Source organism: Notolepis coatsorum (genome assembly GCF_963971535.1).
Source record: "Notolepis coatsorum genome assembly, chromosome: 12".
Lineage (NCBI taxonomy): Eukaryota > Metazoa > Chordata > Actinopteri > Aulopiformes > Paralepididae > Notolepis > Notolepis coatsorum.
In genome coordinates, this window is record NC_140176.1 from 16769806 (window position 1) to 16913984 (window position 144179).

At 43.3% G+C, this 144179-nt stretch overlaps 5 protein-coding genes across 10 annotated transcripts in view; 3 read left to right on the forward strand and 2 right to left on the reverse strand.

The window, feature by feature from the left end:
- The first annotated feature begins 6547 nt into the window (after window positions 1-6547).
- On the forward strand, window positions 6548-53637 carry LOC311238118 (E3 ubiquitin-protein ligase RNF31-like). Of its 2 annotated transcripts, XM_084326111.1 has the most exons (24): window positions 6548-6692; window positions 8390-8591; window positions 11657-11803; window positions 15263-15418; window positions 15541-15597; window positions 17946-18084; window positions 19197-19349; window positions 19669-19819; window positions 21904-22055; window positions 24355-24548; window positions 25620-25895; window positions 26249-26590; window positions 33118-33303; window positions 33656-33862; window positions 34977-35150; window positions 37763-37861; window positions 44584-44673; window positions 45891-46005; window positions 48193-48305; window positions 48861-48974; window positions 49078-49126; window positions 49385-49481; window positions 50681-50846; window positions 51550-53637. In XM_084326111.1, exons 2-24 carry the CDS (start codon window positions 8394-8396, stop codon window positions 51595-51597), a joined length of 3423 nt encoding a protein of 1140 aa, XP_084182237.1. In that variant the 5' UTR covers window positions 6548-6692; window positions 8390-8393; the 3' UTR covers window positions 51598-53637. The 2 variants fall into 2 exon arrangements, with proteins under 2 accessions (XP_084182237.1, XP_084182238.1); XM_084326112.1 differs by lacking the exon at window positions 19197-19349.
- Window positions 53638-54482: 845 nt separating this feature from the next.
- Window positions 54483-64516, forward strand: irf9 (interferon regulatory factor 9). 3 transcript variants are annotated; one of them, XM_084326020.1, is made up of 10 exons: window positions 54485-54545; window positions 54982-55040; window positions 56200-56322; window positions 57799-57979; window positions 59589-59722; window positions 59950-60010; window positions 60104-60160; window positions 60769-61170; window positions 61395-61516; window positions 64379-64516. In XM_084326020.1, exons 2-10 carry the CDS (start codon window positions 54984-54986, stop codon window positions 64505-64507), a joined length of 1266 nt encoding a protein of 421 aa, XP_084182146.1. In that variant the 5' UTR covers window positions 54485-54545; window positions 54982-54983; the 3' UTR covers window positions 64508-64516. The 3 variants fall into 3 exon arrangements, with proteins under 3 accessions (XP_084182148.1, XP_084182146.1, XP_084182147.1); XM_084326021.1 differs by having other exon boundaries at window positions 61395-61510; XM_084326022.1 differs by lacking the exon at window positions 60104-60160 and having other exon boundaries at window positions 54483-54545.
- A 46-nt stretch (window positions 64517-64562) lies between these two features.
- emc9 (ER membrane protein complex subunit 9) lies at window positions 64563-70355 on the reverse strand. 2 transcript variants are annotated; one of them, XM_084326025.1, is made up of 6 exons: window positions 70248-70355; window positions 69617-69813; window positions 69354-69430; window positions 67627-67696; window positions 66212-66306; window positions 64563-65213 (listed from the first exon to the last, which is right to left on the reverse strand). In XM_084326025.1, exons 2-6 carry the CDS (start codon window positions 69809-69811, stop codon window positions 65033-65035), a joined length of 618 nt encoding a protein of 205 aa, XP_084182151.1. In that variant the 5' UTR covers window positions 69812-69813; window positions 70248-70355; the 3' UTR covers window positions 64563-65032. The 2 variants fall into 2 exon arrangements, with proteins under 2 accessions (XP_084182151.1, XP_084182150.1); XM_084326024.1 differs by having other exon boundaries at window positions 64566-65213; window positions 70168-70348.
- A 3014-nt stretch (window positions 70356-73369) lies between these two features.
- ezh2 (enhancer of zeste 2 polycomb repressive complex 2 subunit) lies at window positions 73370-112032 on the forward strand. Of its 2 annotated transcripts, none has more exons than XM_084326099.1 (19): window positions 73370-73760; window positions 76974-77100; window positions 78803-78931; window positions 83093-83212; window positions 84867-84987; window positions 85149-85454; window positions 85744-85849; window positions 87631-87794; window positions 87900-87997; window positions 90966-91407; window positions 93770-93936; window positions 94905-95040; window positions 95485-95610; window positions 99406-99584; window positions 102171-102266; window positions 103969-104050; window positions 106147-106227; window positions 107958-108042; window positions 109085-112032. In XM_084326099.1, the coding sequence occupies exons 2-19, from the start codon at window positions 76984-76986 to the stop codon at window positions 109143-109145; spliced, it is 2616 nt and encodes an 871-aa protein (XP_084182225.1). In that variant the 5' UTR covers window positions 73370-73760; window positions 76974-76983; the 3' UTR covers window positions 109146-112032. The 2 variants fall into 2 exon arrangements, with proteins under 2 accessions (XP_084182225.1, XP_084182226.1); XM_084326100.1 differs by having other exon boundaries at window positions 76977-77100.
- A 2059-nt stretch (window positions 112033-114091) lies between these two features.
- Window positions 114092-144179, reverse strand: part of LOC311238188 (cullin-1-like) — a 34873-nt gene continuing 4785 nt past the window's right edge. The window contains exons 2-22 of the mRNA XM_084326204.1: window positions 138219-138645; window positions 134166-134340; window positions 132833-133000; window positions 131424-131474; window positions 131120-131210; window positions 130358-130521; window positions 128555-128717; window positions 127609-127739; window positions 127375-127482; window positions 125149-125255; window positions 124652-124700; window positions 124426-124557; window positions 123782-123899; window positions 123524-123600; window positions 122546-122664; window positions 121146-121251; window positions 120325-120372; window positions 119981-120063; window positions 119776-119881; window positions 116508-116621; window positions 114092-115173 (exon numbers count right to left, since the gene is read on the reverse strand). Coding sequence (XP_084182330.1) covers window positions 115093-115173; window positions 116508-116621; window positions 119776-119881; window positions 119981-120063; window positions 120325-120372; window positions 121146-121251; window positions 122546-122664; window positions 123524-123600; window positions 123782-123899; window positions 124426-124557; window positions 124652-124700; window positions 125149-125255; window positions 127375-127482; window positions 127609-127739; window positions 128555-128717; window positions 130358-130521; window positions 131120-131210; window positions 131424-131474; window positions 132833-133000; window positions 134166-134340; window positions 138219-138358 — 2331 coding nt within the window. The 5' untranslated portion in view covers window positions 138359-138645 and the 3' untranslated portion in view covers window positions 114092-115092. The remainder of the gene's footprint in view (window positions 115174-116507; window positions 116622-119775; window positions 119882-119980; window positions 120064-120324; window positions 120373-121145; window positions 121252-122545; window positions 122665-123523; window positions 123601-123781; window positions 123900-124425; window positions 124558-124651; window positions 124701-125148; window positions 125256-127374; window positions 127483-127608; window positions 127740-128554; window positions 128718-130357; window positions 130522-131119; window positions 131211-131423; window positions 131475-132832; window positions 133001-134165; window positions 134341-138218; window positions 138646-144179) is intronic.

Here is a 144179-nt window from a genome sequence, read left to right on the forward strand (position 1 = left end):
AAGTGCAGAAGCACTGGCCAGGTAACACCTGTCATCATCTTGCATTTGGTGTCGTTGCTGTCCACAGATGAAGCGGTCAAGGAGCTTGACTCGACCTTGGTTCTCTGTTGGTCACCATCCTCCTTGGCTGCATCCCTCTCCTCTCTGATAGACTGTATCTCGTTAAACAGACACTGCTCTGTGATGGGAGGTGTGGCTGCTTCCTCAACATGGGCTGCTTCCTCAACTTGGATGTCTTGGCTGCAACGTTTAGGCCTCTTGTGGGGAGTCACTTTAAATGACATAAAAACCATACTAATAAGAAACTGCAATTTAGGAACCCATTGATTTTGGCACATAACTGAAAACTAGATGATATCACTTACCATGGTATGAAGAGAAGTTCCTTTTTGCATGCCGCTCATGGCAACTGATGTTCGTTGACGTAGATGGTGTAGACTGTGATGTTGAAGGGAATACAGATGGAATGTAGTCTGGGTGTGTTTGGTCATTGACCTTTGCACCTGAATGAATGAATGAATGAAAACTTTATTTAACAGCTTGCAGAATGGGTACAATACAGTACAGCTCAATACACACAATTGTTAAGGGGATACAGACCAGAGAAAGACGTTTGTCTTGTTTACATCAGGGTCCCCCATTTTCAATTCATAGTGACATTTATGACATACACAACATACATGACATCATGACATTTATGGCATAGGGACATACATGACATACAGGTATATAGTACTGTTACATTTGTGACATAATATGATATGCAAATATACAGTACTGTTACCCATAGATCCTGACAGAGAGTATACATATGAAATGTATATTACAAGCAATACAACTATTCAATAACAAGTCCTTAGAGCAAGGACAACAACACTGAATGTGATTGATAAATAGTATACTAGTAGTAACATATAAAAATGAAAAAGGCATGTAGGCTACACTGAGAATGGACTATATGGCGAAGTAGCTAGCAGAGACGGCTAGCTAATCAATCAATCAGCTAGCAGCTAACATCTATCTGCTGTTTACAGCCTCACAGCCAATACAACTTAATTTACTATATAAATATTTGTACCTTATTCTCACCTGTTATGAATTGGGTAGAGCAGACATACGTAGAATTTGACTTGGGGGACCAGGGTCTGCTTTGGTCGACTCTCCCGTCTGCATCTACGTACGTGTGCTCTCTTGATAGCTGCCAGCCACTTTTTTCTCCGTGATTCCTCGACTGGTATTATATAAAACTGCTGATTTGGATTTTTGTTTTTGTTATTAGTACAACGCGTAACACAGCAGCTCTTTGGCATTGTGATGCACTGAAGAAAATTTCGCTTGATTGTCTTTAATTTGCCGCTTTTCCGATCCGTTTCTCCACTAAATGAAGCGTACACAATGTACCAGGCGGGACAGTTTCCCCCACGCTGCAGTTGCCTAGCAACAACAGACAGGAAGTTGACTTCGAGAATAAATGTGCACATATTGAATGGGGAAGTGCCTAATTTGCATATATAAACATAAAATTCAGAAAACTTGCAATACATTTTTTCTTAGTTTATATGTACATAACAAACTGGGGTAGTTTTTTTTTTTTTTTTTTTTTTTTAGCGTTTATCGCTTTTCTGGTCAAGCATGACCGACAGATACAGGGTGAAACGGGATATAGAGCAGGGGAAGACATTCTGGCAAATGACGGCGGGTCCGGGAATCGAACTCGGAGTCCACCAGATCCGTGACGTATCACGGTTTTCCCCAATGCAGAAATAGCGCTGAGATATGCGGTGAGCTACTGGAGCCCCCCTAAACTGGGATAGTTTCATAGTGATATCTATTCAAATATTTTTTTTGCCTATTAGGGGGTACAGTAATCGGTTGTGTTGTTTGTTACTACACTGTTACTACTACTACATCATTATTATTATGTTATTATGTTATTCAGTTATCAGGCATGTGTTTAGGTTGTCTATTACTAGTGGTTTGATTGGGTGTTGTGTTTGTAAATAGTGTTTAAAAAAAAAAAAAAGGCGTTTTCCCAAAGGGTAGACATGTACCATTTCCCTAGCATCTACACACACCAAACTTTCCACCTTTATTCATATCTATATCCTGCTTCTTTGTGCCAAAGGGTTTGTTGATATGTCATACATAGCCTGATATACAGACAATACAAAACTTTAAAGGCGTTTTTCTCAAAATGAGATTTTATGAGTTTGTATTACACATAAAACAAAAAATTTCAATTTCTAGTACCTCCACAAACCAAACTGGCCACGTTTCCTCCTATCCATATACCACAACTTTCTGTTAGATGATTTTTTGATAGATCACTCGTCCAGATTTTTAGAACATTTTATACAAAAAATGTATGCGAAAAATAGATTTCTTTATGACTAGGGGGTCATAAAAGGTCATAAATCCCTGTTCGAGTGGCATATCAAAAAATCCTCTAACAAAAAGTTAGTTTTTTAATGTAGTAACATGAAAAACCATGAGAAAATATCTATATATCATCCATTTGAGCTAAATTTTGCTCGGGGTAACATGCAAAAAGGGCTTATTTTGAATAGACCACGCCCTTTTTGGGTAATAAAATTATGCGACCAAAACTATTTTAATAAAAAAAAAATTTTTTGACTATTCTAAACAATGTTTGCAAATGATTTCATCCCTTATTATTTTTTTCCCTATCTAGGTGGATGGTCTCCCCTAAGTGAGCGTGTGTTATTGGATTGATTGATTGATTGATTGATTGATTGATTGATTGAAAATTGTATTAATGTCCGCCTTGTTTCAAACTGGTTATGCTTAGGCCCTCTTTCGAAGTCGGTTATGCTTAGAGTTTGGAATCAGGGCTGGTGGTCTATCGCCCTGCTCTAAAGATAAACTCTAAGCATAACCGACTTCGAAAATGGGCCTAAGCATAACCAGTTCGAAACAAGGCGGACAATAATAACATTTTCAATCAATCAATCATTCCAATAACACACGCTCACTTCATTCTTAGATGGCATGCACCGCCAATCAGCGCGCTCTCCTTGGCTGCCACAGGCTTGCCCCTTGAGTAACCTCGTTCCCAGTTTTATCTCCTCCGTGAGATAAAGACTGGTAAAGCACTACAGCCGAAAGTGTCTATGCCTGGGGTAGAATTTCCGGTGTATACTTCCCCTGGAAGCTGCCTCCGAACGGACCAAACTTTTCCCGAATCCTGTCGGCAAACAAGCTAGAACGTCCCGGTCACAGTGGCGGCCGGCCGATAGAGGGCGCTGGGGCGCCGCCCCCCCCCCCTGGTGAAGAGAGAAGGAGAAGAAGAAAATGCTTAATTTAAATTTTAATTTTAGACCCCTAAAAATAAACTAAACATGTTTACTACTAAACTAATAATATTTACTCATTTTAAGTATGTTTGTGTTTCAAATGCACAATAACGTTAATATATCAAATATAAATCATTGTTTTGTGCGTGATTCCCATGACGTCACTCTCTCTCCTGATAGAGAGTACCTCTAAAGCTGGGTGCATAGACGTAGCGTGCACACTGTATACACTGTATCGTCGCAGCCAATGTAAATAGGTCAAGCAAATACATTTCGCCTATCAGTGCGTTCAAATATGATGTCTTGGGGCGTGTTTTTCTAGCGTTCGAAGCAAGCTCTGCGCCACTGTACTCGTCACGTCAGACAGAAAAGCATGCGAGGAGGAGCCAGTCAGTCCAGTTAGTAGTATTTTAGTTTCGATTCAGTGCGTTAGCTTAGCTAGGCTTGTGGTTCGGTAATAAGATATAAGAAGTGTATTCTCAGGAGTTGGAGAGATCAGCACGAGATACTGTATATTACTGACAGTGTTGGATTTGGATTTATATGGAGTCTGGACACACACTTTATCAAGCCCGGACGCGTGTCGTCTTTTACCAACAAACTTGTAGTTCCGCGTTTGGGTTCTGCGATCTGATTGGCCACTGACGTACGCTCTCTCTACGCCAAAACAGCGCGTTACGCTAGTTCTGCCTCTAACCTCTAACAGACTGCAGCCTGCTAGCATTATCCAATTCATATCAATTCGAAATAACGTATTGTTTTCATCTCTCTATATTAACGTGATTCCATCAACACAACATAAATGTTCAAAACACGAGAATACTTCATTGGCGGGGAAGAAGAACACTGATAGCGGTGTGTGGACCGTCCTGCGAGCCCCACGGGACGAGACCAGGTAGAATTTTAGGCGCACAGGAAACAAGTCTCGCGGGACGGTGGCCTGTGGCTCGCGGGGCGGTGGTCTGGGGCTCGCGGGACGGTGGCCTGGGGCTCGCGGGGCGGTGGTCTGGGGCTCGCGGGACGGTGGCCTGGGGCTCGCGGGACGGTGGCCTGGAGCTCGCAGGACTGTCCACACACCGCTATCAGTGTTCTTCTTCCCCGCCAATGAAGTATTCACCGAAAGACCCAATACTGTGGCAACAACTACCGCACTACCGGTAGAATAAGTGCCGAGAACCGTGGGAAGTGATGCAAACTGTCTTGTCGTGTTTTGAACATTTATGTTGTGTTGATGGAATCACGTTAATATAGAGAGATGAAAACAATACGTTATTTCGATTGATATGAATTGGATAATGCTAGCAGGCTGCAGGCTGTTAGAGGCAGAACTAGCGTAACGCGCTGTTTGGGCGTAGAGAGAGCGTACGTCAGTGGCCAATCAGATCGCAGAACCCGAACGCGGAACTGCAAGTTTGTTGGTAAAAGACTACACGCAGCCCGGACGGACCGCAAAAGCTTCTCGAAGGGTTAACGCAACGGCTCGAGGCTTGTTCCAAACAACAAGTGAGTCTAACAATATGTACTGTTCTGTAGTTACTGAAACTGATTGAATATGGCATGTCAAGATTCAAGAGGTTTATTTGTCACATACATACACAAGGCGTGCAGTGAGGTCTGATATATGAGTGAGTGGCCGCGATATATATCTCTCTCTCTCTCTTTCTCTCTCTCTCTCTCTTTCTCTCTCTCTCTCTCGCTCTCTCTCTCTCACACACGCAGTACGTGTTGATTCATGATTCATGATCATTACATTATGATCGACTGGAATAAAAAAAAAATAGCTTTACAATTTACATACTGTAGCTGTCCCTTTGTTCATTAACCCTTTCCCCGACAAAAACGTCGTACAATGGGTTTCAAGTCCATGCGAATTCTGCCAATAACGGCGTACGACGTGATTCTGATCATAATTTCATATTTTCGCCATGGTATTCATATTTCATTCACGGAGCCTTGTCAGATGCTGTGGGACTCAGCACAACTCTGCAACGCTTCAATACTGCCACCTGGTGGCTGATCGGCGAGTTGCCAAACCGGAAATGCCCGTTGCAGCTCGGTCCGTCCCCTAATTCCGTCCGGCCACTCGTTTATCGTCGCGGGACTCAATACACACACCGTGGATATGGATCTTTGCCATAACTCAATAATCTACATGATTTGGGCGTGTATTAGTAATATACAAACCGGAAATGGATCGCCTAGATCCCCACCACATAACTGGGATCTGTTTGCTCCACTCTCATCGCCCAACGGTACGAGGAGACTGACGTGAGTTTCAGCGTTTTTGTTTATAATTTTCGATACAAACTGCTCTGATCAATATATCACCCATACTACATGAAGCATCTAACGACTATCACGGAATTATAAACGACCCCCCCCCTCCGTTCACCCGCGCATGATCAGTCATAACCCTTAGGACCATGTACAGTTGACATTTTTTATATAGCGTCGATCGGTATCAAACTGCATTTGATGATCTAATATATGCATTTGTGCCTATATCTCACGTTCTGGGAAATACTGCAGAAAACGATAAAAACATATTTATACTCTAGACGGTATTTTCGTATGAATGTGTGAATGAAAAAGTAAAACGTTCCTACATCCTGAACGATAGGTAATCGATGTTGAATGGACCATAGTAATGTCAATTTAGCAATACAATTTAAAAAGTTATAGCCCTGCAAAGAAGGTGAACATCTCCATAGACTTACAGTACTGGCAGAGATCAAACAGCGATGGATATAAGCGTGGCAGAGAATGGGTTAATGTTTAACCTAAATGTAGAACAACTCACCAAAAGTGACCATTGCAAAAACTATTTGACAAAAAAATCTAGGAGGAGGGGGGGTTTAGCCACTGCCCGGTCATGTAGTAAATTCTTCAGGCAAAGCTGTTGCAGTGGCTTAAACGAGGAAATATTGTGTACTTCACACGTTTCTATAATTGTTTTGTCGAAACCGGAAAGCCTGTAGCCGGTACTTCCTGTACTTTACACACTTTAGGAGGCATAGCTTTACCAGCCTACCCCTTGAGAGGATTCTCCGGCGCTGCAGCTGGACCCTATTGAATAAATGGTTTGTTTTACAAAGCGGAGCTGTGTGGCACGTGGTGCATGTAGGTCCGTGTACGTTTTGATAGTGGCCCGCCTCCTTCGCGTGACGTTTTCTAACCCCCTCCTCAAATGTCAAACAGCTAGAACTTTAGTTCCGTATCAATGCATAGTCGTAGTCGGTCAACTGCGAATGCATTTGACATAAATGGTATATTATGAGTCCATATTTTGCTGCTCACAGCGTCTCGGCTTTGGGGGGCATGGATCACTGAATCGCTAATATCAGAAGGATTGGAAGCTTGGAAACGAACACTGTATAGGCAAGTCTCTGTCTTGTTGTTTAGCCTACTGTACTAAACTTTCGATTTCAACCACGTCCAGCTCTCTGCCTCTGGATTCTTGTTAACGCTAACCCGTGCAACCCGTTTACTAAAGCGAAACCATCTCAAATATATATATTCATCCTCCTTGTTTAAAAAAAATGTAGCTTTTAGTTTTGTTATTTGTTTGATTTATTCGTTTATTTGTCAGGGACAATGCAAAAGAAAACATTGTAGCGTGATACATACAACAACAAGATACATAGATGCATGATTGATTGATTGATTGATTGCAAATTGTATTAACAGATTGCAGAATGGGTACAATACTTTGATTGATTGATTGATTGATTGAACATTTTATTAACAGTACAGTACAGCTCAATACATACAATTGTTAAGGGGATGCAGACCAGAGAAAGACTTTCGTCTTGTTTACATGATGTTTACATGATTACATTATGATGAATTGAAAATGGGGGACCCTGATGGAAGGTTGGGTAGGAGGAGTGGGGGGGGGGGGGGGGGGGGGGGCGGGAGGTTGGGTAGGAGGAGTGGGGGGGGGGGGGGGGGGGACTGAACAAGCAAAACTGTACATTGGAATATTGACAAGACCATACTTGGTCATTTACTGTACATTGGGGGGGGGTTGTGTTAGGACATTTGTAGGGGCCAGTTTAGAATTGCAGTCTCCCGTAAGTGTTTTTTTAGAGTGTTTTTGAAAGTGGGTAGTGATTCACATTCCTTTACTGCTGTGGGTAGGGCGTTCCACATTGATGTGGCATAATTGCGAAACGTGTTTAGTCCCTTGTTTGAGCCGAATCTGGGTTTAACATGATTTGTGGAGCTCCCTCTGGTGTTGTGATCGTGGTATTCACTGACCTTTGGGAAGTATTTTGACATGTACATGGGTACCTTGGTCGTGTAGTGTATCTTGTAGACCAGGCCCATTGCAAGTTGCTGTACTCTGTCGTCTACTCTAAGCCATCCTAGGTTGTCAAAGTGGGCAGGGGTGAGGTGGGTTCTAGGAGTAAGGTCAAGCAGTAGTCTGACTAGTTTGTTTTGAGATGTTTGTAATTTTGTTTTTAGCGCCTTTGAGGTGCTTTGGTACCATGATGAGGTGCAAGCATAGTCATAGTACCCTTGAATGAGTGCTCCTGCCAGAGTCTTCAGGGTATTCTTGTTTACCAGTGAGGAGATCCGGTACAAGAATCGTGTTCGTTGGTTGAATTTTTATTACATTGGATGCCATTTTGCCATACGGTACAGCTCAATACACACAATTGCAGACCAGAGAAAGACTTTCGTCTTGTTTACATCAGGGTCCCCCATTTTCAATTCATCATAACATATATGACATACATGACATACAGGGTAGGTACTGTTACATCTAGACATTTATGACCTACCAGATCTACAAATATACAGTACTGTTTATGAGTACAAAAATAGTCTAAAAAGAGAGTATATACATTTGAGGGGGAAGAAAATGTACATTGGAGGAGGTTGGGTAGGTGGGGTGGGGAAACTGTACATTGCATGTAAGATCTCTAGCCAAGTCTAATTTGCAACCCCTGTCCCTGCCTGGTTAGGCTTTTCTACTTAAAAGTGGTCAGTTAGGGTAACTGTTGTCTTTTGGACTTCACACCATCCCATAGTTCTTTCTTTCTGATTTGTTTATTTTCTACCCCGACTAGAACCATGAGCAGCCAGGCGGCCAGTCAGCTGAAGGAGGTCCAGAGGAGAGCCCAGTCCAACCTGTCCTCCTCGGGCTCTGCCCTGGACGTGAAGGCTGACGTCCAGCTCATGGCCAGCATTCCTCTGCCACTGTCTGAGAAGTATCAGCACATCACGGCAGAGACCATGTTTAAGGAGAATGCAGGAGGCAATAGCAGTCAGGTAAGTCTTTCTCTCTGCTCATTCCATAGAGGCTTTCTCTCTATCCTCATTCCAGGTGACGCTGATTTGTACTGTGCATAGAGACATTCATCACCTCAGTAAAAGGCAATCTCATGCATCACACAACACAAGCCCACTAGGCTCTGTGTTTTTCACTTACATATTATGTTGAAAATATTTACTAATCTACCTATCTATCTACACCTATCTATCTACACCACTAAGATACCCATGTACATGTCGAAATACTTCCCAAAGGTCAGTGAAGTCCACGACCACAACACCAGAGGGAGTTCCACAAATCATGTGCAACCCAGATTCAGCTCAAACAAGGGACTAACACGTTTCGCAATTATGCCACAATAATGTGGAATGCCCTACCCACAGCCGTAAAGGAATGTGAATCTCTACCCTCCTTCAAAACCACTCTCAAAGAGCACCTACGGGTGGCTGCAATTAGAAACTGGCCCCGGTAAATGTCAAAATGTATATTTGTATGCCATAAATGTCTTGATGAATTGAAAATGGAGGACCCTTATGTAAACAAGACAAAAGTCTTTTTCTGGTCTGCATCCTCTTAGCAGTTATTTGTATTGAGCCGTACTGTATTGTACCCATTCTGCAATCTGTTAATAAAGTTTTCAATCAATCAATCAATCAATCAATCAATCAATCAATCAATCAAACTTGATAACCCTGGTGATATGCTGGCTCTCGCTGCCCATCTATCTACATACACATACACAACAATAATAAGAATATTAACAATAATAAACATAACAATATCAAATAACAACAATAACAGTACAGGGCCCTATTCCCCGTACCTGGTTCAACTAAGTCGATCAAGAGTCCCATTATCCAGATTCAATTAACCCGATGTTTGAAGCCGGGATTTTCCTGTTCCTCGAAGGTGGATTCAGTCTCGTTAACTCGAACCAGACTTGAGACCCAGGATAAGTGCGCGCGGCCGCTTCAGTTGAAAAGCCAGCAAGTATCGATAGCAGAAATCCTGATTTTCTAACGGCATTGATTGATTAATTGATTTAAAACTTTATTAACAGATTGCAGTACGGCTCAATAGCCTCGCCGACAAGTTAAATGCATAATCTATAGGCTAATTTTAAGTCCCTCATTACCCCAATCAATCAGATTATATTTCTTTAAACTTGCCTGCTGGCAGTAGGTTTATGGAATGGATAATCAAATGAGATCTTGCTAGCGAAAATAATTAGTTCAACTGTTTCAGAATAAGGATACGGCTCTCTTACCCATTGATTGATGTATGGTGGATGTTTTACTTATCTGCACTGTGGTGTGACGGTTGGTTGTTTTGACTTTCACGCAGACGACCCGCGTTCGAATCCCACTTCTTCTAGTCTTTTTCTTCTTTTTGCAATGTAGGAATAATTCAATTTGGTGCACGTTGAGAGCTATATAAAGAATGACATCCTCAATGCATGTAGATTTATAATATTTTAACTTAAAACTAGGCTACTTTTGCGTATAATCATTAATATTATATTCCAAAAGAATTATATTGGAAACGCGGGGTCTCGAACTCGGGTCGCCCGCTTGCCAGGAGCGAACACTGGCCGTTGCACCACTGTGCCAGACGGGATATATCCATTGTGTATCCATCAATGCACAAGAGACCCGTGTTTCGAATATTTTTCTTTTGAATGAAGTTTTATCTCTTTATTCTCAAATGCATTAATGTGACGTCAACGGCTCATTCAATTTCTCAAATCCGTCAAACAGCGCATCTCATCAGACATTTTAATCCCAGTTACAATATCACAATAACGTGTGAGTGATGATACAATTCAACAATCCTCAGAGTCCTTGTAATTCATAATCCACAAAAACCACAATCCACGCATAGACACTTCAATTTTATGCTTGAATGAAACACAATCCGGGCGCTCCGTTAAGCAAATCTACAGCGGAGAATATATGAAACTAATCAGAGCCAAACGGCCGATAGGTTTCATTCATTAAAAATATCCCCGCGGGATTCACATTTGCAATGCGCAGTTATTAAAATAACCACATGCAGCGTGTATCGCACTCCGAGCGCCGTATATGACGTGCATTATTTTATTTAGGACAAAGTAAATCTATAGGCTGAATATGATTTATTATCAGCATTTAGTTCTATTATTATACATTTCAAAAGCCCCCTCTAGGAAAACGAAGCACAGAAACATAATTCAGAATGGTATAATGCAGATCTAGACTGTGAGAATCATTTAAGGAAGCGAGCTGGCATTTCTTTGCGGGGGCGTGGCCATGGTTCATCCAGCTAACTGAATTTAACCCTGCTCTCGACCAGGCTCAAACTTTTTGATCTGTTGTCATGGTGATTTAGACAATCGAGCGTCGGGGAACAGAAAGGTCCGGCTTAAGTCAGGCTATGCTGGAAATTATCCGGCTAACTCAGTTAGCCAGGTACGGGGAACGGGGCCCAGTAATGACAATAATAGAATGATAAATGGAGTAAAAAAAAGTAAAAAAAAATATATATATATATATATATATATATATATATATATATATATATATATATATATATATATATATATAGAAAACAACACAAACCCTACAAAAGACATTAGACATTTCCTCCAATAAAAGAAAGAACGATGAAAACCCGACTATACTCGGGTATGGCGCTCAACCGCTGGCGAGATAACCCGACTATCATCGGGTCTGGTGCTGAATGAGTTAAGACACTTTTCAAACTGGTTTTCAAACTGGTCTTCCCCTCATTTTTTTTTCTTTTCTTGAAGCACCTGCCCACTGGTTGCCAGGTATATTGGGGACGTTTTTGGCACCATGTCTCCTTCATACCCTTCACATCACCCTTGCCTGTCATTCTAAAGCTGATTTACTTGAGTTATCATGTTATAATAGAGTGGTTGTATCAGGATAACAATATTTGAACCATTTGTGTGTGTTTTATGTGTCCAAACGATAGTGTTGTTCACTCAGCCACTTCATGTACAACAGTTTCTTGTGTCTTTGGTATCCTCTCTCACAGCCACCTCCCTCCCTCTCATCAGGTCTCCGGGGCCTTAAACAGACTGTCTAAGGCTCTGAACATCCTGGAGAAATACGGCTGCAACCTGACCAACCCCAGCAGGCCGAAGTACTGGCGCAGCGTCAAGCACAACAACCCCGTCTTCAGGGCCACCGTTGACGCCATCAAGGTTAGGAAACACCCACCAAGGACTCGAAGCCTTGCAGTACACAATCCCCTAAGCTAGGGCTGTGCGATGTGGGTAATTTAATATCTCAATAACGTATATATATATCACAATATAGTACCTTTTCTGTAGATTTGATGAAAAGATTGTCTTTACAAATTAACCACACATGCCTCACGACTGCTTTTTGATAATCCTGTGAACTAATACGAATTAAAGACACGTTCTCTTTTCTCTTTATTTGGAGAAAAGTGTTTGTTATACAAGCCCACGTGTTGGGAAAGTAAAGCAGGGTCTGAATGACGTAAAATACTGCTATAAAGCGGTTATACAGCTTTTTTTCCGACAATTTCAATAGAAACGATGGAGGAAAATCTCTATCGATAGAAATGTTTCTATTGCCCCACGATATATATATATATTGTCATTCACTCTTTCATTCAGCTCAGAAAGGATTCTGCCTCTGCGTCCCACACAATGAGGTAGAGGTGCACAACCTCTATGATTACTGGAGTCTGCCCTGTGACTCTTGACTTCAACCATTGGAGTTGAGCAGAGTTGACACTGTGATTTCTGGAGTCTGGATAGCCCCTTTCGTGACTGTGATGCACGCCAAGTGAATCCACAGTCCCTTGCTCCCCCATAGGAAACCACCCTATTTTAACTATGAAGAACTGGTCCGATGCGAAATGTTCGTTATACAAGTATCGCAGAGAAATTTCAAAGGTACTCACAGTTGCACGAGGGTCTTGGACAGAGACATGCAATGGTTTGAAAGCTTGGCGTTGCTAATAAACATTTTAAATAATCTTTTAAAACGTGTAATCATCACCGAGACGGCAGTGCGGCTCTGCAGATATACCCTACTCCTCATTCGGGGGAGAGCAGCCATACGTTCTTCGCTGTTTACACGTTTATAAAAATTATTTAAAATGTTTATTAGCAACGCCAAGCTTTCAAACCATTGCGTTTCTCCTATAAGATTAAGATTTGTTTATTAAGGACAATGCAAATTAATGAACATCATTTACATGTGTATGCATAACATCACAGCATGATAAGGACGTAAATATGCCGGGAATAGCACAGGGCTAATTTCCACCCGTAGTCCTAACATAAAACAAACACAAAACGGACCATACAACGTTCATTCATAAAAACTGACATCACTGACATGACCACACTAACATGACATTCAGTCAGTACAACATCACTAACATCCCTAATGAGTGCATATTTGGCTGTCCAACAGCCATTTCCTGAGTTGGCCCCTAAAGGTGGACAGGGTGGTACATTCCCTTAAGGGGACCGGAAGGCTGTTCCATGTTCCACTTCCCTTTATCGATAGAAATTTTTTGCTGAAGGCGGTCTTTCTAAAATGGACCTCACAATCCCCTCTGGTGTTTGACCTAGTGGCTAATCCAGTGTTCCTTTTCTCGTGGATAAACTCCTTGAGAGGGGGAGGGGCTCATCTGTGCTATGGACTGTGGATTCACTCGGCCAAACTTTGTTGGCGTGCATCACAGTCACGAAAGGGGCTAGAGTCTGGAGAGATAATGAATGAATGAAAGATTTAAAATGTTTGAACAAGTAGCGTGGCGTAGTGGGCAAGGCGCTCGCCACGAATGACGGAGACGCTGGGCTTGCCTGTTCGAGCCCAGCGCTCCACATTGCTTTCAGTTTAGCTGGTCGTCCGCAGTAATACACATTGGCCGTATTAGGGGGTGGGAAACTGATGGGTGGGATCGGGCGTTGTGGACAGCGACTCCTACAGGTCGGTTGGTGCGCCTGTGCAGTAGAATCAGGAAGTGTCGGGGGCAGCGTGAGCCTCCCACGCGTTACTCCTCGCCACTGAGAGATCGAGCTGCGCAGGTGAAAAGATGCGACTGCTGTTACCTCAATTACCGGAGGGGACTTGTGCTATGTATGACTTAGTCCACATTGCAGCCGGCTTGTGGGAGGCAAGAAACAGCGTTCGTGACAGGGGAGGGTTGAATTGGATGATACGAAATTGGAATGGGAGAAAATATAGAAAATGGGAGAAAAAGTGGATTAAAAAAAAAAAATTTGAACAAGTACAAAAAGAGAAAATATATCTGTTAATTCGACATATACAAAAGATAATAAAAAAAATACAACAAAAAGAGAAACCGATAAACAAATCATAGTTTACCCTGTTTGAAAAAGGAGTAGGAAGAAGTATACACTTTTTTAAACGTTTTATTCCTACCCCTTTTTAACTATTCATCACAAATTATATAATTTTATTCTATTGTTAATTATATGTATAAATGCTGTATCTCTATACAATCCAATACATTTATATACATATTAATATATACTAAATAAATACCATATAATATACATAATTTCTTCTATATTTTTTATTTACTTTTAACGAAGTAAGAGTTGAACAACACCAAATAGTTACCCTTTTAAAGGACTTTCTGCCGTGACTGAGCAAGAGCCTTGTGCTCGAGACGTCACCACGGCAGAAAATAATAAAAGTCCTTTCAAACGGGAACTAATTGGTGTGCGGATCTCTCAGTTCAACTCTGCATGGTATTTTCTGATCCAGCTGCCATTCTATTGGGGAGAGACCTCTCACTGATGACGTATCCCTGGCCGCGCCCATCTCTCCACGTCGACTGCAGCTATAGGACCATTAACCCTTTCACTGCCACATGACATAAATTTAACCCTTTACTATCACACAACCGACGGTCCTTTTTGCTAGTGCGGCAGTGAAAGGGTTAATGGACTATTAATAGATGGCTCCTAGCTTCGTCTGTGGTTCACGCGGGCCGTGGTCCCGTGAACAAGACCTTCTGATATACATTTCTCTCTCTGATAAGGCGGGGCATTTTGACAAACAAATAAAATTATATTCACATCGCCCCATTTCCTCTAAGTCTTGCGCTTGTTACTATGTGTAACGATTCACTTGCTGAGGTCTGTCTTGTAGGTAAAAGGTCTGAAGTTCACTCAGATAAGGGATATTAGGGATGCACTCAGTGTTGCGTTGCTCATATCAACACTGGTTGCACGCACGCTAATGACGCCACGTGCTTCTGCTCACAAAACTTTGGTTGCACGGAGTGCAACCTCGTCCCATGAGCAACGCATCACTGGATGCACTGATCCAGCTTTTTCAGTCCCCATACAGATACTGAGTTCCGATCCATTATTTTTAATGAACAGTATAGACTTTGATCATCATTTTGGGGTCATTGGGCAAAACATTATTGAGGTATAATACATCTTTCTCCATTAGAGAATGCTTTGCTTTGATTTCTGGCATGTTAGACGTGTTTCTTGGTATCCGATATCAGTATCGGTGCATCCCTAAAGAATATCTTTATGAACAACTTTTTATGTGACAATATAGGAGGAATTATAGCCAAAAGTGTCCTTCCGGGCTGTGGTATCTAGCCACTTACCCTAGATGTCTGCCATCCACAGGGTGGACGGGGAGTTCTATATCTCTATGGCTACACCATTCAACAAATTGACGGTCTCAGTTTCCCTGAAGATGTCGCTGACCCAGATGTTGGCAGAGTCGCCGCGGTGACCCTGGAGGTCATGACCTTGCGCTCCGAGGTGGACATGCTTATCAAGGTGAGGGTTCAACAGGGGTGTCGCCTCAAGCTGTTTAATGAGTCGGGAGTGATGATCAGTTCCATCCTGAGCCTCGTTTGTTCTTCAGTGGATTTAGTTTTGTCTGTCTGTTTCATTCTCAGGGCACACATCCTCACCCAAAATTCTTCAAAGACGTCATCCCATATGTCATCCAACAGGTCTGTGCGCTTAACATTTGCAGTGCCTGAAGACTTTGTCTAGGGAATTCCTTGTCCTCGTCCTCGTCCTTGACTCAAGAAATTCTTAGTCAACTAATAGTATAACTAACTAGTTAAAGCGACTGTGCGTTTCTGGCATCTGCTGGCCGATACAATACGTAAATAATATATTACATATGGCTAACATACAACGTATATTATGCAAATCCTTTCCTGTGGTCTATTAGTACTTTATTTTTTACGTTTTCTGATGAGACCGTGTTGGGAGGCTGTAATGTTTTCAATACATTTCCCATGAGCCTCCATGTGTTTTCCTTTTAAAAAATGTTTAACAGAAGGTTAACACTTTCGCTGCCACACGACAAAGGGTTAACCCGTTCACAACCACACTACAGAAGGTTAATCCTTTCACTACCACACTACAGACGGTTCCGTCTGTAGTGTGGTAGTGAAAGGGTTAACCTTCTGTAGTGTGCTTGTGAAAAGGTTAAAGCACCTGCCGACTGGCTGCCAGGTATATTGGGGAGGTTTTGTATTTAGTCATTTTGGGCACCATGTCTCCTTCATACCCTTCACATCACCCTTGCCTGTCATGGTAAAGAGTCGGTCAGCTGATCTACTCGAGTTGTCATGTCATAATAGAGTGGTTGCATCAAGATACCAATATTTCAACCATTTGTGAGTGTGTTTTGAACGTTTAAAACTTAAACAATGGATTTGATAATCAATGGGCTACTATGGTCTTTTTGTCACGGAACACCTTTTAATGGTAGAATTTGATAATGAATAAGGATTAGGCAATATTCTTCAAAAATAATAGCAAATTATTTCATTAACATCCACTCGCATTCAGCCAGCAATCAGACGTAAGCAGCTCTAATCACTCTCATAGGAGACTGAAGAATCTAGAAATGCTGTAGGAGGTCTTCAAGCACCATGAAGCTCTTTATGGAGCGAAATCTCTTTGTATCGACAATGTAAAGAAAAATCGATTTGGGAAAATGTGACTGAGAGGGCGGCTAAGTGGCGCAGTGGGCAAAGCGCTCGCCACTAACGCAGGAGATGCTGGGTTCGAGCCCAGCTCTGCGTTGCTTCCGGCTTGGCTGGTCGTTCATACTAATACAATTGGCAGTATTAGGGGGTGGGAAAGCCGGTGGGTGGGGATCGGACGTTGTGGACAGCGACTCCTACAGGTCGGTTGGTGCGCCTGTACATCAGAATCAGGAAGCAACGGGGGCAGCGTGAGCCTCCCACGCGTTACTCCTCGCCGCTGAGAGATTGCGCTGTACAGGTGAAAAGATGCGACAGCTGCCTCCTCGTGTACCGGAGGGGACACGTGATGCAAGGCTTGGTCCACATTGCAGCCGACCAGTGGGAGGCATGGTCTAACAACGTTCGAGACAGGGGAGGGTAGAATTGGAGAATATGACATTGGGATGGGAGAAAAATAGAAAATGGGGAGAAAAAGTAGATAAAAAAAAAAAGGAAAATGTGACTGAGACGGTGGCCTTACTCCCCTCTCCAGCTAACCACCTGGATGAGTCGGTAGCAGCAACTTCAACTGCCATCGCAGTTGAAAGCAAGTGACAGCAGAGCCTACATGAAATTAATGCTGTGGTGTAAACAATATTAGAACATTCTCTCAATAAAACATTAAAATACTACTGTGATTTTATTCCATAAGGACATGTACAAAAAATTATGAGAGTAGGCACTGCACCTATTCTCAGGAGCCTGTAAGTGTATCGTGCAGCTCAAATGGACTTAAGTTGTCTGAATACGATGACCTCAAGAGACACCTCCGTTTGGAGGAAACCCCTAGTATTGAGCCACTTATTATTATCCAGGATAAGTCAGAGGTCTGAAATGGGAATCGTGCACTCAGTCATCTCAAGTCTGAATCAGATTTCTGTAATGGCATACCGGTATGTGCCTATAATTAATATTCAGCATAAAAGAAAACATGAAATACAACTAATTGATAAATAAACAAAATGTTGACTAACATCCTAATAACCGATTTGTCAACTTAATCGTTTACGTCTTGCATTTCCTCTCATATACTGTTGCATGATTATGAGTGTTAAAGGGGCTATAGATAACTTTCACCAGCATGCCATTTATCCAATCAGGTGCATTCTGTGTGGGGGGATTTGAAGGGGATACATTGCCTGCAACATGTAAACAACAACATTCATTTTGGACTTCTTAGATGTCAAGTTAATTAATCAATAGTTTTTTGGTGGCAAAAAGCAATACTTTTATTTCACACCTTTCTAAAATCACAGTGGATGTAAACATTTTATCTATAGCACCTTTGAAGGTCGGTTGTGTTCTGGTGTCTTCAGGCTGATCTGGTGACAGATGCTGTGGTTATCCCACCTGGGGAGGAGCCGGAAAAAGCGACGACACCATCCCTGGCCCCGCCCGTTCCAGTTAGACCCGCCCACACTGCTAGACACGGACAACCCCCCACAACAGCCACGGGTTAGCCACCAACACACCTTATAAGCCAACTTGAACACAATGCCAACTTTGGTTGAGGCAAAATATGGCAAGATGTATGTCCCGTTAACTTAGCACAGCAGTGTGTAGTGCATTTCTGACAGTAGCTAACGCGACATTCACCTAACCAACCCCCTAGCGTGACAAACTGCCGTGCCTCTGATATTGCGCTGTGATTTTTTTTCTTCTTTTTTAAATGGAAGAAAAAAAAACGATTCAGGCCTAAGCTTTTTTTTTAAATTATTATTATCAATATGCACATTAAAAAACAACTTTTCACCAAGCCATATGTAAGGGATAATGTATAGCTACGAGGTCATTGTCGCAAAATAATTGACCGACACGGAGTTTAAAATACAGAGGCGCCTCGCCGAGGTGTTTTAAACGTCAGTGAAGGTCAATTATTTTGCTACAATGACCGAGTAATGTATAGGCTATACATTATCCTGCTTATTATTACATGGCTAACTTACTAACAATATACCTAATTCATTTTACGAGATCAAATGCAGACGCAGTTCTGTTCTGTCGCTCCCGCTGTCATCGCCGGCAGCTTGCACTGATGACTGAATGCAGCTGTGCATATGCTGAGCAGCTGAAACAGTGTGTGTCAGTGGGCTTGATTACTCCAGCTGCGAAAAACAATAATCACCGGTGGTTATCGAAAAATAATTCACCGCTGTCGGGGGCTATTGACCAATTACAATCAAGCATTTCGGCGAATGTTAAAACGCCATGTAATAAGCCTAGATATCTTCTACCTGTACCTCCCCTCCCCCCTCCCCCATGCTGCTATGATGCCTGAATTTCCCCCAAGGGGATCAATAAAGGAATATCTTATCTTATCTTAAGATGGTGGAATCAGCTGCTTTAGAATGAGTCGTATATTTGGTATTTTTTTTTTTTTGGATTCTCCATGGCTTGATTTAAGAGGGTGCCACCATTATAAATGATTGCGTCGTCCGCATACACATGTATCTTAGCTGGATTTATTCCATGACCAAAGTCATTTATAAAAATAGAAAATAAGATAGCAGCTAAAATTGATCCTTGAGGGACACCTCTCTCTCTCTCTCTCCCTCTCTCTCCTCCAGCTATTAAATGTAACTGTTGTGGAGCTGCTCCTTCTCTCGTCTGCCAGTCCTGTGGTCATATACCGTTATGTGAACAGTGCGACCACCTCTTCCACCATATAAACGCCTCCAGAGCCGCCCATAAGAGAGTTGCAATACCACGAGCCCCACAGGGTACGTCACTTCTTGAACAGACTTGGTTATATAAAGGTTCACTCCTCACTCTCAAAAGCATAAGAAAACAGTACGGTAGCCCCACCACTCAAAACCACAAACATTTTCTATTCTCAAATCACAACTGTTGCTTCAAGGGAAGAATCAAGAACAAGAGGGCGGGGTTTGAGATAGGTCAATTGATTGACTGGGCTCTTCATACTACGCTTGATGGTATATATATGACAGCTAAACCATGAATCTTACTGCAGTTTATAGCTGATAAAGCTTTACTTACAAGTGAAATATATCAGTACATTTGTTTCCCCCTCCCCTCCAGAATCCTGTTCCAACTGTGGCATAGCCTCTGTGTTTGCCCACTGCTCCACCTGCGTCCAGAGGCTGTGTCTCAACTGTGACCAACTCTACCACTCTCACCCGGTCACAACAGGACACAACAGAACTACGGTCACAGCGGCCAAGCCGTCCGGGTAAAGAAAAGGGCAACTCCATATATGGGAGTACTGTTTAATGGGCTGATATACAGTATATATGGGATCACTCGTGGATGCATTTAATGTGGCCATGTGTTCATGTTTACAGAATGTCATTTAAAATGATGTAAGGGGATCCCAAGGTTACCAAAGATATCAAATATGGCATGCTAAATAGGTGGAAATAAGGAGAAGAAGGCATGTGAGACGGTCAAATATTTAATTTGATTTATTACATGGCGTTTTCACAATCGCCGAAATGCTTGCTTGTGATTGGTCAATAGCGCGCGTCAGAGGTCCGTTATCACACAATAACGGACCTCTGCCAAGCAATAATGACCGCTGTGCGCAGCTGTTCGCAATCAAGCCCACTACAACACTGTATCAGTGCTGCTCAGCATATGCACAGCTGCACTCTGTCATCAGTGCAATCAGACCACAGACCTGCCGACTGCCGATAATAATAATCACTTTATTTGGGCTGACAGAGCCACAGAACAACTGCGTTTTTGCATTTGATCTCGTCTTGTCGATGGTGTACAATGAATTAGGTATATTTGTTAGTAAGTTAGCCATGTAATAAGCGGGATAATGTATAGCTATACTCGATCATTGTCGCAAAATAATTGACCTTCACTGACGTTTAAAACACCTTGGCGCTGCGCCTCGGTATTTTAAACTCCGTGTCGGTCAATTATTTTGCGACAATGACCTCGTAGCTATACATTATCCCTTACGTAACCCGCTCTGCCGTACAAATTGGTGTTGTATGTTTAACGGGCTATATCTCTCCATCGTCATGCCATAGATCCAATGTAGCACTAGAATCAGAGGATCAATAATATACTGTATGTGTAAATCTGTCCCACAGCATAGAGAGCAATCTTTTTTTCTAACTTGGAAGCAAATTAAGGGGAATATTAAGGAAATCAATTTTAAAATCAAGGGGTTCAGGAAACGCTTGACTAAAAACATAAAGCTGTCATTCTGATGTATATTATTTCAAGTTTTAAATACAGTTCGGTGACATAAAAATGGGGGGGGGGTGTATATATTTATTTATGAAATAGCTATATATATATATATAATATATATATCAAGGCCTTTGCATATGCCTGAATCATTTCAATGAAATATAATATTAATGATTACTTCCTGGAATAATATACATCAGAATGACATCACACATATTTAACTCAATACCTCTTGAACCATACTCATTTGTACAAGGCTGTTTTGGGGATAATGTGTGAGATTATGAGCACAATTAATCAGCTTTATTTCTTTCTTTAGTGGAGTGTTCCTTTAACAGACTCGTGAAAGCAGCGGTCACTATTCGGGCTCTCGTCCTTAGAGGGTGACAGTGGTTCAGGAGGTAGAGCAGTCGTCAGGCAGCTTGTCGAAGTGTCCTTGAGCAAGACACTTGGCAGGTTGGCACCTTGCACGGTGGCCTCCGCCATCGGTGTGTGAATGTGTGAGTGAACGGGTAAAATGTGAGGAACAAATTGTAAAGCCCTTTTTGATATAAGCTGTGTTATATAGACCGGTCAATGCAGCCATTTACTAGGGCTGTCCCGACTAAGGATTTGGATAGTCGACTTTGATTGGCCGAAATTTGCCGATAGTCGACTGGTAGTCGACTACCCCCCTGAATAAAAATAATAATAATAAAGTATAAATTATTATTATTATAAATTTTTTTAATCATTCCATTTGGGCTGTGGGGGGTGCTTAATGACTGAATGCTCCTTGTCCTCTGCGAAAGCATGCAATTGGTCCACTGATGGATACATCTCGACATTGTCTAGTAGTCTAGTGTGTTCATTAGATGGGTGAAATCCTCTTTCAGTGCCTTCAGTGTTTTCTTAGGCAGTTAGCCTCGCTGGTATGCGCGCCATTAGCGTTAGCCACGCTTCTAGGCCTCTTTGCTTTTGGAAAGAATGATAAAAAGATATATATACCATATATATATATATTATCATTTTAATAAAAAAAATTGTCGACTAATCGGGGTCAGCCCTACCATTTACCATTCGTCCTCATCTCGCCGCTGTCACGGTGCTTGTGTTTTGTCCCGGCAGCTCCGCTCTCTCGCCATGGGAGTGCTCTCACTGCACCATGGTGAACGAGGTGCGCGCGGCGCTCTGTGTGACCTGCGAACGGCCTCGCCTCGCCACATCCAGCGTACCGGGGGACCTCGGGCCCAACCCAGGTTTGACTTCTGTTCAAAAAGGTAAGAAAGGGATTAAGAGGTGTATTTCTATTGTTGGGGTTAACTTGTGGAACAATGCTGATATACATTTAAGAATGAGTAATTCACTTTTGGTTTTTAAGAAAATGGTTTGTATAGCTATTTGACTGAATAAACTACTACTACTACTACTACTACTACTACTACTACTACTACTACTACTACTACTACTACTTACTACTACTACTACTACTACTACTACTACTACTACTACTACTATTACTACTTCCAAGGGATGGGGCACAATTTTGGAACCCTAGCCCTATTTCCCACTTACCAATGATGTCGTTGGATGAGTGTCGAGTGTCTCGGCACAATCCTAACTAACAGAAACATACATCCCTAGTAAAGGCTGTCCCCGAAGCCTGTTTTTTGGATTCAAACTTCGTCAGGGTTTTTCGAACAAACGTTCGAACCTTCGTTTAAAAGAATATTCAAAAAAATGTTTTTTTTTTATAAATATCCTCAAACTAAATCCTCAATTTGAATAAAGTGATTAATCTGATTAAATTAGTATTTTATTTTTATTTTTTATTAAATCAACTTTCTTTAATGAATATAACTCATCAGTTTTTAATACTATAATATTAGTGTAGCCTAATCTGTATCTGCAACTGTGAAGAAAAAACCCATTGGTTTAAACAGAATGAATAGACGCATAAAATAATATATATAATAATAAAATAAAATAAAAAATTCTAATGTTGATTTAGAATTCGAATGCCAACGTAACGAACGAAGGTCCGAACGTTTGGGCTCAGCCCTATAGTGCACACAAAATAGATTTCAGTTTGTTTCACTTGTAAAGACGGGAGCTTGTCCCCATTGCCTTTGCATTTGTTTTGTGGCTAACTAAGCGGAACTTCCCGACCCGTATGTAGAACAGCATGGATTGTGCTGAGGAAGTTCTCTACCGATCGACAACACCGTTGGTAAATGGGAAACAGGGCTATGGTTCTGAAATTGTGAACTACCCCTTTAAATGCAGGTCTACAGAGTCTATAAAGGGGCCCACACTGCATTATAAGCATTAGGAGACTAATGAGCTAGAGAGAGAACAATAAGATAACATCTGTATTGTCCCTGAAGGGAAATTGTGTCATTGTCCACAGCACCACATGACAATGAATAGGGCAAGATATTTCCTCTCCAGAAGGCCAATAAGAACACACACACACACAAATACAAAACAATTATATATACTGTATATAAATGAGACATAAATATGTACAGAAACATTTATTTACAGAAATGCATGCATAGGACTAACACAGTATCCTTGTGTCCAGTGGCGGCCGGTATGAAAGTCACTTGGGTGTTCGCAATCATCTGACCAAGCTGACCAAGCGAATACTGACTCATAACGTTACCAACATTAAGTCGAGTTAATTGATTCATACTACATTAGTACACGTATGATCATCAAATCAATAATGAACACGTATATAGGCCTATCTTGTCATTTTAAACAAGTTACCATTCATTCATTCAGCCATTATGCAATACCCGGCCACAGCGAAACACGCTAGAGAGAGAGAGAGAGAGAGAGAGAGAGAGAGAGAGAGAGAGAGAGAGAGAGAGAGAGAGAGAGAGAGAGAGACCGCCCGCATTAACTCACTGTAGTTAGTTGAAACGTGGTCCGGAGGGCTTGATAAAGTGTATAATGTCCACAGTCCCAGTCTCCCAGACTGTTGTTGTCGATGTATATCCCCACTGTCCAGAGTGACTGCATGTCTGCATCACAACAGCCTCGAGTAACTATCTTACTAACTTCCTAACCAGAAACCGGCGTTGGCCAATCAGAGAGAGCGTCTCCGCGAAATGCGGCTACGGGAAAAAAATTACGTCGGCCAATCGGAGAGCGTCTCCGCGAAATGCGGCTACGGAAATTCTAGACGCTGCTAAGGCTGCTTGCCTAGACCGCTTCAAATCGCGCCCGGCTTCATAATACATCATATTTCAACGCACAGCGCGTTACGCACTGATTGGCTGCGACGGATACAGCGATGAAACAGTGACGCGCACTCAGAACGCTATTGCGTCTAGCCCGGGCCGAGAGAAATACGGCTAGGAGAAATGCGGCTATGCGACAGTGAGTCACTTCCTGTTCAGGAAAACGTTTATTTTTATTTTATATATTAACGTTATATTGTGCATTGGAAACACAAACATACTTAAAATGAGTAAATATTATTCATTTTAAACATGTTTATATTATTTATAGGGCTATAAAACAAAAAACTAAAAAAAAATATTTCTTGTTCTTCTCTCTTTTAACCAGGGGGGTCGGCGCCCGAGCGCCCCCAGTGGCCAGCCGCCACTGCTTGTGTCTTTTCAGAGTGGCAGTGTAAGAATTGTACAGTCCTGAACCAAGGCAGCAGCATTCTGTGTGAGGCGTGTGAGCGCCCCCGCCTGGCCACTCGTCCACCCATCACCCCGGTGCTGTCTGGCCCAGGATCTCTGGCTGATGCCGAGGTTTGTCTTCCGTTTGTAGCTTCTCATGCCGGGGATACAAAAGGGGAGTTCATAGATGTTTATTTTGGGTGTATTCATATCTTTTCTGGGTTTGATCTGTAGAAAATAATATTTTTTGGAATGTTCTAATGACATCATAATTAATAATAATACAGGTCTGTTTTTATGCCAATGTTTACTCTAATGCGTTTACAGCTATGGGGTTAATAGATAACAGCTTGCACACTGCAGGGCGCCAATGTCCACTTATTTATTGCGCTCTTCACCAGACTAACCAGACTAACGTGTTGCAACGACGCAACGCACAATGTCATCTTAACCCTTTCACTGCCACACGACGGAAGGTTAACCCGGTCGCCGTCGGTTGTGTGATAGTAAAGGGTTAACCTTCTGTCGTGTGGCAGTGAAAGGGTTAACCGGCTGTCGTGTGGCAGTGAAAGGGTTAACCTTCTGTGAATTGTCGCAGTGAAAGGGTTAAAGGAACACACCAACATTATGGGGAGATGTGCTTAGCATCTTCTCCAGAGTCAGACAAGAAGGTAGATACCAATGGAAGTGGATATGGACCACTCTCCTACCTCAAAACTCCGGGAAAGGTGTTTTTGGCCAACAGCTAGGCTAGCTGGTCCGTATCCGCTTTCATTAATTTATGCTAAGCTAGGCTAGGTTGTAGCCGGATAGCTTTCTACTGAACGCACAGAGGAAATTGGTATCTTATCTTCTTGTCTGACTCGGGAGAACACCGTAAGCGCATTTCCCATAATGTTGGTGTGTTCCTTTTCAAAAACACACATGATACAGTAACATTATAATACTGATAGAGCGCAGCGCGGTAGAAATACTTATTACCATTTCACATCAGTCATTCCTATTATTTTCAGTATTTGGTTCAGGAAGGCAGCCTTGGATCCTTGATACATTTTAAAACGCCAGTGCGTTTCCGAGGTACGACTCCTTCTGGGCAACATGAACACGGAAGACAAACAAAACGCAAGAAATACTCTCTTTCTTATTCATTTATTCATCCTTTTCTGTCTTTTGTCCGCTCTCTCCTCCCCTCCTCTCTCACAGTGGATGTGTCAGCACTGTACCTATAAGAACTCCAGGCCTGCCGTGGTGTGTGAGATGTGTAACCTGCCAGAGTCTCCCGCAGGCCCCGGTCTCCAGCTGCCCCCTGGTAAAGAGCCACCCCAGCCGGCCGCAAAGCCCCAGCCAGCCGCAAAGCCCCAGCCGGCCGCAAAGCCCCAGCCGGCCGCAAAGCCCCAGCCGGCCCCCCGGGTCAGCGCGGAACACAAGCGACAGAAGCTGATGAGGGATGACGGCCTCAAGCTGATCCGCCAAATAAGAGTGGGTTGAGTTCCAAATGGAGACATTTGTATAGTTGTCGGGCTGTTGTCGTGGGGCGAAAATCGTCATTTTGGTGATTTTGAGTTTTTTTATTTAAAATGTTTTTTGCTTAAAGTCTACATTCTCTCTTGTGTTGTGCCCTGTGTACTTCAAAAGGTTTGTGGGTGTCAAATACACAGGTGTCGATCAAAAAAATTTGGTTGTTTGTCTTCATTCCTGAAAAGGTGACCCATTTGAAAGTTTTCACCCGACAGCAGTAGAATGGTTCTTTTATACGGTATGTTTGGGTTGCATTCTGAAAATAAAACAAATCTCCGTTTCTTTCATCTGCCTGTGTCTTTCCTCGTTGTTAGGAAGCGGAGAAGGGAGGGGTCAGCCCGGAGGAGCTGTACGCCGCCCTCTGTGTTCGTGGCGGCAGTAACGTCGACCCCTGTGATTGGCTGAAAGTGGAGCTGCCTCACGTACTGGATGAAATCTGCGCCATGGCGGCTTCGGTCGAGGAGAGCGACACTGCGAAGGATTCGGGGTCGCAGGATGACGTGGAGAGGCGTGGCGGGACGCTAGAGGGGCGTGGTTCTAGGGGCCTGGGCGGAGGCGTCCGGCTGTCCAGGGCCGAAGCCAAGCAGGCGTGGCTGGCAGCAGGGGGCGACACTGAGAGAGCAGTGAGACAACTGCTGAGAGATAGAAAGGCCAAGGTGAGAGAAGCCATTGGACCACAATGTTCCATCAGTCGCGCTAACAACTGTTGCCGCTGGTGACATAAAACGCATCACTTCCGGTGCACTGGAGGACTTCTCTTCCCCCTGGATCAGTGGTGTTCAGAACAGCAAATTTAGCAAATGTGCAGATGACTTGGGTATAGGTAGAATCACTATTGTGTTCATATCAATCAGCGATGGGGAGTAGCAAAAATGGCATTCATTATTATGAAAATGTTCCAAGATTATTACTTTAATGAGTACTGTAGATGTCAAATCTTAATCACCTGAAGTAAATCCTGTAATTACCATGAGCAACTTTAAGCAACAGAATAGAATAGAATAGATAGAAATACTTTTATTATCCAGAGGGAAATTTTACACTGCAAATCGCTCAACATTTAAACATTTAGACAGAACAGGTCACGAATAAGAATAACAAAACAAATCAAATTGCCTAAGATAAGAGTAGAATAAAAATGGAATAAAATATACAGTAAATAAATACAGTAAAAATATACTGAGGTCTACAGTAGGTGTAATATTGCACAGTGCTGTTTCAAAAGTAAGAGTCCAGGAAGATGGTAACTGTCACTCTGTGCTCAGTGATGTAGTGAGGCACAGTGATGCATTGTATAGTCTGATGGCTGTTGGAATGAAGGACTTCCTGTGCCGTTCAGTGCTGCATTTAGGTAGTGTCAGAGCCGTATAATAAGAGTTGCGACACACTTTGATCTCACCGACAGGATATCACGTGGCTCACGTAGCTACCTTTAGTTCCAATTTGGCCTTCCTGTCAACTTGATTTCAGCGGGACAGAACGGCAGAACTAATTATACGGCTCTGCTACTACTGTTACAGCAATTTTTGGTACTTATTAATACAATGTGCATTGATCACTGTTGCGATATATCATTTACATATCTGCTACTTTAATATTTACATTATATCACTAGGCGATGGCGGCAATTTCGAACGTTAAATGCTAGCTGTGCTAGCTGACTTATTTTACATTAGCCATATCACCAGTTGTTACACAATCAAGCATCATTGTATTAATCAGCCCACATTGTATGTGGGCTATTTATATTCAATATATATAATAGCATTTCAGGGGAGTGGCAGAGAGACTTGTGCTTCTACACATCCTAATGCTATCTATAAGACATTCATACATGCACATGTGAAAATGCAGTGAATATCATATCTCAAGCTGTTTACTCTGCGTTTACATTTCATACTGTAACCATTGATACTACTCAATTAAGCCAAGAAAGAAGTTTGGTCAACAGTAGAAAAAATACAAGGCAAGCAATTGCATTCCACACATTTTTTTATTATTATAGGCCTATAATATGTCCAGGTAGAGGGTCCAGTCTCAAGTTCAAGTTCAAGTTCTTTAATAGTTGTCATACAGAAGTACAGAATACTTTCATACAAAATGCTTCTTACTGTTACGCTCCAGAGACTGTGCTAGACAAGATAGTATCAAATAACATAATAACATAATATAGCATGAATTTAGAAGAAGAAAATGAGGTCACAGTGTTCGGTATAGACATATGTACAATGTTCTGAGTTACCATATAATATACAATACACAATACTATGCAGTGTACTAATGTACAGTACTATCTAGTGCAAAGCAGAAATGGGATGAGGTACAATTTTAGGTACAATTTACAGTAAGGTGTACGAGTTGTAGTGCAATCCTTCATCCATAAATATAAAGTGTGGGGAGTGGGTGCTACAGTGTGTTTGTTTAAAGTGGGTGTGTGCTATAAAGTGTGTGGAGTGGGTGCTACAGTGTGTTTGTTTAAAGTGAGTGTGTGCGTGTGGATGTGTGTGCTATGTGCGTTTGGTGGTTGTTGTTGTGTAGTGTTCATTCATTGTTCGTTTAGCAGCCTGATGGCCTGGGGATAGAAGCTACTTCTGAGTCTTTCTGTGCTCGCCTTGAGACTCCTGTATCGCTTGCCTGACTGCAGCAGTTCGAAGAGGCAGTTGTTCGGGTGACTGGAGTCTTTAATGATTCTCTTAGCCTTGCCCTTGCAACGCTTGTAGTAAATGTTCTGGAGGGTGGGGAGCCCCCCTCCAATTGTGCGTTCGGCTGAACGTGTCACTCTTTGTAGTCTGCTTTGGTCTTTTGCAGTGCTATTCCCAAACCAGGAGGTGATGTTGCCGGTCAAGATGCTCTCTATTGTACATGAGTAGAAGTTCTTAAGGATCTTCTGGCTGACTTGGAACTTCCTTAGGCGCCTGAGGAAGTAGAGGCGTTGTCGTGCCTTCTTCACCACACTGTTAATGTGTGTGGTCCATGTCAAGTCCTCGGATATGTAGGCTCCGAGGTACTTGAAGCTGTTGACTCTCTCAACCGGTGCCCCGTCGATGCTGAGGGGGCTGTAGTCCTTGACCCCCGACCTCCTGAAGTCCACAATCATCTCCTTTGTTTTGCTGACGTTCAGGGAGAGGCTGTTTTCCTGGCACCATCCCGCCAGGACCTTGACCTCTTCCAGGTAGGCCCTCTCGTCGTTGGCAGAGATCAGGCCCACCACCACTGTGTCGTCAGCAAATTTGACGATTGTATTGCTACTCCGCTGAGCCACACAGTCGTGTGTGTACAGGGAGTAGAGGAGGGGACTCAGAACACAGCCCTGGGGGGCCCCTATGTTGAGGGTGATGGATGAGGAGGTGCAGTTGCCTGCTCTCACCACCTGGGGTCTGCCAGTCAGGAAGTCCAAGACCCACTGGCAGAGGTCATAGCCCAAGCCCAGGTCCCTGAGCTTGGCTATGAGTATGGAGGGGACTATGGTATTGAATGCCGAGCTGTAGTCGATGAATAGCATTCTCACATAGTTCCCCTGCCTCTTGTCCAGGTGTGATGCTGCTGTGTGCAGCACATGGGATATGGCGTCCTCCGTGGACCTGTTGGGGCGGTATGCAAATTGCAGGGGGTCCATGTTGATGGGGAGGGAGGAGCAGATGTAGCCCTTTACTAGCTTCTCAAAGCACTTCATGACTGCCACTTCATGGCAGTCTTCCACTCCTGTTGTTGGTAGTGCTATAGTCGGGCCTTGCTGCTTACCATGGTCGGCTGTGCAGCATTCGGGTGCACCAATCGGTCAGAGAAAGGGATCCATATGTATGGGTTCCCAAAGGACACAGACAGGAGAAGAAAATGGTTGGCCAAAGTCAGCAGAAGCAACCTGACCATCACACGAAATTACAATGGTAGAAAACTGTGTGCGGTAATCTATAATCTATATCTATATAATATAGTATAATAATAATAATATATAATATAGTAATCTATGCGCCTATAGATTGTGGGCCACACAATCGTTGGCCGGCCCTCTTAAGATTTGCATGCAACACTTTCGAGGGTTAAAATCGTATTGGTCGGATGTGTTGTTTTTTAATCAACACGGCTAGCACAATTAACCCCTTTAATCCAGAAAGCCTGCAGAGATTTGAGTTATCTTGGCAGGCTTGCACAATGAAAGAAGTCGGAGACATTTGTGCCTCGAATGCAAATGGTTATCTTCTAATCTATCAAAAAAAAAACATATATATAAAACATATATATTTTCAGTATATATATATATTTATTTATATATACTGTATTTCAGAATAAGGGAAAATATGTTTAATATGCCCTTGTGCCATGAGATAAAATGTCGCTCAACACAAAATTTTATTAGATTAGATTAAAATGCATTGTCATTATACAGCACAAGTACAGTACAACGGAAATGAGTTTGGCATCCAACCGGAGTGCAAATAAATAGCAGTAAAGTGCAATAGCAATATTCAATGTACAGGTGATTAGACTGGATACAAAATATATAAAGAGTACTACTGAGTAATAATTATAACCAGATGTACAGTATGTACGGTGTTATAGTATTATTATCTACAGTGATACAGGTTTAAAGACACTATGGTAGTAAGTCATACTGGCCAGCAGTGTAACTAGTAAGAGTACGTAAGGGATATGTACAGATACAGATATAGATATAGTAACTACAGGTATGAAAAAGGGATTATATGCAGGTATATACCGACAAATGTGTATAAATATATATACAGTAAATATAAATATATGTATACGGTATTTACAGCATTATTGATATCATACAGAGTTGTATGGGTTATATGCAGGTGTAGTAGTAATATGGTAGGCATATTCACCTTATCAGTCTTCTAGTTGAACCTGGAATGATGTGACAAATAAACCTCTTGATTCTTGGTTGTAATCAGATGTACTAATACGAATACGATCGAAACTAGTGTTGCTCACTTTACCAACGTCAGTATGGTTTTGAATTGATTGATTGAACACTTTATTAACAGATTGCAGAATGGGTACAGTACAGTACAGCTCAATACATACAATTGTTAAGGGGATGCAGACCAGAGAAAGACTTTCGTCTTGTTTACATCAGGGTCCCCCATTTTCAATTCATCAGGACATATATGACACACACGACATACAGATATACAGTAGGCCTACTGCTACATCTATACATTTATGACATACCAGATTTGCAAATACAGTACTGTTTGTGATACAAAAAGTGTCCAGAAAAAGAGTATATACATTTAACGTTACATATACATGGTAACGTTATCTAACTGCATTTAGAATCTAACAAGCTATTAACTTATGATAAACATAAACTAAAGATTGCTACATTATCTAAACATTGTTACTCAGCTGATAGAGTTGTGCCCTTCCTGATGACTTGTCGTACAGAACTTGTAAGTCGCTTTGGATAAAAGCGTCAGCTAAATGACTAAATGTAAATGTAAATGTAATCATCCTGAAATCAACGCTAGATTATCACTATTATGTCTCCTCGTCGTAGCGGGGCGCCCCACCCCCCCCTCCACCGCAGCCAACGGTAATAAGCACATACACCTACACACGGATAGCTTTGATCGCGGTAGAAATAAATGTCAGATCAACGATCAAATTCATATATGATGTTCTTACCTTGTATCTGATGTAATGCAAAAGAGATTATCCAAATATCTTATCGCAATTCCAAATAATGCTTGTGGAGGTCCGCACCACACTACCGACCGTTTCACAATGACGGGCGGGCGGCCGGAGTTACTGATGCCATCATTGTATAGAAGTGGCTCGCCTTAGGGCAGTCAGGTGGCGTAGCGGAGATTGCGTTCGTCACCAACGCCGGAGACGCTGGATTCGCCTGTTCGAATCCAGCTCCCGGTGCTGTCACCAGCTTGGCTGGCCGTTCACACTAATACAATTGGCAGTATTAGAGGGTGGGAAAGCTGGCAGGGTGGGTCCGGGTCGTTGTAAACAGCGACTCCTACAGTTCGGTCGGGGCGCCTGCTCAGCGCGGATAGGATCTAAGGGGGGTAGTGTGATCCTTCCACACGTTACACCCTCTCAGTGAGAGTCCACGCTGCCAGGTGAAAAGAAGCGGTTGATTGGCTGGACGTGTGTCGGAGGAAGCACGTGGTAGCCTCCACTCTCCCAGACCGACTGTGGGGGGTAATGCCGCGTTCACATTACGTGGGAAGAAGCGGAAGAACCAGCTTCCGACTGGGAAAAACCATTCACGTCAGCCTCCTAGTGGTAATTCCTACTAGGACATATGGGATTTTTTTATAGACGATATCTCCCACTTCGCGTCACGAATTGCGGAAGTATGGATGTGGGCGTTTCATCGAGTCAATGCGTGAATGCTTCCTAGTTGTAGCAACGAGATGTCCTCTGGTTCTTCCGCTTCTTCCCACGTAACGTGAACGCGGCATAAGTGCGCAGCGACCAGGAAGGGGATTGGGAATTGGCATAACGACTAACATTGGGATGGGAGAAAATCAGAGGAAAAAGGAGGGGGAAAAAGATCAACTTAAAAAAAAAAAAAAAAAAAAAAAAGGTGGCTCGTCTGAATATTTAAACCCCACCCGCCCGGCTCAGATCGCCTCCTAAAAGACACAAGCCCATTTTCAATGAGATGCAATAGCTCCGCCTGGCAGTAGAGGGCGGTGTTGACCGTCTGCCAGCTCAGACAGGGTCTGAAGACTATACCAGAGGCTGCGGCTATGAATTATGAATAGATATAGCGAATAAAGGAAATAACGATCATAAAAACGAGTAAACTCGTTATTGGCGTTATTCGATTGGCGGCCAATAACGAGTAAACTTGTTTATGGCGCACCTTGTGTTAAAACGTGATGTCCGCGATTTTTTTGCGATGAATGAAAGCCGGTTAGCTTAGGCATTGTCCAACTAACACCTCTCCCGAAGGCTAACCGGCACTGTCCGCTTCCATTCATTGTGCTAAGCTAGGCTAACGTCACGTGCAGCCAGATAGCTTTCTACTGAACGCACGGAGAGGAAACTGGTATCTATCTTCTTGTCTCCCTCTGGAGAAGACGATAAGATACTTTGCCAAAATGTTGCCGTGTTCCTTTAAGTACTGTTATTAGTTCTGAGTTACTCTCAAGTCCACTGATGGCCTGTGGTTTTCTCTCTGCCTCTCTGTGTGCAGATGAGAGAGCTGTGCTCCCTGGGGTTCCGGGAGGCGTCCCAGTGCGAGGAGGCCTTGCGGCAGAGCGGGGGGGAGGTGAAGGCGGCTTTGTGCCTGCTCCAGCGCCCCCTCCTGGAGCCCTTCCACCAGCGCATCTTGAGTGACCTGCCGGAGGCCCCCTTTGACGCGAAGCACCCGGACAAACAGGTCAGACGAGTTCCGTGCTGTACTTCCACAGGGCGTGGCGTGTTTACACTTGGCGGTGGAACCATTGGCACGGGTGTTGATATGTCCACGTTTTTCACCTCTATAATGTTTGATTGAAAACTTTATTAACAGATTGCAGAATGGGTACAATACAGTACGGCTCAATACTAACAACTGCTAAGAGGATGCAGACCAGAAAAATACTTTCGTCTCGTTTACATCGGGGTCCGCCATTTTCAATTCATCAAGACATTTATGACATACAAGACATACAAATATATACGGTGTGTGTCTATAATAAATATCTCTTTAATCGTTTTTGTTCCTCTCTGTCCTTGTTTGTCCTCGTCAGAGAATGTGCAGGCGCCTGCTGGCACTGTACGACCTGCCCAGCTGGGGGCGCTGTGAGCTGGTGCTGTCACTGCTGCAGGAGCCGGACGTCTCGTACTCCTTGGAGGACGTGGTCCAGGCCGTGAAAGATAACCAAGACAAGGACATGATCCGGCGCCTGCTCATCAACGAGTGCCCAATCTGTCGGGACAAATTCCCCCGCAGCAAGGTAGGTCCCCATCCCACCACCCACCCACTGCCCCAGCTCTACCGCCCTCCCCATCCAAGATCCCAATCCCAGGACACCCACTTACCCTACACACCCCCGAGACACAAAAAAAGAAAACGACACTGAGCACAAAAAAAAATCACTATTGACCACTGCACTTCCGCGTTACATTGAGCTCATGGGAGAGAGAACGGGGGGAGAATCCCAAGTTGATCTGCACTTTCTCGGCCGAGCTATAGTCACTTTTCCGCACCTATTCCCGAACTCTGCACGTGCACATTGCCCACAGAGTCTCTCTGGATTGTCCAGATATCTAGGTTTATCAATCTGTGCATGCAGAGTTCGGGAGTAGGTGCGGAAAAGTGACTATAGCTCGACGAGAAAATGCCGATCGACTTGGGATTGGTCTCTCCGTGTTCCGGAGACTCAGGCGTATAAAAGTATATTGGATCATGTCTCCAGCTCCCCCACAGCCGTAGCTACAACCACTGTCGAGGCTCTCATCCACATTCATAAATTCCCCCCCCCCCCCGCTCTCTCCCATGATTTCAGAATACCGGAAGTGTTGCGGTGGTCTATCCGAGAAATGGCACCACAGCACAAACAAAGCAAAAACAAACAAACAAAACAAAACAAAAAGGGGGGGGGGGGGGGCGGAGGCTGTAGCTCAGGCTCACATCACTCGAGTATCAGCGTCTGTGCGTTTTCTCAAATTTGCCTAGAGATCCTTTCAACGAGAAACTTGTTCTTTCTAGTTTTAGAGCCTGTAGGACCTCCTTAATCAAGAGCACTAGAGCACCAGCATGTCATTTATCCAATCGGGTGCATTCCATGTGGGGAAATGGGAAGTAGGGAGGGAATGCATGAATGCAACATGTAAACAACAACATACATTTTGGACCTGCCAACAAATATTAAATGATACATTTATTAATTCACTTTTTTTTAGGGGAAAAGTAATTTTTATTCTGCACCTTTTCTAAAAGCTCTGTGGATTTATAAATATAAATAAAAAATTTAAAAGTATTACTCTACATAAAAAGAGCACACTACATATAGCACTTTTTAAGAATGACCCATATTTCCCTTTTACTTCTCGTTCTCCCCCGTTCAGATGCAGTCTCTGACCTCCTGCGAGTGCCTGGTGTGCCGTGAGTGTTTCACGACGGCCTTTAAATACGCCGTGACAGACAAGCACATCAGACACATGGTGTGTCCCGTCTGTGGCGGACCGGACATCAACGACCCCGAGCAGCTAGACAGCCACTTCTCCACCCTGGACATACAGGTAGAGAACCTTTTAGCAGCTAGACAGCCACTTCTCCACCCTGGACATACAGGTAGAGAAGCTGTTAGCAGCTAGACAGCCACTTCTCCACCCTGGACATACAGTTATAGAGGACTTTCTAGTAGGTTTGAGGTTTATCATATTCTGAACATTCGCTGTAGGGCTGGGAGGTATACACATTTAAAGGAACACGCCAACATTTGGCGAAATTATTTTACCGTCTTCTCCAGAGAGAGAGACAAGAAGATAGATACCAGTTTCCTCTCTGTGCGTTCAGTAGAAAGCTATCTGGCTGCACGTTAGCCTAGCTTAGCACAATGAATGGAAGCGGACAGTGCCGGTTAGCCTTCAGGAGATATATATATGAGGTATACCATCATGGATCCATGTAACGGTATGGATTTTTACAATACCGTCATCAACTACCGTATTTTTTTAAGGTAATGTCATTTGTGAGTAATGTGAGTGAGTTTACGTGTCACATGGAGCGAGCTCTGCATCACTTTTCAAGCCTGGCGCCATTGTGCTATACACACACGCTACAAAGGTGTTCCACAGACACCCAGAGGCACCAGCAGCTTCAAGCTACATTTAAAGACACATTTTAAATATATATATATATTTCCGGGCCTCTAATATGTCAAATCACACTGTAATTTGCAGAAATATAGTCAAATATCGTCATACCATCAAAAATATGACAAAATGTTGTGAATTTATAATAAAACACAAGATACTCAATGAAGCACTCAATGAAGAAACCCAATCCCCTTGGTCAAATAAAAAAGTTGTGTGTGTGTGTGTGTGTGTGGGCAATGAAAGCAGCATATCACCAGGGTTATTAAGTGTAGATAGATGGGCAGTGAGAGCAGCATATCACCAGGGTTATCAAGTGTAGATAGATGGGCAGTGAGAGCAGCATATCACCAGGGTTATCAAGTGTAGATACAGTAGATAGGCAGTGAGAGCAGCATATCACCAGGGTTATCAAGTGTAGATAGATGGGCAGTGAAGGCAGCATATCACCAGGGTTATCAAGTGTAGATAGATAGGCAGTGAGAGCAGCATATCACCAGGGTCAGAATTTAGAATTGATTGAAAGGATATCACCAGGGTTATCAAGTGTAGATAGATGGGCAGTGAAGGCAGCATATCACCAGGGTTATGAAGTGTAGATAGATAGGCAGTGAGAGCAGCATATCACCAGGGTTATCAAGTGTAGATAGATGGGCAGTGAAGGCAGCATATCACCAGGGTTATCAAGTGTAGATAGATGGGCAGTGAAGGCAGCATATCACCAGGGTTATCAATTGTAGATAGATAGGCAGTGAGAGCAGCATATCACCAGGGTCGGAATTTAGAATTGATTGAAAGGATATCACCAGGGTTATCAAGTGTAGATAGATGGGCAGTGAGAGCAGCATATCACCAGGGTTATCAAGTGTAGATAGATGGGCAGTGAGAGCAGCATATCACCAGGGTTATGAAGTGCAAATAGATAGGCAGTGAGAGCAGCATATCACCAGGGTTATCAAGTGTAGATACAGTAGATGGGCAGTGAGAGCAGCATATCACCAGGGTTATCAAGTGTAGATAGATGGCCAGTGAGAGCAGCATATCACCAGGGTTATGAAGTGTAGATAGATAGGCAGTGAGAGCAGCATATCACCAGGGTTATCAAGTGTAGATAGATGGGCAGTGAAGGCAGCATATCACCAGGGTTATCAAGTGTAGATAGATGGGCAGTGAAGGCAGCATATCACCAGGGTTATCAAGTGTAGATAGATAGGCAGTGAGAGCAGCATATCACCAGGGTCGGAATTTAGAATTGATTGAAAGGATATCACCAGGGTTATCAAGTGTAGATAGATGGGCAGTGAAGGCAGCATATCACCAGGGTTATCAATTGTAGATAGATAGGCAGTGAGAGCAGCATATCACCAGGGTCGGAATTTAGAATTGATTGAAAGGATATCACCAGGGTTATCAAGTGTAGATAGATGGGCAGTGAAGGCAGCATATCACCAGGGTTATGAAGTGCAAATAGATAGGCAGTGAGAGCAGCATATCACCAGGGTTATCAAGTGTAGATACAGTAGATGGGCAGTGAGAGCAGCATATCACCAGGGTTATCAAGTGTAGATAGATAGGCAGTGAGAGCAGCATATCACCAGGGTTATCAAGTGTAGATCGATGGACAGTGAGAGCAGCATATCACCAGGGTTATCAAGTGTAGATCGGTGGACAGTGAGAGCAGCATATCACCAGGGTTATCAAGTGTAGATAGATGGCCAGTGAGAGCAGCATATCACCAGGGTTATCAAGTGTAGATAGATGGCCAGTGAGAGCAGCATATCACCAGGGTTATCAAGTGTAGATAGATGGGCAGTGAGAGCAGCATATCACCAGGGTTATCAAGTGTAGATAGATGGGCAGTGAGAGCAGCATATCACCAGGGTTATCAAGTGTAGATAGATGGGCAGTGAGAGCAGCATATCACCAGGGTTATCAAGTGTAGATAGATGGGCAGTGAGAGCAGCATATCACCAGGGTTATTGAGCATATTTTGACGATACCGTCTGGCCCTGTTTCACTGTTGTTACTTGCTTCAGCTGCGGGATTGCCTGGAGTCTGACATCTACGACCTGTTCGCCGAGAAGCTGAGGGACCACACTCTGAAGAAGGACCCCAAGTTCCTCTGGTGCTCTCACGTGAGTCCACTGTTTTAAACTCTGTGACGGGGTCCTTTTCCTCTCCGCCTCGAAACTTACAACAATGATGGCGTAGTCGGAATAAGTGGTGTTGCGGTTGCTTTTATTGCCCAGCCTTCCAAGGTGCAGCGGTGACATCTCATACTAGTGACATAAACAAAATAATAAAAGCTATACTATTACCTCTGCAGTCTGTCAGGTGGGTTCCACAATAACCTCACGTTGACAGACAAACACTTACTGTGTGGAGCTCCCCTGGTTACCCTTTTTGCAACCGTGGTTCTGGTGAAGCCCCACACAGAGACAAACAAACTAACAACACTTACGGCCAATGTTCCCCCTAAGGTGCGCCCGTGCGCGCACGCGCACTTAGCTAAACGCTCCCGCGCACATCTGAAATTTGTCGCGCACAGAAACATTTGTGTAAAATATGCATGTAGTTAAATTGACTGGCGCGTTGCACCGAATACTACGGTAACCTGTTGCGTGTGACGTTACCAAGAGAAGCCCCGCTTTCAGTGCTTTGTGGGCGGCGCTACCGCGCGCTCACACAGACACACACAACAGATGAGGAAGTGGACAGATCCGACCAGCATTGCTGGCTCCTCACAATGCAAACGCGAAAATGTACATTACAGATGAACTGCAGAGAAGATTCCCAATTTATCGTCCCGGTCGAGATTGGAAGCGGAGTGCAACGCGTGCAAAGCTTGACCATATGTTTCTGTGTGTGTCTAATAAAGGTGCTGGCGATCTCAAAGCTCACATGGACACAGAAAAACATTACAAACAAAGCAGTGCGAGGCGAGTTTCATGGCAAAGTTGACCGAATTGATTGAAGAATGCAGCTATACAGAGAGAAAGAAAATAATTGAAAACTATTTTGATGCCTCAAAATGATCTTTTGGTTTGATAAGATGCTTATGATACAATCATTCTAAGGATTATGTGCGTAATAAATTAGTTTAGTACACTAATTGCAACAAATCTGAAACTGCATAGTGCACTTTTAAATTAGTAGCTTTGTGAGGTTACTGTTTTATAATTTACATTACATTGTAAAGATACAAAGATATATTTTTTAAAGCTGTATTTTCTAATACAGAAGAGGTATTATTTAGAACATTACTTCATATTTTTCTTGTTGTTTATTTTGTCCAGTAAGACTTGAAAATATATATTATTTTGTCATAGGTTGATTGTTATTTTCTTGAGATTTGTCATAGATTACTTTAGGCATAATACAGCATGTTGAGTAACTTTGGTTATAGAGATATTATTTTGTTATATGAAATAATATAAACAATAATTTTATATCCATACAGAGGAGGCATACTTTAAATATATTATAATGATAAGGCATCTTTGACTAAACTTTGAGTATCATTAAGTATCTTGAGGCTGAAGGCAGTGTCCTCTTTAAAAAAAAATCACAATATGGTCACCCTTGAAGTCGCATTATAATTCACTTAATAAAATAATGACGAGTCAGCCTCCTAAAAAGACAAAAGTTAGTGACACGACTCACACAGCCGCCGCCAAAGTAAGGACTTTGCTCTGTATCGTAAATCAATGGTAAAATAAATATTTGATTAAGGAATATAATATGCCTTTTTGTATTATTTCTCTGTGTATCAGCTAAATTTATATATTTTTATGTTAGACATTGAGGGAAATTAAGATTCTCAGATTTTTTTAACAACTAACCGGTTAATTGGCAGGTGATGTATGTTGCTCAGTAGTTGCTGATGTCTGCTCAGGAGGTTTGAGTGTTTGCTCAGACCGAAAAAAAAATTGAGGGAACATTGCTTACGGCGCTTCCCTCTGTATACCTTCACTGTACACAAACGCAGGCAAGACCAAACACTCCTTGGGCCGCAGCCCTCATGAACACCCTGGACTCCTCCCCCTCCACAGGTGCCACACATAATTAATTAAACAAACTAAACAGGTGCTACACATCAAATTAATTAGCAATTTCACTTTCCTATACACATTAAAATCAGACAACCTTCAACACCAATACCCTCACAACCCAATAAATAAATACATATACACAACCCAATAAATAAATATATGTACACAACACAACACAACACAATAAATAAATATATGTATGAATGGATATGAATGTATAAATATATGTATGAATGCATGTATGATAAGAGTATGTATGCATGTTTGATTATGTATGAATGTATATAATGAGTGAATGTTGTGTGTATGTGTGCGTGCGTGCTGCCCCGGAGTCAGTGACAGACCCACATAAGGGTCAGGTAACTATAAGATTTATTCTTATTCCTGCTCCTTTTGTCCATGGAATGATATTTATGATTGTGTAATGAAGAAACATGATTGTATGATTCCATGTGGCAAATAGAAAATAAAAATAAATAAAAAAAACTCTGTCACATCCCTCTGATAACTGGTCCAAAATGCTGCTGCTAGGTTGCATACCAGGTCCAGGAGGTCCTCCCATATCACACCAGTCCTGGCCTCCCTGCACTGGCTTCCTGTCCAGTTCAGGATCCAATTCAAGGTCCTGGGCCCTCATTTATCAACAATTCTTAGAAAGTGTTGTTCTTAAGCACATAATTTAGAATGTGTGTACGCACAAAAAAAACGGGATTTATCACGTGCGTACTGCGTACACAGGTCGTACGCACACCTGTCTTGATAAATATCACTTTGATCCTACGCTGCAGCTCGTGCATGGTTTTACGTATTTGCATACCAGAACCGCCCCGATTATCCATATATGGTAATGAAACACCCCCATGGGATGTGAAATAATGGACTGACCCGAGCGAACTCTGAGAAACTCCACGAGAGATTGTTCACAGAGGCGCTGCCGAACCAAGAAGACACAACCCGTGTTATGGGATAATAAATAAAATGCTGGCGGACTTGTACATGGTGATGTCAGATATCAACGACTCCCTAAGACCATTGCTGCAATTCTGCCTGGACAGCTCAAAATACTAATAAAGACCGTTCGTTAACCACTGTTTGGCGCGTTGGTGTGTCATTATTATAACCATGCTGGAATATGGATTGGCTACCGGGTATAATATGATGTGTCATGTGTGTAGAGGCATATGATACAATCTATTTTGTTGTCGGTATTAGGTAGCCTATATGAATTACATATAATAGCAGCCAGCCCATAGCCTACATTATGCAACAGTAACTTGCGCATATATAATAGCACATGACACAGCCCTGCGAACCCTGCACAATAAACTAACTTGATCATTAATCTAGCTGTTGTATCTTTTGTGAGAACTGGAGTCTGGAGCACAGCCCAATTGCTGAATACACGAGAAGAGAAAGGAGCGGTTTCAAGGGTGTTTAATGGAAATTGAGCAACACAGGAATTGGGGGGAAATAGAACAGGGTTAATGTTCTGTCCTGTGGCTGCCACGGCGGCAGTGAGCGAGCAAGCGGTCCTGGTGCTTGTCGGGGGAGCTGCTGGGTGGCAGCGGGAGAATAGGGGTTCCTCTTCGGGAACAGGTGACGTCCAGACAGGGACGCTGGAGCTGCTGGGTGGCAGCGGGAGAACAGGTGTTCCTCTTCGGGAACAGGTGACGTCCAGACAGGGACGCTGGAGCTGCTGGGTGGCAGCGGGAGAACAGGTGTTCCTCTTCGGGAACAGGTGACGTCCAGACAGGGACGCTGGAGCTGCTGGGTGGCAGCGGGAGAACAGGTGTTCCTCTTCGGGAACAGGTGACGTCCAGACAGGGACGGCGGTCCTTTGGGGCACAGGAGAGAAACGGGTTAGAGTAAGCCAATACACGGAGGGTATCTAGCAGTAGAGCTTGTGGCAGAGACGTCGTACCTGGGCAGTGGTAATTAATACCACGACAGCTTCTGGTCAGCGTCGAGGTGTAGATATAGTCCCCTCATCAGGGGAGGATAGGGTGCAGCTGGGGAGAGTGGTGTGCTTGCCCGTGTGTGAATTAGGGGGATGGAATACAGCTGGGTGAATGAGGGTGAAGGAAGGGGTGACTGAAGAAAGAGAGGATGATGAGGAGTGCGCAGTGGATAGAGAGGGGGATGAAGAGGAGCATGTGGAGGACGTGAGGGGAAAAGGAGGGGGAGTGAAGTAGGCCCGTGCTGTGATTATGACATCTTTACGCTTATGAAAACATTAAATAATATGTATAGGCTATAGGCCGTCGCTTTGCATTAATTCTCAAATGGCATTTAATGGCTATCCGACTCCTCGCTATCCTTGCGGACGGACCAGTATACCTTATATCATATTCATATCATAGTTTACTCTTATCAGCCCACCCAGCATGTAATACGTTCTTTGTTAGAACTCAACTCGTTATTATTTTGCGCATAGATTGCAGAAATACGGGAACGTTTTGATTTAGGCTTTGACATTGTAAAACTAAATAAGTGAAATTCTGTAAGCAGAATACAAGTCATGATATCACCCACACGATATATGCTCTGTATCCAGAGCATGTATTTTCATTCATTTAAGACACATTTATTGCAAGGGTTTTGTAATACACATACACTCAACAAATAACCTCTGTTCTCGTTGCAATGCGTTTTTTATTCTTTCTTATACAGTAGGAAGGGGGAAGAACACTATATCGTGGCCCACGATTCGTGGGTGTTCATATGACTTGTATTCTGCTTACAGCTTCGGGGTTCCACTTATTACGTTTAACAATGGCAAAGCCTTTTAAATATAATAAAAACGTTCCTGTATTTCTGCAATCTATGCGCAAAATAATAACGAGTTGAGTTATACGCGGAGCGCAATCAGTGCTTATTTCCGCGTTGTAAACATATTCTACCACCGGGCGCCAGCTACGCATGCTCCGAGCTGTGCGAAGATATAAGCACAAAGTCAAGCACAAGTTCAAATTTATAAGTCCCACACTTTACTTAGAAATGATCGTACGCGGGGCGGCTACGTGGCGTAGTGGGCAAGGCGCTCGCCACGAATGCAGAGACGCTGGGCTCGCCTGTTCGAGCCCAGCGCTCCACATTGCTTTCAGTTTAGCTGGTCGTTCATACTAATACACATTGGCCGTATTAGGGGGTGGGAAACTGATGGGTGGGGATCGGGCGTTGTGGACAGCGACTCCTACAGGTCGGTTGGTGCACCTGCGCAGTAGAATCAGGAAGTGTCGGGGGCAGCGTGAGCCTCCCACGCGTTACTCCTCGCCACTGAGAGATCGAGCTGCGCAGGTGAAAAGATGCGACTGCTGTTACCTCAAGTACCGGAGGGGACTTGTGCTATGTATGACTTAGTCCACATTGCAGCCGGCTTGTGGGAGGCAAGAAACGGCGTTCGTGACAGGGGAGGGTTGAATTGGATGATACGAAATTGGGATGGGAGAAAAATATAGAAAATGGGAGAAAAAGTGGATACAAAAAAAATGATTGTACGCACGGGTTAAGCACATATCTGTGCGTACGCAACGTTGATAAATGAGGGCCCTGGTTTTTACATATAGAGCAGTTCACAGTCAAGCCCCCACGTACATCTCGGACCTCATACACCCCTATAACTCCAGCCGGTCCCTGAGGTCTTCTGATCAGGGCCTCCTGGTGGTGAACCAGGCTAAAGACTAACCCACCTGTACAGTGCTGATTTAGTTTCTCCTGTTTTTGTCCGTGCCTGTTTTTATATTGTATGTTTCTATGAATTTACCTGTTCTTTTGTTTTTTAAACTTGTGAAGCACTGTTTATTAGGGCTGACCTTCAAAGCTTTTTTTGGCCGTCGAAGCTTCGGGGCCGAGATTCGATTTTAATTCGAAGCTTAGAAATAAAAAATTAAAATTAAAAAAAGATTATAATTTTTTTAATGTGGTCTATAAATAAAGTGGATTGGATTAATTTATTAAATTAATAATGAGTCGGGAGCTGCGCTGCCTGGGCGGCTGCTCTCCGTTACACAGCCAACAACATTACATTACATAATTATGTTGCAACCTTCGTCTATAAAGCAAACAATTATATAAATATTTATATGTAGTTAATAGAGACAAAGGCAGAATTCGACTTAATTTTTTATCAAGACATGTTTTTATATGGGTCGGGACACTATAAAAAATACTATAGAGAATTGTCAGTGCTGTAAAGTTTAAACCTTTTTAAATCTTAGACAAACGAAACACTTTGCTTTTATGAAATATTGTAAGCCGTCATTTGAGGCTTTATAAAAGCAGCACAATGAACACAAATCTCAGTGCAGAGTCCGACCTCATCTTAAATAACAAACGGCATTGCTTGTTGTAGTTAACAGAGAGAGGGAGAGTTAATGAGGCGTATGACGTTCGTTGCATTGGAGGCGCAAGATTTTGCAGGTGGGAGGGGGGAAATTGCTTTTTTTCCTTCTTTTATTTTCCCGTTCAAATCCCGTGCCCATCAAACAAAGCTTCGAAGTATTTAACCCATTGAATCCGGGAAATACATTTGTGTGTATATGCAGGCTATATAATGCATTATTAGCAGGCGTTTTAGGTCTAAATGGGTTAAGACAGCCCCACTGTTTTTACACTGTTTTTACATTGTATGTTTTTTATGAATTGCCTTGTTCATTTTCTTTTTGTTTTTTAAACTTGTGAAGCACTCTGTGCATTCGTGCTGGGAAGGGTGCTATACAAATAAAGCCTTACTTACTTACTTACTGATCTGAGCTAATGACATCACACACATCCAAATTCTGCTGTTTTTCTCCGCTCTATTCCAGTGCACCTATGGGTTCATCCAAGTTGGAGACCAACTGAAAGTCACCTGTACAAACTGCTTGACGAGCTTTTGTGCCCAGTGCAAGAAGTCTGTGAGTACAAAAAGCAGTGATTTGTGATATCTTTGATTCAAATGAGTGGTGCAGGACTCCAGGATTTCTGGAGCTGGACCCAGACTCTCTGACCACTACCATTGGAGTGAGACAGGGTTGACATTTCAGTGATTGAAGCGTTCCAACTGGTGTGTCCAATATGTGTAATTTCGGTAATAAGGCCGCTACTTATTTGACTTGTCTTCATGTGTTAGGAAAGGGCTTCCACTTGTCACTTGTCCACACATCCATCCATGTATGCATGCATTCACACATGCACACACACACACACACACACACACACACACACACACACACACACACTTGACCTTCATGCCAGATTTCATTCACCTAGGAGCGGTCGCAGCTAAAAATTTATTATATATCTCAAATACTTTTTGTCCAATGACCCCAAACTGATGGTCTAACATTTTTATCTAGACTGTTCAGTCAAATGTATGGATGGGATCAGTACTTGGTATCGGACAATACTTACACATTTGCAGTACTTGTAATCCGTGTGAAAAAGAGTTATCCACTATCCAGGAGTCGACCCCGACTCTCATGGCCGTTGTAGTAGGAGTCGAGGTCGGAATCAACACTATCAGGGGTCAACTCTCCATCGGTACTTTGAATCATTCAAGATTCAAGATTCAAGAGGTTTATTTATCACATACATACCAGGGCATACAGTAAAATGCGGATGGCCATGCCCGCTTCGATTGTGCAAGAATACAATAGTAAATAAAATAAGTAGAAGATAATAAAAAGACATAAAATAGACATGTTAAAAGTCCTGAGATAAATGCAATACAATGTTGAGCTATGAATTAAAGGCACTGGGTCCTATGTACACTACTATACAATATACAGTTTTACTCTATGTCCCTATGCTTTACTTGCTATTACTAACTATACTATACAAGAACCACAACAAGTTATTTCCTTAAGTGAAATTATTTTTCTTCTCCTCCTTCCTTTAAAGTGTCCTTTTCTTATGTGTTTAAAGTGACCTGTGGTGCGTTTTGTGTGTGAGCGAGTGCAGAATGTGTGTTGTGTATGTGTGTGTTCATGTGTGCTTGTGTGTGTGGAGAGATCAGTGTTCAATGTTCTGATGGCCTGGGGGACGAAGCTGAGCCTTAGTCTCTCTGAATCATCTCACCAGTCGGGAGGTTTCGTTGTTCCTCTAATCTCTCTTGTGTTGTCCTCCGTGGCAGTGGGAGCCTCAGCACCAGGACCTGTCCTGTGAGCAGTTCCAGCTGTGGAAGAGAGAGAACGACCCAGAGTACCAGAAGCAGTGTCTGGCCGGCTTTCTCCAAGACAACGGCATCAGTGAGTCTCGACCAGCCGGCAGTGTTGTTCGAATTTGATGCGTCGGGTTTAAATTTTATTATCTTTTCATCTTCAGAATCAAGAAGAATCAAGAGGTTTCTTTGTCACATACATACCAGGGCATACAGTGAAATGCGGGTGGTCATGCCCGCATTGATTGTGCAAAATACAATAATAAAAATAGGAATAGAAAAAAATAAACAGAAAAAATAAAATGGGTAAGACACAAGATATGCATGGTAAAAAAACAAACGCATGCTAAGTTCCTGAGAAACTGGTTCCTATATACACTACTATACAATATACAATTTACAATTTTAACTCTTAATGTATCTAAACTATACTATTAGTACCTCCCTTTAAAGTGGCTTTCTATTTTTTAAAGTGACATTTTGTTTGTGATTGTTTTAGCGGTTGCCGCACGCGCGCGCGCGTGTGTGTGTGTGTGTGTGTGTGTGTGTGTGTGTCTGTGTCTGTCTGTGCTCATGTGTACTTGTGAGTGGAGAGTTCAGTGTTCTTCCAAAGTTTCGTTCACACTGATTTTTTGGGGAAATTTACCAACACACTTCTCCCTTTCTAACATGCACAATCGCATACACATAGCTTTCACTCACAGACATATCTATCTACACACACTACCCTCCCTCTCTCTACACATAGCCTTATCTGTCTGCACATACCATATTCACACACTTTCTCTCCCACTCTCTTCCTCTCTCTCACACACACACACACACACACACACACACACACACACACACACACACACACACACACACACACACACACATTACATCCACGTAGCCTTCGGTTCACATAGCCTTCTCATTGTCTGCATACCATATCTTTTTTTTATCCACTTTTTCTCCTATTTTTCTTGTATTTTCCTCCCATCCCAATTTAGTCGTTATGCCAATTCCCCCCTCGTTGCGCGCATTTGCCCCCTACTTGCCGGTCTAGGGAGCCCTGAAGTCTATCACATGCTTCCTCCGATACATAGGAGACAGCCAGCAGCCTCTTTTCACCTGGCAGCGAGGACTCTCATTGGGGAAGTGTAACGTGTGGGAGGGCACACTACCTCACCAAGATCCCTTCCTCGCTGTGCAGGCGCCCTGACCGACCTGTAGGAGTCGCTGCCAATTGTGTCAGTATGACGACCGGCCAAGCCGGAGGCACCGCTGACAGCTGGATTCGATACCAGTGTCTCTGCGGTGGTAGACAGACGCTTAGTCCGCTGCGCATACCATATCTATGTCCATATCTATGTCAATGCTCCACTTGTTTTTTCTACTCTCCTGCATAAATACTTTGTTAGCTCGCCATTCTACAGAGATCTAGGCTAGGGCCATTGCTGTAACCATGGTTGCAACATGTCATTCTGTCAGTAGACTCTATCCTTAATCAGTCTCTGTGAATAATATCTGGTCAAATTATTCCACATCACACACTAACAATCATTCCAATCTTCCGTCATGTTGAAGTGATGAACCGTTGATGTTGTTCTTATTGATGCTGCTTTGTGTCGTGTGTAATAATTATGTTTTTTACCGTGACACTGCAATATGGAGTCCCAGTTTCAAGTGTATTCTCACCTCTCACCTCATCCTGTCTCCGTTCAACCACGACAAGGTTGTTGTCATTGTTTGTAGGAGGGTATAGTGTGTAAAATACAAACAATTTCGTTTTTCTTACTTGCCACTTCCACTCCGGGAATATCCTAATCTACGCACACATAATAAAGAGTTTGATCCATCCGTTTGGATGTATACAATGAATCAATCATTTATTTCCAATCTGCATAACAAACAAAACTCTCACAATCATCTCATAATGCGGTGCGGTAGAAAAGCCGTTTGCTTTCCCGGTCCTCCTCCCCCCCCACCCAAGCCACCACCCCTTATCAAGGTAAACCATACAGGTTGAATAGCTCGGGTAGGTCTCTTAAAGGGGAAGTACACATATTGTTTCAAATCATAGGAATAGTTACAATAACCATAATCGGTGTAAATCATATCATGACTTGTCAATCAAATCATCAATAGTCATCAGTTTTCGTATTTCATCATTCATAAACTCCCAATTTTCACAATTCATAGTTCAAATAATTTCATGATACAAACTCAAAGATGTAATGACTCAGAAATGGCTCCTACGGAGGAGGGTGTGACTGTCGCTCTCTGTCCTCAGCCTGCCCCGACTGCAGGTTCCAGTACGCCCTGACCAAGGGAGGCTGCATGCACTTCACCTGCTCCCAGTGCCGGTACCAGTTCTGCAGCGGCTGCAACAACCCCTACCACGCTGTGAGTGGACCTGGGCTCACCCATACACCACATGCTACTGAGAAGAGGGGTTCTCTCTCTCTCTCTCTCTCTTTCTCTCTCTCTCTCTCTCTCTCTCACTCTCACTCTCACTCTCACTCTCACTCTCACTCTCACTCTCTCTCTCTCTCTCTCTCTCTCTCTCTCCCACACATACATACACACACACTCTCTCTCTCTCTCTCTCTCTCCCACACATACACACACACTCTCTCTCTCTATCTCTCTTTCACTCTCAATTTCAATTAAATTCAAATGTGTTTTATTGGCTGAATGTCAAATAAGTGTTGCCAAAGCAGTTAACAACATATTACAACAAATTATAATGTCATGTTAAATTAAACCAAAATAAATAAATAATAATAGATAAAGATGTTGACTCCAACCTTTTTACTCCACTCCCTCACACACACACTATCTCCGTCTTTCTCTCTCTGTCTCTCTCTCACACACACTCTCTCTCTGTCTTTCTCTCTCTGTGTGTGTCTCTCTCTCTCTCTCTCTCTCTCTCTCTCTCTCTCTCTCCCTCTCTCTCAGACGGCCTGTAAGACAGCTCAGTGTAAGCTCACAGGGCTCCACGCTCATCACCCTCGTGACTGCCTCTTCTACCTCAGGGACTGGGAGCCACACAGGCTGCAGACGTTGTTGCAGGCAAGGATCCTGCTCAGTACATTGAACCTCTCTTTGACCTCTTGCGTTATTGACGACCGTGTTTTTTACGTTGTTCCCTTGTTATATACTTATTTTCTTCCAGAGGAACACTGTAGAGTTCAACATCAACCCTCCCATTGGAACACAGGCTGGTAGGACGATTTGTTGTTCTTCTACCGATGGCATCTGTCAAATGCAAATCCACAAATCTCCTCCAAATATTTCCATATGTGTAAACGGTTAAAAGGATTGTGACACAATTGACCTAAAACACAAAACATGCAACTGTTTCCACTGTTTTTAAATAAAAAACGAGCTTGATGGTGTATATTTAAAAAGCTCTCCATTCAAATGTTTGTATTTTGCGTGATAAACGAGACCTATTGTGCGTACCTCCCCGCCCATCCCAGAGGCATGCGGTGTGATGGAGCAGAAGGACGTTGAAGACCAGCAGACTGACTTACCATGCGGTGTCCAAACCAAGACGGGCCAAGCTGGGCTCTGCGAGTGAGTGTTGACACAGAGCTTATTGTCCATGTACAAATCAAACCCTTCAACAACGTATGTGGATACTTAAAACTAGGGATGCTCGATATTGACTTTTTTACCGATACCGATATTGTCCAACTCTTAATTTCCGATACCGATATCAACCGATACCGATATATGCAGGGTTTCCCCCCCAAAAAAACTGAATAATTTCAGGTAATTAACATTGCATATCTCTTGTTGTGGAATTAACACAACATTATGCATACTTTTGACAATAAATAAAATCAGAATTTGTTCTTACTTGCTTGCCTGGGTAAATAAAGGTTATAGAAATGTAAAAAAAAAATAATAATAATAATAATTTTAAACAGATACCGATATTTTCCGATATCACATTTTAATGCCAATATCGGCCGATAATATCGCTAGGCCGATAATATCGGACATCCCTACTTAAAACCTAAAATAGTGTATTACGGGTGTAGTTTGGTAGAAAATGTTTCCTACATGAAACTGCTCCCAACAAGGTCTGTGAATTATCTGGAGTAACTGGGTCATCGTTTATGGAAAGAGACATCGCTTTTGACTTTTCCAAAAGTATCTTTTGGGCGGTATTGCGTCACGGTGACGCAGTGGTTGGCACTGTTGCCTCACAGCAAGACGGTCCTGGGTTCAAACCCCAGCAGGGGGCCTTTGGTGTGTGGAGTTTGCGTGTTCTCCCTGTGTTTGCGTGTGGTTTCCTCCAGGTGCACCATAAAGACATGCATGCTCTTGCTCCCTCAAGGGCATTATAACTAGAGTGGGCCCCCGGGGCGCCGCACTGTGTGGCTTCCCACTGCTCCTAAATAGTTAGGATTATTCAAACGCAGGTTTCCCAATGGGATTAATAAGAGTATACATTTTGAGCACCACAAACCAAGTGCCGTTCAGCTCCATTGTATTGGAGTGATGTCAGATATCTCCAAAACTAGGCAAATCACACCAAAAATGATCTGGACAGATAGATGGCACTCTGGGTAAGAGGGATAAATATGTTGTTTTGTGAATTTTGGGTGAACTGCCCCCTTTTAAAAATATGTTTTGCTGAAAAGAAAGAAAAGCTCTTCTGATTTTTCACGATTTTATAATACAGAAACCAAAACAAAGTGTACCGTATTCAGTCTAAACAGTGATCATTGACAACGGGACTCTTCTCTCCGTTTACTCCTCTGTAGGAAACACTACAGAGAATATCTTGTCAGCCTCACGAACGGGCACACGCTGGACCCTGCCCTGCTGTACGACAGCCAGGAGCTGACCGTAGCGTGCAACAGGTACCAAGTGGACACGCAGCGAGGGGAGAGTGAGGACGAGGACGCGTACCACGCTCTGCTGCTCAGGGTGAGATACTGGTGATACTGTTGGCAGAAGCTAATCTCGGGTTCCAATAATAGACCACTGCACTTCCGCGTTACATTGAGCATTAAGGATGGAACTGAAAAATGTATGAATGTGGATGAGAGCCTTGACATTAAATGGTTGTAGCTACGGCTGTGGGGGTGCTGGAGACATGATCCAATAGACTTTTCCCTAGTCAATCGGCACTTTCTCGGCTGAGCTATAGTCATTTTGCCGCACCTACTCCCGAACTACGCATGCGCAGATTGATGAACCTAGATCTCTGGACAATTCTGAGACACTCCGTGGGCAATCTGCGCATGCAGAGTTTGTGAGTAGGTGTTGGGAAGTGACTATAGCTCGGCCGAGAAAGTGCAGATCGACTTGGGATTGGTCGCTCCGTGTTCAGGAGACTCGGGTGTATAAAAGTCTATTGGATCATGTCTCCACAGCCGTAGCTACAACCACCGTCGAGGCTCTCATCCACATTCATTCATTTTCTCCCCCCGCTCTCTTTCTCCCATGATTTCAGAATACCGGAAGTGTTGCGGTGGTCTATTGGCCTATCTCAAGCCCCGCCCTCTTTTCTTGATCCTCCAATCTCAACTGTTGCAGCAGTTGTGATTGGAGAACAATTACTGCTGTCATTTTCTGACTTTGAGACTTGATCTGCATGTGGTGTTGACATTTTTTTTTTTTTTTATAGAAACTGATGGAAGTTCCACTCGGAGAGAAAGTTCCTCGAACCAAATGAAGATTACTTCAAGACTGAAGCGAACCAAATATGACACGGAAGGTTGCCTATTTGCACTGGCCTTGAATATCAAGCCTAGTCGGGTTTAAAAACATTGAGTATGTCTCACTGTTTGACATGTTAACTGGCTACTGATCTTGTGTTTTGCTCTGTGATCTTAACTGTTGTTGAACTCCCGTTTCCCATGCTTTGTAAAGACAAACTCAGAATTCGAAAGAAAGATGAGATTTTAATTGTGAATCGGTTCATCCCGTTATTCAAATCCGTCTTGTCTTGCATAGCTCTATGAATGTTGAACATAGCCATGTTTCTAATCTTCTGACCTTTTGTACAGAGAATTTGTAGTTTCCAAATGGCTAATTACTAGGGATGCACGATAATTATCGGGCCGATATCAGCAATTATGACGTCATCTCAATAAACCCGATAAAAGTATTGATAATACATTTTTATTTTTTTATTTTTTTTTACACTTTTATTTTCATGTCAACGTTCACACACACAATATATGCTTACTTAGGATTTGACTTGATTCAACAACAAAGCAGTCGGGGCAATGGCAAGCCGAAAACGGTCGAAAATGTGGTTATTTGAAGTTTGGATTTTTTTTTTTTCACAACTGAGGTAGGTAGGTTACATTTTTAGAGACTAAAGTACAGAAAAAAGGTACCGTTGGGTACCGGTATCGATTCACAGGTACCGGTACCGTATCGGTTCAAATGTGAACGGTACCCATCCCTACTGACAAAGCACAATACCTGTTGGTTTTTAGTTCACTCATTGTTCAGGGAAACACATTGTTTTTTTTTGTATCCACTTTTTCTCCCATTTTTCTATATTTTCTCCCATCCCAATTTCGTATCGTCCAATTCAACCCTCCCCTGTCACGAACGCTGTTTCTTGCCTCCCACAAGCCGGCTGCAATGTGGACTAAGTCATACATAGCACAAGTCCCCTCCGGTACTTGAGGTAACAGCAGTCGCATCTTTTCACCTGCGCAGCTCGATCTCTCAGTGTCGAGGAGTAACGCGTGGGAGGCTCACGCTGCCCCCGACACTTCCTGATTCTACTGCGCAGGCGCACCAACCGACTTGTAGGAGTCGCTTGTTCACAACGCCCGATCCCCACCCTTCAGTTTCCCTCCCCGTAATACGGCCAATGTGTATTACTGCGGACGACCAGCTAAACTGAAAACAATGTGGAGAGCTGGATTCGAACACGCGAATCCTAGCGTCTCCACACTGGTGGCGAGTGCCTTGCCCACTACACCACCTAGCCGCCAGGGAAACACATTGTTAATGCCATTGACGGATTGTGAATTTTGTGATTGACTCAAATTATATTTATTTGGAAAAATAAATATAGTCACTTTATTTGAAGAGTCAAAACTGTTCTCTTGGCTTTGTTTTGTTCATAGTAGTAACGCTCATGTCATGATAAATCTGGTTAGGTCAAAACTACAGGAATATACATAAATAATTTATAATACAATAAATATATATATATATATCGGTTATCGGTATCGACCTTGAGGAGCAGAAAGTTATCGGTATCGATATCGGGGTCAAAAAATCAATATCGTGCACCCCTACTAATTACACAATCATAAAGGAATGTATGCAACATGCATTTTGATATTAGAAATGGTAGCAGCCCTTCCAAAAAAAAACAAGTATTATGGTATTTCCATAATTCCTTGGTCACTACAGTGATGGTAGTGACCAGAAACATGACTATATTACGTTTATACGTTCTAATTTTACTATGTTTTTATTTCATACTTATCTTGTCTTGCACAGTCTCTGGAGCGCAACAGTAAGAAGCATTTTGTACAAAAGTATTCTGTACTTCTGTATGACAACTATTAAAGAAACTTGAAACTTGAAACTTATATTATATTATATTATTAAGTACAAGCATACCTTTTACCATAGCAGCAGTACCATGGTAGATCATTACAGTACCATGGTTAAACTGAAGTTACTACCAGGATACTTTTTGGTAAGGGGGGGTGTCTTTTTGCAAAACCTCTGTATTTTAGGGATGATTCAACACAAGTAATTAAAGTTTTATTGATTCTAAAGTTTAAATGTTGTGATTCATTTTGCATGGAGTCTAAGCACCACACAAGACCAGGACAGTGATGCCGGTTTTGTGCTGCAGGGAACTGATTTTAACGGATAATCATGATTGTCACTGTAGATGGATATTAACAAGGGAACTGGTTTTGGTAAATTATTTCACTTCATATTGCAGTACACAAATGACTGCTGTGTATTTGTTGTAATTGCTGTGTAATAACAGAAATAACCAGAAAATATTATGAGGAGGGCTTTCTCGGGTAATAATGATGTGCTGCCTGTTTTGGCTCTCCAAATGATGGCAGAAGAGACACGCATGAGTTAGTTTACATTCAGTCTATTTTGATACGGTCTATTGAGAATTTTGAAAGAGCCCGAATATCACAATGTAGCATCTCGATAATATAAAATCTAAGTATACATCATTTTACATGTTTCTTTTACATCATTTCTTTTCCCATTCCAAATGCATTTCCCCTCTCACGAGCTGATGTAATGCGGAAGTGCAGTGGTCTATGAGAATATTTTTTTTCTTTTGTTTTTACCAACAATGTATTTGTACTTGGTCTATATGTCATTTGTCAAGTAATTGGTCAAGTATATTATTATATACTTATTGTTATGTGTCTTGTAAGCCCATATGGGCTTGGGCATACACCTGTATGTAAGACACGAAAATAAAAAACATCAAATCAAATCAATGTACAATCGCGACCCCTGGCGTTTATAACGCATATGGTTTCTGCAAAGTCACGTGATTTCGGGGAAAGGGAGCGCCTCGGAGAAGGGAGCAGAGAGAGCGCTGCAGACTAGTCCAAGTCCTACTGGCGCTGTGGTCCCTAGCTGGTCTGAGGAAACGCAACTAAGGTAAACGAAACTTAACTGTACGACTAATAATAACGTACATTGCTTTCTGTTTTAACTTGCATGTACATTTATATTTGTATGTTCATTTGCACTTGTAAAATATTTACGTCCTGAAACTTTATTATTGTTTTGCTTTAGCTTACTATAACATTATGCCGCTGCGCCATTAATAAAAACAAATACCTAACGTAACTTGCAGCTAATGTTACGCGCATAATTAATTTCTCATAATTAATCATATGCATCAGAATTTGTCAATAAAATATATCGTTGTTCCCTAAGCTTTACTTTCGCCTGCTTTATTATTACAGTTGACGGTCATTCTCAAATCGGTGTTCAATTTCTCGCTGACTCTTTTGGGGAAGTCTCGCTTAATGAGGAATGAGGATGGTCATCATAATAATGTAATGTAATGACTTGTCTTTTGTTTTCACAGCCATGCCTTTGAGTAAAATTCGCTCCACTCGCAGACTGCGCTTCTGGATGATCGACCAGGTACTGTACCATGTGGACCGCTTAGTTACATCACGTGGTGTTTGTGTACATTAAGCGCGTGCGAGTGAGACAAGCTGAGACATGACTGTTGTTGCAGACAGTTGCGGTTTCCAAAGTAGGATCACCCAACAAAACAGTTTAGTACATATTTAATTGAACTTGTATTTAATCCACCATAAATTCTCACAATGAGAAAATGTATAAGGGTGACTATTTAAATTAAATCCTAACGTAGACCACCTGATTGATTGATTGATTGATTGATTGATTGAAAACTTTATTAACAGATTGCAGAATGGGTACAATACAGTACCGCTCAATACACAGAATTGTTAAGGGGATGCAGACCAGAGAAAGACTTTCGTCTTGTTTACATCAGGGTCCCCCTACACCAGTGTTCTAAATCATAAACCACAAAAATCTTCTCAGATGGGGGTCTTTGACATGAGACCGTTAGGGTTTATGAGACTGTCAAAGTCAACTTTATTGTCATTTTCCCATTTGTGCAAGACATACAGAAAAATTTAATTATGTTCCCCCCCCTTCCCACAGTGTATATAAAAAGATCTAGAGACAATATAAAACACAAAAGTAATTATAGGAGGACACAATATACAACACACAATATACAGGACTATGTACAATATAAACGGTAGTTAAAATGAAATTAATGAGTGAATTAAATAAAAGAACTTAGTGCAAATATTCCTAGCAGCAGTAGTACACATAGTCAAATAAAGTGGCAGTGAGTTAGTAAAGTGGGAGGGGGGGGGGGGGGGGTTGGGAGAGAGTTCAGCTTCCTGACAGCCTGATGGATGAAGCTGTCTTTCAGTCTGCTAGTCATGCAGTCTGCGGCATCTTTCTTCTCTTGGACGGCGGTGGCATGTTGCGTTGCAGGTAGATTAACAAGTTCAACATGAATGATACTGTTGTTGTCAAAATGATCAGTTTATAACGACTACTCGCGGACGTGGTTGGAGACACTGACTCTACCTGTGCTTTTGTTATGTAAAAACAGTGGCCGCGCCGAGCCGGCACTTAGTTACAACGAATGGGAACAGCGGATTTTTGTGTGAGGCTCCTCATATTCTCCTCCCGGAGGGCAGGACTGTCTCAGGCGTCTGCGACCTCTGACCTGATACTGAATGTTTGTGTGCAGGTCAGCAGCGGGGATTACCCTGGGCTTATTTGGGATGACGCTTCCAAGACCATGTTCCGCATCCCATGGAAACACGCAGGGAAACAGGACTTCCGCAGCGACGAGGACGCTGCCATCTTCAAGGTATTGCAAGATGATTTGTTTTTCTATACAGTCATGTCTCATGACTAGTACCCGGAGGCTTAATGGAAGGATACCGCAGCTCACAGGCCAACACAACCACAGTACAAGTCTAATTCTAAGTTGTTCAGTGGTCTTTTAACAACTTAGCTTTGAGTCTGAATTGACCAGGAAGCGTCTATGCCTTCTACTACACTGTTCGGTTTCCGGGTTCCTCTGATTGGCCACTAAGCCCACGTGACCGCACGCTAGCACGCCCCCCTTATCGCCCACTCTCGCGCTGTGAAGCGGAAGCGCCAGCGGGGGCGAGGCGGTGGTTTCTCCCCCGGCTCCGTGCGCCGCTGACTCGGTCCAGCTCCAGCAGCAGCGGCCGTCTTCCGCCTGTGGTATCCTCTCTCCGAGGCGGCTCGTTCTTATTATTATCCCCCATTGTTCAGGTCGACATGGTCGCACAAACACCCGTTGGAGGAGTAGTGGGGGAGAAGAGGAGGAATGAATGAAAACTTTATTTAACAGATTGCAGAATGGGTACAATACAGTACGGCTCAATACACACAATTGTTAAGAGGATGCAGACCAGAGAAAGACGTTTGTCTTGTTTACATCAGGGTCCCCCATTTTCAATTCATATCGACATTTATGACATACACAACATACATGACATTAACATGTCTGACGAGCACAGAGTTGCCAGTCGATAATTCTTGCTATTTCAAAATATTCCTCCTCTTCTCCCCCACTACTCCTCCAACGGGTGTTTGTGAGACCATGTCGACCTGAACAATGGGGGATAATAATAAGAACGAGCCGCCTCGGAGAGAGGATACCGCAGGCGGAAGACGGCCGCTGCTGCTGGAGCTGGACCGAGTCAGCGGCGCACAGAGCCGGGGGAGAAACCACCGCCTCGCCCCCGCTGGCGCTTCCGCTTCACAGCATGAGAGTGTAAAGGGGGGCGTAATAGCATAGGTCAGTGGCCAATCAGAGGAACCCGGAAACCGAACAGCATTGTAGAAGGCATAGACGCGACCAGGAATTGACCTGTTTCAAACCCCGCCCTCTTTTCTTGATCCTCCAATCACAACCGTTGCTTCGAGGAAAGGTCCCCAGAGTTTGAATTTTAGCTGGTGAGCTCCCTCTTCAAGCAGCCTCTACATGCTTTGACAGAGTTTTCAATGAGAATTCTGCCAGTTAGGCTATTATTTGTATTATTGTTATTTGTGAACATGGGCTACCTTCAGAGAATGGGAAAGGCACAGGCGACAGTGACAGTGACAGGGAGGTAGAGCAGTCGTCTGGCAATCCGGAGGTTCCCGATTCGATGTGTCCCGGTTTTATGTGTCCTTGAGCAAGACACTTAACCCCCTAATTGCTCCAGATGAGCAGGTTGGCACCTTGCATGGTTGCCTCCGCCGTCGGTGTGTGAATGTGTGAGTGAATGGGTAAAAGTGGTTCCACTTTTTAACTGCTTCCTCCCCTCAGGCGTGGGCGAAATTCAAGGGCAAGCTGTTGGAGGGGAGTCTCAATGACCCCGCGTCCTGGAAGACACGCCTCCGCTGCGCCCTCAACAAGTGCCCAGATTTCGAAGAGGTCCCCGAACGCTCCCAGCTGGACATCTCCGAACCCTACAAGGTGTACCAGCTTGTCTCATTCACCGTACAGGGTGAGATGCTGAGCCGATGTCCTTTTACACCGTCGCCTCCCTGTTTTTAAGTCATCATAGACCAGACTGTGTAGTGCCGTCGCTTATAGCACTAGATCCCACAGCACTCAACCTCCCATACTGATTTCACACGGGATCAAATCTGGACCACAGGAAATCCCAGCAAACATTTTGATGCTGAATAAGATGATGGATATGACATCCCCCACCGGTTTTGAAAACATGCGTAAACCAAAGTTGAAAAGACTTTGGCATTGTTACCTCAACCTGTTGTATTATGTTGTTGTTTTTACAATTACTTCATCATCGTTACCTCTTCCCCACAGGCTGTTTCATAATCTCAGTTTCAACATGGCCAGATTGGTTGCGCTAATACCTGCTTTTACTTCAGCTGCAAAACCTGTTTTATTGTAACAGCTTATTGTAACCAGTTGATTCATGCACATTCTTAATAGACTCTCCCTGTGGGTGTCAATATAGGCTGAATGGTTTGAACACCTAACACCAAGAGGGTCATCAAGGTTCATTAACAGAGTAAGAGGAAATACATCAGTCATTTGTTTGCATATGATTTTTCTTTCAATTCTTTGGCTAATTATTTCTACACAAATTGGTTCAAATGGGACTTTTCTTTGTTGCCTCGTTTGCAAATCCACAACCGCATTCTAGGAAATGCACTCTTGATGCACCAAGTGCACACATTTGAGTGCATTGGCATTTCACCAAGCAGTGCACTAATAATAATAATAATAATAATAATAATAATAATAATAATAATAATAATAATAATAAACTTTATTTGTATAGCACCTTTCATACAAAAATTGCAGCTCAAAGTGCTTTACAATAGAAAAAGACAGGCATAAAATGAGCACATAAAGTGCAGACATATAAAATCACAGTTTTTCACATTAGGATCTAACATCCCAACGGGCCACCTTGTTTATGGTTTGATTCAGTTTTAAAAATAGACAATAATAAAAAGAACAAGATAGAATACACACCCTAACTGTAAAGTGCAAGACAGCGAGACAAAAGGCTGATTAGACTGTTACACGATGTTACCCGGAGAGACGGCACAACAGAGCAACAGCTGCAGCCCCGTATCAGCACTGATGAACAGCTCGGTTGCCACGTCAAAACAGGCCAAAGTGCAGCATTTACTGGGTCCTTACAGGATCTGCTGAAGCTCATATACTTTTACACTGTGTTAACCCTTTCACTACCACACTACAGAAGGTTAACCCTTTCACTACCACACTACAGAAGGTTAACCCTTTCACTACCACTACAGAAGGTTAACCCTTTCACTACCACACTACAGAAGGTTAACCTTTCACTACCACACTACAGACGGTTAACCTTTCACTACCACACTACAGACGGTTAAGTGTGGTAGTGAAAGGGTTAACCTTCTGTAGTGTGGTTGTGAAAGGGTTGACCCTTTGTCGTGTGGTAGTGAAAGGGTTAACCTTATGTATTGGCGCAGTGAAAGGGTTAACCATTTGGTAGTGAAAGGGTTAACTGTGCTATCATCTACTACAGTACACACCAAAAAACACACTTTGAGAGAGTTGGAAGTAAAAACGCCTGTATTTTCTCTGCTCAGGAGTAGCGGCCCCCCAACTAAAATGCAAAGAGGAAACACGGAAAACGCGGAAAAGGAAGAGCAGCAGTGAGTCGGCAAGCGAGCAGGATTCTCAGCCCAAACAGATTAAGGAGGAAGTGATGACCTCTCAGTTGGTGGGTCATGGGTCAAGTGGGGATGGGGGGGGGTCAAAACAGGAATGCTTTGATTTTATCTAATGATAAAAAAAAAATAAGGTTTGTGTACACTTGAGAAACCTTAAATCTCGATTTATTATCAACGTGTGTGGCGCCTTGAGCCGTGTGGCTCTTCAGACCAACAGTCCTCTGTAGGAGGAAACCAGAGATCTCTACTCACCAACCTTGACCTCTTTTGATTCCAGTGCATCAAGGACATCACCTTGGGAAGCGAGCTCCGACAGGAGTCGACTCGGCAGACAGGAGGTGAGTTAAGCTCTTATCTCATTCTCAGCCCACTCTGCCTCAAAGTGGCACGTGCTGGACGACAAACATCACTCTGTCTCTCTCGCTCTCTAGCAATCAACGAGATACAGCTGGATGTCCGGATTGAGACCACACCCCCTCCTCCTGGAGGTAATACTGTGATGGGTTCAGTCACACCGTCACTTACTGGACAGTTACTTACATGTGTGAACAGACATGCTTTAGACCGGCTTTGGAATCAAATGCTACATTACTGTACTATACTACATTACTGCACTACATTACTATTCTCTATTACTGTACTACTACATTACTGTACTATACTACATTACTATACTCCATTACTGTACTGCACTACATTACTGTACTATACTCCATTACTGTACTACATTATTATATTATTCGCTATTACTGTACTATACTCCATTACTATTCTCTATTGTACTATACTACATTACTATACTCCATTACTGTACTATACTACATTACTGTACTTGTACTATACTACATTACTATACTCCATTACTGTACTATACTACATTACTGTACTATACTACATTACTGTACTTGTACTATACTACATTACTATACTCCATTACTGTACTACACTACATTACTGTACTTGTACTATACTACATTACTATACTCCATTACTGTACTTGTACTATACTACATTACTATACTCCATGACTGTACTATACTACATTACTGTACTATACTCCATGACTGTACTATACTCTCTCTCTCGATTTCTCCAGTCCAGGATTCTTTCCACGTAGAGGTGAGCTACTTGGGATTGGAGGTTCTCAAGCGAGAAGTCCCGGGCAACGACGTCCGCATTACCTACCTTCCCCCCTCGCCCCGTCCCCCCACCCCGGCCTCACTGATGGGGCGGTTCCCACGCATCAGCCTGCCCGAGCCCCCTTCTATCCTGGCCGCCAGTCCCAAGCTCAGACCTGAGCTCCAGGCTCTGTCCACCCTGCTGCCCTTTATGGAGAAAGGAGTGGCGCTGAGCTCCAACACCGCGGGGGTCTTCGCCAGACGCTTCTGCAGGGGCCGGGTCTTCTGGATCGGGCCCCACGTGGCCACACCGGGGCTACACAAGATAGACCGCTACGCCGACCCTGAGCTCCTCTTCAGCAAAGAGGCCTTCAGAGAGGGTAAGTCACTGCAGGGCACAGTTAAAGCCTTTTGATTTGAATTGAAAGGATTGTCAGAATCTTGTAATGTGACATAGAGCAGAATAGTATACCTAATGGCATATATAAATACGTTTTTCAGCATTGATGCAATGAAATATTAGTTGATATAGATTTATTGTATGACAGACTATTATCATGATCCCAATTTAGAACTCTTGTCGTCTGTTTTTGCAATTCTTCAGAATTGGACCATTTCCGCCTGAACGGGGGCGAGCCTCCTCAGTGTGGCGTCACTCTGTGCTTCGGAGAGGAACTCAGTAATACAGAGGATCCGTCCAGCAAACTCATCATTGCCAAGGTACAGGCAAGTCATCTGTTCCGTCTCTGGCTTCTAGCTGCTAGAGATGGGCATGAGCATGGTTGTAATGTGTAAGCGGTATGCTCTCATGCTCCACAGCTGACCAGTCTTTCTGCAACAACTCACCTTGTGACGTTTCAGAGCGAGATTTCTGTTTCAGTGGCACAAACAAGCACTTAAAAAAGAAAAATATATATTTTTTTATAATAATCAAGCACCCTCAAAAACCACTCTAGTCGAGTTGAAACGGCTGATCGATTACTCACGCCCATCCCTAGTGCCTGCTCTACGATTGGGAGTTAGGAGGGTTTCATTCCCAGAGCGTAGTGTTCATACCACTTTCTTTCTTTCTTTGTCTCAAACATCCACATTAAAACATAACAATAAAAGATAACACCAAACATAAAAGATAAATCAAACAATCTCCATCGAGAAGAAACCATGGATGTGTTCGAGAAGGAGCAAGAAGCAAAATGCTTATCATGTCCTGCCCCTTCATCAACAGTGTCATATTAAATGATAATGAAACAAATTATAATCTTATAGATCAAAAAAGATCATTATAATAATTATCAATTATATCAATTATTTACATCCCTTCTTGACTTGATTCTCAAGGCCCCAGGCATACGATGAGCATCTTGTTCAGGGTATGTACTGTACAGGAGGGGGTTCCTGCCCCCTTGGGATGTTCTTGTCTCAAAGATAGCAATTTCTATGCCAACATACTTTTTTTTTTTTTTATCTTTTCCCCCCTCCATTTTCCTCCGATTTTCTCCCATCCCAATGTTAGTCGTATGCCAATTCCCAATCCCCTTCCTGGTCGCCTAAATATTAAAGGCAACCAACTTGTGTCTAGCCACGCCCAACTTGCGTCTAGCCACGCCCCCGCGGCAGCAGCAGAGCAGAGCGGCGCTCCGTCGCGGCAGCATTATGTAGCAGTAATCCCCCCTTTTTTACCATCGACAACTAGCTCAACTGGCAGCGCTGCCTTGCTGTGGATCCTGCGGTCCGTTGGTGACAAGTTTGATTCCCTTAAATTTTTTTTTTTTTTTAACGTGCATTCTTTCGCCGGTTAAGTTTAGGCATGTTAACTTTAAGCATTGTTTCGGAGTTGGTTAAGGTTAGGCATTGTTTCGGAGTTGGTTAAGGTTAGAAGGGTTAAGTTTAGGCGCTGTTAAGGAGCTGGTTAAGGTTAGAGTTTGTCTTAGAGAATGGCAATATTCTTTCGGAGTTGGTTATGGTTAAGGTTAAGGTTAGGCATTGTTTCGGAGTTGGTTAAGGTTAGAAGGGTTAAGTTTAGGCGCTGTTAAGGAGCTGGTTTGTCTTAGAGAATGGCAATAGACAGCCTATTTCCGCGCTGCAGATCTCTCGCGCTGCCACGGTCACATGGGCGTAGTGGCCAATCAGAGAAACGCTAAACACAAGTTGGTTGCCGAAAATATTCACGCTTCCTAGTCGCTGCGCACTTACCCCCCACAGTCAGATCATCTGGGAGAGTGGAGGCTATCACGTGCTTCCTCCGACACACGTCCAGCCAATCAACCGCTTCTTTTCACCTGGCAGTGCGGATCCTCCCTGAGAGGGCGTAGCGTGTGGAAGGATCACACTATCCCACTCAGGTCCTATCCGCGCTTAGCAGGCGCCCCGACCGAACTGTAGGAGTCGCTGTTTACAACGACCCGGACCCACCCCGCCAGCTTCTCCCACCCTCTAATACAGCCAATTGTATTAGTGTGAACGGCCAGCCAAGCTGGTGACAACCCCGGAGCTGTGAGCTGGATTCGAACAGGCTCACAGCTCCGGGGTTGGTGACAAACGCAATCTCCGCTACGCCACCTAACCGCCCGCCAACATACATTTTTATTTAGAAGCAAAAATGCTAATATCTGAATATAAAAAAGTTAAGGATGATTGAGAGGTTGGGAGATGATATACAGTGGGGGGGCGACAGTGGCTCAGGAGGTAGAGCAGTCATCTGGTTATCCGGAGGTTCCCGGTTCGATTCCCGCTCCTCCCGGGCAGCGTGTCGAAGTGTCCTTGAGCAAGACACTTAAACCCCTAATTGCTCCTGATGAGCAGGTTGGCACCTTGCATGGTTGCCTCCGCAGTCGGCGTGTGAATGTGTGAGTGAATGGGTCAAATGTGAGGAACAAATTGTAAAGCGCTTTGGATAAAAGAGCTATATAAATGCAGCCATTTACATACACCAGGACTGGAGTAGTGCTGGCCACCACATAATAGAATTAACTTGGACTAATTCGCTCCATACTCATGGCCTCAGTGACATAATCTGTTTATTAAACTCTGGTTTCAACATAGAGCATCAGGGTGGAGCCATGTTGGTTTAAGTGCATGCAGGATATGACACTGGCAAATTATTTTATGCTTTATTTTAATAGTTGTGATTTTTGAAACCCTAGCCCTATTTCTTACTCGCCAATGATGATGTTGATTGGTAGAGTCCTTTCTCAGCACAATCCATGCAGTTCCTTGTACGATCTCTGTATAGTTAGTTAGCCGCACAAACCAATGCAAAGTCAATGGGGTTGAGCTCCCGTCTGTACAGGCTGATGGAAGCTCATTGAAATATACTTGGTGTGCTCTGTGGAGTACATTTCAGTGAGCCTCAGTCAGCTTGTGCAGACAAGCGCTCGACCCCATTGACTTTGCATTGGTTCGTGGCTAACAATAATAAAGCTAGTATGAGGAACAACATTGATTGTGCTGAGACTAGGATTCTACCAATCAACATCATCATTGGTAAGTAAGAAATAGGGCTTTGGTTCCAAACATGTGAACTGTCCCTTTTAAGTACAGGCTGAGAATACATGAACTAATCCACTTCCTTCTCTCTTGTTACTGTAGATCACATTGCCATGGGCAAAGCGGCAGGTCGAGGATGCAAAAGCCATTGCGGACTCTCTAAGCATCCTTCACACGCTGGCGAGCCAGTCACCACTTGGAGAGATAACACTCAACCTGACTAACTGTTGAAGTATTGGCATCTTAAAGAAGCCTGCCTCTAGTGGAAATAACTAAGCACCATCTTATTACTACATTGTACATACTAGACTGAAAAACACTACATAGTATAGTTACACACAAATGGACATGAATGCTCAAGACGTTTGTGGATGTGCTTTTAATAGTGTCATATGGCACATAGGTTTGTCTGTTCAGACTGTGGTTTCGAGTTAGTGGGGCAACAGACTTGTTGGGCTAGTGCAAAAGGCACACTCTGGATTGAGAGCAGTGCAGGGTGAATGGAAGACTGCGGAGAATCTACGTTAACTTTTAAATATTGTTATTTAATGTTATGCATGTACTATTACATGTCCCTGTTCTGTCAAGTGCATTAAAAATACGTTTTTTTTTTTTTATATACTTCTAAGCCCTATGTGAAATTGGCATTTATATCTGTTAGTGATTAAAAAAAACATGATTATTTATACATGACAATGACGTAAGTTGAAGATGACATAAATAAATGCAGATTTTTATTACAAACTAACTGTTATTCTACACGTTTCCGTTGGCCGGTGAGGCGAGTTCGGCTATCTTGTTATTGAGTTTCTGATTGGTCCAGTCCCTTGTGATGTCATCCAGATGGCTGTCAAAATCCACTAATAGCATGTGATCTCCGGACTCCAGCAGCTGACTGGCTATAGCCCGAGTCTCCTCCCACTGCCTCAGCATTATCCTGGGGACCGAAGAACACAAACATTACTCCACGCCTCGGGCATGGAATTAGAACGCATAATGTGGGGACATTTCCCTCCATTGCTGATGTTTTTGAACCGACAGTCCAGTCTTGAGTGATCTAAAATACCATGACATATCAGGCAATTAAGCTTTTTCTGGCAGATTGACACCGATTGGCCGAAAGGATGCCCTAAAACCTCAGCCAATAGAGGCTTAGTTAGACGTCGGCAAGGAGGACATAGATAATAATAATAATAATGCAGGACCTCTTTAGAGACATCTTTATTCGGCATGCAATCGGTGGCACACACACACAGGAATACACACACACATGCATTGTCTTTCTCAGGGTCGCCGATGCGATTGAGCTGATACGTATATATAACTACGGTAGATGGTGCAAGGCACTCCAGCTCCAGCGTAGTTCACCGATGGCCATCTTGTCACAGGCAGCACGCCCACACTCATAACATGAATGTCTATGGTGCATGTACTATTGAAAACCATAGCTTGCAAACATTTTTACAAATGGTTTGGTTTATTATGATTCAGGATGCTTGGACATGTTGAAATTATTTTCATATGAAAGTCCATAAGTATGCAGTATGATAACTACATCTGACGTTTATAACAAACCAAACTGAACATTTGGCAACCTATGTTATTTCAATAGTACATGCACCATAGACATTCATGTTATGAGTGGGCGTGCTGCCTGTGGCAAGATAGCCGCCATGTGGCAACGTCTGTCTCCATTGGCCAGCAGCGCGGGTGAGTCATCTAGCCTTTATATATGTATATGAAGGAGGACACAGGTGTAGAACCATTTTGCAGAAGCCCTTCATTTGGATCAATGTCTTAAAATCCCTCCTTGTTGCTTTTCCTCGCCCTCACAAGTGAAACCCTGTGTGGGACATCTCGGGAAACATCACCTATTTGAGACTAGGGTCTCTTCTCCAACATGTAAAGCTACAGGTCTCGAGCGTAACTCCTTACGTGTGTTTGTCTTTGAGGGTCCACCGTGAATCTTTGCGCTCGTACATCACTATGGGAGGAACCCGATAGTCCGAAGACATCTTCCCGCCGTCGATCTAAGAAGCAAAGACGAAAGCAAGCGGGAGGCTTTGACAAAACACTAGAGGAACGGTTGGAAAGCTGGAGTAGTGTACGGTAATGAGGTTTATGTTTTAGCATTCCTAAGTCAGCCAGAATGAATACCTCATTTGGGTCGTAAAGACCTCACACAAACATCATGTGGCCTCATAAAGTCAGAGTACATCACCGATTTGGAGAGTTCTCTGATTTCTAGCTCCAGGAGAGCGGTGCGTGTTCACAAATACTGACTGAACTGTCCTGGGGCACAGGAAGAACATATGGATTAATCCATGTAACCTCCTATTTGCAGAGTTGTAAGTATTTACATACTGGTTCTGCGGCATTCCACTGATTTAAATGGAGTGAAAACTGTTCACAAGCAGCAGCAAGCATGTAATCGTCAGCGAACAAACATTGGCCAACAAGGCAGAAGCCAAGGTATCTCTTCTTGACGACAATCAATTTGCCAGCATGGACAGTAATGGTTTGAAACGTGATTTTGTGTAAGTGTAGCCGGTACAACGCTGTACCTGCCAAACACTTCGACCATGCCTTGAGTGGGAGTTGAACCCCGGGCGTCCGCACCGGGACCAGCAACACAGACCGCTGTGCCAAGAAAGGATATCCTCTCTAAGCGCTCAGTCTGGATGCCTCAGGGGAGTGAGTTTTACTTCTATGTACCGTAGTCACACTATCGCGGTACATATCCGTTACATAAGCCTGGGTGACATTCATCAGTTCTCCGCCCCTTGTCAATCTCCTTTGACTTGTTTGTATGTATTTGTGTTGTACGTGGTATAGTGGCTGATGTACATACCCATTGATATAATTCTATATGTTTTTATATCCATCTACATACCTCTATCGCCACAGAGATTAAGCAGGGGATTTGGCATATTAGCATGTATCCACCGGCTATGATGACGTTCAAATGTATGCCGACTCCACCCATCCAGCCCACCACAGGTGTATGCCTGCATGCCAATGGTGCAGATCCACTATTTTGCAATGGCACTGCCTCCCCGCCCCACCCTGCGCCTCAAGACCCGCCCGGATGATTGCAATTGGTTGATTAAATACAAGCATCCCCTCCCAGTTCTCACTGCTAATGGGTTCTGCTAGACCTATTTTCCCCCCCACTGGTAGAGCGCCGAACAGAGTATGAAGTGTTTTGAACAATGTGAAACTAACTCCTGGCTGAACGGAATCATTCCCACCTTACCATTTCCTGTATAATCGCTTTCCAAAACAAATCACATCGACGTGCCCAGCATAGGACAGTGGAATTAAATAATGTAATTTCATGTTGTGCTTACCATTAACAAAACAGCATTGTTAAACTGCTCAGCGATCTTGTCGGCTATCTTCAGTGCAACCGGTGTAGGGCTAATCAATTGAGAAAAGGAAAAAAGAGAAGTTTGTTAAAACAACAATGTCTGCAGTTAAAGCTGCAGTGGGCAACTTCACACAAAACATCCGATTGGTTATTGATGATGTAGGGAGCCGTTGTTGAGACAATCAGGTGTTTTTGACCTGCCAAGTGGTGTTGCATTGGAAAACTAAGATCACCATTGCGCTCCTCGTCGAAAAGTACACACCTGTCGATCAGAAGCTGGGATTTTTTTTTTTTTTTTAATTACTGATGTCTCTGGGCATAGGCGGCGGGTCTATTAGGCCAGGGGGGGCTATGCCTACCCAAAATATTATGCTGGGAATTTTGAAATGTATATATAATATATGTGCGCAGGCTGCTGGCTATTGTGTGTGTCTTGTGCTGCAGCCCGCTGGCCGAGGTGTCAACGACGATGGTGTCAGTTGGCTAGGTGGCGGCGTTTAACATTCCAGGTACAGGCAGTAACCAATCACGCATAGGCTCAGGTTAAATAATGTAGCCAATCACATCATTCACATGATCATCCTGATCCTGCAGGCCGAGTAAAGCAAACATCTGCGTTCTGAATCTCCGCCCCGCCGATCGCTTTGTAGCGAACACCAGCGCACTATTTTGAGTCAAATTTCAAAAAGCAAAATGGATATACGGTATTTTCCCAAGGCATATAAACAAAGTAATTTAGAAGCTGCACCGGGCTGCCCCTGGGCATAACTACACGGATCACCTGAGGCTATATGTTGCGTTATCTTGGCAAACAAGGGCTTGCTCTAAGAGGACATGATGAGAGTCCGAGTTCATCAAATCGTGGAAACTTTTTAGAGCTACTGACTGTATTGTACATTGTTTTCAAAGCATGATGAGATCTAAATTACGAAAGACGTTCCCTTCATTGCTGTCAGCACTGCAACTTGTGATTTAAGTCGTGAACGGTCTTTCTCAGCAATGAGGCACATCACATCCAAAACTGACTGAACAACTATGCGCCAGTCTGCTTCACATTGAAAGTGATCTCACAGACAAAGTTAAAGCAGAAAAGATCATTGATGCCAAGAAAGACGAAACGTCGCATTTTGCTGCATTAAGGTAAGACAATGGTTCATCTATTATTGGATGCCTTCATTTGAACACTTAATTTGCACTGTGTATTGACAAAAGGAAAAAATGTGCACGCTCCGCGGTATATAGCCTACCCTAATGTCGGGTTCACCGCCGCCTATGCCTCTGGGACTCTGTGGAAAACCTTTATTGCACCTGTATGGGCTTGGAAAAGTGATGCAGAGTTTGCTCCATCTCTGCTGGGCAGGTAAACTCACTCTTGCTCATTTCTCCGAAGTTGCCTACTGCAGCTTTAAAAAGAGGAACCAGGGGCGCCCAGGTGGCGAACCACATAATGCGCTGCGTCGTGGCACAGCCGACCCAGGTTCGATTCCCGGACCCGGCGTTCTTTGCCGAATGTCTTCCCCTGCACTGTCTCCCATTTCCCCCTCTCCCTCTCCCTCTCCCGGACTGCCCGGTAGCAAAAAAAAATTAAATAAAACGCAATAAAAATCTAAAAAAAAGAGGAACCAAAGATACAAAAAAATGCAGTCAATAAAATTATTACTTCTATTTTTAATTTTTATATATTTAGAATCCTTTCCAGGAACTCACCTGTTGTCAGACACACATGCGTTGGCTTGGTAGTATCCTACTATCCTCTGCTGGGTCTGTGCACACCACACATCCACCTGGAACAGATGACATATATACCACTATTGGTTACATGAAAAAACATTTGACAAAGAATCAAGTACAAAGCAGCAGATCTCCCTCTGCAATCTGGTTAGAACTTCCCAGGATCAATCAAACGACACACAGCTAAACGTTCCACTGTGCCAAGTTGTGATTTCTTTGGTATCAAAAGCAAGGCTTACCTGTGTGAGAGCCAGCTGAGTGATGGGAGCCAGAGGCAGGTGAGAGTGGAGGAGTGGCACACAGTCTGTCACGCACACGGCGCCGCCTGGCGAGCTGGAGGACAACAGCAGCCCGTTGACACTGCACCGTGGAAACACACAGGCATGCAGGTACATCTTCACGTAAGCGCGACAGGACAGCTCTACCTCACCCATGGCTGTGGACACATTAAACACAGGCATTTGTTACACAGGAAAAAAAACTACAAATGCACACATAACTTGATACGTTAATTCTCCATTAATAATAGACGCTTAACAGACTACCGGATAGGAGCGTGGTTACAAGAGTACATACAGAATCCCAGTCCTTCTATAATACATGATACATCTATTTATTAGATGTATATTATACATATAATATATATTACAGTCCTTCTATACTACATATTACATGTTAAATTCCATTCTGGCCAGAGCAGAATTCGTAGCATCGGGTATACTTAGCTAACTAACATTGCCGTTAGCAAGGTGGCTACGTTAACAACAAGCAGAGATGGGTTCGTTCTTACCTACTGTGGAATATAACGTTAGCTATGTATTAGATGGGGGTGTGTAAAGGCCTGCCCTGTGTAAAAATGCAGGCTTTTACCTTTACGATCTGCAAATACGATCGTTCATAGAATAACAAGTAACTTAATCTACAAAATACTGGGTGGACAAGAAGGCAGGGCAGGCGTCCATCTATTTCACTTGTCAGCCAAACGCCATTTGACAATCACTTCCTTTCACGCCCACATCTGCGAAATAGCTATTTGATTGGTCAAATATTCAATGTTCTAAATTTCGATTGGAAAAATTACATGTCAATCATTAATTCGACTGTTGTGTTAAATAAGTATTTCTAAAATAGTGCTCCCCTTGTGGAGGACATTTTAACTGGATACGGTGAGCCTTTTAATTTTGGAAAACCTAATGACACAATGTTATGTATATATTTTATATCCAGTTGAATCACCTTTACTGTTACATTTGCACTCTGGTTGGATGCCACACGTCTTTTTCGTTGTACTGTACTTGTGCTGTATAATTATATTAGATTAGATTAGATTAAAATGTATTGTCAATGTCATTATACAGCAAGCAAGTTTGGCATCCAACCAGAGTGCACATGTAGCAATAAAGTGCAACAGCAGTATACAATGTACAGGTGATTAAAATGGGTAAAAAATATACAAATTAGTACATAGCGGTCTGTGTTGCTGCCTGCGGTGTGGGAGACCGGGGTTCGACTCCCACTCGGGGCATCGAAGTTTGAGGTGACGTTGTCACAACCGTTACAATGGTGCCGATTGACCCGGATGCCTTGGGTGGAGTGGAGTGAGTTTGAGAGGGTGAGTGTAACGGATGGTATTGTGAAGCGCAATCAAGAAGGGCTGGGGTGAGTAGCGGTGCTATGGGTTAACTCACTCTCACATCCTCAAAAGACGCATAGACCCAGCACTTAGAAGTGGATGTACAAATGGGGACGAGGGGACATTTATGCACATGTACTGGGACTGCCCACCAGTTAAGATATTCTGGAAAGAGGTGACCCAGCAATTATCAAATCTCTTAACTCTGAATATACCTGTACACCCCTCTGTATTACTGCTGAATGATGTTTTTGAGTGTGCAGTACATCCACAGCTAAAGAGATTGGTTTTATCGGGTATCACAGTGGCTAAAAAGCTGATAGCATCACGATGGTTCCAACCGGAAAAAAATTGCCGAAAGGTCTGGATTATTACATATCTCGAAGTGATTTATCAAGAAATATCGACAGCAAGAATTTTGGGTCTCAATGAATCCAAAATGACAATGTGGTTAGAAGTGGTGGAGAGAATAAAAGATAGCATATAATGGTAGTGTCTGGTTAGGAGCGAGGGATAATGGATGGATATCCAATGGGGGGTCCGGGAGGGGGGGGGTACGAGCTGGAGCATATGTGTGTAGGGTATTAGATAGCAGGTATTAGGGGTATATCCTGTATAAGTCATTTAACTAAATCGTGATTTCATTGGATGTGCACTGTTAATATGCTTGTATATCTTATCGTGTGTTGTCATGTTTGTTTATATGTCTGTTTAAAAAATAATAAAAAAATAAAATACAAAAAAAGAAGTGGATTCACCTCTTGGTATAGCGGTCTGTGTTGCTGCCTGCGGTGTGGGAGACCGGGGTTCGACTCCCGCTCGCGGCATCGAAGTTTGAGGTGACGTTGTCACAACCGTTACATATATATGCGGTAAATATGCTGTATATACAGCACTGTTGTACATGCTATCATACAGATGATGATGATAATGACAATACATTTTCATCTAATCTGAGTGTACTGGTCTTTGCATTGTTGTAGTAGCCCTGAGCTACCAGATGGTAGCGCTGTTAAACAAAAATGTAGTGCCAAGAGAGTGAATCAAAGGAGCCTAGTCAATGCCAGCCAATGAACGTACAGCAGGGGCGGGCTCTAATAAACTTCACAACCCTTGTCCTTGCCGGGTGCAACAACTTATCTGAACCCTTCTCGACTCGCAACCTCATCAGTTTTGTGCAGAAATAAAAACATGTTTACAATAAAGCAGACACGATTTTTTTTGCGTGAAATGACCAAATTCATTCAGTGTTACCACCAGTGTATATTTCCCTCCCACCCACCCACCCCCTCCTAATGTACAGTCCCCTCCACATCATATGTATATACTCTGTCAGGATCTAGGGGTAACAGTACTGTATATTTGAATACCGCTTATGTCACAAATGTATCAGTACTAAATACCTATATGTCCCTATGCCATAAATGTCATGTATGTTGTGTATGTCATAAATGTCTATATGAAATGAAAATGGGGGACCCTGATGGAAACAAGACAAACGTCTTTCTCAGGTCTGCATCCCCTTAACAATTGTATGTATTGAGCCGTACTGTATTGTACCCATTCTGCAATCTGTTAAATAAAGTTTTCATTCATTCATACTAATGTGAATGTATTGAAGGGCTGGATCTCAATCATTGCAAAATGTAAGACCAATGTAAAAAAAAAAAGTGCTAGTGGGAGTGGTTACGGTTAGGGAAAGGTTTATAAACAACTTGTAAACATCTCAAAATGATGACGACTTGCGGCTCTGCAACTTGGCTCAAAACTGACGACCCCCAATAAAACATAGAGGACTATTCCCTGTCCATAGCTGTCAAAGACTCAAAGACAAAGAAGAGTTTTAGACTCTTCTTGTATCAAACAGTACTGTATTTGTAGGTATGTCATAAATGTCTAGATGTAACAGTACTGTCTATACCTGTATGTCATGTATGTTATGATTAATTGAAAATGGGGGACCCTGATGTAAACAAGACGAAAGTCTTTCTCTGGTCTGCATCCCCTTAACAATTATGTGTATTGAGCCGTACTGTATTGTACCCATTCTGCAATCTGTTAATAAAATGTTCAATCAATCAATCTCCATCTAATGTTTGGACTTTTAACGTTGATAAATAAATAAGAGAACAAAGGGAACTTCTCCCACATGTCCCCCGTCCTGGGGGCGGGCCCCCAACACCGCGCCAGCTCTAATTGGCTAGCTCTTCGATACGATCCAACCTACCGCGTGGCACCACAGAGAGACAGAGTTTCAGTATCCGCTTCTGTGATTGGCCTAAACGGTTTGGCGCTTCTTGAATCCGCAGCAGCCGTAGAGTGGGCGGCGCGTGCGAGACGCGGAGAGAGGTTTGAATAGTTGCCGAGGCGGAAACGTTGTAGGACAATTTCTTAAAAAAAAAAAAAAAAAAAAATGAAATAATTGAAAGTTGGGTATTATTTGCCTTCACGGTATCTACCGGTATACACATTGGTTATTACCGCCCCAAAGCGAAGTCTAAAAAGAAAACGCAGTTTTGTGTGCCGAGACTCCAAGCAAAAGCCGGTGTTGTTCGCGTGGAGCTGGTGGTCGGTGGACGCGCGCGAGGTGCACCACCTCCTCACGAGCCTGCTGCTAGCTAGCGAGCTAACGAGCTAACGGTGCTGCAGCTAGCCGCCAGAGTCTAACCCACCACCACCACCACAAAGGACGGTTTTCTCTGGTCGATTTCGAATCACTTCGTTGAATGAGGACTGAGCTCCCGTTACAAGTAGGAAATGTTGTCATTGTTTATTTTTTTTAATATGTTTTCATTAACGTTAAGATGATTCGAAGAACATATCTGCTCTTGTGATTGTGTGGTTTCTCAGTGTTGTGTTAGCCCGGTTCATTAGTAGCTAACCGCTAACTTGGCTAGCGTTCGCTGAAGCTAGCTTAATACAAGCTAGTTGTAAAAACATAGGTAGGTTTGGTTAGTTAGCAGCAACTGCTTAAGCCAGTTTATCCTGCAGTCAAGTTTTGGATGGTCGTCCCCCCGACCAACACACGGACACTTGTGATTGGTTGGTGTCTCTGCCTAAGAGTAGTGAGAAAGACATCAATAGTATTGTGACAATCTACGTTTCTACGTCAAATGTATATACTCTCTTCTCTGGACTCTTTTTGTATCACACACAGTACTGTATTTGCAAATCTGGTATGTCATAAATGTATAGATGTAGCAGTACTGTCTATCATGTATGTCATAAATGTCATTATGAATTGAAAATGGGGGACCCTGATGTAAACAAGACTAAAGTATTTCTCTGGTCTGCATCCCCTTAACAATTGTATATGTATTGAGCTGTACTAGTATTGTACCCATTCTGCAATCTGTTAATAAAGTTTTCAATCAATCAATTCATACCAGTGAGGGCTAATGGCACTGGTGCACTGGCACTGATACATGACGTCAGTGTCATCAAGGCAGATTGATGTGACAGTTTTCTAGCGTTTATTGAGAAAGATAGCAAATGCTCAACTCAAAGCCCCACCGCCGTCCAATCTCTGTAGTTTTGTTTCTAAATGCGATATGGGGGCGATATTTGGCCACCACGTACACCTCAATCTAAATATTGACATTGCTTATTATAATCGGGAGACTGCGAGGAGTGCCCTCATTAGCCTAGATTTGTTGAAGGTCGACATGATTATTAAAAGAAAGAAGAGCATCTTGTACTTGACTTGGCCAAACTGAGTTAACTTAACTGATCAAGCCCATTCCCGTTGTATTTGCCTGTGGACGTTCATCTGTAATCGTTGCCTGTGGTCCCATCAGAAGATGTGTCATATCACTCCATTCAACAGCATGTTTCTATGGCAGCCGTCTGACATGTCTAATAGAAAGTGTGAGTTTGTATTAGTGCAGACAGGCTGGCAGGCAGAGGTGTGCAGACTGAGTGACGACTACTGTGGATAATGGAGCTTCTCATCCTGTTCTCCATGCAGTCAGAAGATACGATTGCCTCTTGTGAGGCCAGATATGAGTGAGGAGGAGTCTTGTATTTCCTGCTGGGATCCCCCTCTTTATATTCGAAAATTCGTGTTTCATAATATCGAATATTCAGCCGCCAGCCATCCCCACAACTTGTATTTCTCACGTTTGAAGACACAATAATAACTGGATTTTTCTGTTCAACTACCATTTCGGCACATGTTCATTAAGACGAGTTCAAAGAAAAGCAACATGGGGAACTTCTTGGCCAATTGCTAGAAAGTCCCATCACTAGTACTACCGACTCGACTCTACTCACTTTTGGGACCACCATGAGGCCTACTCATGTTCTCTCGACTAGACACCTGTCCCATTTTCATAGTTGGTGGATCTTGTCACTCCTTCTTGCTGTCACCTTGTTGGCTCACTAAAGACAGCAAGTGTGGATTGCGGAGCCTCCATGACCGTTTCTGATGGACAACAGGAAATAGTTTGCATTTGAGGCGAATTGACAAGGAAAAACAAATGATTCCAGCAGCAACCCATATACTGTATGCAAGCTATGCTGGTACAGAACAGTGCAGAGGAAGGGTTCTAAAAGTACCTAATGTTAAAGGACAGACGTGCCGATTTTCTAGAGGTTGGTGACTGCTCCCATTTCAACATCATCACACTGAAGCATTATCGCCTACAACATGGCCCAATAAACTATGTTAAGTGTGTTGCTCAATATCTATTTTGATGCTCTAAGGATAAGCTAACCCCCCTCAGCTATAATGCCTGAGAAATCATACAGCTGGGTTTGACTTTCAATGTATAGGAATTTAGGAAACATACATTTTGACTATGATCAGAATGAAATTAACTTGGCGAGAGATGAGTGTTTTGCTTGAACTGATACAATAACACCTTACTAATGTCTGTGTCTTGCATGTACACAGTCCTTTCCACTGCTCAGACTGTCTGTTGCTCGTCCCACCTGCAGATAATCTAAGAACCTGTGGGAAACGTATTTTATTATTCCATTACTTTTCCTAAGTGCAGTGGAGGTGCAGCGTGCATGCAAAAACATTTCCATTGTGCAGAGTTTTTTTTGTGCGTCTGCCGGCACCAGCAGGGCTCTCAAGGCCTAAGTACATACACTAGTGCACAGTAATGAGCAGGGGAGGTGTCTCAAGATTTAGGAAAATAATAAATACACTTTTTTCGAGAATTAACTTGCATCACCACACACTGTTGTATTATCAGTGTTGATTTACTTGAATGCAATGACGTTTTTTCAATGATAAAATACAGCACATTTATGACGTTTCTTTAAGTCATAATAATATATAACATTAATATCTGTGAGGGAATCTGTCAAAGTTGTCTTTGACTTTGCATAGAAGTAGAACACTAGATTTATAAATGTGCGTCACTGTGGCCCTCGAGACACAACCGATAGAATACTAGAATACTTAGCATGGTTTCAAAGCAAGACGCTTAATCCCTAAGTGCTCCCGGTTAGCAGGTTGGTACCTTGAATGGTAAACGGACTGCATTTATATAGCGCTTTTATCCAAAGTGCTTTACAACTTGTGCTTCACATTCACCCATTCACTCACACACAGGCGGAGGCAACCATGCAAGGTGCCAACCTGCTCATTGGAAGCAGTTAGGGGTTAACCTCTTAAGCCCTAGCCATATTTTCAGAAAATGTGCCTAAAAGTAATAAAGTACATGCCGTAGCGGTACGTAAATGGAAGATTGCTCCACTTGCATGTTCTTGGTATCTAGGGACATATCTAGGGACATCTATGGACCTCAGGGAATGTATTCCCTTCATCCCCCTCTTTGAAATATTAAATTAATACAAGCAGATTGGTCAACACTGGAAAATAGCGCAGATTTCAAGCATATGATTAGAGATTACAATGATATTGCGATAACTGCTAAAATAATGAGTGATATTTTGCCCATACTGTTGACCTCTACAGCTTAATGATTGTATTGCCTTCTGTGTGGATCCAGCAGGGTCATCATGGTGCTGACTGGGAAGCGCTCAGAGAAGGGGCCTGCCTGCTGGAAGAGGAGAGTGAAGTCTGAGTACATGAGACTGAGACAACTCAAACGCTTCAGACGAGCAGATGAGGTCAAGGTACATGAATATATTTGTTACATATGCATGACATGTAGTGTACAGTACACTTCACAAGTTGACGTGTTCTCCTAAATTAGCCTAAACGCACATACCCTTACCCAAATAAATGGAAGATTGCTCCACTTCTACAAGGTCCATTTGCATGTTCTTGGTATCTAGGGACATAATATGGATCTCAGGGAATGTATTCCCAGTGTCAGAAATAGTGTCTGTTACTATGCTTGAGTAAATTGTAATGAACCAAAGGAGAATATCAATAATTATTTTTCTTTTCAATATACGTTGTATTTTATGGCAATAACGTTCAGGTTTGTTCAACCCATGAGATATAATCACGAAAATCTCGTCAGAAAAATTACGTGAAAAGGTAGTTTTATGAAATTTCAACGTCCATCGAAAGCCCTGGGTCTCCTCTTTCTTAGGACAATGATTTCATGAGTGCTTCTTCTTGTGTCAAAAATTGTCAGTTTTCTGGTGCAATGTGCAGAGATTTTTATAAGCTCATGTTTAGCTAATGCCACTTAAAATCATTGGTAAACAAACGTAGTGTTGAAAATATACACTTTGACTGCTGTTTTGATAGGGTTAGGGTTACTCTTGGCTACATTTGAAAAAGAAACGCAACATTACTTAGTTAATACGGACTGTATCGATCTATTTATGACGTGAAATAAATTTTGTGCCGGGCCGATCGTGCTTAACTGGTTCTGCGCCAAAAACGAGTATACTTGTTATTGCCCGCCATGCGCTCAGCGCCAGAAACGAGTTAACTAGTTTTTGGGATCGTTAATTAGTTGATTAGCTATATCTATTCAGCGCCCCGCTACGATGGCCATTTCATGTATGCACGATGAGATATAATAATGATAATCTAGCGTTGATTTCAGGATAATCAGATAATCAGCCGAAAAATTACAACGTGATGACTGGATTACACTAAAATGTCCTTTTCTCGTCTTTTTCCTGGAATTACTCAAAAGCACCCAAACCATACTCTATTCAAAACAGTATAAAACGGAAATGTAGGGATGAAAAAACAATCTGTTTTGGGAATGTTGACTGGAAGCAACTCACTGACAGTCGACGCCGTTATTAGACCCATAGATATAATATAAGATATATTTTAAGCACTCGCAAATGTCGCAGTCTAAAACTATATCCATTGAATAAAGACCTGGCGATGAAGGGGGATCAGCGCCCCCTGCTGCTGGCGGTCAATGTGTTAAGAGGTTAACTTGACTGGCCCTGACTGAGTAAAGTATCTAATGTTTTCAAGGTTTAGACATTCAACACATTTAGAGACTAATTTCAGTTGAATCCGTGCTCTGTTGTCAAATTTAGATGAGGCACTTCTGCAACAAACATACCTCTGTAAGTTATTCACAGCACACTGCTTTATGCTCTGCTCATGCTGCAGCATAGACCCTGCTGACCTTTTTTTTTTGCCTTATACATTTTTCTCCCATCCCCCAATTTAGTTGTTATGCCATTTTCCTCCTGATCACTGCCCTGCTGTCGGTCTGGGTATGGTGTAGACTTACACGTGCCTCCTCCGATACATGTGGAGTCGCCATTCGCTTCTCATCACCTGGCACTGGGAGAGCGTAATACGTGCTAAGTATATCAAAGCTCTTAACTGTCTCTGTCTCACATTGTTGTCTCTGACTGTGTGTATATGTGTGTGTGTGTTCACTTCCAGAGCATGTTTAACTCCAACCGTCAGAAGATCGTGGCGAGAACGGACATTTTGAACCAGGAATGGAAGACCAGGCGAATTCAGCCCGTCCACATCATGACCTCAGTAAGCTCCTTGCGGGGCACCAGAGAGGTCAGCGTGCATCACACACACCTCGAATACTAAAATAAATCCACTATGTTAATGCGCTTTGAGGCTGACTGAAAAGAAATTGGATTTTTATATACCGATATTGGGGAGTAAAACTACCCTTTTACCAGTGAACTAGCATGACCTAGCTGGTGTCTATGGATTTCTCAAGGTTGCTAGTTTGATATGACACCACCAGCTTAAAGAACTAGCCCAATAGAGACTGTAAAAGATGGCTGCTCAACTGGCGGGATATTGGTAACATACACACCAATACCGATATATTGGTGGTAAGATGATATATTGGAGAGGCTTTAGCACTTACACTTGTGTACTCTATCAAATTATAATTTCATGTGAAATTAATCAACTGTCTTTTCATCGACACCTGGATGCTTTATAATTATGTGTATAATAATAACCATACTATAATCTTGTGCACAGTGTGCAACCATTTTGTGAATAGCTTTGTGTGTGTATGTATTAGAGCTGGGCCGTTAACGGCGTTAAAGCGATACTAGTATCGCGCGATAATATAATTGACGCAGTTAATCTATAAAAGAAAAAAGAAAAAAATTACATTTTTTTTTTACCTTTTTTTTACCCAGGGTAGGTTCGCTGAGCACAGATGCTCTTTTTCAGGAACGCCCTGCTTCACATTCACACAGTTCCATTCACACCTGGGAGCTGCCCAGTACAACCACAGTTGACACCATTGGCCACTGAGCAACTCCACTGGAGCAGTTGATTTGCATTGGCAGGGTTTGGCCCTGTCTGGCACCCAACGGGAAAAATATTATAGGCACTATAAGTAGACACCGCTACATAAAACAAGCTGGTCTGCCTGAGTGACTGGTGGAAGAAGGAGAAATAGAGATTGGACTGATTGAGTCAAGCCATGCCACATAGTTCAAGTTTGAAATGCTTCTTTCTGTTTTGCTCCTGAGAGTGTGCTAGATACTGTACTGTTCTGTACTGGTAATATTATTTATTTGTGTTAACTTCTGAATAAAACAACTTATTAAACACAAGTACATCTTATTGAACATTATTTTGATATTTTATTACCAATTATAGCAAAACAGCTTTTTCAAACAGTCTGTAATGCATTTTGGAAACGGGAGATGGGCTCATGGTGTAATGGGCCACCTGGCCTGAGAAACATAAGGAGGAAAGAAAAAGTAAGGACTTACTTCTGGTCATTATTTGGGTAGAACACACATATTTTGAATGCCTTCGGCAGATTTTTTCTTTTTTTTAGTCATTTTAATCTAGATTAACACTTTGGTCGCCAGGCTTATATTCTTAATATACCATCCTCCGCCAGCTTTATTTGTCTATGGGGATGTTTACCTTCTTTGCAGGGCTATAACTTTTTAAATTGTATTGCTAAATTGACATTACTATGGCCCATTCAACGTCAAGTATCTATTGTTCAGGGTGTAGCAACGTTATACTTTTTCATTCACATATTCATACTAAAATACGGTCTAAAGTATAAGTATGTTTTTATCGTTTTCTGCAGCTTTCTCCAGAACGTGATTTATAGCCCCAAATGCATTATATTGATGATCAAATACAGTTTGATAGGAATCTGCGCGAGATAAGAAATGTCAAATGGACGTGCTTCTAGAAGTTACTACTGATCATCTGATGTTGACTGGATGGGGGGTGGGTCGTTTATAATTCCGTGGCCAACGTTAGATGATTCATCTAGTGTGGGTGATATGATCATTAGAGCAGTTAGTATCGAACACGGTAAAAAATAACGCTGAATCTTACCATAGCTTCCTCGTAGCGTTGGGCGATGAGCGTGGAACAGAAATATTCCTATTATGGGATGTAGAAATATGCGATCCATTTCCAGGTTGTATAATAGTATATACGTCCAAATCATGTTGTTTATCGAGTTATTGGTAACGGATTGCTATCTGTTGTGTCTAGCTCGAGTCCTGGGACTATTACCGAGTGATCGGACCGAATTGAAATGAGCACCAGCTTCCATTTCCTGTTTCCGCTCTGGGCGATCCGCCGATCGGCCACCAGATGGCGCTCTTGAACCGTTGGAGAGTTGAGAGGGGATCAACAGGGGATCTTAAGTCTCCGTGGGAGAAATATGATTTCGATCACAGATTTTTGAAATATTGATATCAAAGACTTGGTACGGCGTCTTTGGCAGAATGAGCATGGCGGGGAAAGACGTGCTACGGCGTTTTTGGCGACCATAGTGTTAATCTAGATTAAATCCAGGATTGCAGACAGATTAATCTAGATTAAAAAAATTAATCTATGCCCACCTCTAGTATGTATACAAAACTCGAACTAACCGCCACAGATTCTGAGGCTCAAAACTCATCTAATAACTTATTATTGCAAGATCATTGTGTTTTCAAAGGGATCAACAGAAAGCTCAGAGAGACTAAGGCTGGTGGGGTATATTGAATTGGATTTGCTTGCTTTGTATGTAACACATATTATAACAATGCCCCTCTCCTGGTGTCTGTCTTTGTGTACTATGGAACCTATTGTAACACTGTCCCCCTGTTGTCTTTGTGTATGGAACCTATTGTAACACTCTCCTCCTGTTGTCTTTGTGTATAGAACCTATTGTAACACTCTCCTCCTGTTGTCTTTGTGTATAGAACCTATTGTAACACTGTCCTTCTGCTGTCTTTGTGTATACCTATTGTAACACTGTCCTCCTGCTGTCTTTGTGTGTAGAACCTATTGTAACACTGTCCCCCTGTTGTCTTTGTGTATGGAACCTATTGTAACACTGTCCCCCTGTTGTCTTTGTGTATAGAACCTATTGTAACACTGTCCCCCTGTTGTCTTTGTGTATAGAACCTATTGTAACACTGTCCTCCTGCTGTCTTTGTGTATAGAACCTATTGTAACACTCTTCCTGGTGTCTTTGTGTATAGAACCTATTGTAACACTGTCCCCCTGCTGTCTGTATGGAACCTATTGTAACATTGTCCTCCTGTTGTCTGTTGTCTTTGTGTATGGAACCTATTGTAACTAGGGATGTTCGATATTGGCTTTTTCTTACCGATATATTGTCCAACTCTTAATTTCCGATACCGATATCAACCGATACCGATATATGCAGTAATCATGTAATCATTTCAGGTAATTAACATTACATATCTCTTGTCGTGGAATTAACACAACATTATGCATATGTTTGACAATAAATAAAATAAGAATTTGTTCTTACTTGCTTGCCTGGGTAAATAAAAGTTAAATAAACCGATACCGCTAATTTCCGATATATATCGGACATCCCTAATTGTAACACTGTCCTCTTGTTGTCTTTGAGTATGGAACCTATTGTAACACTGTCCCCCTGTTGTCTGGTGTCTTTGTGTATGGAACACATTATAACACTGTCCCCCTGTTGTCTGGTGTCTTTGTGTATTGAACACATTATAACACTGTCCACCTAGTGTCTTTGTGTATGGAACACATTATAACACTGTCCCCCTGGTGTCTTTGTGTATGAAACACATTATAACACTGTCCCCCTGTTGTCTGGTGTCTTTGTGTATGGAACACATTATAACACTGTCCCCCTGTTGTCTGGTGTCTTTGTGTATGGAACACATTATAACACTGTCCCTCTGGTGTCTTTGTGTATGGAACACATTATAACACTGTCCCCCTGGTGTCTTTGTGTATGGAACACATTATAACACTGTCCCCCTGTTGTCTGGTGTCTTTGTGTATGGAACACATTATAACACTGTCCCTCTGGTGTCTTTGTGTATGGAACACATTATAACACTGTCCCCCTGTTGTCTGGTGTCTTTGTGTATGGAACACATTATAACACTGTCCCCCTGGTGTCTTTGTGTATGGAACACATTATAACACTGTCCCCCTGGTGTCTTTGTGTATGGAACACATTATAACACTGTCCCTCTGGTGTCTTTGTGTATGGAACACATTATAACACTGTCCCCCTGTTGTCTGGTGTCTTTGTGTATGGAACACATTATAACACTGTCCCCCTGGTGTCTTTGTGTATGGAACACATTATAACACTGTCCCCCTGGTGTCTTTGTGTATGGAACACATTATAACACTGTCCCCCTGTTGTCTGGTGTCTTTGTGTATGGAACACATTATAACACTGTCCCCCTGGTCTCTTGTCCTCTCCAGTGCACGGTGGACAGTGGCTTCTCAGAGTTCCCTAAGCAGGTCATCCCTCTGAAGACCCTCAACGCTGTGGCCTCTGTTCCGGTCATGTACTCCTGGTCGCCGCTGCAGCAGAACTTTATGGTACAGACAGAAAACATGCAGAGGGTTCAAGCACCTTCTGTCACGTGTCCTAAACACACATGCATGTCTGCTTCCAAATTACCTGACCCCCATGGCAGTCTCTCATATCTCACCAACACGACGACGACTTATCTCTCTCTCTCACTCACTCACTTGTTTCCCCTTCTCTCCTCTCCTGGCTTTCACAAGGTAGCCGCTCTTTATGTATACTGGTTTCCTCAAACACTATTTATGTATACTGGTTTTCTCAACCACACTTTATGTATACTGGTTTTCTCAACCACACTTTATGTATACTGGTTTCCTCAACCACACTCTTTATGTATACTGGTTTCCTCAACCACACTTTATGTATACTGGTTTCCTCAACTACACTCTTTATGTATACTGGTTTCCTCAACCACACTTTATGTATACTGGTTTCCTCAACCACACTCTTTATGTATACTGGTTTCCTCAAACACACTCTTTATGTATACTGGTTTCCTCAACTACACTCTTTATGTATACTGGTTTCCTCAACCACACTTTATGTATACTGGTTTCCTCAACCACACTCTTTATGTATACTGGTTTCCTCAACAACACTCTTTATGTATACTGGTTTCCTCAACCACACTCTTTATGTATACTGGTTTCCTCAACCACACTCTTTATGTATACTGGTTTCCTCAAACACTCTATGTATACTGGTTTCCTCAACCACACTTTTTATGTATACTGGTTTCCTCAACCACACTCTTTATGTATACTGGTTTCCTCAAACACTCTTTATGTATACTGGTTTCCTCAAACACACTCTTTATGTATACTGGTTTCCTCAACCACACTCTTTATGTATACTGGTTTCCTCAACCACACTCTTTATGTATACTGGTTTCCTCAACCACACTCTTTATGTATACTGGTTTCCTCAACCACACTCTTTATGTATACTGGTTTCTAGTGATGCACCGATGTGAAAATTGTGGCCGATACCGATAACCGATATTAATATTTCTGTTCTGGCCGATACCGATATTTACAGATGTCGATATCTCTGTATAGAAAACACTTTTTTATGATAATCAAATAAAGAGCTATTTTCCAAAACGCATTAAAAAATAAAAAACGTTTAACTTATTTTCAGAAATGACTGATATTTTGAAACAATTTAAGGCCAAAACATGTACCAGTAAAAAAAAATATATATATATTTATAAAAAATAAAATAAATAAATAAACTGTTTTATATCGGCCCTATTTTGATATCGGACCGATACCGATGTGTAAAAAAAAACGGCCATACCGGCCAATATTATATCGGCGGCCGATATATCGTGCATCACTACTGGTTTCCTCAACCACACACTATGTATACTGGTTTTCTCAACCACACTCTTATGTATACTGGTTTTCTCAACCACACACTATGTATACTGGTTTTCTCAACCACACACTATGTATACTGGTTTTCTCAACCACACTCTATGTATACTGGTTTTCTCAACCACACACTATGTATACTGGTTTTCTCAACCACACACTATGTATACTGGTTTTCTCAACCACACACTATGTATACTGGTTTCCTCAACCACACACTATGTATACTGGGTTTCTCGACCACACATCTGTTCTGTGTATCTCTACCCTGTGTGTGTGTGTGTGTTAGGTGGAGGATGAGACGGTGCTCCACAATATCCCCTACATGGGAGATGAGATCCTGGACCAGGACGGCACCTTCATTGAGGAACTCATCAAGAACTATGATGGCAAGGTGCACGGAGACAGAGGTGGGCGACACCCACACTACATTTCCCCCCAAAATTTGGTTTGAATGAATCCCAAGTCAAATAATTTGTTCAAACTAGAACATCCACATTATTGTATGTCTATTCCTTCAAAAAACCCATTGAACAATCTCTGAATTTCGTTCTTGGTGTGTTGTGCGCAGAGTGCGGCTTCATCAACGATGAGATCTTTGTGGAGCTGGTGAGCGCTCTGACCCAGTACAGCGACAACGAGGACGATGAGGACGACGAGGAGCAGGACTTCAAGATGGAGCTGTGTGACGGCAAGGACCACACTGAGGAGCCCCGCAAGGACCCCCCCGTCAGCACAGAGAGCAAGGACCCCCCCATCAACACAGAGAGCAAGGACCCCCCCGTCAGCACAGAGAGCAAGGACCCCCCCGTCAGCACAGAGCGCAAGGACCCCCCCGTCAGCACAGAGAGGAAGGACCCCCCCGTCAGTACAGAGAGTAAGGAGGAGATGATGACGTCTGTTAGGGACCTCCGTGAAGGAGGTCCAGCGCTTGTTTTTCACTGGTCGGAAATCTACCGGCGCTAAACCTTAATTGACCCATCTTAAACCCTGCCCTCTTTTCTTGATCTTCCCATCACAACTGTTTCCCTCGGGCGTGGTTTGAGGTGGAGATAGGGAAACGGGGAGAGGGCTATTATTACCGCATATTCTTTCTATATTTAGTTTGACGTCATGTCCGTGTTCTTTGTCTGGAATGCTAACCTGTGGTGCCCTCCTCCCTATAGGCAGAAGCGGCAGCGACGGCGGCAAGAAGTTCCCCTCAGACAAGATCTTTGAAGCCATTTCCTCCATGTTCCCCGACAAGGGCTCCACGGAGGAACTCAAAGAGAAGTAAGCGCAGCGTTTCCCTGCAGGTCCTCGGGTCACTTGAGGCAGGCAGGCTGGGGCTGCATAATGTGGATCCTAGAGATTGTTTTGAGACCTTTCTGCTTGTAAAGCCCCAATCCGTGATTTCCTTTCTGACCATATCGGCGTGGGGTATATTCACATTTTGATCTGTAGATGGAAAATACAAAATATTTGGAACGTTCTTAACCAGCTGTGAATGACTGCTGTCGGGATGAATTTCATTATTTGAATTTCATGAATTTTCAAAAAGAATTTCAATGCCAAACTCAAATAAATAAATAAAAACATTGATATGAGGTGAACTGAAAACACATCACTGGTTCTTTCCCTTTTTCCTATTGGTGCTACAGTACTACCCATAATAGCAAATACAACACACAAAGAACTTTGTGTTTTACGCCTGCTTTGATGTGGTAATAACATGTAAAACTCTACATATCTACATAATATCATTCTAAATTAATTCGAACTTGCCTCATTACAGCCTATTCAAATGGTATTCTTGGGGGCAGTCGACAGCCCTGTTGTGAATTGGAATACAGTGTTTAGACGTGTAACGTAAACAAAGTGTTGACATCCTAGCCGTGGGGCCCTCAGTTGTTTAGGTCACTGATGTTCAGTACTTGGTACGCAGTCGAGAATGACATGCGACGTGTCACGAGCCGGATTGGAACCCATGATGTCGCAAGTATGTGGCAAGTGCCTCAGTCCACTGAGCCGTCGGGGCACCCCAAGATGCATAACGTTAACAGTGGGGGAAGCCTGTAGAAGACACAGAGAGCTGTACAAGTAGTTTTTGTGGCGTATGAAAAGTGTATCAAAACAGACAGGAGTGCTTGTGACCGAGTGAGGGCGTCTGTAGCTGTGTAGAAGTAGAAAGCTTTATTGTCATTGCACAATACAGTACAACGAAATTAGTTTTTTGCAGCACCTAAAAGAACGATACCTACATACACACTCTACCACACAACACATCCATGATGTACCCATAGACTCACTACTACCATACATACATTAGTTGTACCCATACTAGGGGTGGGAATCGCCAGAGACCTCACGATACGATACTATCGCGATACTTGCGTCACGATACGATAGTATCGCGATACTAAATATATCGCGATACGCTGAGTATTGCGATTTTTATTTTTTTATAAAATTTAATTTACCGGTATTACCTTTTTTCAACTGCAAAGTAAAACTTTGTCAACATGTTTTATCTAATAAAATAAAGTCTGTTCATCTCACTTCAATAATTTTTATTGCAGAACATGGCATTTTCTCAAGCAGACGGATGTAAACACTGTAATCTGTGTTGTATGTACCTGACAAACTGAACTGTTTGTATTACAGTCATATTCCAACTTAACTGAATGCACGTGTGTGTGTGTGGACTACCGTACTGTACTATTACAGGTATTGAAATGAACAATACACAACAACAATACAATTTTTATTTTATTTTATTTTAAATTTTTTTTTATGAATTAAATATCGATACTTGGCGTCCCTGTATCGATACAGTATCACCACGCAAAGTATCGCGATACTACTACGTATCGATTTCTTCCCCCACCCCTAACCCATACTCACTATCACACCACAGCATTGCAAAACATCACAGTAGAAAATAATGTCTGTGCTCATACACGTTTACACATGTAGGCGTGTGTATTTCGGCAGGGTTTTAAAGCTGTGTTTTGGGGCCGTGGTCCTCTGCTAATGGTCATTGGACTTATGGTGTGTTTGTGTGTGTGTGTCAGGTACAAGGAGCTGACGGAGCAGCAGTTACCTGGTGCCCTGCCACCAGAGTGCACCCCCAACATTGATGGCCCCAACGCCCGCTCTGTGCAGCGAGAACAGAGCATGCACTCCTTCCACACGCTGTTCTGCCGCCGCTGCTTCAAATACGACTGCTTCCTCCACCGTGAGTACACACACACTCGCTTGCACTCACTCACACACACACTTGCACTCACACACACTTGGACATATTTATTTCCACAACAACTTATTTTTCTCCCTCTTGCAGCGTTCCATGCCACACCAAACACATATAAACGCAAAAACATGGAGAACCTGGTAGACAGCAAACCCTGCGGCATTGACTGCTACATGTACCTGGTGCAGGCAAGTAACCGTTCTAGCAAATGTCTTGGGTCCTTGTTCTCGGAGCTTCCTAATAGACCATGCATGCTAGGTATATCCCGCCATTGCCCTTGACCAAGGTACCGGCACTACAGCTGGAGTTGGTCCCCAGGCGTCTGTCTGTGGCTGCCCACCGCTCCCATGTGGTTATGATGCAGGTCAAATCTCCCCGCAGAGATTAATTAAGCAATAATACACGAGAACCCGTGGGGTGTCGTGAACATTGCCACGGCTGTGATGCGCCTGCAGCGAGTGGCGTAGGCATCACACAGCAAGTTGCACAGTCGGGAAAAATATAGGATGAATACAGACAATTCTAGGGTCTTTTATATCTACCGGTATTCAGAAAAACAGCATTATTAGACATGCCAATTGCCAATCCAACGAAAGACGAGCTGGACGCGCTGGAGAAAAGCCGCAATAGGGAGGTGTAGTCTGACGTCACTGGTTGTTCCACCCGTATAGGGATTTATCATTGGGAAAATGGATTATCGGCTATTGTAACAATTCCTGCCGCATGAACATTGGCAAGCTTTCCATTTTTGCACAAAATGAGTTCCCTTCTACCACTAACATGATTGTTTAAGCATTTTTTGTTGGAACAAAGGTAGTTATAAGGTTTTTAATTTGTTGTAAAAAAATAACTACACTTCAGTTGTTGGTCTGTTAGGCTGTCTCCTTTTCCCCGTCACGGGCAGCTGATAGTACCAAGCTAGCTAGCTAACGTTAACGTCACCCCGCTAACGTTAGCATTATGTCTACTGTCGTGAACCATTTTAAATCGGGGCATGTAGAGGAGTTTCGGGAACGAGTAAAATGTGCAGGCCCTATTCTCAGACCTGTGGGGCAAGCACTGCACACGCATCATGCCGGCTAGCAAGCTAGCTAGCTACACGTCACGGCCGGCTGATAGCACGATAGTAGCCCCTTGTGACTGTGATGCACTCGGTGCATCACAGTGACGAAAGGGGCTACCACGATAGCTAACTAACGTTAACGTTACAAGCTCAAACACCTTATAACTACTACTACTATTTAATTCGTTTATTTGGATGGGACAATGCAAAATTAATGAACACTGTAGTGTAAAAATTGCCGGATTTAGCACGAGGCTAATTTCCATCTGTTGTCCCCACACATAAAAACAGGACTCATAGAAACAGTAAGAAATGTACAAATACATAAAAACAGGACACATAAAAACAGTAAAAAAATGCATAACAGCATGTCACATGTGTTCACATGACTGGTTGGTTTTCAGCCATTTTTTTTAGTTGCCCTCTAAAAAAAGCAAGGGTGGGGCTTTCCCTTATGGAAATGGGGAGACTGTTCCATGTTTGACTGCTTTTTATGGACAGGACGTTTTGGCCAAACGTGGTCAGTCCAAGTTGGACCATGCAGTCACCTCTGGTGTCTGACCTGGTGCAGAGTCCAGTGTTTCTTTTTTTGTAGATGAATTCCTGTACAGGAGGGGGAGCTAGTCCATGTAGGCATTTGTAGATGAAACAAGAGCTTTTTAAGACTTGTCCATAAGTTCCCTGGCAGAATATTTTGTTTGTGAGGACAAACGTATACAAAGAGGAGAGAACCATTTTAAATCGGGGCATGTTAGAGTTTCGGGAATGCCGGCTAGCTAGCTACTAACGTCATGTAAAAAACTAAAGTTATAAACTATACACTATGTACAACGAAACAATGATTTACATTAGTATTTACAGTGATTTAATATGCAGCGAAATAACGTTATATGTTTTTAAAATATAAATACAAATATGGTAACGTGATTGTTGCTTTAAAAAATGGTGGTTGGGTTTAGAGATGAATGGTTATGACCACCAGAGAGATACTAGCCACAGATTCAGGGTCAGTTATTTTCCCATTGTACGAATTGTTAAGCTTATGGAATGTAAGGGAAATCTGATCCTAGGTCTGTGACTAGTACTACAGGCAGGCTACGCTGTGGTGACGTCAGTCAGCAGCGCCAAATAGCAGTGTAGTTTCCCAGCGAACGAAAACATAAACATTTTTATTTTGCTACCTTTACGATTAATTGCGAATATTTTCATGTTGAGCTATAGATTGTGGATGAATACGCACAGAAAGGTACACCATGCCAACGTTAATGCTTTATTTATCTAAAACGAGCCGATTTAGAAATGGTCAATGGGGAAATACATTACCGGTAAGTGGAACAGGAAAAAACGGCAATGACGTAACCACTACACCTCCCTATTAATCCTTCAACACCACCAAGTCGGCGGCCTGGGCATTGAACTGGCCCAACTCCCGGAACTGTCCGAGGTGCTGATGACTTTTTCCGACTTTCGATAGCTTGTTGATAGGCAGCCTACCTACTCCATTTGAAATTCCATAGCAACAAGACATCTATAGGAAAAATTGTCTATGCCAAGTTCACTGAAATCGATATAAAAGACCCTGGAATTATCTGTATTCATCCTATATTTTTCCTGACGGTGCAACTTGCTGTATAAAAGCAATAATACATGAGAACCAGTGGAATATCAGAGTGGCAATATTCATGATATTCCACTGGTTCTCATGTATTATTGCTTTTATACAGAAAGTTGCACCGTATCCCACTGGTTCTTGTGTATTATTGTGTAATTATTCTACAGATTCAGGAAGAGATTTATGTTTGGTACAGATGCCGGCATGAAATCATTTTAATCTTGTTTTTTAATGAAAATTAGAAGACACAAAAATTATCATTCCCTCTTTCCAATATTGTGAATCACATTGCAAAATAAATCAAAATAATCACAATTAGATATTTCTTCTAAATCATTGAGTCCTGTTTCATGATACCACTACCCTAGCTTAAAACATGAGCCTGCTTTAGAGCCTGTGAAAGATGGCGAATCAACTGCACAAAATATAGCATCGATACTGGTTTAGAACCGGGTACTAAAAAACTGAACTGACCACACAGGATGGAATGGTGAGGGAGTACCCCGCGGACGTGGTTGCTGAGCAAGTCAAGACCCCCACCAAACGCCCCTCAGGCCGTCGCCGGGGACCCTTACCCAACAGCAGCAGCCGGCCTGGCACTCCCACAGTTTCCTCGGAAACCAAAGACACGGACAGCGACCTCGAGGGGGGCAAGGACGACGAGCGGGACAACGAGCAGGACGACGAGCGAGACAAAGAGCGGGACAATGACAAGGATGACGAGCAGGACAACGACAAGGATGACAAACGGGACAACGGACGGGACACCGACAAGGATGACAAACGGGACAACGGACGGGACAACGACAAGGATGACAAACGGGACAACGGACGGGACAACAACAAGGATGACAAACGGGACAACGGACGGGACAACGACAAGGATGATGACGACAAGAAGGATGAGACCACCAGCAGCTCAGGTAAACGCACACAGTTTACCTCTTTAAACGGCAATGGCTTCACATGAGTACAGTAACATTATTAGATTAGATTCAAATGTATTGTCATTATACAGCACAAGTACAGTAAACTAAAGGAAGTTTGGAATCCAACCAGAGTACAAATGTAACAGTAAAGTGCAATAGTAATATACAATGTACAGGTGATTAAACTGGGTATAAAATATATAAATTAGTACTACTGGGTGTAGTGCTAATCAGATGCATGTACAGAGTTGTAATACCAATATGTACAGTGATACACGTATAAAGACAGTATGGTCGTAGTCATACTGGCCAGCAGCGTAACTAGTAAGAGTAGGTAAGGGATATGTTCAGATATAGATATAATATCTACAGATTTGTAAAAAGATTATGTGCCGGTATGTAGGGATGGGACCGAATATTCGATCCCATATCTACATTCGATTTTCATGTCAGAAAATCGAAAATCAAAAGGGAAAAAAGGCGAGTATTCGATATTAAGAACCAGCGATTTTCGAATATCACTTTTGCTAGAAAGTCCCATCCCTACCGGTATGGATAGGATATATATATATACGGTACGTACAGCATTATTGTACATTAGGGGTGTAACGATGCATCGATTAATTGAAATCAGGGTTCGAAATTAACGGGGGCTTGGGGCAAAATGCCCTCGAAAATTGACCAAATGCCCTCGAACATCAGTTAAGGGGGGCAAAAAAAGCCCCAGACAGTTTACTAATTATATATAATTATATATATGCTCTACAGTGCGAGCATTTCCCTCGTATTTGCCCCTAATAATATGTGTGTGCGCAAACCGGAAAAATCATTTACTTGCAGACTGTGCGAGACAGACGAGTGATTGTGAAGATTACAAAACAGCTCCGCTGTTAATAGTTCAGATTGAAACTGGACTGAAATTCAGTTTTTGGGTGGAATGTTTGTTCCAAGGAGGAGAGAGGCGGGGCCCGCTGCGCAGGGAGATGCTTCCAGGCACTTGAGACTGAGAGGATGCGAACACAGACAGAGCGCTCTGCTTTCATCAAGCATTACACTGCTATCTTAACGTTAGCAAGCTAAGCATCTGCATAGCGCGACCTGTGTAACTTGTGTTCGGCGGGGAAAGACCGTTCCATTTGTAACAACTCCAAAGAATAACATCCAAATCCGATCCCGATGCGCATTTCCTTCATTCCACAGCGCTGAGCGCGCAACGTATTTCATTGATCGATCTGGCCAGAGCCTATACTCACAAGTCACAAACGTTGCGTGTGTGGGGTTTTTCATCAATTTGAAACAAGCCTCTTGACTGTTGGAATTAGGGATGTTAAAAATAAAACATCTAATAATATTATTCAATATTAGACATTCATTGATCCAGAGGCAACCGGTTATTCGTCTGCTATTTGTAGATATATCAAGACAACAACACAACTTGCCCTCAGGGACAATAATATTTAATCTATTTAGATAGAGTATGTATGTATTATTTACAGATAATTGAAGGTACCTCAAAACATGAAACCAAGCCATGATGTCACACATAGTGTGCGTGTGTGTGTGTGTGTGTTACTTGAACAATTGTCACTGTGCTCCTAAATTTCCGTGTGCTCCTAAATTTGTATTTTATTTATTAACATTTTATTTAGGAGCACATGTGCTCCTTGGGAAAAAGGTTAGCGTAGAGCCCTATATGTGGAGACATTAACATTACGTTATCAAACATAGGGACGAAGACTGTAAAAAAAAGTGTCAACAATGTTTTATAATCTTTGTTAATTTTCATTATAAAAATGTTGTGCCCCCGAAATAAATAAAAAAAGCCCCCGAAAATCAATTAAGGGGGGCAAAAAAAGCCCTTGAAAAAAAATGTTAATTTCTAACCCTGATTGAAATGCATCGATTTGAATATGTTAGAATAGATTTTTTATTTTATTTTTTGTGTATTTTTATTGACCTATAGTCCATTCATGCTGAGTGAATCAGTTCCACCAGCCACATTTGTGTATTCAATTTATTTTTTTGGAATTAACTGATAGAAAATGTATCGAAAATGAATCGAATCGAATCGTGGTCAAATGAAGATATTTCATGATGCATTGAATCATTGCCTGAAGAATCGTAATCGAATCGTTGTGAGGTCGAATCGTTACACCCCTATTGTACATGCTATCATATCATACAGAGTTATATGGATTATATGCAGGTGTATAAGTAGGTATATTGGAGGAGTATATGCAGGTATATTCAGACAGTACTACAGTATGTCATTGTTGTTGAATTGCCTTTGCACCCCGTTGTTGGCGTACACACTGTATATGGGGAATGAAGAGTTTGTGGTTGTGACCGTGTACAGAGGGGAACTCGCGGTGCCAGACTCCAGTGAAGATGAAGCTGACCTGCGACCCCGAGGTGGTGGACTGGAGCGGCGCCGAGGCCTCTCTCTTCAGGGTTCTCATAGGAACATACTACGACAACTACTGTGCCATCGCACGACTCATCAGCACCAAGACCTGCAGACAGGTGGGTGCTGCCAAGTTCTCCCTCTTCAGAGTCCTCTCAATGTGTGTCGGGGATAGAGGAAAAAGACAAGTTTGTATTTAACACCATGTTAACTCTAAATAAACTTTAACCACTTAAGCATCGGACGGGCCCGACAGCGGGCCGCCATGTGTGCATGCGCTCGTCTGTCGGCTCCCGGCTGCGTTTTCGCCGATCAACGAATACATTGTTGGAAAGACGAATTTGACTCCTTTCGATCGTCACCCTACTCGACCTATTGCATGTTTCCAGTCTCGAGTTACAAAACGAAAAATCCAACGAGCGTCATTTGACAAGCTATTCTGACAAGTGACCATGTCCGGTTTGGTCGGGTCCTGAACGGACCAGTTACGGCTGATGGCGAAAATGATTGACCACCTTTTGTAGCCAATGATATTCTGGAGCCAACGCTATCCCATGCAGGGGCTGATCGCAACGAGAAAGAAGCCAGGGAAGTCCTTTGTTTTGACTCGTGCGTCTGAATGAATGGGAGCGGACGGCCATTTTGGATAACCATGTCGAATTAATGCCGGTACACACATTACAAAAACCTTGTAAAACACTACGTTTTCGTGGGATTGGTTTAAACTTTGGACCTGTATCAGATAAGACTTCAGGCTATGGAACCGTTATGGTTTCCAGCTCCTACCTCTCAGCTGGAACTTAAAAACATGCATCTGACAACAAGTAAACAGGAATGTGAGTATACAAAACGTTTAGTGTGTTCAAACCTCTTTATCTCTATTTCATTAGCACTAGTCAGGTGTGTTGTGCAAAACTAGCCCTATTTTTGCCCGATGCTTATGTGGTTAAAAGATTTGCAAATGTCTTCTTCTTTGAAATTATTTGAGAAGTATGTGAAGCCGACCTCATCGACGGTGTCGCCGTAATATAAAATAATAGATTCTGTGTCACGGTAACACACAATCTCCTCCCTCGTCTCCCGACAGGTGTACGAGTTCAGGGTGAAGGAGTCCAGCATCATCGCTCGCGCTCCGGCTGAAGACGAGGACACGCCCCCTCGCAAGAAGAAGAGGAAACACAGGCTGTGGGCCACTCACTGTAGGAAGATCCAGCTGAAGAAAGGTGAGGGACTGCTGCTGGCCTCCATTTACATTCCTGATGTGATTGTATTGAAGCTTACTTTTTCTTTCACTCTTGTGTCATAAAATGTGTCGTCTGAATCCTTTTGACATGACATGGTGATGTATATGATGCTTGCTAAACATGGGGTTTACAAAACTGCTGAGGCTGTAAATGGTTAGGAGTAAAACACACACCTGCATTTTTTTCAGTTGTTACATCTACAAGTGAAGAGACCCAACGTTTATATGATCTAATACATTCTGGATTGTTGCTTTAGTTTTCCCTCCTAACTGCAAGGACATTATATATATATGGGTATATGTTATCATAACATATCAGGCGGAACAGATAAAGAGGGTTGTTGTTTTGTTAACTGATGACCGGTTGTCCTTTTTTCCCTTATTTAAATTCTTATTATATATTTTTTTCCATTTGTCACATCAGACGGCTCGTCCAATCATGTGTACAACTACCAGCCATGTGACCATCCCCGCCAGCCCTGTGACTCCTCCTGTCCCTGTGTCACTGCCCAGAACTTCTGCGAGAAATTCTGCCAGTGCAGCTCAGAGTGTAAGGACACACATTTGACACATTTAAAACATTTTTCTTTGGCTTTTTATTTATTTGTAATGTGTTTTCCACGTGTTCTGCATTTGTGTCGTTTGTCCTAATCACATCCGCAGTTCATTTTACTTTTTTTTTTTCTTTTTTTTTCACATGTTAAATATGCATACATAAGCTGTCTCTCCATTCAAGGGCCGTATCCTTCGATGGATGTGGTCTACAAAAGCGAAGGTGGAACCGAGCGTTGTTAAATGAGACTGGTCTACAGGGGAGACTGGGGCTGATGCATGCCAATTCAAAAGGAGGATTCCTCTTGGCAGTGTTGTAGTACTCGAGTCCAGGACTGATTTTCAGGACTTGTGACTCGACTTGAGCACTGATGACTTGGACTCTGACTCGAGTATTGACTGCATTCGGACTCGGAAGATGCAGACAAGGACTCGGACTTCTTTTTAGGATTTATTTTTTTAGCGTTTATCGCTTTTTACTACTGGGCAGTCCAGTAGAGAGAGAGAGAGGAGGAACGGGAGACAGAGTGGGGGGAAGACATTCTGCAAATAACGACGGGTCCGGGAATTGCACCCGGGTCGGCCGTGCCACGACTCAGCGCGTTATGTGGTTCGCCACTGGGGCGCCCTGGACTCGGACTTCTTAACACTTTCTCTGCCAAGGACTCGTCATTCCCCGCCATGCTCATTCTGCCAATGACGCCGTAACACGTCATTGAGATCAATATTTAAAAAATCTGTGATCGCAATCATATTTCTCCCCCGGAGACTTGAGATCTATGTTGATCCCCTCTCAACTCTCCAACGGTTCAAGAGCGCCATCTGGTGGCGGATCGCCCAAACCGGAATTCGGTCCGATCACTCTCTATAGTCCCGGGACTCGAGCTAGACACAATGGATAGCAATCCGTTACCAATAACTCGATAAACAACATGATTTGGACGTATATACTATTATACAACCTGGAGATGGATCGCATATTTCAACATCCCATAATAGGAATATTTTTGCTCATCGCCCAACGCTACGAGGAAGCTACGGTGAGTTTCAGTGTTTTTTTTTACCGTGTTCAATACAAACTGCTCTAATGTGTAGACCGACTTTGAAATAAAACCCTGAACTATGCAGCTCTATTAGAGTCCTTCCCTTATTTGTGGAAAATCTATAAAATAAAAAGTCAAATTTCCGTTGTTCGCAAATTTCGCACCACATATCAGGCATACAGGTGAGACTTTTGTTGACTAAATATCTTAGTTGATGAAATGTTTTTTCATTTCAGTGTCACAGTATGACATCGATCTCCAAAATAAGAAAAGAAATTAATTTCTTTTCTAAAAAAATTTGGGGGCAGGGAGCCGCAGCTGATTGGCTAAAGATTATCTGACCATTATCTGAATTAAAAAGAAAAAAAAAATCTAACCCTAACTAACCTTACTGTCATGCACTTGTCCTAATAAACTAACCTACACTGTAGCACTCAACACTTTGATGAACATTGTTACTCAGCTGATAGAGTTGTGCTCTTCCTGATGGCTTGTCGTACAGAACTTGTAAGTCGCTTTGGATAAAAGCGTCAGCTAAATGACTAAATGTAAATGTAAATGTAATGATCATATCACCCACACTAGATGAATCATCTAACGTTGGCCACGGAATTATAAATGACCCCCCCCCCCCCCCCCCATCCGGTCAACATCAGATGATAAGTACCGTAGTAACTTCTAGAAGCACGTCCATTTGAATTTTTTTATCTCGCGCCGATCGCTATCAAACTGTATACAATCATCAATATAATGCATTTAGGGCTATAAATCACGTTCTGCAGAAAGCTGCAGAAAACGATTAAAACATATTTATACTTTAGACCGTATTTTAGTATGAATATGTGAATGAAAAAGTATAACGTTGCTACACCCTGAACAATAGATACTTGATGTTGAATGGGCCATAGTAATGTCAATTTAGCAATACAATTTAAAAAGTTATAGCCCTGCAAAGAAGGGGAACTTCTCCATAGACAATTAGAGCTGGCAGAGGATGGTATAATGATGTACCGTACTTTTCGGACTATAAGCCGCAGCTTTTTCCCCCATTTTTCGACCCTGCGGCTTATATAACGGTGCGGCTTATATGTGACTCGACGTGACCAAACCCGAAAATGTAAAAATCAAAATATTGCTTTTTTGACTGCATTGAAATGTTATTATCTGTTCCCTTATTTGCTAAACTTAATACAACTTGTAAATGAGTTAATTCTTGTTAGTTGTCCGACAGTATTGTGTCCCAATGCTAATTACATATGGTAATTAAACATTAAAACACCTGCGGCTTATAGTCCAGTGCGGCTTATATATGTACATCATTCAATTTAGCTGCTGCGGCTTATAGTCAGGTGCGGCTTATAGTGCGAAAAGTACGGTACATAAGCCTGGCGAAGAAAGTGTTAATTGATAAATAGTTATTTATTTGTAAAAAATTAAAATCGGCCCTAATCATTTGGCATATGATATTGATGGCTAGTGCATTTGTTTGGCTATTGTGTCACAAAGTAAATTAACTCCCTTTGAAATGGTGACCGCTGTGTCATTTATGTTTAATGTAGACCTTTTTTTATTTGTATGTCAGCTCTTTGACTGCCAGAGTGGAGTGGACTCAACCTTGGTGACTTGGACTCGGACTAGGGTAATGGGGACTCGACTCGAACACTGGGCACTCGAGACTCGACTCGGACTCGAGATTTAGTGACTCGACTACAACACTCCCTCTTGGTGCCAAAATTGGCAGCGATTGGGGAAGCCCTTGCGTCACGGCATGCTCATATGCCCATATATGGACCAAGAGAGTGTTAAAATGGCCAGACGGATAAAGCAATGATTTTATCCAGATTATTTCATTATTGTCACTTCCACTAAGTGTATTAATCTAGCTACTAACTGGGGAGACTGCTAAATTACAGATAAAGGAATATAGCAGGGTGATCAGTTATGATGGTTAAACCTCACATTGAACGGAGATTCCCAGTTGAACTGGGCATGCATCAGTCATGTCGCAGCCGCTCAAATTTCCAAACGGGTGTCATTTGGACAAACTGACCACATTGGGAATCTAAATGGTTACATTCTCACCTCATCTAATTTTTTTTAACTGTATAACAATGGTCCTAGGTCATACATTAAGACAGCGTTCGGCCTTGGTAAATAGTCAGCAAGCATATCTGCCAGTTGGTGCGAATTGCATTCTGGGTTACTTGGCTGTCCCGGAGGATCCATCCCAGGGATCCTCCAAACCCAGGAGAAGAAGGCTGCATTCCTCGGCTGCATTTGAAGCCTTCAGAATGGGACAGCCTTGAAGCAGCCTTCAGAATGGGATGTGACGCAGTGATGTGGTCTTCAACTGCAGCCCTTGAAGCCCCGAGACACAGCTATACACTCAATAAATATTTTAAAATATGTTTCAAAAAACGTTGCCGCTATCACGGTGTGTTTATGTAATACCCCTGAAACGGGAGAAAATACACAGACGATGCACTGGCTCCCATCAAAGTGTATTGATGATGCAGAACTTCGTCACATTGGTATTATACCCTTCTCCCCAGGCATAAGCAATAAAAATTCACATCTATTCCATAGCAACTGCTATGAATGGAAACCCAATATATTTAGTTTTCGGAATTATATTATAAGACGGTAATGCTTTACTAAGCGGTTTCTATCATGTGTTTCATGTAAAAGCTAAACCTATATGTATTATTTTAAATTAATTAATTTAATAATCTACCTCTTTGCACTTCCAGGCCAGAACCGCTTCCCGGGCTGCAGGTGTAAAGCCCAGTGCAACACCAAGCAGTGTCCCTGCTACCTGGCGGTGAGGGAGTGTGACCCCGACCTCTGTCTGACCTGTGGAGCTGCGGAGCACTGGGACAGCAAGAACGTCTCCTGCAAGAACTGCTCCATCCAGAGAGGAGCCAAGAAGGTAACGGTAACACACACACATGCAATACACACGTCTCCACCCAGAGAGGAGCTAAGAAGGTAACACAACACACACACACATGCAATTAGGGGTGGGAATCACCAGTTTCATCACGATACGATACAATATCGATTCTTTGGACAACGATACGATATTATCCGATATCACACAGTCTGCCACGATACGATACAATACGATTAGATTCAGGTGCCTGCGATCGATATGAGACGATATTATATGCCCATTTAACACAATCAGTAACATTTAAATCACCAAAAAAAAAGGCAATGGAAATATCATTTGACATTTTTATTTTTGAGCTCTTCCAGACATTTAAATGAAAAACAATATTGTTTTCCTCCTGTTCACTGTTTTTGGTTCGTTTTTCTTTTTTTTCTGATATTAATATCCTATTCACTGTCAGAGCTGTATTAAGGTGCAGTACCGGCCAGATCCTGTTAGTGGGGCTATCCCGAGAATGCACCCTCCTTCCCAGTGCCCACTTCTCTCTGCCTATGGCTCTGGGTTAGCTTGTTAGCTTAGGCTAACGTAACGTTATCTTCGATCTTTAACGCGACGTGGGCATAATGGAGTGGCGAGGATTGCAAAGCAGGTTAGATGCATTGGACCCGTTGCAGAATAAAACAGCAGGGACATGTTTTGGGTCACAGAATAGGTACACTAGTCTTGCTCTAGTGACGCTCTAGACGCTACTGCTGTTGATGTTAAACGGAGTTTCACAACACTGGGCACGGGGCGATGACGTCGCCGGATTTTCAAAATAAGAGTATCGCAATATGAATCGATCTTTTTACGTTGCATCGATCCTATTTGATTATTGATAATAGATCGATATATCGATCTGGATCGATGTATTGTCCCACCCCTACATGCAATACACACGTCTCCACCCAGAGAGGAGCTAAGAAGGTAACACAACACACACACACATACATAAAATACACACTTCTCCACCCAGAGAAGAGCCAAGAAGGTAACAGTAACACACACATACATACAATACACACTTATCTACCCAGAGAGGAGCTAAGAAGGTAACGCACAGCATGCATACAATCTTTATTTATTTATTTATTTAACCAGGCAGGACAAGTTGCAGGTGCATGTAAACGACTCTGCAATAGAGTCCGGCATTAGAGGATTGGCCAAAGGAACTGTTAACACATCTAGCGAGATGTGGTGCTATCTGTCTCCTATAGGGAGTAGATGACAATCTGAACAGGTGTATCAAGGAGTCAGACCCAGGAGCGTTTTGTAAACGCGTGTAAGCCAATTAATTTCTTGTTGAGAGTAATGAAAATACACACTGCTCCAACCAGAGAGGAGCCAAGAAGGGGAAATACTTACATAAAATACACAGCAAGTAGCTCTGTTGCTGGCCTTAGGCCACGTTCCATTCAAGGTCGGAAGCGCCCAGTTGGGAGGACAGAATTACGACCCAAGTGCATTCCAATGTGCAGCTGGGAAGTACCGAGGAAGAACCATGGATATCTAAAATATGTAATTGATCTGCGAGAGAAGCACGGAAGCTGATGTTTGTATTGTCTGGTTTCTGGTCACAGTATATTCTACCACAGTGGTATCGATGAAAATCACAAACGTGTTAAAACAATGTTGTTTATAGTGTAGTTTAGACTGCATTTATAAAGTGCTTTACAACTTATGCCGCACATTTACCCATTCACTCACACATTCACTCACACATTCACACACACATTCACTCACACATTCACACACACATTCACACACCGACGGCAGAGGTGAGCCAACCTGCTCAGGACACTTCCCGCCCAGGAGGAGCCAGAATGGAACAGCTGCTCTTATCTTCTGAGTCACGTTGACATGATGTCGGATAACTATATCTCAGAAAAGTCAGGAGTTGAGAGATCATGCCAGAGTTTTCTATTTGGAATTGCGACTTCTAGGGCCATTCCACTGCATTCTTTTCCTAGTGGGGGGTTGGATATTTCCTCATTCCAACTCCAGTGGAATCCAGCGTAATAAACTAGACCCCCTTCTCATACATTGGTGACCCATGAGTATACAATCCAAGTCAGCTCGTAGCGTTTGATTGGTCTCCAGATTTTGGTGAGTCATTTTGGTCTCACTGTTTGTTCACCAGTTGAACTAGTACCATTCTTCTTTAGTGGGATTCATTCCAGGCTGGGAGCGACATGCAACAACAATGCTACATTTGGAATGGGGAACCTCAACTTTTCAATGTGTAGTACAACTAAGTATCCAATAGGTGGCACTATAAGCACACCTGTAACAGGCAGTAACATAACACTGTCGATTTGTCAACACACAACAGAGTATAATATAATATTATGCAGATTGCTCTATTCAAAATTTGGTTACTCGTAATTTATATAGTATTTATGTTCTGGGTCTCTTATATCAAAATAACTCACCAGACTACTTCTATTTTGTTCTACAATAATATATTGGAAAAAAAATTAAAATTTGAATTTCCACCCAACCCTACCTCAAACTTAAGTCTGTTTAACAAAATGTTTCCCTCTTTCTCACCCATCCATCCATCCTTCCTTCCTTCCCACTCAGCATCTTCTGCTGGCGCCATCAGACGTGGCGGGGTGGGGCATCTTCATCAAAGAGTCGGTGCACAAGAACGAGTTCATTTCAGAGTATTGTGGAGAGGTAGAGTCCCACACGTTATACATCATTATAGAGTATTATATATCAGTATTGTGGAGAGGTAGAGTCCCACACGTTATACATCATTATAGAGTATTATATATCAGTATTGTGGAGAGGTAGAGTCCCACACGTTATACATCATTATAGAGTATTATATATCAGTATTGTGGAGAGGTAGAGTCCCACACGTTATACATCATTATAGAGTATTATATATCAGTATTGTGGAGAGGTAGAGTCCCACACATTATACATCATTATAGAGTATTATGTATCAGTATTGTGGAGAGGTAGAGTCCCACACGTTATACATCATTATAGAGTATTATATATCAGTATTGTGGAGAGGTAGAGTCCCACACGTTATACATCATTATAGAGTATTATATATCAGTATTGTGGAGAGGTAGAGTCCCACACGTTATACATCATTATAGAGTATTATATATCAGTATTGTGGAGAGGTAGAGTCCCACACGTTACACATCATTATAGAGTATTATATATCAGTATTGTGGAGAGGTAGAGTCCCACACGTTATACATCATTATAGAGTATTATATATCAGTATTGTGGAGAGGTAGAGTCCCACACGTTATACATCATTATAGAGTATTATGTATCAGTATTGTGGAGAGGTAGAGTCCCACACGTTATACATCATTATAGAGTATTGTGGAGAGGTAGAGTCCCACACGTTATACATCATTATAGAGTATTATATATCAGTATTGTGGAGAGGTAGAGTCCCACACGTTATACATCATTATAGAGTATTATGAGGGCGGTTAGGTGGCCGAGCGGAGATTGCGTTCGTCACCAACCCCGGAGCTGTGAGCTGGATTCGCCTGTTCGAATCCAGCTCACAGCTCCGGGGTTGTCACCAGCTTGGCTGGCCGTCTGCACTAATACAATTGGCTGTATTAGAGGGTGGGAGAAGCTGGCGGGGTGGGTCCGGGTCGTTGTAAACAGCGACTCCTACAGTTCGGTCGGGGCGCCTGCTAAGCGCGGATAGGACTTGAGGGGGATAGTGTGATCCTCCCACACGCTACGCCCTCTCGATGAGAATCCGCGCTGCCAGGTGAAAAGAAGCAGTGATTGGCTGGACGTGTGTCGGAGGAAGCACGTGGTAGCCTCCACTCTCCCAGATGATCTGACTGTGGGGGGTAAGTGCGCAGCGACCAGGAAGGGACTGGGAATTAGCATACGACTAACATTGGGATGGGAGAAAATCGGAGGAAAATGGAGGGGGGAAAAGATCAATAAAAAAAAAAAATTATAGAGTATTATGTATCAGTATTGTGGAGAGGTAGAGTCCCACACATTATACATCATTATAGAGTATTATATATCAGTATTGTGGAGAGGTAGAGTACCACACGTTATACATCTTATAGAGTATTATATATCAGTATTGTGGAGAGGTAGAGTCCCACACATTATACATCATTATAGAGTATTATATATCAGTATTGTGGAGAGGTAGAGTCCCACACGTTATACATCATTATAGAGTATTATATATCAGTATTGTGGAGAGGTAGAGTCCCACACGTTATACATCATTATAGAGTATTATATATCAGTATTGTGGAGAGGTAGCTGGGTCTATGTAAAAACAGCTACTGTCAACAATACAAACTCCTGTGCATTTCTTTGTACTTGGTGAATGAGCGGATTGTGATTTTTTTTTGTTTTGCAGATCATCTCTCAAGACGAGGCGGACCGCAGAGGGAAGGTCTACGACAAATACATGTGCAGCTTCCTTTTCAACCTCAACAATGGTAACACACACACACACACACACACGCTACTGATGTGACCTGACAATCACAAGTCGTAGGTTAAATGGTTATCATTATGTATTGAAGTTAGGGATGCACCGAATGGGAAATTCTTGGCCGAAACCGATACCGAAAATAGGAAACAGTTGGCCGAAAACCGAATGCCGAAAGGCCGAAAATGATTCATAGAATAGAATTTTTTTTTACCAATGTTGTTCAGCTACCTGATTATGGAAAAATATATGATTATGGCAAAACTTAACTTAAATAATAACTAATCACTATTATGGGTATTTTTGTATCACAAACAGTACTGTATTTGCAAATCTGGTATGTCATAAATGTATAGATGTAGCAGTACTGTCTATCTGTATGTCATGTATGTCATATATGTCCTGATTAATTGAAAATGGGGGACCCTGATGTAAACAAGACGAAAGTCTTTCTCTGGTCTGCATCCCCTTAACAATTGTGTGTATTGAGCTGTACTGTATTGTACCCATTCTGCAATCTGTTAATAAAGTTTTCAATCAATCAATCAATCAGAGAGAGAAAGAAAGAGAGAGAAAGAGAGAGAGAGAGGCGGACATCTGTGCTCTACTGAGCCCACCTTTCTAGTCCCCAGATGAATGCGCTCTCTTGACTTTGGCACAGTAGACGCGCGACAGACGGCGTCAATGTGAGAAACACAATCCCTCCCCCTCTCGCTTTGAATAATATGCATATTAGATCACTCAGTGATTAACCGCAACGGGCATATAGTAAATAAGGATAAAGCATGTTAAAGACGCATTTATTGGACTCGTTGCGCGCAGAGTTTACATAGAAACAGCGCGACACCCAAGTCCCAAGAGGAGTATCACGCAGGACTGAATAGCTCACAGCGCGCATGTAATGACTGAATTCGCGTTTTGATGACATCATCACAACAACACGCGTTAGGTTACAGGTTCTTTCTGTTTTGGTGATATATTTTCGGTGAAAAAACTCCGGTGCATCCCTAATTGAAGTGGTTCTTTATGGTGGGGAACTTGTTCATCCAGCAGACACAGTGGCTTGTGGGGTTCTTGGATGTCGCTTAACCCTTTCATTATTCCACCTGCCAAATGAGAGTTTTAGAACAGAGGAGTCTCTACACTACAGGGTTCACACGCTTCTTTTCCCACCAAATTCCATAACTTTTCCATGACTTGGTTACTGTATGTCTGTGGTGTAATATATGACTTTAGGTGAGCTGCTCTGTCACTGTGAAGGTGGCATGAGGTTGGAGTTGCACATAAAATACACAGTCTCTGACCTATGTTCAACTTCTGTCATTTATCTTAAAAAATTTACATCCATCATCAATTTCTACCGTGATTCTTTTTCATTTCCAATTTTCCAAAACATTTCCAGCCCCAAACAACATTTCTATGATTGTCATAACCGTGGGAACCCTGCTAGTAGAGTAGACTGTCTTACCAGCCACAGACCATATTTAGCAGTATTTGATTGATGGCAGGTATTAAAAGGATTCTGTTTCTTTTATTTTTACCCTAGCTGTATTTCCTACTTACCAATGATGATGTTGATCACAGTAGAATCCTTTCTCAGTACAATCCACTGTTCCTCATACTGGCTCTGGATATTTAGCTGCAAACCAATGCAAAGTCAATGGGGTCGAGTAGATGTCAGTGAGCTTCAGTCAGCAGTACAGACAGGAGTAGATGTCAGCAGTACAGACAGGAGTAGATGTCAGCAGTACAGACAGGAGTAGATGTCAGCAGTACAGACAGGAGTAGATGTCAGCAGTACAGACAGGAGTAGTCAGCAGTACAGACAGGAGTAGATGTCAGCAGTACAGACAGGAGTAGATGTCAGCAGTACAGACAGGAGTAGATGTCAGCAGTACAGACAGGAGTAGATGTCAGCAGTACAGACAGCAGTAGATGTCAGCAGTACAGACAGGAGTAGATGTCAGCAGTACAGACAGGAGTAGATGTCAGTGGGCCTCAGCCAGCAGCACAGACGGCAGTACAGACAGGAGCTTGACACCATCCATTAGTAGCACTTCCGTCTTCTTGGCACAGACCGTTTTTTTTCTATTCCTCTGCTAGACTTTGTGGTCGACGCCACGAGAAAAGGCAACAAGATCCGCTTTGCCAACCATTCCGTCAACCCCAACTGCTATGCAAAAGGTGAGCGGAGGACGCACAACGCTGCCGCCTGCCAGTAGCTCCCCTCAGCCGCTAGCGGTGAGGGAGGCTGAGGGAGGTTGAGGGGGGGTGCAGCGGTGAGGGGGGGTGAGGGAGGCTGAGGGGCGGTGAGGGAGGCTGAGGGGCGGTGCAGCGGTGAGGGAGGCTGAGGGGCGGTGCAGCGGTGAGGGAGGCTGAGGGGCGGTGCAGCGGTGAGGGAGGCTGAGGGGCGGTGCAGCGGTGAGGGAGGCTGAGGGGCGGTGCAGCGGTGAGGGAGGCTGAGGGGCGGTGCAGCGGTGAGGGAGGCTGAAGGGCGGTGAGGGAGGCTGAGGGGCGGTGCAGCGGTGAGGGAGGCTGAGGGGCGGTGAGGGGCGGTGCAGCGGTGAGGGAGGCTGAGGGGCGGTGCAGCGGTGAAGGAGGCTGAAGGGCGGTGAGGGAGGCTGAGGGGCGGTGCAGCGGTGAGGGAGGCTGACGGGTGGTGCAGCGGTGAGGGAGGCTGAGGGGTGGTGCAGCGGTGAGGGAGGCTGAGGGGCGGTGCAGCGGTGAGGGAGGCTGAGGGGCGGTGCAGCGGTGAGGGAGGCTGACGGGTGGTGCAGCGGTGAGGGAGGCTGAGGGGCGGTGCAGCGGTGAGGGAGGCTGACGGGTGGTGCAGCGGTGAAGGAGGCTGAAGGGCGGTGAGGGAGGCTGAGGGGCGGTGCAGCGGTGAGGGAGGCTGACGGGTGGTGCAGCGGTGAGGGAGGCTGAGGGGTGGTGCAGCGGTGAGGGAGGCTGAGGGGCGGTGCAGCGGTGAGGGAGGCTGAGGGGCGGTGCAGCGGTGAGGGAGGCTGACGGGTGGTGCAGCGGTGAGGGAGGCTGAGGGGCGGTGCAGCGGTGAGGGAGGCTGACGGGTGGTGCAGCGGTGAAGGAGGCTGAGGGGCGGTGAGGGGGGCGGTGCAGCGGTGAGGGAGGCTGAAGGGCGGTGAAGCGGTGAGGGAGGCTGAGGGGCGGTGCAGCGGTGAGGGAGGCTGAAGGGCGGTGAGGGAGGCTGAGGGGCGGTGAGGGAGGCTGAGGGGCGGTGAGGGAGGCTGAGGGGCGGTGAGGGAGGCTGAGGGGCGGTGAGGGAGGCTGAGGGGCGGTGAGGGAGGCTGAGGGGCGGTGCAGCGGTGAGGGAGGCTGAGGGGCGGTGAAGGAGGCTGAGGGGCGGTGCAGCGGTGAGGGAGGCTGAGGGGCGGTGCAGCGGTGAGGGAGGCTGAGGGGCGGTGAGGGAGGCTGAGGGGCGGTGCAGCGGTGAGGGAGGCTGAAGGGCGGTGAAGCGGTGAGGGAGGCTGAGGGGTGGTGCAGCGGTGAGGGAGGCTGAAGGGCGGTGCAGCGGTGAAGGAGGCTGAAGGGCGGTGAGGGAGGCTGAGGGGCGGTGAGGGAGGCTGAGGGGCGGTGAGGGAGGCTGAGGGGCGGTGAGGGAGGCTGAGGGGCGGTGCAGTGGTGAGGGAGGCTGAAGGGCGGTGAGGGAGGCTGAAGGGCGATGAAGGAGGCTGAGGGGCGATGCAGCGGTGAGGGAGGCTGAGGGGCGGTGCAGCGGTGAGGGAGGCTGAGCTAAGCTAAGCTAGTTTGTAGCCTGAAAGCTCTCTACTGAATGCACAGAGAGGAAATTGGTATCTATCTTGTTGTCTGACTGGAGAAGACGGTAAACCCATTTCCCATGATGTTGGTGTGTTCCTTTTAGATGTTACTAATCCCTGCATGTTTGTCCTCTGCAGTGATGATGGTGAACGGGGACCACAGGATAGGGATCTTTGCCAAGAGAGCCATCCAGACTGGAGAGGAGCTCTTCTTTGACTACAGGTCTGTACAGCAACAGCAACCTGTAGAAATATTTGTATTTATTTTAGGGCTGTCAAAATTAATGCTTTAACTTTGGAGATGCATTTAAATTATTTAAAGCATTAAAATAAATTAATCTAGATTAATCTATGGAGTGAAAAATCTTCAATCTTAGCGCCACGGATATAAGAAAGAGGTCTAGCTGATTCAATGTTGATGGTTTTGTTGAACATTTGTATTTCACAGGAGAGAAACTGTATTCAAAGAAAGCTATCAAAATAGTCTTTGAATCTAAATATACTTTCTTTGTGTTGATTTTACATTAATTCCATGATTTTACTCAAGTAAATATCTGTTACAAGCTTTGGTCTTAAGTAGAAAAATTCTATTTTTAATCTTTAATTACAGAAAATTGTGAGATTAATATTGACAGCACTACGGTAATTTATTTATTTTATATTTGTTCACATTTGTTGTCTTTGTATGTCAAAAAGAGTGCCAAACACCACAGGGCTTTTCCTAATGTATCACACACGGCTTCCACTGGACTTTTTCACATAAAGTGGTGTGAAACACTTATGGATGCGTAGTCATTAGCTGACTTACCGAGTCCCATGGTCATAGTTCTGGTGTCCCGAGCGAGCCGGGCAGCTTCAGACCAAGCAGCACACAGGGTCCGGTGACAACAAGGTGTTAATCCACACAATAACATAAACATGCAAAGAAAGGTTTTAACCATACCTACCACAAAATACAACTATAATTTTTATATTTCCCATGCTTGATTCTTATCTCACCCATGCAATATCTTGGAACCTCTGTTTCTTGAGGAAGGCCAGTGTATAGCTATGCACCGGGGCTCTCTAGCTAGCTAGTTCCAAGATATTGCGTCGGTCTGCGAGAAGAAGCGTTGGAAATACATAAGGACCCAAGTATTCTGTTGTGCATGGTTTGTTTGCATGTTGTAGTGTGGCTTAACACATTTGTGTTACCGTGGCTTGAGAGATGGGTACATTCAGCTTGTGCCACAAACACACTTTCCAATGTGATTTCCTCCCAACAGGTACAGTCAGGCCGACGCTCTGAAGTACGTGGGAATAGAGCGGGAGCTGGAGATGGCCTGATTCTGACTTCTACCTCCTGTGGATCCACTACTCAAAGGCCTTACACCCACACACAAACACACACACACACACAGTCACACACCCTTCACTTCAGGAAATCCAGATGACTCGTCAAAATGCTAGGAACCTTCAGGAATTCTGGGAATTTGTGAACAATTACTTGTACTTTTTTTTGTTGCAGACATTTTGCCACAACAGCTGTTTTGTTTTAGTTTTTTTATACAAAGCTTCTCTTCCGTACTATACTATCGTTTTTTTTCCTTCCTCCTCCTCTCTGGACCTGGGATTCAACGTTGCTATGGTCACAAAGCTTCCTCTGTTTACAGCTTAATGATGCAAAATCAACACAAAACTGGGTCCTTACGTTTTTATGCTACTTTTCTACTCCAAGGAGATTGGACCAATCCATGGCGGTTTGTCCACTCGAAACTTTGGCTTTTGTAAACACGTTTTCAGGGACCAATATTTCACCAGCCGGATTCATAGAACACACACATACACACACACACACACACACACACACACACACACCAACCCATGGGTAATTACTAGATTGTGTTAGCTTGTATTACAGTTCCTGCACAACGCATACTGTGTCATGGGCACGGTTTTAAGCAGGGTTGGAAAGTAACACAGATGCTGTTGAAGTCAGTCTGGCTGGTAAGTTTGTCTACTTTTACTAGACACTTTGGTAGAATAATGAAAGTGTCTGGACTTATGAATCCATTTCACCCATTTTTTTAATGGATGAAAATGTTTTAGGTTTCCTGTGCTGGTTGTATGCTGTGAACTAAACACTAGAAGACACACCTCCCTTCTGGAGAGCCAGATCACTGTAGAGTAGATGACAGTTCACCGTGCGGGATCCACCAGTTCCTTTCAACAGAATGAAGCAAACATTGAAGACTAGGACCTCAGTTGGAACCATCGACATCCTTACCATGGAGGCATCCTACGCACCTGTGGAAATCTTAGGGATTTTGTACCCGCTGGTCGCATGGCTTTCTCACTATGCCAAATTTGGAAAGAAAGGTTTTTAGTAGGCAACAACAACCCCCAACATCTGTATACTGAAAGAGATTTGTTTCCTGGTTTGACTGGGTGGTACATACACGAGGAAAAAAGGATTTAAAAGAAGATACTGTTAAGGCAATGTAAAATGACATGCGTCTTGTGTCACATTGCTCATGACTCAATTTTATCACAACATTGACCCGCGAACCATTAAACAGTGTGACAAGATGCGTGTCGACACTTGGGGCATTGTTCGTGTTTTTTCACATACTGCATGCTTTCCTACACTGGGGGAATCGAGGGGGAGGTTCATGGCACTTACTGAAGGTCATCTACGTACTGAACTTTCTTTCTTTTTTGAGCTTGAGGAAATCGCCTCTACGTACCTTCTTTTCAAATCTCCCACCGTCTCCTTAAAAGCGTAGGTTTTTTTTCTCTGTTGTAGACGAAGGAAATGGTCCTGCCTCGTGGTGCTACCCACTGATATCAGGCGCTCGTGTGAAAAAGGGGTCTCGACACAAACACCAGCACTGCAACTCTCCTCTTTGTGAACAAGACTGGTGTAAATCCTGTTTATACGCTCGGAGGTTTCTCTTGACGTACTCCTCTGGACACCCATGCAGTCCCTTTTCCTAAGCGATGTTATATAATCACAATGTGACAATTTACAAATATACCCTTGAGTGTCCCACTTCTGCTGTGCCTTGAATCCTTGATAGAACACTGAACAGTCCATTTGTAGAATCCCTGAAGTGTCTATTGAATTAAAGATGACTGTATTCTAAACCGTTTCTTTTTGCATGATGGAAGTATTGTACGTTTGTTACGCCCAGGGAAAACTATGAAAGACTTTTGGTGAGTTTTGGGTATTTCTAAATGGATCCTTTGTGCTTCTATGAGGCGCTTGTGCAGACGGTTAGAGAGTTTCGGTGCAGGCCTTTTCAGCAGCTTTTAGTTTGGATGCAGTGCTCAGAGCAGCGGACGGAGATATAGAAACATAGATTGCTGTACTGCCTATTCATTGTGATGTCCAATCAATATAATTGTCTCTTAATAGTTTCTGAGCATTCCTTACCTGTTAAAAATAGGCCTTTTAATGATGTACCAACAATCATATTGTCATGGAATTTGATGTGAATTCTGGTGCTTGCGAGATACTGCAGACTCGTGTACCAGTGACTGACTTGACTTGAAGCAATAATACCAGCCGTTATTTTTGTCCCAGTACAACGACCTGGAGTACCTGCTGTGGAAGTGTTCCTATTTATCTCTTTTCTTTTTTTTTACCTGTAATTTATTGCAAACCTCACAGATGACAGTGAGAGGTGTTCCTGCTACTCTTCTATAAAGATGTTTTGTAGTGAATGTGCCCATGTTTCTCCTGTGGGCTGGACACATGTCTCTGGTCCTTAGGAACTTCAGTCATCATGTTGCAGAACTCTGAAGACACTTCACAAATCCTTATTGCCTTCCTGTCCTTATTCTCCATCATCCATGAATTGAGAGTATTCTTGTTCCAATCTTGTACCTTATATTCTTTGGCTATATTATTGAGGCACAATTGGCAAATAATTTGTATACCTATTCTGAAGATCACACAGGGTTCGGCTAGTGGGAGAAAATCCCAGAGAAGGATCCAGATTCAGGATGCAGGTTGTAGTGATGGAGGATGAACGCGTTCCAAAGCGGCTCGTGTTTGCATTCACATGAGAGTTGGGATTTAGGCTGTTATGGATTTGAGATCTTTATTTAATTCCCCCCCCCCCCCAATCAAACTAGGACCACTACCCCTCTGATTAAAAAGGTGCTGATTTTGTAATGTTTACAGGGAAATTGTTGTTAAAGTGATGCATAATAAAATATGAGAAACTGATGTGTTGTCTTTTAAACTGCCATGAGCAAGTTAAAAGCCTGATCAGTGATCCAAACGTAAAGTTAAAAGCCTGATCATCAGTGATCCACACATATGGGTAGCCACACCACCAAAAATAGTTTTCATTATCTAGTTGATTAACTGAGCTCTTGTTACAGTTTGGGTAATGTGGTAAATAAGTGTTATGAATTGTAATTGAAAAAGTTCCACATTTTCCATAGAATCTAATGCCGTCAAATGGCGACCTCTAGGCAAGCAGTGTAGGTTTAAATGCGTTTGTATTAGGGATGTTAGATATTGGCTTTTTTACCTATACCGATATTGTCCAACTCTTAATTTCCTATACCGATATCAACCGATACCAATATATGCAGGGTTCCCCCCCCCAAAACGGAATAATTTAAGGTAATTAACATTACATATATCTTGTGTAATTAACACAACATTATGCATACTTTTGACAATAAATAAAATCTGAATCTGTTCTTACTTGCTTGCCTGGGTAAATAAATGTTATAAAAAAAATTTAATAGATCATTTCCGATATCACATTTTAATGCCAATATCGGACATCCCTAGTTTGTTTAGGTCTGATGTGGGTTGGAGTGGGTATAGGGGAGGCTATTGTTGGCTACACCTGAAGCTCTGCCATGGGAGGTTTGGATAAAAATGTGTTTTATACATCCTAGTAAAGTGACATTTCAGTTTACTGCCAGGCAATTGCAGCTGATCAAGTGGTAAATTGGCATGTAGCAAAACACTTTTTTTCAGTCAACATACTTAAGAGATTGCAAGGGCTGTATGGTACGGAGTATTGAATTGGATAAAAAGATAGAGGAATTAAAAAGACGTTTAAAATAAACATTTTAATAAATGAAATGCCTTGGTAGCTTTGAGTGCTGCAGAGACTTGGTGTAAGAATGGAAATATTTTTCGAAAACTGACTGGTTTGCTACGAGAAGATTTGCATTGATGGATGACATTTTGCTAGAAACTTTACATTAACATGACCGTTTACTGTTGATGGGCAATATTACAGGAGCTCCAATAAAGTCCTACACTGGGTTCAGTACTTCAGCTGCAGTCACCACTGTTCACCATAGGATGGCATATCTGAAATTATGAGGCAATACCACATATAGGCCTATAAGTAAATAAATTCATTGTATATGTTCATTTATTCAATGTTAGTGTATAAGTAACATCAAACTGACATGAAAATAACTTAATAAATAATCGTAAATTGATTAAACCAAATGTTTTTTTTTTTTATCCACTTTTTCTCCCATTTTCTATATTTTCTCCCATCCCAATTTCGTATCATCCAATTCAACCCTCCCCTGTCATGAACGCTGTTTCTTGCCTCCCACAAGCCGGCTGCAATGTGGACTAAGTCATACATAGCACAAGTCCCCTCCGGTACTTGAGGTAACAGCAGTCGCATCTTTTCACCTGCGCAGCTCGATCTCTGTGGCGAGGAGTAACGTGTGGGAGGCTCACGCTGCCCCCGACACTTCCTGATTCTACTGCGCAGGCGCACCAACCGACCTGTAGGAGTCGCTGTCCACAACGCCCGATCCCCACCCATCAGTTTCCCACTCCCTAATACGGCCAATGTGTATTAGTACGGCCGACCAGCTAAACTGAAAGCAAATGTGGAGCGCTGGGCTCGAACAGGCGAGCCCAGCGTCTCCAGATTTCGTGGCGAGCGCCTTGCCCACTACGCCACGTAGCCGCCTTGAATTAAACCAAATGTTTAAAGAACAGTACCTCGACCAACCAGGTGGGACAAAATCATTAAATTCCTTTTGTATAGATGTATTTTTTTTGTATTATATTTAGCCTAATTCTGCATAGTTATAAAGCTCCTTAATTTAATCTTGCGATGTGATGTTGTGCAAGATATAACGCATGATAATACCCACTCAAATCCAACCCACATCAGACCAAAAGAACAAACAAAACGCAGTACCAACAGGATTTCTTTTTGCCTAGAGGTTGCCATTTGATGGCATTACATATTCTACCTTTAAAGAAAATGTCTCAGGGGAGGCAAGCGTAGAGAAACCTTTACTTTTTATTTATCACACATTTAGAAAATGAACCACACTATACAAATGTCTTCCACCTTGCAGTCATGATACAGGTGACACAATGCCCAATCCCAGCTGACCTCCAACACCCTCAGGACATGTCCGAGATTGAGTCAGTATCCAACTTCATTGACAGGCGACGGTAAATAGTAGTATGGCTACTAGGCTACATCTCCAACTTGCCCCGGTGTCACAATTCAGTCGTATCTGTATCCATCTATTCAGTGTCACCCCCCCTCCCGAGGTTCAGGTGGTCAGTTTGGGACCAGGCAACGTCCCGTTGGGCGGCCCGTGACCTGCCCCCCACCCCAACACATTTTTACAAGTGCTGCTTCAGTTCAGTCACACATAAATTACAAGAAGAGCGTTTGTCTTTTTCATTCATATCATTCCAGTGGGTCGTCTTATGGTGGACTGCACCAGCCTTGTATCAGTCAGTAGCCCAGTGACATTCCTTCCCATGTTCCTGTCACTGATGCAGGTAGGCAGTAGCATGCAGTAACCCTTTTGATGCAGGTCTCCTCCGATTGGCTGTAGGCTAATTCTTAAACGTTTGCGCTATGCAAAGACGGGGGGGGGTTAGAGAGTCTGGTTCTTATTTACACTATGAAAACATAAGAGAGAGGTGTTTGTGTAAGAGTCCTACAGGTAAGGTGATAGCAGACAAAGGACGGGCGAGTGTTACAGCGGGGGTCAAGATCCTTCATCACTGACACATGGGCAAAGAGGTCAGAGGCCCCCCCCCTCTTCTGGTTGTCCATCAATGCGGTCACATCAAAACACCCCCCCCCCCCTCTCTGTCTAGGTAGTGTGTGTGTGGCTTTGATTCTTTGTGTGTGTCCCGCTTTGATCACACACACATAACATGTCCGCCAGTCAGAGGGATCCATTACTTTATTACTTAGACATAAAAAAAAAAAAAAAAAATCTAAATTAAATCTAAAAGAAACCGGAGAATGCGGGAGGTTTAGGCCAGGTAGCTGTACGTGTCCTTCTCCCCGTCCACGCGCTCTAGGTACTCTTTCTCTATCAGGATGTCGATGCATTTCTGTCGGGAAGAGACGCAAAGAAAATCACGTTAGACAAAAAGCCAACAACCCAGAGAGAAAAGTCATAACAAGAGAGAACGTTCCTTTCAGACTGGAATCTGCTTCCGATTATTGTTGTTAACCTGTTGAAGACGTCTGTAACAAATACAGATACGCCACTGGAGTACTCAAACTGATGGACTGTCTGATGTGATGTACTTTTGGATTACTAGTTATTATAGAAGTTTATTTCAGGGACAATGTACCAAAAAGAACATTGGTCTCCGAAGAGAAAAGATGCATTGCACTAGATTGTAGCTTTTGCTATTTTACATCTCCAGTCCCTTGTACATACAATATAAAACAATACAATGTCAAACGATACAATAAAAACATACATTAAAAGAAGACCCTACTTCTCATTATGCACCCCCCCCCCCCCCCCTTAAGGGTACCCTACTAAAAGTGGGAACAGGATTGACTAGCTAGCAACTGTCCTTTCAGGTGAGCTTTGAAGGCGACATTGAGCTGCACCTCCTCATCTCTTCTGACGGACTGTTCCACTGAGTTATTGCTCTTACAGAAAAAGAGGACTGTCCAAACACAGTGTAGCGGAGCGGTTTAACGGAATCAAGTGCTGACACTGTTCTTGTAGCTCTGATGGTTACTTTGACTCTTTCATTTATTCATCCCTGTGGGGAATTTCAGGCGTCATAGCAGCAACAGCAATGAGGCGAGGAGGAGGTACAGGTAGGAATAAGGATCCAAACAACCGGGATAAGAAGAATAAAATTAAATATAAATAAAGATAAAGTTCTTATTTGCACTGGATCACTGGGTGGGCGAACAGGTGAAATATATGTATTCTATCAATGTCACTGCCCTCCCTGGTATAATATACAGATGTCTACCCCAGGTACAAGTATATATACTATAGCTAAGCCAAGTCTACCCTGTACAAATATACAATACTCCATACCTAAGTCTTAGTCTAACCTGGTATAGATTAACAGATCTCAGTCTTATCAATAAATATACATATATCCCCTTTGAATTGCCCATCTGAGGTTCTCCCCTTTTTTTCCCTTCCTATTGCTAGATTTTAGGGAGTTTATCTTCATTGGGGAAGGTCTGGGGGTGTTGCAAAATTGTGAATTTTATGTTTTTTTTTTTATTGTGGATCTATTGTGATGTTACTTGTTGATCTGTGAAGCCCATTGAGGCAATTTGTTGTGATTTCGGCTATACACATACATTTGATTTGATATATGAATGAATGTATTATGTGAGTCCATGGTGTGATGCCAGATGATGGTAAAATATGGTGAGAGAACGAGAGAGAGTGAGTGTTTACTTTGATGACGGGGACTCTGGGTTTGAAGCGGGAGGACAGCTGGTTCAGGACTTCAGCCAGTAGCTGCTGGTGTTTCAGAACCTTCCTCATCTTCATGATCCTCACGATGGCAGCCTGCACAGTGCACACAGACATTAGTACATGTTCCAAACTACAAGATACTAGTTATTGCAAATGTGATTTTACTGTCTCCACCATTGCATTATGACCAAGGACCACAATGGCTTGACGCTTTTTTGAAAATGTTTTTTTACTAATACTTTTTTCAGTAGGGTTGGGTATCATTTGGATTGTATCGATTCTGGTTCTGGTTATCGAATTTGGTTCTCATCAAATCTCTGTTCCGATTCTAATATTTTGGGAGGAGAAAATCTATTCTAATCTAAGAATCAAGACTATTCTACCTTTTATTCAGATTCAGGCTATAGTAAGTAAATTGTGAACCATTACATGAAGGTATCTTTTTTTCTTAAACTGCTGTGATTTAGCCTTTAATCTTTGCCATCCGTTTCTGATGCATTATGACAGGAATATATCAAAGGAGGCTTATTAAATTAATTGATATTGCTGTGGATAACGCATTGGAGGAGACAACTGTTGCCAAGGAATGTAAGCGGTTCACCTTAAATCACTGCTCAGTGACATTCATCCACTCTGTGCTCATCTTCCCCTTCATAGCTAAAGTGAAAGTTCTCTCTAATAGGATGTGTCTGGGGATTAACTAGACATGGTTGGTACCTCTATAAAAAAAAAAAAAATGTCATCTGTCGGTATATTCTTACACTCGAGTGTCTCGCATAGCCAGCTCTCTCCGGGTCCACGCTACGTGTTTCTACGTGCACAGTAACGGAGACTGCGGCGGTGCACGGAGGGTTGAAACAAATGCGTTGTCATATTGGAGGAGCTTCCTTGCTTGCAAGAAATACTCTTGATGCAAGTACTGCATTTCACAGTTCGATCTTTTTTGTGAAGCTCAGCTCAAGTGTTTGTTCAAGTGTGTTGCTGCCGTGAGCCACCGCCCGTTGTTAGCCCCGGTCCAGCAAAGGTAAACAACAGCCTCTGCTCACGGTGCTTTCGCTGACGCAGCCACGTAACCAGTGCAATGTCGTTTGTCCAAGCAACAGGGCCCTATTCCTCGTACCTGGTTCAACTAAGTCGATCAAAAGTCGCATTATCCAGATTCAATTAACCCGATGTTTGAATCCGCGCTTTCCCTGTTCCTCGAACGCTGATTCACTCTCGTTCATTCGAACCAGACTTGATACTCGGGATAATTGCGCGGCGCGCGGCCGCCTCAGTTGAAAAGACAGCAGATGTCGATCGCAGAAATCCTGATTTTCTAACGGCATTGATTGATTTAAAACTTTATTAACAGCTTGCAGAATGGGTACACTACAGTACGGCTCAATAGCCTCGCCGACAAGTTAAATGCATAATCTATAGGCTAATTTTAAATCCCTCATTACCCCAATCAATCAGATTATATTTATTTAAATGTGCCTGCTGGCAGTAGGCTTAATGGAATGAATAATCGAATGAGATCTATTGCTAGCGAAAATAATTAGTTCAACTCTTTCAGCGACCCGAAATAACGTGTCAGAGAGGCTTGGAGGGAGGCTATACAGTTTCACTATTAATCAGGTTTTAATCTGTTTCGGACATCATCCAAAATGCATTTAATTGATTAACCTTTGGTTTATACCAGTGACACCTCATGTTCATCAGTGCTTGAACAGATAGATGCATTTTCTCAAATTCATTAATGTCAACGGCTCATTCAATTTCTCAAATCCGTCAAACAGCGCATCTCAGACATTTTAATCCCAGTTACAATATCACAATAACGTGTGAGTTACAGTGATACAATTAAACAACCCACAGATTCAGATTCCTCATAATTCATAATCTACATACCATGCATAAAGCCGCTTAAATTTATGCTTGAATGACACACAATCCGGGCGCTCCGTTAAGCAAATACATCCACAGCCGAGAATATGAAACTAATCAGAGCCAAACGCCCGATAGGTTTCATTCATTAAAAATATCCCACGGGATTCACATTTGCAATGCGCCGTTATTAAAATAACCAGATGTAGTGTGTATCGCGACTCAGAGCTATGATTTATTATCAGCATTTTAGGTATATTATTTTACATTTCAAAAGCCCCCTCTAGAAGAACGAAGCACAAAAACATAATTCAGAATGGTATAGACTGTGAGAATTATTTCAGGAAGCGAGCTGGGATTTCTTTGAGAGGGCGTGGCCAAACTGGCCATGCAGGTCATCGAGCTAACTGAACTAAACCCTGCTCTGGAGCAGGTTCAAACTTTTTGATCTGTTGCCATAGGGATTTAGACAATCGCACGTCGGGGAATGGAAAGGTCTGGCTTAAGTCAAGCTATAAATTATCCGGCTAACTCAGTTAGCCAGGTACGAGGAACAGGGCCCTGGTCTTGGTAGTGGAGTAGATTATACCATAGATATATATAACTAGATAGTGCAAGGCGGCGTCTCCAGCGTAGTTCACCGGCGGCCATCTTGTCACAGGCAGCACGCCCACTCATAACATGAATGTCTATGGTGCATGTACTATTGAAATAGCTTGCTCAATTTTCAACCGATTTAAAAACGGTTTGGTTTATTAAAAACGTTATTAACGTGGATGCTTGGACATGTTGAAATGATTTTCATATGAAAGTCCATTATAAGTATGCAGTATGATAACTACATCTCGTTTATAACAAACCAAACCGTTTGAAAATTGTGCACACTATGGTTATTTCAATAGTACATGCACCATAGACATTCATGTTATGAGTGAGCATGCTGCCATGTGGCAACGCCGGTCTCCATTGGCCAGCAGCGCGGGTGAGTCATCTAGCCTTTATATATGTCTATGGATTATACAGCGGGGATAATTCAACTTTCAGAGTGAAATACTCTCACTGTCAAGCCCTGAATGGTAACAAATTATTATATTTGAATTATTATTATATAGGCCTATTGATATAAAACAGAGTTTACGGCCTGCAATTTAGAATCAGTGGCGTTTTCTCCTTCCCAAATGAGGAGGCAGAAAATTTCAATTTAGGGGATTCAGGAGAAAATGTAATGACTACACAAGGGCATTAAAGAGATTGCATTTTGGTGGGCAAAATAATCCTTTGCTTTACCACTGCGATTCCCGTTTTCCAATGACTGATTATGACTGTGTACAACTGGGCATGCAGTGCGCGCACACTAGCCAGTAAATGATGTAATCACCTGTATGAGCAGCTTGCGGTCCTCCTCGATGTTCTTGTGCGTCGTCTCTTGTTCCTGTTTCTGCTCCGTCTTCATGGGAACGTTGATGTTGACCCGCAGCTTCTTGCTGCGTTTGGGAGAAGAAGACCCAACGTTAACGACTTCTATTCCCACAGAAAGATGTACAGTCGCAGGCAGACGATAATTTTTTTTTAGAGAAACTGACTTCTTATATCCCAGGAAGAGCTTGATCAGAGTGTCCGGTTTGAACTCCGCCTCGTCCACGTTGGCGTTCTCGTCCTCTAGGACCTGAGGCAGGGTGGCATACGCACACATATTAACCCTTGTTTGGTGTTCGCATTTCTGTTACTCACCCAATGTTCGCGGGTCTGGTGGACAAACAACATTATTGGGATTTTAAAATGTTATAATTTTTTTTACAGTGGAATGTCACTTTTTATTAGTCCCAAGAGATCATTTAATTAATAATCATAAAAAAAGGTGACATTCCACTGTATTCTATTGCCCTCTAGTGGACAATAAGAAAAAGCACAATTAATTTGTACTCACCAGTAGTTTGGATTTTAACAAGATCTGCAACACTTGAACCAGAATATCCTGGAAAACAAACAAAACGTTATCAGTTCCTGGAGCAAAGCTTTGTACCAAAAGTTGAAAACAGAGTATTGAAAACCACTGAGGGGGTCGAGCTCCTGGTAGATACTGAGACAATAATAGCGACGCACTTTACAGATGTTAGAACTGTTGTGAAAATGACGACTAAAGCCTGTTGATCTCTGGATATCAACAAAAATCAAGCCATTTCAGATATCCAATCTGCTTCCTCTCAAATAATACACACAGGTTACTCTGATTGGCCCATCAGTCAGATCTAGCTGAGAGGACACAGTGCTCCAAAAGGGTCTCACACAGGCACCGTTTGGGGCACCCATAGGTTCTTGAGGGAAGAATAACTTCCCAAGTTTCCTAGCGTCTAGTGAACAGAAGGCCACGCCCCCTCAGCCTACTCCGTCTTGGCCGTGCCCAGAGAGGGTGTACTTATAACTAGGGATGTTCGATATTGGCTTTTTTACCGATATCCGATATACCGATATTGTCCAACTCTTAATTTCCGATACCAACCGATTCCGATGTTTCCCACCCAAAAAAACTGAATCATTTCAGGTAATTAACATTACATATCTCTTGTCATGGAATTAACACAACATTATGAATACTTTTGACAATAAATAAAAGCTTGCCTGGGTAAATAAAGGTTAAAAAGAAAAAATATATAATTTTTTTAAACAGATACCGATAATTTCCGATATTACATTTTAATGCCAATATTGGCCGATAATATCAGACATCCCTAAATAACAGATCCTTACTGTTTTGATCTGCGTGCTGTCCGTGAGCTGCTGGACGGTGTACATGTCCTCCTCTGCGTACTGCAGCAGGATGGCCATCTGGAAGGTGGAGGCCTGCAGGGTGTACCTGCGGAGACACGCCCACCACACCGAGCCAAACTGTCACCGTTTAACCCCTTCACTGCCGCACTACCAAACGGTTAACCCTTTCACTGCGACAATGCACAGGTTAACCCTTTCACTGACACACAACAGCAGGTTAACCCTTTCACTGCCACACTACAGAAGGTTAACCCTTTACTATCACACTACCGACGGTAACCTTTTATATTTCCCATGCTTGAATTTTCTCAGACTGATTTAATAACTCTGGAACAATTATGTTTCTTGAAGAGGCCAGTGTATTACTACACACTGCGGCTTATCTAGCGAGCCAGTTCCAACATATCATGTTCGTCTGAGAAAATAACCAAGAATAGAATAGAATAGAAATACTTTTATTATCCCGAGGGAAATCTGACACTTTGCAACGGAGGACTGTGTGTTGTGGACGGTTGAAAAGGTTGTGGATGGTAGAAACTGTTGGGGATGGTAGAAACTGTTGTGGACAGTTGAAACTGTTGGAGATGGTAGAAACCGGTGGGGATGGTAGAAACGGTGGGGATGGTAGAAACTGTTGTGGACAGTTGAAACCGGTGGGGATGGTAGAAACTGTTGTGGACAGTTGAAACCGGTGGGGATGGTAGAAACGGTTGTGGACAGTTGAAACCGGTGGGGATGGTAGAAACTGTTGTGGACAGTTGAAACCGGTGGGGATGGTAGAAACTGTTGTGGACAGTTGAAACCGGTGGGGATGGTAGAAACTGTTGTGGACAGTTGAAACCGGTGGGGATGGTAGAAACTGTTGTGGACAGTTGAAACCGGTGGGGATGGTAGAAACTGTTGTGGACAGTTGAAACCGGTGGGGATGGTAGAAACGGTTGTGGACAGTTGAAACCGATGGGGATGGTAGAAACTGTTGTGACAGTTGAAACCGGTGGGGATGGTAGAAACTGTTGTTTGCATGTTGTAGTGTGGTGTGGATTAAATCCGCTTTGTTACTGGACCTGGTGTGCTGCCAGTCTTCAGTAAGTAAATCAGCTACTGACTATGCATAAAAAATAGTTCATATCAAGAATCCAAACTATCCTTTTAAACACCAAGGCAGACCTGGCGTGATTTTGCAGTCATACATTTATTCCATTTGAAAGCAGTAGTATTAAAAATTATTATAATAATAAGAAAAATTCTCCCAAGTGGGAGTGCTGATCTAGAGTCAGCTTCAGTCTGTTAGATTGAATAAGGTCATGAAGACGAGTATTCCCGATCACTGAACCCAGACCAGCTGGGAAACCTCTGTGAATGTGGTCGCAGGTGTGTACCTGTTCTTGAAGCAGTTGGTGACCAGCTCCCCTTTAGACAGGTGGTAGAGCCAGGTCAGCTTCCTGCCACTGTGTCTGCTGGCGTAGAAGGCTGTGAAGCGCTGGTAGCTGCGCTCCAACTGGACAGGAAGACACAGAGAGAAGGGGAACTTAGGGGACAGTGATTCACATGTTTTGGGAGGTTTAAATAATAATAGAATACTTTTTTATTTATTTTTTTAAACAGAAAGATCTGTCCAACATATTTAAATCTCTCCATTTACAATGCCCTGTGAAAATAATTCCGTCTTATTTCTATTTGTTTCTGAAACAGAAATCTCACTGAAAACAGAAGTCTCTCTGAAATCCTGTGTGTGAGCAGCAGAAAAACAAACAAAACAGTGGAAGCTGGAACATGAGTCGGGAGGATTCCGTGGATAGAACACTAACGTTACCACGGAATACAGCTACCATAGTGCTATCTAAAAGATGAGATCAATGGTTCGTGTTTGTGCATTTCCAAATTGTGCCAACATGTCGCCCACTTCGCGTAACGTCCATATAGACTATTGATACAAACGTTGTGGCCAACAGAGTTGTGCTACATGGACCCAAACACTCCTGGCTTCATCAAGAAATCTGCCGTTCCATGAGAGTGCAGCTAGAGTAGTAGGTCATTCAAAATTTTCAAATGAAGGTAACCGGTGCCAATTTCTTCTAGTGGAAACCCCGATATATATACATCCAATATAAAGAATATTATGTTGCAGCAGTATTATAAAGAATTTGTGAAGGAACATGGGTGAAAACAGACCATTTTGCATAAAAGACTCATCAAGACAACTTTGTTTACAAAGGAAACCCTCAATGAGATTTGTACAGGAAAAAAGTGAAATATCTTAATATCATCAAAAGAATTTATTTAATATGATATATCACCTCCCTCAAAATTCACATTTATATGTATAAGAAATGTGTGCGCGTGCGACCGCGTCTCACCTCGGAGGGCAGGGCGAAGGTGCAGGATTGCTGGAAGGGCCAAGAGCCCGAGCTCAACACCTGGATGCTGAAGTCCACTGTGAGAACACATCATACACCAAGTTTCACAAGTGCACATAAACTTCCCTTTATATGCTGCATACACAGGCCATTCAGCAGACACGCTTATCTGTGTGTGTGTGTGCGTGCGTGCATGTGTATCTGTGTGTGTGTGTGTATCTGTGTGTGTGTGTGTGTGCGTGCGTGTGTGGTATTTACAGTCGAGAGGTTCCGAGTTGGTCAGGTGCTTCTTGAACTGTTCGTTCAGGTCTTTGCTGACTCCGATGTCCTGGAACATGCGCTGCAGTTTGGACGTGTATTCAAAACCACACGCTTGCTGTGAACGGAGAGAGAGAAGCATTTAGAAAAGAGAGATATTTGTTGAGCTTCTCAAACGAGTTGGACCTTTTCAAGCCAAAGTGAGAAGAATCGACAGGCTGGCAAAGGACACACAACACTGCTCAAGACCCCATGGGAATAACGCTATGAAGCAGAAGCGAAAGATGGCTGTTTTATGGGCTGTTTGGGACACATTGAACAGAAAGGTATGCACAGTGTGCGCACTGCCATTCTGATCAGTGTTGATGATCAACAAGAAGGATGTATGATGACAAACATATCACTGTAAGCCCCACAGCTAGTGGACGCACACCTGCTGTGGTTTACAACGAAAACATACGAGTGTAAACACAGCCTAAGACCACCCTGATTATAAGATGACACGACAGCCCCCCTTTATCTGCTTCCATATTAGGTTTTTTTTATAAAGAAAATATATGAATATAAATAGTATACATTTTGTGTGAAGGCAGTACAGTTACAGCCCTGCATTGACCTCGGTGAAGGATTGTATTGTAAAAAACCTTGAGTTTGGAGATCATGCTGGCCTCCGCGTCGTCGCTGGCGCTGTTCTGGTGGACCAGCCGCTTGGCCAACATCTTGGCATAGAACTTCTGGAACACATCCTTGTCCTCGATGTACTTGAACACCACCATCTGTGAGACAACAGACGCGACAGAGTTTAAAAAAACTAGCGGACGGCATTCTGTGTAGAGCTAGTTACACACACGGTGTGTAAAGGGATCTCACCACTTGGTTGAGTGTGTCCTCCAGTTCCGCTTCCTCTGGGTTCTTGGAGCTGAAAGGGCGTGAGCACATCACACACATCAATCTCTCGCCCACAACTACGGGGCTGGGTATTGTGGGGAATTTTTATTTATTTTATACTAATTGTGAAAATAATTATTAAAAACTGGGAGTTCTCATTGTGAGCATCCAACATTTCAATACCCTTTGATGGCGTTAAAAGGTCGTGTTCGGAATTTTGGACGCACTAGCGCCATTTCTTTCTGACTGAGGATAGTGTTCCATCTGTAAAGCGCTCTCTCAGCTCATGCTGTACTTCTGTGGAGGGCGTTCACGTTTCTCTTTGTTTCACAGAGCACAGCATGCTGAGAGAGAGCTCTACCGTTCCACCGCATCATCAATGAGTTAAGAAACGCTCCAGAATTCTGAATGTACCCGTGACTTTATTTGAATGGGTTTAACGGTTCCAACAGATTATTGTTTTCCAATGACTCACACACCTCTTCTTCAGCAGGGAATCACAGTATCGGGCTAGTAGTTCGGGTGACTTGCTCGATGACTGAGCCATCTTGGTGACGGCGTTGTTGTTGATGAATCGCCCACATGCCTGTAAGGAGACGTTACACACCGCAGCATCAGCAACGAGGACACGCAGTACCCAGAATAACCACACGGTGGCTATGGACTAGCTTGGTTTTTCATTCAAATGGTAAATGGTGCATTTACATAGTGTTTTTATCCAAAGCGCTTTACAATTTGTTCCTCACATTTTACCCATTCACTCACACACCGACGGCGAAGGCCACCATGCAAGGTGCCCACCCTGCTCATCGGGTTAAGTGTCTTGCTCAAGGACACTTCGACATGCTGGAGCGGGAATCGAACCGGGAACCTCCGGATTACCAGACGACTGCATCAGTCATTCGATCTTTATTTAATCTTGATGGATCATTGACAGCAAGCTCTCATTCTCAGCAATGTTGACAAAATACTATATATTTAACCAATTAAAACAATACAATTTAAATACTTATAATATATATAAACATCGAACAAAAAGTTTGGAAATTTGTGTTTGGTCGATTATTTCTCCGTTGTAACAATGTTTCTTGGCAATACATTTTATACCGTTGGAAAGTCTGTTTATTTCCCTTTTAAATGGTGCCCCATTTGTAAGGAACATGCATTTGTGGGATGAGCAGCACAGCCGAGTATGTGGGTTGCGCCCATGAAAACTTGACAAATCTTATTCAAACTGCTTATTCTGCTGTTGCTATCGACTCTTTGATTGAAGTCTATCAGTAACAAGGAAGAAACGAGACATATTGGCAATTTTACAATGTATTAATTTAACAAACAGTCAGGAGCCTTCAGTAGCGTGTGGAAGAACCATACACGGCCACAACAGCCTGGCACCTCCTCATGCTGGACACCAGCGTGGTCACACACTGCTGTGGGATGGCATTCCACTCCTCAACCAGGATTTGTCGCAAGTCAGCCAACGTGGTGGTGTTGGTCACCCTAGCTGCACGAATATCACGCCCAAGCTGATCCCACAAGTGTTCAATTGGGTTGAGGAGGTCAGGACTGTCATTCCATTCTCTCTACTCCCACATTCTGGAGGTAGTCTCTGATAAACCCGGCTCTGGGGGGCGAGCGTTGTCATCTTGGAGGATGGAGTTTGGTCCCAGACTGGAGATATGGGAGTGCCACTGGTAGGGGGTAGGTGCGGAAAAGTGACCATAGCTCAGCGTATAGGAAGGTCCGATCGAGGTCCATATCTGAGGAGGTGCCAGGCTGCTGTGGCTGTGTGTGGTTCTTCCACACGCTACTGAGGCTCCTGACTTTTTGTTAAATTAATGCATTTTAAAATGGCTAGACTTCAATCATCCAATAATCCACCAAACAATAGACAAACAAAAGAGTCAATAGCAACTGCAGAATAAGCTGTTTGGCATTGGCAGAGAAGATTTGGCAAATTTTTCATGGGCGCAACCCACATACTCAGCTGTGCTGCTCATCCCCACAAACGCGGCACCAGGAAAATAAACAGGCTTTCCAACCGTATAAAATGTATTGCCAAGAAGCATCGGTACAACAGAGAAACAATCTACCAAACACAAATTTCTGAACTTTTTGTTCGATGTTTATTTTTATTTTTTTTTACACAGATGCAGACTGTGACAGATGTATTGGTGATCAAATATCTAAACTGAGCAATGGATACCAGTGTCTTGAAATGCAGAGTGGATTGTAAGATGTTCCATGTGTTGGAGGCAGAGAAGCTAAAAGTGGACTTCCCAAGTTCTGTGTTAACTTTAGATACTTTAAGTACACGTCAGTTTTATGGTCAAATCCACAGGACCAGTTCAACAGTGTGGAGATATATAAGATGGAAGTTTTCAACCCATAAGGTTCACTTCAGTCTAAAAGTATGATTCAACCAAGAGGTGAACATTACAATCTATGCTGCTCCATTCTCCTGGAACCTATCACAAAGATATTTTAATTTGAATATAAGATGTCACACTGTAAACAAGAACAATAATTTTGGACCGGCCAATTTTTTTTTGGGGGGAAGCAATACTTTTATTCTGCACCTTTCTAAAAGCTCTATGGATGTATTATTTAAAGGATTGATTACTCTACATAAATGATTATCTATAGCACCTTTAAATAAAGGATACATTTTTTAAAGTATTATTATTATTAGTAGTAGTACTGACTTTGTCGAGAGCCGCCACGAAGCCAGCATCGTTGTTGAAAGCCGACATCACCAGAGCGTTGTACTTCTTGTGGACGTCCAGGGTGGTCTGGACATACACCTTGGGATCCTGGGACAGAGACATACATCAGTTCCAAACGTTAACTCTAAAATAATGCGTAATAATAACCGACGAAGGGGCTAAGAAACGCGTTGGAACAGGAGAGCGATCTCAGTTAGTAAGCGTTGTACTCACGTTGAGAGCAGCCTCGCCGCACTTCTCGATGGCCGCCAGCCCCTGGTTGTGGATGTGCGTCTCCAGGAGCTTCTTCAGCTCCCCGAGGCCGTCTGTGATCCGGGACACCAGGTTGTACATCCTCCCCAGGTCTGGTGGCAAGACGAGGGGGGGAAGGGTGAGAAGAGCGCAGGGCGTACGGCGACATTCATCATGTTTACTCCGGCAATATGGAATATGGTCAATATGTTTACACCGAGTTTAACCCTTTCACAACCACACTACAGAAGGTTTACCCTTTCACTACCACACTACAGACTGTTTTAACCCCTTGTCGTGTGGCAGTGAAAGGGTTAACCTTCTGTATTGTCGCAGTGAAAGGGTTAAAGTACTATTCACAAAATAATTCAAGGAAGACAGAGAATGTCCGAAACAAAAATAAAAAGGATACAGTGTTAATTATTTTCAATAACGAATCAATTTGAAATGAAAATCGAACAATGTTAAAAACGAGTGAACTGAACACATGTGCAAGTAAGGAAGAAACCATTTCCTAGTTCAAATGTCCTCAGAAGGGCTGAAAATCTTCTGGAATCTCACAATTCAATTTCAATTATTGGCGCCACAATATGATTTAAAACAGACTGCGATTATCTAGGCAACTCAATAAGATCATATTATAGATTGCTGTTAACCTTTGTGTTAAAGAGTGTATATTGTGCTAGTCTCCGCTTGGTGATCTGTAAGATTTAGCGAGCTAATGATATACATTATATAGTATTATTATAGTTCTAAAAGGAAAGAAACCATCTCACAAGACTGAAATAAATAAATGTATTAGTCCCATGGAAAAAAGGGTTTAAACCTAGATAAGAAGTTAGAAAACGGACAACTCAACATGTAGCTTTCAATTTGATGGTAGAGAAGATGAGATGAAAACACACACAAACACACAAGGTAGGCCTACCTTCATTCTTGTCGGCATCCAGAAGGTTCTGGAACTCTGTGTGGAAGATCTCCAGGTGTTTCTCTATGAGGACCTGCTCACACTTGCGGGCCAGCTCGTCCTGGGTGGACTCGTGGAGGTACACCTGCACCCGCCTCTGCTCCTCCAGGAGACGGGCCTCTGCCTGGGGGGGGGGGGGGGGCGACACAGACCACCACCTTATCTCCACGGAAACACAGACCACCACCTTATCTCCACGGAAACACAGACCACCACCTTATCTCCACGGAAACACAGACCACCACCGTATCTCCACGGAAACACAGTCAACCACCTTATCTCCACGGAAACACAGACCACCACCTTATCTCCACGGAAACACAGACCACCACCTTATCTCCACGGAAACACAGACCACCACCTTATCTCCACGGAAACACAGTCAACCACCTTATCTCCACGGAAACACAGACCACCACCTTATCTCCACGGAAACACAGACCACCACCTTATCTCCACGGAAACACAGACCACCACCTTATCTCCACGGAAACACAGTCCACCACCTTATCTCCACGGCGACACAGACCACCACCTTATCTCCACGGAAACACAGACCACCACCTTATCTCCACGGAAACACAGACCACCACCTTATCTCCACGGAAACACAGACCACCACCTTATCTCCACGGAAACACAGACCACCACCTTATCTCCACGGAAACAGTCCTACAGTCGGGCCATAGTTCTCCCTGGTCGGTGTATCGTGTCATGCTTAGCTACAAAATGTTGTTGTTTAAATCAAGGATGAAAAGTAACTATTAAAAGGAACACGCCAACATTTTGGGAACTTAGCTTACAGTCTTCTCCAGAGAGAGAGACAAGAAGATAGATACCAGTTTCCTCTCTGTGCGTTCAGTAGAAAGCTATCTGGCTGCACGTTAGCCTAGCTTAGCACGATGAGGAATGAGGACCAGGGGAAACTGGTATCTATCTGCTTGTCTCTCTCTGGAGAAGACGGTAAGCTAATTTCCCAAAACGTTGGCGCGTTCGTTTAAGTGAGATTCTAACCAAATGTTGAGTTTCCGTTTGATACTATATCACACACATCCCCGTTAACACATTGGGTGCCACGCCCCTTCCGGGAAGTGCCTAGGCCTTGCCGCCCATTAACCCCATGTAAACGCTCACCTTGTTTGTAGAGCTACACCTATATTTTACATTATAGCTATGGATCTAATAACACCGTCGATTGTCAGTGAGTTGCTTCTGGTCAACGTGCAAAAAGATAATTTTTTCATCCATACATTTCCGTTTTGAATATAGTTTGGGTGCTTCCGAGTAATCCCAGGAAAAATACGCGAAAATTGCATTTTAGTGGAATCCACTTATCACGTTGTCATTTTTCTCCCGATTATCGAATCTTCCTGAAATCCACGCTAGATTATCGTTATTATCCTTCCTCATTCACCCATGAAATGTGGTTTAGAGCGGCGCATTGCGATTGTCACATACTTGGATATAAATACTCCATATAGAAAAAGCCCTTCCGTGACATTTGTTCTCTTCCATAGCGGCTCAGGCTTATTGTACGGTACGACTATTTCATTAGGTTATGTTGCTGTATTTATGATGTATAAAAAAAATTATATATATATATATATATATATAAAAAAAAAAGGAGCAGATGAACATCTTGAGATTCAAAGTGAAAGGATCTTTCATTATTTCTCACTGCCAACCACAGCGCCCCGATGACAAAACCGGGAAACCCAACCATTGTTCTTTCCCCTCCTCCCATCACCCTCCCTGCTGGAGTACCTTCTTCATGTACTCGGTGACGGGGTTCTGTTGCAGGAACTCCGTGCTCTCCCGCGTGTAGAAGCGCTCCGTGTCCGTGAGGAACTGGCACTCAAAGTACTCCTTGTACACGGACAGCGTGGGGCCCTTGGCGAAGGCGTCCTCCTCGTTCAGGCCGAGCTCCACTGGGAGGGAGGGACAGACAGACCGTAAGTCTCAGGTACACACCCGCTCGTCTCCTTTTAACCCGTTCACTACAGACGACAAAGGGTTAACCCTTTCACAACCACACTGCAGAAGGTTAACCTTTCACTGCGACAATACAGAAGGTTAACCCTTTCACTGTCACGCGACAAAGGGTTAGCCCTTTCACTTCAAAGATGAACCTTCTGTAGTGTGGTAGTGAAAGGGTTAAAGCTGGACAGTGATATCATTATTATTATTATTAGGAAAACCTACTGGTGTAAACTAGCTATCAAACTTTTTGATAAGTTTGCTTTATTCATTCAAGGATGTGATCAGGACAAGATAAAAATATAGATAGATACCAGTTTCCTCTGTGCATTCATGACCGGTTAGCCTAGGCATTGTCCAACTAACAACTAATGACTAACCTGGCATGTCCGCTTCCATTCATTGTCCTAAGCTAGGCTAACGTGCAGCCCGATAGCTTTCTACGATAAGCTAATTTCCCAAAAAACTTCAGGCTGAGCCAAACATAAGCTCCGTTCTGAGCCTTTAGGGAGCGATGCAGGGAGAGAGGGGGGGATTAGCGGCACCCACCGTAAGACTGAACCACTCCGCTGATGAGCCTCGTGTTGATGGTTTCCCCGTTTCGCTCTTTCTCGATCAGCTTCAGCACTGCATTCGTTACCTGGCATGGAGCGGGAGAGAGGGAGAGAGGGAGAGGGAGAGAGGGAGAGAGGGAGAGAGAAGGCAAGAGGAGTGACTTAATGATGTGAATGGATCAACCACAGGGAAACCATACGCCTGCCTAGTGGAAGAGCATTTTAAAAACAGGGGAAACACATTCAACAGATCTGAACCTGGGAGACGAATACACCAGACATGGTGGCACCACACCCACCTGTTTGTTGAGCGGTCTGAATAAACACTCCCTCCACGTCACAAGAGCCAGCTGGGAAGAGAGAGAGACAGCAAGTGGTGAGTGAGAAGCTCAGATCTCCTCCTACTTGGGCGGCATGGTGGCACAGTGGTTAGCACTGCTGCCTTAAATACTTCGAAGCTTCGTTCGATGGGCATGGGATTCGAATATGAAAATGAACGTTTTTTTTCTTTTTTTTTGTGCAAAATCAACTCTGCCTCTCTTTGTTAACTACAACAAGCAATGCTGTTTGTTATTTAAGATGAGGTTGGACTCGGCACTGACAGATGTGTTCATTGTGCTGCTTTTATAAAGCCTCAAATGACGGCTTACAATATTTCATGAAAGCAAAGTGTTTCGTTTGTCTAAGATTTAAAAAGGTTTAAACTTGGGCGGCTACGTGGCGTAGTGGGCAAGGCACTCGCCACGAAATGCTGGAGACGCTGGGCTCGTCAGTTCGAGCCCAGCGCTCCACATTTGCTTTCAGTTTAGCTGGTCGTCCGTACTAATACACATTGGCCGTATTAGGGAGTGGGAAACTGATGGGTGGGGATCGGGCGTTGTGGACAGCGACTCCTACAGGTCGGTTGGTGCGCCTGCGCAGTAGAATCAGGAAGTGTCGGGGGCAGCGTGAGCCTCCCACGCGTTACTCCTCGCCACTGAGAGATCGAGCTGGGCAGGTGAAAAGATGCGACTGCTGTTACCTCAAGTACCGGAGGGGACTTGTGCTATGTATGACTTAGTCCACATTGCAGCCGGCTTGTGGGAGGCAAGAAACAGCGTCCGTGACAGGGGAGGGTTGAATTGGATGATACGAAATTGGGATGGGAGAAAAATATAGAAAATGGGAGAAAAAGTGGATAAAAAAAAAAAAGGGTTTAAACTTTACAGCACTGACAAAGTTGAACAAAGTGCTGTACAAGTCCCACAACATAAAACAAAAAAAATTAAATAAAATGTATACTTTTTTTAGTTTTTTTTAATCTCGAAGGTCAGCCCTAGCTGCCTCACAGCAAAAAGGTCCTGGGTTCGAACCCCAGCAGTCTTTTGCATCTTCTCCCTGTGTTCACGTGAGTTTCCTCCAGGTACTCTGGTTTCCTCCCACACCATGAAGACATGCATGGTAGGCAGGACTACAGATGAAAACTAGCTCATTAGCTAATTCTGGCACATTTACATTGATGTGGAAACTGAAGATGTTGATTAATGTGCACTGCCCCCATCATCCATGTAAAAGATAAATAAATAACTTAAACTTAAGAGTCCTTTCTCAGCACAGTCCAACGGTGTTAATTCATACTGGATACCCAGCTCGGGCTAGTTAGCCACAAACAATTAATTCTACCTAGGCAACTTTCACGCACAGGGCACACATACACACACGTGCTCACCGAATAGATCTCGTAGATGCCCTTGCGGCCTTCGTCACACTCCCGTCGGACCCAGTGGCGGTTGAGGTAGGCACAGATCCCGTTGAGCACCTTGCTGGAGAAACGGTAGTCCTCCCACTGCTGGGTGTAGAACTTTAACACACATTCATCCATCAGGTCCTCTCCGTCCTGACGGCGAGCGCACCGGTCGGCAGCAAACGGGAGAGAAAGGAAATAAGGGCACGAGATGATGGTGCAGGTAGAGGGAGAGAGGGAAGGAGGCAGGAGCCGAGAGGAATCGGGCTTCCCACTCTTATCCACAAGTAATTTTCAATAACACAGCAATGACTCGACAGACGGGGGATCACACCCCTAAAATGACTACGTTCCTTACTCCCTTCCCAACAAAGAGCCTGAAACCGTTTGCTCCCAGTGAAAATAATTTGTATCGACCCGGACAACAAAAAGCAGACGTTACCTTAAACGATAGATGTAAAGGGGCGGCTACGTGGCGTAGTGGGCAAGGTGCTCGCCACGAAATCTGGAGACGCTGGGCTCGCCTGTTCGAGCCCAGCGCTCCACATTTGCTTTCAGTTTAGATGGTCGTCCGTACTAATACACATTGGCCGTATTAGGGGGTGGGAAACTGATGGGTGGGGATCGGGCGTTGTGGACAGCGACTCCTACAGGTCGGTTGGTGCGCCTGCGCAGTGGAATCAGGAAGTGTCGGGGGCAGCGTGAGCCTCCCACGCGTTACTCCTCGCCACTGAGAGATCGAGCTGCGCAGGTGAAAAGATGCGACTGGGGACTTGTGCTATGTATGACTTAGTCCACATTGCAGCCGGCTTGTGGGAGGCAAGAAACAGCGTTCGTGACAGGGGAGGGTTGAATTGGATGATACGAAATTGGGATGGGAGAAAATATAGAAAATGGGAGAAAAAGTGGATAAAAAAATAAATAAACGATAGATGTAAACGGATGTAATTCTAGTTACATGAGCTAGTGCACATGAGCACAGTTTCAAGAAGCTCTCACTATGCGTGTAGCCCAGCCAATCAGCCGTTTGGGGCACAGGTCAACCTTCAAGATAGCAGCCGCTCTTTTAAAATAGGGTTTGGTTCATATCACCCGTACTATTTGGCCTTTAGCTGGTCTCTGAACATAACATTAGGGCTATGTTATCTGCCAGCTGTCGTGGGTAACTCGGCAGTTCGCATTCAGTAAAAAAGGAGCGTGGAAGTAATTTTCCGGTACGACAGCGTTTTCCGGGACACGTGACAATTTCTGTCATTGTTTTCATGTTGTGCGAGATGTGGCTTCATACACAGTGAACGTGACGGCTGTTGTGTCTCACCATGAGCAGGCTGGTCAGGTAGTTCTTGAGGAACTCTTTGAGCCTCTTGTAGAGCTCCAGGCCCACGAACTGGGCCCCTCCTGGGGTGCTGGTCTTTTTGGAGGGCTTAGCGGGGGGCGCGGAGCCCCTGCCCTGGCTCGACTGGTGCACGCTGGTACAATAGTTATATACATGTCTGACGGGGAGGGGGGTTAAGGTACAAACTTCAAAAACACAGATCACACACCACAGAACAGGCACTCTCTTATTTTAACCTGTAAATCTAGGAAGTAAAACACGATGGTCCGTTCGTCAAGCAGAACACGGCTACCAACTTCACCGGCAATCTGGCAGCTATTAGCAGCCACCGACAAGGGTGTTGGCTCAAATATGTCACTCAGAATCCGGAGAGAATTAGTGCCGTTTATTCTGCTCGACTGAAAAGGGAAAAGCTGGATCGGGATTGTCTCGTGAGTTGAAGCGTGAACGTTTGGAAGGAATGCAGTGATTTCAGATGTGCTGCAGCTTGTGATGAGTGAATGTAGTCATTTCAGATGCGCTACAACACACGATGAGTGAATGTAGTAATTTCAGATGCGCTACAACACACGATGAGTGAATGTAGTAATTTCAGATGTGCTACAGCTCATAATACGTGAATGTAGTAATTTCAGATGTGCTACAGCTGATGATAAGTGAATGTAGTAATTTCAGATGCGCTACAGCTGATGATAAGTGAATGTAGTCATTTCAGATGTGCTACAGCTGATGATAAGTGAATGTAGTCATTTCAGATGTGCTACAACACACGATGAGTGAATGTAGTCATTTCAGATGTGCTACAACACACGATGAGTGAATGTAGTCATTTCAGATGCGCTACAACACACGATGCCTCCAGTATTTTACCAGTAGCCACAGAGACCAAGCTTTCATAAGTGAGAGAAACTGCAGGGTGCCCCTGGCCTGGGGGATGTCACACAGTACCACAAAAACAAGTTTCTTACGGACAACCACCACATTCATAATAACTAAGAGATGCCCTGGCTATGGAGCTTCTTTTAAAGGGGGAAAGGATCTTAAGAAATGTCTTTGTGTGTGTGTGTGTGTGTGTGTGTGTGTGTGTGTGTGTGTGCGATGCAAGAGGACTCTGACCCTTAACACTTTGAGGGCCAACAACGAGATTTCTCGTTAGTTCATGCCAACCGTTGAGTGCCAACAACGAGAGATCTCGTTTATTTTTTTTATCGATTTCCATAAATTTTTCATCAATCTAGCCTCACGTTACCAGTGGGGATTTGAATGAAACGCATGGAGAAAAAAAAGTCCTGCTTCCACATTTTACTTGTCAAGACAAGCAACCGGAGACGATCCCAAGTAATCGCCCACCACCAGAACAGCGGAAAATTTATGTTTCCAGTACCCAGCGTTGGATCAATAAACGCGATCGATATTTGGAATGGCGATCAGGAATTGGAATAATCTTTTTGGAGAACATCTGATCTGAGGTAAGGAATCTATTTTACCAGTCTTGGGATAATCAGAGCTATTTTCACCTATATATCAGCGTGTGCCATATGTGTGTATTGTGTGTGATCAGGAAATAAGATAATCAATTTTTCAGCGCGCTTCTATAGCGTGCATAAGTACACATATACTATCGATAATCTAGCGTTTATTTGAAAACTATTCATAAATAGGCCGAAAAATTACAACGTGTTTTGTGTATTCCAGTAAATGGCGTTTATCACAGAATCTTAATTTTTTTTCTGGAACTTTCAAAAAACGAGCGTTTTTCAAAATGGTATAAAACAGAAATGAACCGATTAAAAAACTATCCGTTTTCGACAATGTTGACTGCAAACAAGTCATTGATAAGCGACGGCCATATTAGACACATAGCCATAATTTAAGATATAGTTTATGCGTTCGCAAATATGAGAGCTCTGTCATTGAAGTAGGTGGTGGGCGGCACGCAACGGGGTTCCGGGGCACCGGACCCGTGGCACTCAAAGTGTTAATGAGTTGTACCTGGAGACACACAGCCATGAACAACAAATGAAAGACAGCATTGGGCATTGCAACAATAACTTAATAAACACTGCAGTGCCATGGTATGTAATATCGCACACAGGGCCTCTAGCCAAGGCACCCAGGTGAGGCGGGGATCAGGGGAGGAAACTAACTTTTTGGCTTACCAGCCAACTGGCGGGTATCTGATTTTTTTTACCAGCCAAATAGATTTTTTACCAGACAAAAAAAATCGCTAATTGTGATAATTACTTCTTTGTACGTCTTCGTCTAAATTGATTTTCAATCATAGTAAATTAATCACACTGTCTCTACTCTTCAAAATATTACATCATTAAATCACATATTAACATGAAAGAGGGAACTATTCTGGACTGGGTTGGGCTGAACTGGGCAGTGAAAGATGCTGGGTTGGGCTGGTCTAGGTTATACTGAATGATGAATTGAAAATGAATTGAAAATGGGGGACCCTGATGTAAACAAGACGAAAGTCTTTCTCTGGTCTGCATCCCCTTAACAATTGCATGTATTGAGCCGTACTGTACTGTACCCATTCTGCAATCTGTTAAATAAAGTTTTCATTCATCACAGCTCAACTACTAGGAATGTGTGTCTGACTCTTAAGTGCAGGAAATATTCATCAGAAAGGGGGGACATGATGGAGGGAATGGAAAGAGCAGGTTTGACAGGAGCAGGGTTGAAGGGATTGATTGATTGAAAAGTTTATTAACAGATTGCAGAATGGGTACAGTACAGTTCAATACATACAATTGTTAAGGGAATGCAGACCAGAGAAAGACTTTCGTCTTGTTTACATCAGGGTCCCCCATTTTTAATTCATCATAACATATTGGAGTGTGGAGGAAGTGGACAAGGCATTAAGCAAACAGGACTGAAATGGGGGACCCTGATGTAAACAAGACTAAAGTCCTTCTCTGGTCTGCATCCCCTTAACAATTGTGTGTATTGAGCTGTACTGTATTGTACCCATTCTGCAATCTGTTAATAAAGTTTTCAATCAATCAATACTGGGTTGGGCAGTGAAAGAACCAAGCATTTCACTGTAATGTAATAGCTAAATAAAACAACTTGAACTTGACTTGTTACATTTGCACTCTGGTTGTATGCCAAATGTATTCTGGTTGTACTGTACTTGTGCTGTAAGATGACAATACATTGGAACCGAATCGACAACGCTAGGGGTTCAGCAGGTGTGTTCTGAATGCCAAATATGACAACATCACCGTTGTGAAGGGCATATGGGCGACTGGTGATATGCTGGGAAACCCGGTAATAATAAAATGTCACTCGGCTGCATTTAAGCAAAGCCGCTCAGTATAGTCGTCCACTATGTTGAATGCGCGTTATGGTAGCTTGTTACATGCTAGGTAGCTAGCCGGCTAATGCTGGTTCATGGTTGACTTGTCATTCTCATCCGACTCGAAGGAGACGCGTCGCGTGCTGTTGTTCGCCCCCATGTCAGACCGCACCGATATCCGAAAGCGACGACTCTACATGCAATTATTTTCATCCACTCATGTGTTTTTGTAAGTTTGTCTACGTTGTCAAGCCAGCTGCCGGTGGCAGGAGTTAGTAGGTCTGCGCGCAGTGGTATGTCCACTTCCCCTAGATGGGCGTCATCTTCTAGAAAACGAGTGTTCATTGGAGGAGCTTAGAGCGCATCTGTACAACGATGATGTTCATTGGTTATGGTCTGATTATTATGTGGCGCAAATGGGAGGAATCAAGGGGGGAGTCAGAGTTCGGTTTGTGTCAGTGAGCGAATCAGCAGATTGCAGAATGATTTTTTTGTTTTGTTTTGTAATTACTAGTACTCGCCAGACTGGCGAGTGCTCTTCATGAATTACTCGCCAAACGTAAAAAATACTCGCAATTGGCGAGTAAAGTGGCCTAATTTCCTCCCCTGGCGGGGATGCTTACAAAAACAATCCTTCTAAAACCTCTGCGATTTGTGTTGGTCTGGAATTTCACTGCAGCATCCATGTACAATTTGCATAGCCCTTCTAGGCACGTTGGGGATACGTGTAGAGTTCCATGTAGCGTGACTTGGCCATGCTCTGTCGTTTGTAGACCTGCTGGATGCCAGCCCGCAGGTCGTCCCAGATCTGGTCCAGCCCGATCTGTTTCAGTCCGTGGGGGTTCTGGCTCCTGTTGGACGCCATGCTGTGTGGTCTGTGTTCCTTCCCTTTTCCCCTTCTGCACAACTGTGGCCCTTCCTTCTCCTCTCCAGTGAGCTTTCTCCCAACCCCCCCACCCCCACCCAACCGGGCCGGGATCTCTCCTGTGTGAGGGTCTGCTCTCAGTACGGATAGTCCATCTGGCGACAGCTCTTCGGGAAGCCGGTTGTCTGCGTCAAACAGCCTGCAGTCCCCCCTCTGCCACGCCGGGTGGCGCTCTCTCTGCCGCCGTGCCTCCGCCTGACAGCCTCGGCACCCTTTCACCAGATGACCTGCAAAACACAATGGAGGTCAAATAAAGTACAACGTCTAAAAAGTCACATGATTACCATTTACTCCTAATTGAGTGGCACTGGCACCGAGGTGGTTGGGCAGCTTCCTTCCGGATACTTACAGGAAAAAGTGAAGTTTCTTTTCACAACGTTTAACCCCAATTCAGAAGTCAATCCACGAGGGGCCGGTTTCCTAACCGCCACACCGTCAACGCTAGCGGAGTTATCCAGGCTATGTGTTTATCTCTCGACACCTGGTTGTGAGCCCAGCCCAGTAGTGGTCATGTGGACCAGTGGCCGACGTCACTCCACTAATGACGGATTACTCTACTTCCCCACTTCCCTTCCCAGGCCCAGTCTGAGAGAACAGCACCTGGCCAGCGCCTCCCAGTCTGAGAGAACAGCACCTGGCCAGCGCCTCCCAGTCTGAGAGAACAGAGCCTGGCCAGCGCCTCCCAGTCTGAGAGAACAGCGCCTGGCCAGCGCCTCCCAGTCTGAGAGAACAGCGCCTGGCCAGCGCCTCCCAGTCTGAGATAACAGCGCCTGGCCAGCGCCTCCCAGTCTGAGAGAACAGCACCTGGCCAGCGCCTCCCAGTCTGAGAGAACAGCACCTGGCCAGCGCCTCCCAGTCTGAGAGAACAGCGCCTGGCCAGCGCCTCCCAGTCTGAGAGAACAGCGCCTGGTAGCGTGAATACTTTCGACAACAAATGTTTGTTTCCGCGTGCGAGTTTTGCGCTCCGATTGGCCAGGTCATGTGACATGTGCGCCAATCGTGGGACAGCAAGTTCTGCGCCTATTTCCGGGTCTAACAGCCTTCAAACTACCTGGCGTTCTATCGCCATGCTCTAAGACAAACTCTAACCTTAACCAACTTCGAAAGAGCGCCTAAGCTTAACCAGTGTAGACACTTGCGGTCCCACGATTGGGCGTACATGTCACATGACCAGAAATTACCTGGCCAATCAGAGACGCGGAAACAAACATTTGTTGTCAAAAGTATTCAGGCCACCTGGCAACAGGCTCCCAATAACAAAATCACAAATAATGCAACTAAACTAAAGCCAAAATGTTTGCCTGAAGGCAAAAAAAATTTATTTCACTGACATCACAGACGTAAACAGGGCACACGTTCCCCTCGTGAGAGGATGGTAAACTCTCCCTCAATAAAATACAAGACTAGTGAAAAGACATTTTCTATTTTAGTTGTAGCGATTGTGAAAGCAATTGATAACATCATAGCTAAGCCTTGCAATTTAATTGAGCAAACTACATGTTGCAATAAAAGCTAAAAACAGACAGACCGATAGATGGACAGAAGAGGAAGAGAGACGGTTCATTGTTGTTGGCAGGCGGGTAGTGCAGCTATATTTAAAGCGGACAGGCAGCAGCGCTGTCCATCTCTGTCCATTCAGCGTCATTAAGACCAGTGACTCAGGATGTGACCTCAACTCAAGAGTGGAAAGAGAGGAGGAGGAGATGATTATGACGTGACCTGAATTGTTTACTTCCTGCCAGACTGGATGGGCCTTGGTTGTCTCAAAACACTCAATTGCCCCCCCCCCCCTCTAAATATTGGTAGAAGCCAAAATATGACAACCACGGGATATGAAGTGTTTCCCGCTGCTTATTTGCAGTGTTGGCAGGCAAGCGACACAAAGTACCTCAGCAGAGAGAACTGTGTAACACAAGGAGCACTTTGTGTTGTTGCGGTGTATCTTTGAAAGAGACTACAAGTGTGTGTTGCTTTATTATGACCAATATTGGCATAGTCAGCAGAGGTTATATTTAGACACATCTATCTATTTATAATCACATCTATTACAATCTTATCTTACATTGTAAAATGTTGTAATAAGGACCTTTTATTTATTTGTTTTAAATGAATGCAATTAGTGCGCGAAATGGTTAGAATATCATGTGTACAATTTAGTCATCAGTATAGAGCCTAAACAAACTGAGCTACTGAAACAATATAAAAAAGGACAAGGAGTCGTCTTTTTACACTCTGGAGAACGGTAACTTAAATACAGATTTCTCACACACACACACACCCCTCCTCTCCAAAACCCCTAATCCCTGCAAATTGATGCCTATAAAACAGAATATGGTGAAAACAGGTAGGCTAAGAGGCGGGGGAAACCTTGAACACAAGAGATGAGTTTCTTCAGTCACTCAAACCTCTGCCTTCCTCTCTTCCAGACAACAGCCCTGCTACAGGATGGGAATTGATAAGATTTTATCGATACGATTCCATTATCGATTCTGCTTATCGGTCCGATTCTTTATCGATTCCATTATTTCCTGATACATTTATAATTTAAATAAATAAATTGGAAATGCAACAGAACTAAGCTGGTTAGAATAACAACATGCAACTTGACATTTCTGATTGTCATTTATTGTTGAGCCCCCATGTCAGAAAAATACAAAAACTGTAAAAAAAATTATTAACTATACACTTAAATAAAATAATGTATTTGAGAACTAATTTAATCTATTGAACTGTAGTTGCATTCAATGCAATGAGCATGGCTATTTAGCTAAGCTAGCGGCTAACGTTACATTACCATGTAAATTAATGACTAGGATGCAAAGCACCTTCAGTTCACTGCACACACAAAAAGGTCGCAATATCGAGCCCTTTAGGTTTTCCTAGTCAAGGAATCAAATAGTCTGCTATTAGGGATGCCCCGATCACATTTTTTGCCACCGATACCGATCACCGATCGTCTTGAGCCATATCGGCCGATACCGATCCGATATCGATCGTTTTTGATTAAAAAAATATATATATTATTTTATATAATTTTTTTTTTAAATATATATAATTATACTTGTAGTTGTATTGTCTGCGAGACATCGCCACCACGCAACAAGTCAAAATGCTCGCTATCTGCAAACAGCTCCACTGTCTGTGTGTATACTCTGCTTTGGTCAAATCACATTCAGCGTGGGGCCTGAGAGTGCTGGGGCTGACGTTCTGCAGATGGATACTATTGAGTCAGAGCGATAGTTCAACAGGGTCTGAAACGTGTTATGAAGCATGATAGCTAATTAGCCAATGTTCAGCTGCAAAAACGAATAATGTCAATTATGTTATAAGACATTGATATCAGGAGCCATCTGTAGCTACTGCTAGCCGGCTAGATGACATTAGACAATGCATCATGTATTAAAATAAAGTGAACTATTTAGCTCACTAACGTGAGCTACCTAGCTAACGGAGGTTTCATGCTGGTGCATCCCTATCATTCTTAAACTGAAATGCGCATTTGTTGATATCAGGAGCTATCAGTAGCTAGCCAGTTAGACAACGCCTCATGTATTAAACTAAAGTGAATAGTTGACTGTGTAGTTTTGTTTAAACAGTAACGCTAGCTCGGTAGCTAACGTTAGCTCACGGGCAATAGCTAGTTAGCCAACGCAAGCCAGCGCTTGCGAAAACGAATGCCAAACTGTCACGTTGATAGCAGGAGCCATCAGTAGCTAGATAACATTAGACAATGCCTCGACTGGGCCATTTTGTTTAATGCTTCAGTTATGTTGAAAGAGGAGCTCTGCGGTGCTCGAAGGGTTTGTTTGTTGACATGAGAAGGGTCTGGGAGGGGGAGAAGGAGGAGGAGCAAGACGCGCAGCAGCAGAGTGTGGCTGTGAGCGAGTGAGAACTCCGCAGAGAATTGGATCATGTTTTCCGTGTCATCGATCGGTTTTGACGATCGGCGAAAATAAAGCATTATCACCAATCACCTCGCATATTTATACTGATTATCGGCCGATAACGATCGGTGGCCGATCGATCGGGGCATCCCTATCTACTATGGCTGCATGCGTGGCTCTAACGTTATTGTTTTTAAATGCGCAACTGTCGGAAAAACATGGCATCGATAAGAGGAATTGATAGTCAGAGGCATGCGATTCGAGGAATCGGACAATTAGGAACCGGTTCCCAATCGATTCCGATTCTCGAAGTCAACTTCCTGTCTGTTGTTGCTACGCAACTGCAGCGTGGGGGGGAACTGTCCAGCCTAGTACATTGTGTACGCTTCATAAGTGGAGAAATGGATCGTTAAAGCGGCAAATTAAAGACAATCAAGCGGAATTTTCTTCAGTCCTTCACAATGCCAAAGAGCTGCTGTGTTACGCGTTGTACTAATGACAAAAACAGAAATCTAAATCGCAAGTTTTATAGTCCATCACGGAGTAAAAAGTGGCTGGCAGCTAACTTTAGCTACGTTAACCTAGACAAATAGCTACATGCTGAGCTAACGTCAACCACATCATATCGAACCGATATGAGCTTATCCCATCCAATCCCACGTGGATGTTTGATAGGGTAGTGGCACACGTGGTACCACCACGTAAGATTAGATAAGATAAGCTCCTATCGGCTCGATATATATGATGTAACCAACGTTAGCTCAGCATGTAGCTACCACTACCACAACACCAGAATCAGGGGGAGCTTATTTGACTCATATCTCGCCTTAGAATCACCAGGAAAGGCTTTCGAAATAGTGAAATGCCATGTTGGCCTCAATATTTTCAAAACAAAATCGTGTGCAAATGTTATGAAATGAACAAGAATGTGATAAAACATGTAATAAAAACGGAGCTCAACGCATGTATTTGATGGTAGAAATCTAGACTTTGGTGAATCCATCTCGACTCAACTGAGGGAGATGAGAACCATTTAGTGACAGTCTAAACCTACAAACAGGTAAAATAAACCACTCCAACCCAATCTAACTCAATAAAACAAACCCATTTCCCCCAAAACAAAATGGAACCTCTAGGGTGAGGACTTTGTTGAATCCATCTTGACTCAACTGAGGGAGGTGAGAACCATGTAGGCCAGGGACAGTCCACCGCGACACACCTGACGCAGTGCTCCCCCTTCAGCTGAACACACTGCTGCTGCTCGCTACACCAAAACTTACATCACAGCCACGGGCTCCAGGAATCATACACAAGCACGGCGTGCAAGTACACACGGCACCGCACACACTAAACACATGTTGTGTGAAACACAAAATATTATATTACCAAAGAAGGACAAATGGCCCAGAGTCCCCCCCCAGACTAAATGCAGCCACGTCCATCACTCCAGGGGGAGAGAGAAGCACAGCCACGTCCATCACTCCAGGGGGAGAGAGAGAAGCACCGCCACGTCCATCACTCCAGGGGGAGAGAGAAGCACAGCCACGTCCATCACTCCAGGGGGAGAGAGAAGCACAGCGGAATTCTCTCACAGCCCACATCAACACAACTATGTCAGCTAAATATGGGAATAGGAAGGGTGCCTTATTATTATATACTTGATGGATACAGCGTCGAGCCTATAGCCTTCGGACACATCAGTAGCTACTAGCCCACACAAGTCCAGGATCCAGGACCCTTTCAACCCCAGCTCCTCTACAGCACACATCCTCATAGAACACTGAAAAGCAGCCCCACCTGTTGGCTCCAACCCAGTTGCCATGGCAACTGAGGCAGACAATACCTCTCTTTAGCCATTGGACTGCAGAAGGTAGAGA

Bases quoted from the DNA above. Each gene is read 5' to 3' on its own strand.
- LOC311238118 (XM_084326111.1), top strand. From the start codon at position 8,394: ATGAGCAGCCAGGCGGCCAGTCAGCTGAAGGAGGTCCAGAGGAGAGCC. The intron at 15,419-15,540 runs GTGAGGGTTCAA...TTTCATTCTCAG, and splicing joins AGGTGGACATGCTTATCAAG to GGCACACATCCTCACCCAAA. The intron at 19,350-19,668 runs GTACGTCACTTC...CCTCCCCTCCAG, and splicing joins AATACCACGAGCCCCACAGG to AATCCTGTTCCAACTGTGGC.
- irf9 (XM_084326020.1), top strand. From the start codon at position 54,984: ATGCCTTTGAGTAAAATTCGCTCCACTCGCAGACTGCGCTTCTGGATG. The intron at 55,041-56,199 runs GTACTGTACCAT...GTTTGTGTGCAG, and splicing joins GCTTCTGGATGATCGACCAG to GTCAGCAGCGGGGATTACCC. The intron at 60,161-60,768 runs GTAATACTGTGA...CGATTTCTCCAG, and splicing joins CACACCCCCTCCTCCTGGAG to TCCAGGATTCTTTCCACGTA.
- emc9 (XM_084326025.1), bottom strand. From the start codon at position 69,811: ATGGGTGAGGTAGAGCTGTCCTGTCGCGCTTACGTGAAGATGTACCTG. The intron at 67,697-69,353 runs GTGAGTTCCTGG...TCAATTGATTAG, and splicing joins GCATGTGTGTCTGACAACAG to CCCTACACCGGTTGCACTGA. The intron at 66,307-67,626 runs GTAAGCACAACA...TTTGCTTCTTAG, and splicing joins ACAATGCTGTTTTGTTAATG to ATCGACGGCGGGAAGATGTC.
- ezh2 (XM_084326099.1), top strand. From the start codon at position 76,984: ATGGTGCTGACTGGGAAGCGCTCAGAGAAGGGGCCTGCCTGCTGGAAG. The intron at 78,932-83,092 runs GTCAGCGTGCAT...TGTCCTCTCCAG, and splicing joins CCTTGCGGGGCACCAGAGAG to TGCACGGTGGACAGTGGCTT. The intron at 87,998-90,965 runs GCAAGTAACCGT...CTGACCACACAG, and splicing joins GCTACATGTACCTGGTGCAG to GATGGAATGGTGAGGGAGTA.